General features: G+C 45.5%; 1 protein-coding gene across 2 annotated transcripts; it reads right to left on the reverse strand.

Annotated features, from left to right (window-relative positions):
• Positions 1-42,778: 42,778 nt before the first annotated feature.
• On the reverse strand, positions 42,779-120,434 carry MAP3K9 (mitogen-activated protein kinase kinase kinase 9). 2 transcript variants are annotated; one of them, XM_065940789.1, is made up of 12 exons: positions 119,994-120,434; positions 116,751-116,839; positions 112,124-112,537; positions 72,001-72,181; positions 61,422-61,570; positions 60,311-60,486; positions 55,006-55,246; positions 52,471-52,593; positions 50,592-50,745; positions 46,736-46,848; positions 44,705-45,511; positions 42,779-43,263 (listed from the first exon to the last, which is right to left on the reverse strand). In XM_065940789.1, the coding sequence occupies exons 1-12, from the start codon at positions 120,407-120,409 to the stop codon at positions 42,779-42,781; spliced, it is 3,348 nt and encodes a 1,115-aa protein (XP_065796861.1). In that variant the 5' UTR covers positions 120,410-120,434. The 2 variants fall into 2 exon arrangements, with proteins under 2 accessions (XP_065796861.1, XP_065796862.1); XM_065940790.1 differs by lacking the exon at positions 116,751-116,839.
• Between the last annotated feature and the right edge of the window lie 2,852 nt (positions 120,435-123,286).

Below are 123,286 nucleotides of genomic sequence, written 5' to 3' on the forward strand. Positions count from 1 at the left end.
TCTCCAATTTGATTAGCGTACTCTGCACTCCATCTTTTGAGTCATTAATGAAAACACTGATGAATATTGGGCATAAGTCACATCTCTGGGAGGCCTCTCCTCAGCTGGTGACCAACCCAGCAGGGATGACCCCTCTTTTCAGACGGGCTTTGCCTATTGTTCATGAGTTTTTGTCCTCTCTTTTCATTCATCCATTTATTTAATCACTCACTTGCTAATTGTGCTAGGGCTAGAGACTTCCCACAATTTCTGGCAAATGTAAATTCATGGAAATATTAATTATTACCACCATGAAGTGCTCTGGGGACACAAAGATGTGCTGGGAAAATCCCAGTCCTCAGTAATAAGAATAACAGTTACCACCTACCAGTGATGGGCTAAGCATCACACAGATATTATTGAGTCTGTGCTGGACATTATCCACCCTGGGGGGGGGGGGTGCGGGGGTCAAGTGTTGGTAAGGATTAAGAGTAAGGATTCTTAAAAAGAAAAAAAAAAAGAGTAAGGATTCTAATCTTGCAATAGCCTATAATGGGAAAGAAACTGAAAAATAATTAATATATACTTTGCTCTACACTTGAAACTAACATAATACAGTAAATCAACTATACTTCAATTAAAAAATGATAAAGAAAATAGTAAGGATTTTTATTTTGGTTTTTCTACTTACTGGCTCAAGCCTTCCTTATCTTATATTCTCTTCCCATAAATTTACTAAATAGGATTATTATAAAACACTTAAATTACATAAGATAATACAGAAAAGGTGCTTGGAGCACAGCCATGCATATAACAAACATTCTGCAAATGTTTACTATTATTACTATTTCACTCATTACAACTATCTGATACAAAGTTGTTTTACCAACAAGAAAAGTAAAGTTTAGCAAGGCTAATTTGCCCAAAGTCCTATGGCCAATAACAGAACTAGGATCCAGGCCTGTCTGTTTGAGGCCAAATCCCATTTGCTTAATTATTATAACCTGAAAAGGATGATAATATGGCCTAAATAACTATTCAACAAGACAGCAAAGCAAATGAGACTATAAGGAACAGAATATATTCATGATACAAATAAATTCTCAGTGAATACTACCAAATGATGATGATAATATACAATTATTAATATAAGTGCCATATAAAGTTCTAAAAAACAGTGTTTTAAGGTGTCAGAGGAAGGATAGATCATTTCTGAACAGGGCAATATTTGGGGACTTTCAGGGAGGAGGTACCATTTGAGTAGAACTTAGCAGATGGATAGGAGTTGGATAGAATGAGAAAAGAGAGAACAGCCCCCCATGTAGAGGAGAGGGGCATGAGCAAAGGGAAGAAGATGGGGACCATTTAGGGTGTGTTTTTAAAAAAGTAGCAAGAAGTTCCATTTAGATAGTAAGTGGTATATGCAAGGAAATAGTTGGGAATGAGCTAGAAAGGGGGAAGAAAAAACACACTGGTGTTAAATAAATAAAGCCTTGAACCAAAAAACTGGCCAATGCAGAGAGATTCTGACACACCAAAAGTCTCCCAGAACTCACTGGGGAAGGAACGATAATAAGGATTTGGGGATGAAGAATGGGACTTCTAAAGTATCAGACACGATTAAGCGCACGCGCGCACACACACACACAAGAGTAATTTCCAGAACTCATGCACAACAGGGCTTAAGCTTGAGGTGGGGGCTGGGCAGAGCTGACATTCAGCCAACCCATGACTGTAAACACAGGCTGTTAAAACATTAATATGCTTCGAACCTCAAGGACATCATGCTAAGTGAAATTAGCCCGTCACAAAAGGACAAATACTACATGGTTCCATTCCTGAAAAGTATCTGAAGTCGTCCAGATCATAGATGTAGAAAGTAGAAAGGTGGTTGCCAGGGGCTGGGGGGAGGGAGGAGGGGGAATTCATGTTTAGTGAGTACAGAGTTTCAGTTTCGCAAGATGAAAACGTTCCAGAGGTCTGTTGCACAACAATGTAAATATACTTAACACAACTGAACGGAACTTTAAAAATGGCTAAGATAGTAAATTTAATATTATGTATTTCTGACAAAAAGGGGAAAAAATGTGAATATTCCCCCAAAATACTCTCCTTTCAGATGGTGAATGACACTGCCCCTTCCCCGGGAACCCCTGGACCTCCCTGACATCCTGCTATGAAAGGACTCATGTCTGGCACTATTTTGAAAATCACCCCTGGGGCTAGTGGACTTGGCTGAAAGATGCTTTTGTACTGCATTTTTCTTAGGATAGAAAAACACAACCATTATATCGATGAATGGGGGAGGCAGACAGGGCAACTGCTGAAGAGTGTGGAAAAAGCAAACAGGCCCAACCGCTACACTCTGGCCTCGGACATTCCTCAGGAGGGATCCCTGCAGGAGAGAGTTGGCCTTGCCTGGAACTCTCTTTCTGCTGAGTCACCAGGGCGGTGGCCCCACCCAGTCATGCCACTGTGTTCTTTGGAGTCTGGAGGTACAGACCCCGAGACAACATCTTCCTGGGTCCAGAAGGATCCCAAGGACCATCTCAGTACATCGGGCATGCCCACCCCACTGGGCACACACCCGACTGTGCGCCTTGCAGGCACCTGGTTTTCCTGTTGCTCCCAGCAGATACCCCAACCCCTCCATTAGCTTGGTAATGCTGTGGAAGGTGCCAGAAAAAAAAAAAAAAAAAACAGTCCCAAAGAGTTGGTTCTTGGCAGCTCTGGCTTAGTCATTCCTCTTCCTAATGAACCAGTGGAGAGATGGATCTGTCGGCCCATCCCAGCTCCCTGCCCAGTGCCCAGTTCATCATCTGCCAGGCAGGACGGAAGGGAAAGAAGGGGAGGTGGAAGCTTGAGGGCTGCTCTCACCGCTGCTGGAACCTCCACCTCCTGCCCCAAGCAATGGCCTCTCTCAGTCCTGCATTTCAATCTGATTCCTCCTTCCTCCACAGTCACCTCCCATCAACTCCCAGAACTTCACAGAAGAGAACCAAGAACAAGGAGGAAGGGATTCTGAGACAGAACTTCTGGTCAGCCAGGGTGCAAGGGATGATGCCGGAGGTCAGATGTGAGTGGTGCTCCAAAAGGGATGGGGCCCCCAATCCCTGACTTTTGGGGGCCCTGCATGCTGCATACTGCTCCTCACTTGGGAAGCAGCTCCATCCTTGAGCCAGGGAGCAGTAGGAAGGAGCCTGTATGTGTTAATTGTTCAGTCATGTCTGACTCCTTGCAACAGCGTGGACTGTAGCTCACCAGGCTCCTCTGTCCATGGAATTCTTCAGGCAAAAATACTGGAGTGGGTTGCCATTCCCTTCTCCAAGGGATCTTACTGACTCAGGAGCCTAGATATCTGATATCCTCGCTTCCGCTGGGTGAAGATATTATTTCTTTAATAAAGGTCAGGTGCTCCCATCCTTCCCATAGAGAAAACTTAGAGGATAAGATAGAAGATCTTACCATTTACCCTAAGCCATGGTGGCTTTCAGGGCTTTTCCAAGGGGCCTGCCCTGGGAGGGGAAGGGAGAGCCCATGAATGGTGCTAAGACCCGAACAAGAGAGAAAGGGGCCCAGGAAATGGAGGGTTTGGGGGCTGTGACACTGAAAATGGTCTCTATTACAGTATGAAGGTTTCTCAAAACCTAAAAATGGGGCTTCCATGTGTCCTGGCAATTCCTTTCCTGGGTATATATTTTTTTAAAAAGAAAAATGCTAATTTGGAAAGATACATGCACCCAATAGCAGCATTATCTACAATTACCAATATATGGAAGCAACCTAAGTGTTCATCCACAGATGAATGAATAAAGAAGGTGGTTTATATCGGAATACTACTCAGTCATAAAAAAGAATTAAATTTTGCCATTTGCAGCAACATGGATGGACTTGGAGAACATAATGCTAGGTAAAATAATTTCAACAGAGAAAAATAAATACTGTATAATATCACTTATATGTGGAATCTAAAAAAAGGCACAACAAACTAATGAATACAACAACAAAGAAGCAGACCCATAAATAGAGAACAAACTAGTGGTTACCAGTTGTGGGGGCTGCAACTTAGTGGAAGGGGAGAGGAAGTACAAACCATTAGGTGCAGAACAGGATCAGGGATGTAGTGTAGAGCACAGGGAATATAGCCATAGTCTGTAATAACCGTAAATGGAAAGGACCCTTTAAAAATTGTATAGGACTTCCTTGGGGGTACAGTGCATATGAGAATCCGCCTGCCAGTGCAGGGGACATGGGTTCGATCCCTGGTTGGGAGGATGAGGAGCTGCTAAGCCTGTTCACTGCAACTACTAAAGCCTGCATACCCTAGAGCCTGTTCTCCTCAACAAGACAAGCCCGCACACCACAATGAGGAGCTGCCTCTGTTCACTGCAACTAGAGAGCGCCCTCACAGCAATGAAGACCCAGAGCAGTCAGAAATAAATAACTAATAATAAATAGACGTTTTTAAATTGTATAAAAATTTAAAGATGCTTTTAAAAAGAAATAACGGGGTGGAGGGAAGGTCTTTATTGGCATATCGGCCTTCATTATGCAGTGCCTCCCACCTGTCTGCCTGCAGCAGGTTCCTAGGGAAGCATCCGTGTTTTCCATTTTGGCCATCCTTCCCCCTGCAGTGGCATATGCTCTCTGTTCCCTGCCCACCTCTGACCTGACGCGCCACAGTGCTGGAATGACACCGTCTCTGCTCCTGCAGAGCCCACTTTCAGTTCCTGACTTCAACTCCTCTTCCCTACCGCCGCCCCTGCATCTCAAGCCAAAGGTGCCGATTTGGGGATTTGGCTCAGCCTTTCCTGGGCATCACCAGTGTTGGCTTGGCCACCTCAATGGCAGCAGACACTGATCTGGCCACCCCGTAGCCTGGTCATCCCAACATGGCCTATGATTCAGCTTGACATGGCAAGAAGGCAGCGTCTTCTACATGTAGAAGGACTCTAGTTGAGCTATAGTATAACAATTCATATTTAAATAGATAACACCACCTAATTTTTAAATAGAACTTCTCAAGCACCAGGCACTATTCAAATGTTTATATGTATTGTTCATTTCATCCTTACAACTCCGCAAGTTCTATACTATTGTTGGTCCCAATTTATGGACTAAGGAAACTAGTGCATAGAAGTTAGCTAATATACTCAAAGTTACATGTAAGAAACAGAGCCTGGATTCCAGTCCAAGTTATTAAACTCCAGAGTGCAAGCATTTTCCAAAACATCATGCCACGAAGCCACCAAAAGTACACAGGTACCCAATTCTTTCCTCAAAACAGGTGGTGATGTGGGGGATGGAGAAGCATAGGAGGAGGCAGATACCCGAAAGGTAGAGGGAGAAGAACTCAGAAAAGAGACTGGAGTCAAAGACCAAAGAGGAGCTGAGACTTGTTCCTCTGTTTCCCGAGACCTGGCTCCCACGGCAGAGGGTAGGCTGTGGGGTGGGAGTGAGGAGGAAATTAAGGACCTGGAAAGAGGGTAAGCGAGCAGAGGAGGCCTAGAGGCAAGGAATGCAGACAGGCTGACCCAAGGGAAGCAGTGAGATGGACAGCACGTCAGAAACACATGATGGGAGGAGCTGGGGAACCAGTACTGACCCCTCAGTCTGGATTCAGGGCAGAATCAGGCAGCCCCTGGATTTAACTGTAAGCCATGAAAGCAATCCAAAGAAATAGAAGCAGTGACAGATTTTATTTTCTTGGGCTCCAAAATCACTGCAGATGGTGATTCCAGCCATGAAATTAAAAGACACTTGCTCCTTGGAAGAAAAACTATGACAAACCTAGACATTGTATTAAAAAGCAGAGATATAAATTTGCCGACAAAGGTCCATATAGTCAAAGCTACGGTTTTTCCAATAATCATGTATGGACATGAGTGTTGAACGGTACAGAAGGCTGAGCGGCAAAAACTGATGCTTTCGAACTGTGGTATTAGAGAAGACTCTTGAGAGTCTCTTGGACTGCAAGGAGATCAACCCAGTCAATCTTAAAGGAAATCAACCTTGAACATTCATTGGAAGGACTGATGCTGAAGCTGAAGCTCCAATCCTTTGGCCACCTGAGGTAAAGAGCAGACTCATTAGAAAAGATCCTGATGCTGGGAAAGGTTGAAGACAGGAGAAGCGGGTGACAGAGTATGAGATAACTGGATGGCATCATCCACTCAATGGACGTGAGTTTGAGCAAACTCCAGGAGATAGTGAAGGACAAGGCAGCCTGTCATGTTGTAGTCCATTGGGTCGTAAAAAGACAGACACAACTGAGCGATGAAACAACAATGAAAGCAATCAGTTCATCACTGCAGCCCTCTTATTGACCAAATTCTTCCAAAAACAGGAGACACCAGCGACCCGCAACAGGGCTCCCAGCTCTTGGGAGAAGAGAGAGCCAGGGGTGCAGAGATGGAAAACAAACACTAGCCTTTCGGCCAGCAGGACTCAGGGACTGCCTGGCATTGCCTGTTCTTGGCCCTGAAGCAGGCTGTCAGCCCAGGCCAGGCCAGGGGCGAGGAAGGGGAGGAAGGCCACCCCCGCCAAAGCCCTCAGGGGGCCCTGTCCACCGGCTGGCGTCCTCTGGAAAACACTCCAGGAAAAAAACAGCAAAAGTGAGACAGAGGATTTCCTTCCTCCAGCCTGTCAGAAATTCCCTCAGGGCTCTCCCAGGAGCCACCAGCCTGTGTTTTTAATCCACCCTGTGAACAGGAAATGGAGAAGGAAGCAAGATGGAAAAGCCTCAGAGTCCGTCACTGTTGCCCGTTCTTGTCACCGGGATAAAGCTGAGGAAACACAGATTTTTCCGAGTTGTACTTGATGCGGGTGGAAACTGAGACCCACTGCCTAGAACTGAGGGTCTGGGGTGGGAAAGAGAGCAGACCTTTGCAGAAAGGGCTTAGTAGGAAAAAAAGCAGAAAGGGGAGGGGCTGCAGGGGGAAAGAAAGGATGGGAAAGGAAAGATGGGAGGAGGGGACGGAGGGGAGGGAAGGGGGAGGGGGAAAGTGAGATGGAATCCTCAAGGACTAGTCTGTCTCACTTTTCCCTGCCTCTCCCATCCCCTATATATACTCTCCACCAGCAAGCTCTTGCCACTGACACTTAAATTCTCTTCCCTTTGTTGGCCCCACTATCCACCCCTCCAGGTCCTTCCTGCCTCTCACCTGGCCCTTGTCAGCGGTTCCCATTAGTCTCTTAGTTTTTCTCCCATCTCCTCCAGCTCATCTTGCACCCCTCTAGGCTAACCCTTCCTAAACTAATTTTTTCATGACTTCCTTATCCTACTGTATCTTTTTTTTCGTAGCCCCCTCTTCACTCCCACCACCCAATTTGGTGTAATAGAAAGAACATGGGCTTTAGAAAGAACACCAACGTTAGTGGCTGTCGGTCTCAGCATTGCTGATGTTTGGGGCCTAGCCTCCTTTACTGGGGTGGGGGTATGGGGCTGCCTTGTGCGTTGGTGAATGTTTAGTGCATTCCTGTCACCCAGTGCCACGACCCTATCTCCCCAGCCTCAACTTGCTACAACCAAAAATTTCTTCAAGCATTGTCAAGGATCTCCTGGGAAAACCGCCCCTCGTTAAGAACCACTGCTTTTGTTGTTCAGTTGCTAGGTCAGACTCTTTGCGACCCCATGGACTGTAGCCCGCCTTGCTCCACTTCTTCCGCTCACATTCTATTGGCCAGAACCCAGTCACATGACCACACCTAGCGGCAAAGGACACGTCTGGCTGGGCAGCCAAGGGCTTGGCTAAACCTTCTACTAGCGTGGATGAGAGAACAGAACTTGAGAGGACCTGTAGCTGTCAGTCTCTGCATACACCCCATATCCCACAGTCCTACTGAAGGAGCTGCCCCTTCAGCCAGCCTGAACATTGGCTGTCTCCCTCGGCAGCCCCCACTTTCTCCCCTCCACCCCTTTGCCGGCTTTGTCCACCCACAGGGGCTCCTCTTCCCTTCTCCCTGCCAGTCTCAATCCTACACACGCTTCCACGTGCTGTGCTCCATGTGCATATTCTTCCATGTGCGACTCTTTTCGACCCCGTGGACTGTGGCCTGCCAACCTCCTCTGTCCATGGGATTTTCCAGGCAAGAATACTGGAGTGGGTTGCCACTTCCTACTCAAGGGGATCTTCCTGACCCAGGGATCAAACCTTCGTCTCTCGAGTCTCCCACATTGACAGGCGGATTCTTTACCACTAGCTCACCTGGGAAGTCCCCATATGCTTTGAGACTGAGCTCAATCCCACCGCCTCCTTGAAATCTCCCCAGATGACCTGCCCCGCCCCCACCCCCACCCCAGCAAAGGATCAAGTACTTGCTTCTCTAACCTCCAGCAGGGTTTATCACCAATCTAATTACAAACACCTGATTTACCCTGGCTAGAAGGGCCAGTTGCTAGTCTATGTGTTGCTTCTCTTCCCGAAAGAGTTCTAAGTTCTTTGAGAACCTTAGCTCATGCTGTTCGCTTTTTCAAATCCCTGTGTAAAACACAGTATTAATTTGCTAGGGCTGCCACAGAATGGGTGATTTAAACAACTGAAATCTATTTTCTTATAGTTCTGGAGGTTAGATGTTGGAGGTGAAGGCATAGGCAGCATTGGTTTCTTCCAGAGGCCTCTCTCTTTGGCTTACAGATTGCCATCTTCTCATGATCTTCTCTCTGCACTTGTCTGTATCTTAATATTGTCTTCTTATAAGGACATCCGGAGAAGGCAATGGCAACCCATTCCAGTGTTCTTGCCTGGAGAATCCCAGGGATGGGGGAGCCTGGTGGGCTGCCGTCTATGGGGTCGCACAGAGTCAGACATGACTGAAGCGACTTAGCAGCAGCAGCAGCAGCATAAGGACATCAGTCCTATTGGATTAGAACCCACCTAGTGTTGTTGTTTGCCAACACAGGTCCATCTAGTCAAGGCTATGGTTTTTCCAGTGGTCATGTATGGATGTGAGAGTTGGACTATAAAAGCTGAGCACTGAAGAATTGATGCTTTTGAACTGTGGTGTTGGAGAAGGCTCTTGAGAGTCCCTTGGACTGCAAGGAGATCCAACCAGTCCATCCTAAAGGAGATCAGTCCTGGGTGTTCATTGGAAGGACTGATGTTGAAGCTGAAATTCCAATCCTTTGACCACCTGATGTGAAGAGCTGACTCATTTGAAAAGACCCTGATGCTGGGAAAGATTGAAGGCAGGAGGAGAAAGGGATGACAGAGGATGAGATGGTTGGATGGCATCACCAACTCAATGAACATGAGTTTGGATAAACTCTGGGAGTTGGTGATGGACAGGGAGGCCTGGCATGCTGTGGTTCATAGGGTCACAAAGAGTTGGACACAACTGAGTGACTGAACTGAATTGATTGTTGTTGTTCAGTCACTAAGTCGTGTCTGACTCTGCAACCCCTGAACTGCAGCTTGCCAAGTCTCCCTGTCCTTCACTATTTTCCGGAGTTTGTGCATGTTCATGTCCATTGAGTCGGTGATGCCATCCAACCATCTCATCCTCTGCTGCCCTCTTCTCCTTTTGCCTTCAGTCTTTCCCAGCATCACGGTCTTTTCCAGTCAGTTGGCTGTTCACATTAGGTAGCCAAAGTATTAGAGCTTCAGCTTCAGCATCAGTCCTTCCAATGAGTAGTCAGGGTTGATTTCCTTTAGGATTGACCGTTCTCCTCCATAAAGGCCCTATCTCCAAATACAGTCACATTCCAGTACTTAGGGGTGAGAGTTCTAATGTATCTTTTGGGGAGGGACTCAATTCAGCCTACAACAGCCACACTGTGGATGCTCAGGAAGGATTTCTTATCTAACTGATTAAAAGGCACCAAAGGAGAAAGGACAATCATGCTGTTAACCAACTCCTGTGCCCAGGATCTCTCAGTAATGTCCAGCATGTTTACTTCTCTTGCCTCCTCTTAGAACTCAATATTCTCTTTGACTCCATGGTTGCACTCTCTCCTGTGTCTCCTTCTCAGGCCACTCCTTCTGCATCTCTCTGGCCAGCTCCTCTACTTCTGTCATCCTCTAGCCAGTGTTTGTCAGTGCTCTTTTCTCCTAACTCTAAGCTCTCTCCATGGTGATCTCAGAAACTCTATTGCCATAATCATCTCTTGCATCCTGATGGTTCTCACATCCATAGCTTCCACCAAGACTTCTTCTGAACAAGAGGATGGTCATGTCCCAGGTCTCGAGTGAGTTCCTGGGATGGACCACTATGTGAGGGTCCTTGGCTTTGAGCAGGAAAGAATTCAAGAGTGAGCCATAGTAAAGTGAAAGTAGGTTTATTTGGTGAGATACGCCTTGAAGCTGAAGCTCCAAAACTTGGGCCACCTGATGCGAAGAGTTGACTTATTGGAAAGACCCTGATGTTGGGAAAGATTGAAGGCAAAAGGAGAAGAGGGTGAGAAGTTAGATAGCATCACTGACTCAGCAGATATGAATTTGAGCAAACTGTGGGAGGCAGTGAAGGACAGGGGACCCTGGAGTGCAGCAGTCCATGGGATGGCAAAGAGTCGGACATGACTCTCAGTGACTGAACAACACTGCATTATACCACGTGTGGGCAGTAGCAGAAGGCAAGAGCACTGGGCTCAGGGCATGGGATTGTCTAAAAATGTAAGAGCAACTGAGGTGTGGGAGTGGTTAGTTTTTATGGTTTTAGAAATTTCATAGGCTAGTGAGTGGGAGGAATGTTCTATCTTGGAGAAGGGGCGGGGATTTCTGGAATTGGGGCACCACTTTTTGGCCCTTTATGATCGGCCTCAGAACTGTTGGGGCTTCCCTGGTGGCTCAGATGGTAAAGAATCCACCTGTAATGTGAGAGACCTGGGTTCGATCCCTGGGTTGGGAAGATCTCCTGGAGAAAGGAATAGCTACCCACTCCAGTATTCTGGCCTGGAGAATTCCATGGACAGAGGAGCCTGGCAGGCCACACTCTATGGGGTTGCAAGGAGTTGGACATGACTGAGCGACTTTCATTTTTTCAGAACTGTCACGGCAGTTGTGGGAGTGTCACTTAGTATGCTAACGTATTACATTGCACTTATAACGAGGCTCCAGGGGTACTGGAAGTTGAGTCTTCTGCCATCTTGGGTCTAGTAGGTTCTAACCAGTTTTTATCATATTCTGTTCTTCTTAATGGTTGTGTCATTCTTTGATGGTTGTGCCCTGCCCCCTTTCTTCTAGTCTCAGCACCAAGTTATATTTGGTCTTCCCTACTGGTGCCATCACCTCAATATGCCCAAACTGCATTATCTATCAATTCCCTCCATCTTCTCCACCACGACACACTATCTTCCCAACACACACACACACACACACACACACACACACACACACACACACACACACACACATTCCTTCTTCTCTAAAGATTCTTACCTCAGTAAACTTTATCACCATCTCCCCAAAACTAAACTCCCTCTACTCCTACATCCAATTCCCAAATCCCACCAAGCTTCACCTTCTTCATACTTCTTTTCATCACCTTTTCTACCAGGTGACTTTAGTCCACAGTCATCTCTCACTTAGATTACTGAAAACAACCTTCTTTCCAATCTCCCTACCTTATCTTTAATCCACTCTCTCCTCTTCAACTAAAGCGATTTTCTAAAACATAAGTACAATGATACCACTCCCCTGATTAAGACCTTTTAGGGATTTACCTAAAAACTGCAAATTATTCCTTAGTCTGGCAAAAGAAGTTTTAGAAAAAATTGCAAATTCCTTAGTCTGGCAAAAGAATTTCTTCATGCTCTGGGCCCTTCTATTTTCAGCTTCATCTCTCACCCAACCCCCTCAAAACGATTACATTACATTACTTTATTACATTACATTATCCTATTACATTACTTACAGTTTCCCAAAGAGTTCTATACTCTGCTTCAGCCTCCAGCTCTTAGACACATTTTTCACTCTGCCTGGACTCCTTTTCTTTCTTTTTTTCTCCTGACCAATTCTTATTTGTACTTTAGGTCTCAGTTCAGATATTTCTTCCTCCAAGAAGCCTGATCATCATTTGAGAAACATCTCTCTCTGCAAACCATTTTCCAGGAACCGGCCTCCTCTCTCACCCTTCACACCCAAGAACACCCTCTCTGGCGAATTCCTAATCCCTGAGATCCTCTGGTCCTTTGTTTATGTTTTTGTTAAAGCTTTTATCACACTGTAATTGATTCTTGCACTCCTGTCTCCCCTTCTCACAGGCAAGCTCCTTGAGGACAGAGGCTGTGTCTGATTTCTAAGCTAGAAATCTGCTTGTCCTTCCAGATCCCCACTCTGCTCTTCTCTGCCCTGCTGTGAACCCCAAGAAGCTGATTCATACCGACAGCATCAATCAATTGTCCAAGGAGACACACGTGCTGACTAAGCAGGGCTTTGCTGGGAAGGGGCACCTGGGCAGGGATCAGCAGGGCCAAGGGCACCCAGGAGGGTTGCTGTGCCACATGGCTTGCAGTCTCGGCTTTTATGGTGATGCGGTTAGTTTCCAAGTTGTCTCTGGCCAATCACTCTGACCCAGGGACCTTCCTGGTGGCGCACACATTGCTCAATCAAGATGAACTTTAGAGAGAAGGATTCTGGGAGGTTGGCAGGACATATGGACTGGCATCTCCTTTCTTCTTTTGCTCTTCTCCAAATTCTTCCGGTTGGTGGTAGCTTCTTAGTTCCACATTCCTTACTAGGACCTCCTGTTGTAACTCACGCAAGCAGTTACTCACTTGCCTGACCAGGGCAGGTGGTTTGGGCCAGTGGTTTCCCTAACAGAGGGAGGTGAGGGAGATCGAGGTTTTAATTTCACCAGAAAAATGAGTCCTTCAACCTCAGGTCACACACAGCTCCTGCCAGGTGCTCCTCTCCACGGGGGGCTCTCCCGCTGGATTCTGGAAACGTTCTCTCCTTTTATCCCTTCAGCCCAGGGTTGATAATACCATCCTGATGTTTCTAGTTCCAGGGAACTACAGTATCCTGTTTTCCTATCCTCTATCCATCTTTGAAAATATCTCTCTATTCAGTTCAGTTCAGTCACTCAGTCACGTCTGACTGTTTGCAACCCCATGGACTGCAGCATTCCAGGCTTCCCTGTCCATCACCAACTCCCAGAGCTTACTCAAATTCATGTCCATCGAGTCGGGGATGCCACCCAACCATCTCATCCTCTGTCATCCCCTTCTCCTCCTGCCTTCAATCTTTTCCAGCATCAGGGTCTTTTCCAATGACTCAGTTCTTCGCATCAGGTGGCCAAAGAATTGGAACTTTAGCTTCAGCATCAGTTCTTCTAATGAATATTCAGGACTGATTTCCTTTAGGATGGACTGGTTGGATCTCCTTGCAGTCCAAGGCACTCTCGAGAGTCTTCTCCAATACCACATTTCAAAAGCATAAATTCTTTCTTTATAGTCTAACTCTCACATCCATACATGACCACTGGAAAAACCATAGCTTTGACTAGACAGACCTTTGTGAGTCAAGTAATGTCTTTGCTTTTTTATATGCTGTCTAGGTTGGTCATAGCTTTTCTTCCAAGGAGCAAGCATCTTTTAATTTCATGGCTGCAGTCACCATCTGCAGTGATATTGGAGCCAAAAAAAACAAAGTCTCTCACTATTTCCATTGTTTCCCCATCTCTCTATTAACTCTCCTCAAATGACATGACCAATTACCCAATTTAAGTTTGCCAGGACTTGACTAGTTTCCTCTTTGAATCCCTTGCAAAGAATCTAGGACATAAATGTCAAATGAATGAATGAGTAAGTGAATGATTCAGTGAGGAAAACAACCCAAAACATTGACTAGCCCGGCTTAATCAACCTCCAACTCACCTCTATCTCATAGGGAGAACTGGGTGGAAATCCCAGTTTAGAGTTTGGAACTAAAGTGAGAAAGTTTTAGGGTTGGCAAATAAGGAGATATGGGGGCCTTTTGGCAGGAGGTGTGGTGGGTAGTTGGTAAGGGGCAGTTGGGCAGGTAGATGGGCTTTTACAAGCAGCCCCCAAGTTCTCTTGCAGTGTTTTCAGAGGGTTGGGTACATCCCCGCTGTGAGCCCCCAAGGGAAGTCCATGTCCTGCAGTGACTTTGTTCCAGGCAGTGCCTATTGGTGGGAAGGGCTCTCAAGCTTTCTTTTCTTCCTCTTGGTCTCACCCCTAGATAAGTGCTTAGAAAATCACTAGATGCTTCACTTCCTCCATCCTCCCACTCAAATCCAGCAGCCAGAAATTCAAACTCTAGAGGTGTGGGAGGGGAAAGATCAGCCATTGTTCAAAACAGGATAGACTGTACTATTGGGGAGAGTGGGGTTAAGGCCACAGCCTGGGGGCAGGATCTTCCGACGTGATTCATGCACCACACAACCCAGAGGTGTCCTCCCACTGTCCTGAGGGCTGTGGCTGGGAGAGACCTCAGTGCTCATCAAACCAGTGGAACCTGGGGCCCAGGAAGGGCAATCAATTGCCCAAGATCACACAGTGGGTTAGTGGCAAAGGAGGGGTCAGAACCTAGGTCTCCCAACCAACAGATCTACCATCTCCCTGCTAAATATACCACGCTGCCTCCTGAGGTCAGTGGGTGCCCCCAAGGTGTCAGTTCTCAGTGAGAGGGACAGGTTCACAATAGAAGGGGGGCAGAGGGGCCACAAGGGTCTTACGCTGTGTGACTTGGGGAAGGGAATTAGCACTGGCCGAGGCCTGGCTACACCCCACGTCCTGTGCATGGGGCTGTCAGGGTTAAGAACACTGGCTCTGGGCTCAAACAAATTTGGATCCGAATTATGTGTGACCCTGGATAGGTGAGTCAACTTCTCTAAGCCTCAAGTTCCTCTTCTATAAAATGAAGATGAAAAGAATATCTCATAGGATTTGGGGGAGGATGAAACAAAATAATCCCCGTTAAGCACTTAGCACATCTGAAAACTGACACCGATTAAGCCAGCATGCAATATCTGTTGGCTATTATTTTCATCTACAACAGTTGTCTTCATTCTCACTCCATTCTTTAAGGGAGGGAAGACATAGGATTAGAAAAGATGTGACTTGCTCAAATTTATGTATCCATTTATATCTGTTAAGTTCCTACCAAGAGCCAGACGCTGTTCCAAATGCTCGGGGTGAAGCAATGAACAAAGCTGATGAAAATCCCTGCCCTCATGGAGCTTCCGTTATAGTTGGGGAAGACAGACAATAAATAAGAAATATAGTTGAATTGTATAATATGCCAGAGGGTGGTGATAAATGCTATGGGAAAGCACAGCAAAGAAGGGGATGGAATGAGGGCATGGAAGACTGCAATTTTATTTTAATTTGATTATTTTTTAATTGGAATATAGTTGCTTTACAATGTTGTGTTAGTTTCTGCTATACAACAAAGTGAATCAGTCACATGTATTCATATATCCCCTCTTCCTTGGAGTTCCTTGCCCTTTAGGTCAGCATAGAGGATTGTGTAGAGTTTCCTGTGCTATACGAGGACTGCAGTTTTAAAGTGATCATAAAAGGCCTCCACCTAACCACACTGATCAAAGGCTTGAAGGAGGCAGGGGTGCAGTCATGTGGGTCTCTGGGGGAAAAGCATTCCAGAAAAAGGAAAACACGCAGGCAAAGGCCCTGAGGCAGGCAGCAATGATTAGGAGGATACCCAGAGGCTAATGCTCTGAAACAGCCTTAGAAAAATACTGTCAACTATGATTCTGGAAGCTTGGGTTTGAACCCAGAACTAATTGCCAAATCCAGGCTCACAGACACACTCCGCCTTGCTCGGCTGCAGCCCCGGCTCCCTAGATTATCAGCTGCTGTGATTGTGGGGTTGGGGGAGAGTTGATTCTGTTCTTCCTGTGGTTCAAAGTCAGATACCAGGAAGGGGGTGAAGAATTTCACTTGCAAATACATGTAATATCTCTATCTTCAGAACCCCAAACCAGAATATAAATTCCAGTAAGTATAAATACAGAATATTTGAAATCAGGACATCTGGGACATGATCACCATAAACAAGCAAAAATGCTTTTCAGTCCCGAAGATCCTCAGCTATTTCTCCTTTAAGTGAAGTGAAGAAGTCACTCAGTCATGTCCGACTCTTTGCGACCCCATGGACTGTAGCCCACCAGGCTCCTCCATCCATGGGATTCTCCTAGACAAGAGTACTGGAGTGGGTTGCCATTTCCCTACCCAGGAAATCTTCCCAACTCAGGGATCGAGCCCAGGTCTCCCGTATTGTAGGCAGACACTTTACCATCTGAGCCACTAGGAAAGTCCTGGTGGGAAGTCTCCTTTATCCACCCCTAATAAGGAGCACCTGAGAAACTTCTTTACTTGGCCCGAGGAAGGAGAAACTGTGGAAAGGGGTAAGTTCCCAATCCTCTATCTGTTGTGGTAGCAGCAAGGTCCAAGTAGATAGCACGTAGGAAGGGTGGCCAGGAGCCCCAGAGACCCAGGCCTGACTTCTGATCCCTCTCAAGACCTTCTGCACTGCCTCCCTTTTCATCCTCTAGGAAGAAGCCTTCCATTGGCCCCTAGCCTCCACACCTCTGAGGGTACTGCTAGGAAGGATCAAAGAGAACCTCTTGAAAGGGCTGGTTCCCATTCCAGATATTTGCCAGGTAAACACGCAGTTTCTTTATGATGTAATGGGCCTGTGCCGGCAGAGCTGAAATTGCTCACTTTGGGGAGGGGCAGGAACTCTTCCAGGCCATTACGGTCCACTAAGTAAGTTGCCTTTGCCAAGGTGAAACGGTTCCCTCGTGACTTGAAAACTGAGCTATCATCTACCGTTTCACAAAGCATTTCAGTTCCCTGGGCCATGACCTTCCTCTTCCCTCTCCATGAAACATCTGCAGCAGGGCTGCCATACTTTGGGCCAAAAGACTGGGAGAATAGCAGTATTTCAGAGGGTGGGAGTTCATGCCAAAGGAGGTTGGGGCAATGGGAGGGTGGCGAGAGATAGCCTGGAGCTGCAGGAGGGGCCTCAGTGTTAAGACAGAGAGAACCCTGGGCCCTGGCTCCAGTCTGGGCATTTCTTGATTCCAGCCATCCACTGAACCACCTACAGGAAGTCAGCTCACATTTCTAGCCCTTGGATTTCTCATATACAAAGTGAGAAGGTAATTGCCAAGTTCATAGTCAGCTCTAAAATGCCATGATGATAATCAGAAGAAGAAACTGCGTGAGGGCTTTTGTAATGGCTGGGATAGCTCACGGCTGGCCTGAGATGATCCATCTTTGCTTCCAATCTGGAAGCCCCCTCAGCTGACATTATCCCTGCAGGACAGACCAAGACCTAGATGAGGTTTTCATCCAGGCAGCAAAAATAAAACAAATGAAACGGGCTGCTCATTTTTACATGGAGCTTGGAGGCCCAGAGGAAAAAGGTACAAAGAGGAGAGGGACTCACACACACTTAGTCCCTGAAAATTTTAATATCAGAAGATCGTAAGTTGCAACAACAACCTGGTATCCCAGTTGGTGCCCACAAAACCCTCTCGCTTAATTACATGCCTAGAGCACTACAATTTAAAATCCTCCAACGGTGTTCTATGCAATTAAAACCAAACTAACAAACAGTCCTTCCTTGCGCCCTAGTATTTTGTTAGTTTGTTCCTGCTGTTCTCCCACCTCACCCCATAACACATAATGCTTTTCACCAAACAGCCTCCCTTCCCCGTTCCTCCAAAGCCCACCCATCACTCTCTGACTTCAGACAAGAGACCCATGCTCAGCTATGGTTTACTGCCATAAACAATAGTTTTATTCACTCCCAGCCCCAGCTGCCAGGTCACTGTTTCCATTTTTTCTTCATTAAGGAACAAGATCTTTGGACTGAGTTGAGGATGCTGAGTGGATTTTGCATTATCACTGGCTTTTAAAGTGAGGCTTGAGCATCCAGCTTTGATTCGCCTCCATTCATTAAGCAGCTCTGTTTTTTCTGCCTTTCCAGGTTTTTGAGCAGAAATCTTGAGTGCCAAAGAGATGCTGTCCATCAGCCAGAATCACAGGGGACAGAGAACTCTGAACCCAGAACACACAGCTCCAGACATCATCCCAACCAAATGTCAACCCCAGCTACATATTCTCGTGAGAGCTATGAACCAGCAACTATTGGGTTGGGCTTGAAGCTTAACATTTCCCCAACCTCCCCACCCCCTCCCATCCCAGCAAATGCTTCCACTTCACCAGGGAGCAAAGGAAGCCCCATGGGGCTACCCTTAGTGATGGAATCTCCACATCAAGTCCATCAATAAGATCTGGGTGTTCTCCTTTTCTTCACCTAAGGTTAGTTAGGTAGTTCAGTTGCTCCGTCATGTCCGACTTTTTGAGACCCCATGGACTGCAGCACGCCAATCTTCCCTGTCCATCACCATCTCCCGGAGCTTACTCAAACTCATGTCCATCGAGTCGGGGATGCCATCCAACCATCTCATCCTCTGTCGTCTCCTTCTCCTCCTGCCCTCAATCTTTCCCAGCATCAGGGTCTTTTCCAATGACTCAGTTCTTCACATCAGGTGGCCAAAGGATTGGAGTTTCAGCTTCAGCACCAGTCCTTCCAATGAATATTCAGGACCGATTTCCTTTAGGATGGACTGGTTGGATCTCCTTGCAGTTCAAGGGACTCTCAAGAGTCTTCTCCAACACCACAGTTCAAAAGCATCAGTTCTTAGGCACTCAGCTTTCTTTATAGTCCAGCTCTCACATCCATACATGACCTCTGAAAAGACCATAGTTTTGACTAGACAGACATTTGTGGGCCAAGTAATGTCTCTGCTTTCTAATATGCTGTCTAGGTTGGTCATAGCTTTTCTCCCAAGGAGCAAGCATCTTTTAATTTCGTGGCTGTAGTCACCAACTGCAGTGATTTGGGAGCCCCCCAAAATAAAGTCTCTCACTGTTTCCATTGTTTCCCCATCTATTTGCCATGAAGTGATGGGACTGGATGCCATGATCTTAGTTTTCTGAATGTTGAGTTTTAAGCCAACTTTTTCACTCTCCTATTTCACGTTCACCAAGAGGCACCTAAGGTGCCACGTCCTAGTCTAGGCTGCCATCCTTTCCTGTGTGTTGGGCAGACAACTTCTACAACAGCCTCTCTTGACAGTCATGACTTTCTCTGCTGCCCTAGTTAATCCACCCTTCACTCCACAGCCTAAAGAAGCTTTTCAAAATTCAGAGTAGATGATGTCACCCATGATTGAGAACAATGATTTCTTTCTACTTAGAATGAAATACAAACGTTTCACTATGGCCTCAAAGACCCCCAGTGCAGTCCTCTTTTGGTGGGTTCCTCATATTTCAAATCTTGGCTTCAATCAGCGGTTCTCAATCAGGAACAATTTTGGTCCTGAGGGACATTTAATAATGTCTGGAGTCATTTGGTTTTTTGTTCTTACAAATGGGGGTGGAAGGTGCAGCTTATTGGCATCTAGTGGGCAGAGGCCAGGGATGCTGCCAAACATTCTACAACATACAAGATAGTCACCAAAACAAAGAAAGGTCTGGCCTAAAATGTCAGTGGTGCTGAGGCTGAGAAATCATGGCTTAAATTCCTTTCCTCAGGGAGGCCTGCCCTGACTGTCTTTATCTCAAGCTGGTTCCAACCCCATTGTCCTTCACATCACTAACCACAATCTGTAGATACGTTTTTGTTGTTTACATACTTGGATGCTCCACCAGGTTAGAGACCAAGCTTTGTTGCTGGACAAGACATCTCACTTAGTCGATGCTCAATAAATATTCCTGGAAAAAGAAGGACAGGAAGGAAGAAGGAAAGAAGAAAGGGCAACCAAGATTAAATAGCAGCCCTTCCTACTGTTTCTGAGCCTCTTGTATTGTCATGCCCACCTTCATCTTTATGTAGAAAATCTTCTAGTCAACTTGACCAGTTGCACTGATGGTTTACTAGAGAATAAGCTTAGTGGATTTTGAAACATTTTAAAAAGTCTATGCTGGGTATTGACATGAAGATATGTAGATTTCTGCAGTATTGAGTTGGTTTTTTTCAAACAAGCCCACCTAACGGTAGGAACCACATCTATTTCAGACTCCACTGTAGACATAGCATGTTGCATAAGGCCTGGCACATGGACGGTAGCTTCCAAATGATGTTTATGAATAAGTGAATGAATGAATACTTACTAAAGGAGGAGACACATAAACTCCCAACCTAGAGGGTGGGGAGAGCTGATACCACTCTGCATCCATTTCTCTAGCAGCCCATAGGCCCATTCAGAGAGCCAGCTCCCAGTTTAGACTCTAGTTCCTTTTCTTGGTGACCTTTAAAAAAGCATTGCCAATAAGCACTCCACCTCTGGAAGAGAATTCTGTCCTTCGTCAGCTATTTCAGGCTGCTCTTAAAGGAAAAATAAATTTGGCTTGAAGTTTTCCCAACGCCTATTTGTAGTCCATCACACAAAACCCAGACATTTATACTGTTTTGTCATCCAGAAGCCTGCTAACTCTCTCAAGGGTGACCTTCTCTCCACCCCCACCCCAACAACTCCAACTCAGGCACCTCCTCCCCGACTGACCAGGGGCTGCCAGGACCTGTGGGAAGGAGCTGCTGGCTGTGAGGTTACTACAATGCACTACTTACTGGAATGAATCTGCTACATTTCACTCCTAAACCCCAGAGATTAATGTTATCTTATTAACAACACAAAATGGAAAAAGACTGAGCTCTTTTGGTTTAATCTGCTTAGTTTCCAAGACTTCAGGGAGCTTCTCCAAGGAATGTGCTTGGCTTTTGTTAGAAGAAGTTTAAAAAAAAAATCCAATATATTATTTGGCATAAATCTGCCTATTTAATTTAGATTGTAAAAACCCGCTGATTAAGTCCTGGGCCTGTCACTTACTTACTTCGGAGTCTACAAATATCAATGCTATTAGGAAATCTCATACCGTAAAACTACTGCAAAGCCCAATTTTATTCTGTCTCTCGTTTCTTTCTTTCTCTCTCTCTCTCTCTCTCTCTCTCTCTCTCTCTCTCTCACACACACACACACACACACACACACACACACACACACACACACTGCTCTTTATTATCATCAGCGCCATCTGGTGGTCACTCAAATCCTCTAGGACTTTTAAAAAATTACAGACGCCCCCAAAGAGTGCGTGTTTATGTATGTGGTTTATATCTACCGTATTCGATAAAACTGGGGAAAAAAATTAATTTATTGATTAATTTAAAAATAACAATAATAAACTTGTTAAATTGTAAACACAAAGAAATGATCAATGAACATAACCATATTTTTAAAACATTCTATGAAAAGAGAGTCATTATTTTACATTTTTGCATGTCTCTAATGTCTGGATTAATAAAAGGCAGCCAAACTCTATATCTTCTTCTGCCTGCAGTCTGTTTCAGCATCTTGTTTTGGCTTAAACATATGAAAAAAATCTTGCCTCACACCGATACGTATTTAGGAAAAAGGGGCTTATTTTAGTAGACTTTTCATATAATTGTGGATATTCTTCTCTGATACTATACCAAAACTCAACAAGCTATAGTTTCTTAAATGCCAGTTGAAATGTGGACTTTGAAACCACAACCACGAACTTTTTATACTATGCTGTATTAGAATCCATTGGTCTATCTTGGGGTTTGTGTGGATTTCTGAATGCTTGATTTTGTAACTTCATTCACTGTCATATGGAAAATATTGATTCACTGAGTTAAGCAGCACTTCTAAGTGTTGACACATTTCATTATATGATATAAAAGAAATCACACTCATTAACATCGCTACCAATCGCATCAGAAAATTCTCCTGAGCATCAGCAGTCTGTCAAGCTCATGACGGACTTAAGATTTTCCAAAATCTGAATTTTTACTTGAAAGTTTGAATTTTATCATTAGAAACAAATACTGTTTTTCTTGAAATAACAGTCTCACTTTATTCATTTTCAAGAAAATATCTACCAAATATGCAAGCCTGAATAATTGCAGTTGTCTTGATGATCATTCTCTTGAGTAAAACTGGTGTCCTATGAAAGAAAAAAAAGAGGAAGCAGCCAGCTCAGCTGGCCCCTCAGTCACGTGTATGCTTTCCCTGAGACAAACCTTGTGTGTCTACAGGCAGCAGATATGGCTTTATGTGAACTTCACATTTCATCACACAGAACGCTAAAAAGATGACTTCATAGTCAAGATGTCATGAAGTTAGGATGTCCACTGTTTTATCACGGGTGTTCTTCAGTGGACCTGACATCCCCGTTCCTGTGAGTACGTGGTGGTGAAGAATACACGGAGTTCTGTCCAGTTTGGTGTCACTGCTATGACAGGTGCTAAGAGATGCCGGCAATCTTACCCATTATTATTTAAAGTCAGCATTCAAAAAACTAAGATCATCCAGTCCCGTCATTGCCTGGCAAATAGATGGGGAAACAATGGCAGCAGTGACAGACTTTATTTTCTTGGGCTCCAAAATCACTGCAGATGGTGACTGCAGCCATGAAAGAAAAGCTATGACAAACCTAGACAGCGTGTTAAAAAGCAGAGACATTACTTTGCTGACAAATGTCCATCTAGTCAAAGCTATGGTTTTTCCAGTAGTCATGTATGGATGTGAGAGTTGGACCATAAAGAGGCTGAGTGCTGAAGAATTGATGCTTTCAAACTGTAGTGCTTGAGAAGACTCTTTTTAAAAAAAAAAAATTTTTTTTTTTTTGGTTTTAATTGAAGGGTAATTGCTTTACAGAATTTTGTTGTCTTCTGTCAAACCTCAACATGAATCAGCCATAGGTATATATATGTCCCCTTCCTCTTGAACCTCCCTCCCATCTCACACCCCATCCCACCTTCTAGATTGTACGGAGCCCCTGTTTGTGTTCCCTGAGACATACAGCAAATTCCCATTGGCTGTCTGTTTTACACATGGTAATGTAAGTTTCCATGTTACTCTCTCCATACATCTCACCCTCTCCTCCCCTCTCTGCATGTCCATAAGTCCATGTTCTCTCTGTCTGTTTCTTCATTGCTGCCCCGAAAATAAATTCCTCGGTACCATCTTTCTAGCTTCTACATATATGCATTAGTATACAATATTTATCTTTCTGACTTACTTCGCTCTAGGTTCATCCACCTCGTTAGAACTGACTCAAGTGCATTCCTTTTTATGGTCGAGTAATATTCCATTGTGTATATGTACTGTCAACTTCAAACTGGCACTTACCAAGAGTATTGCCAACATCTGAACAACAAAGGCTTTTGCCATCTGCGTCTATGGAGACTGAACCCCATGCTGCTATAGCTGTTGACTTCCAACAACCCTTGAGGGAGTTCAGGGTAGAGTGAGGCACTCTGTGCTCCAGGGAATCTGGTGGGACAGTCTTTAGATAGCTGGATGCTTTTAGGAACAAATTTTATAATCTCAATCCTTGCATCTCCTCATACCTAGAGAAGCACTAAATCCCTTCATGGTGACATCAGACCCTCATGACTAACAAAAAGCCTTTTGTAAAATGAGTGCTTCATGGTATTGAACTCCCCCTTCACCCAAACCTTATATATTGACTTTCTCCCACTGCTGCTTTGGGGCAGTCTCTCAGAGCTCTCTGAGATGCTGCCTCCTGGGCTTCAGTCTTCATTTTGCCCCAAATAAAACTTAACTCACAATTCTCAAGTTGTACATCATTTTTTAGTTGACAGTACCACAATTTCTTTATCCATTTATCTGTTGATGGACATCTAGGTTGCTTCCATGTTCTAACTATTGTAAATTGTGCTGCAATGAACACTGGGGTACATGTGTCTGTTTCAGCTTTGGTTTCCTCAGGGTATATGCATAGGAGTGAGATTGCTGGGTCATATGGTGGTTTTGCTCCTAGCTTTTTAAGGAATCTCCATACTGTCTTCCATAGTGGCTCTATCAATTTACATTCCCACGAACAGTGCAAGAGGGTTCCATTTTCTCCACACCCTCTCCAGCATTTATTGTTTGTAGACTTTTTGATGATGGCCATTTTGACCAATGTGACTTGATATCTCATTGCAGTTTTGATTTGCATTTTGGAGAAGACTCTTGAGAGTCCCTTGGACTGCAAGGAGATCAAACCAGTCAATCCTAAAGGAAATCAGTCCTGAATAGTCATTGTAAGGACTGATGCTGAAGCTGAAGCTCCAATCCTTTGGCCACCTGATGCAAAGAGCCCTGATTAGAAAAGGCCCTGATGCTGGGAAAGATTGAAGGCAGGAAGAGAAGGGGACAACGGAGGATGAGATGGTTGGATGGCATCATCGACTCAATGAACATGAGTTTGAGCAAGCTCCAGAAGATGGTGGTGGACAGGAAAGCCTGGTGTGCTGTAGTCCAGGGGGTCGCAAAGAGTCAGAGACGACTGAATAATAAAATTGTTTTTGCACCTCTGGTGCAAAAAGGCATAGCAAAAATTCACGTTCAATATTATTGGGAAAAGTTTTGATCTCAGACCCCTGGAGTCAATGAACCACACTTTGAAAACCATTGGTGCATAGGCTATGGGAGGAAGGCAGGCGGGACTGTTATATTCTTTCTCCAGGGGACCTTCCTGACCCAGGACTCGAACCCCGGTCTCCTGCATTGCAGGCAGATTCTTTTATCATCTGAACCACCAGGGAAGCCCAACATTATTTGCTCAGAGATGGGGTCAAGGAAAAGAAAAAGCCCTGTGCCTAGAACTTACCTCCTAAAACCCTCACCCCAATGTTATTGTATAAAGTCTCCTTGTGGGTGCATGCATGTTCAGTTGTGTCTGATTCTTTACGACTGTATGGACTGCAGCCAGCCAGGTTCCTCTGTCCACGGGATTCTCCAGGGAGGAATACTGGAGTGGGTTGTCCTGCCTTCCTCCAGGGAATCTGCCTGACCCAGGGATAGAACCCGAGTCCCTTACATCTCCTGCATTGGCAGGCAGGTTCTTTACCACTAACACCACCTGGGAAGCCCCTTCTTCACTCCAGGGCAGACCAAATAGCACAAGAGGAACCCAGTTGGAGGCACCCAGTCCACAGCCCCACCTCACTGCCAGGCTAAAATGTATCTTTTCGTTTTCTCTCCCAGTTATCACCTAACCTTAATGAGGATGATAAAGAAAAGGTGACAAGAACAAAGAACCCTATGAGGCAGGAATGGTAGATAAGCAGTCTGGGAGATGATAAAAATTCCCTTTACATGGACTGCCTGTAATCTTGGAATCTCCTTACCTTCACTACTGAGTAACTATTTCAGTCTTACTCATCTTTCAAGTCTCAATTTAGACATCACTTCCCACCTCTCCTCCATATATCTGATCCTCGTGACGCTATGGACTGTCCGACTCTTTGCAACGCTAAGGACTTCAGCCCTCCAGACTCTGTCCATTAGATTCTCTAGGCAAGAATACTGGGGTGGGTGACCATTTCCTGCTCCAGGGGATCTTCCCATCCCAGGGATCAAACACACGTCTCTTTTGTCTCCTGCACTGGAATGCAGGTTCTTTACCACTAGCGCCACCTGGGAAGCCCCTTCCCCACTAGATGGTAAACTCCAAAATGGGAGAAGTCATTCACTCTCACCGGGTTTAAAACACAGATGGGACATGTTTAACACATTGTTTTTTTAAAAAGTGGTTGCCTTCAGACGGGTCTTGCCTCTCATTTGTCACAGTTCCTGACCCCTATCCCTTAACTGCATCTTTTTTGTCCTAAGAATGCAGCATTCATTGACCTGCCTGGCCCCCCAAAAAGTGAAAGTGAAGTCGCTCAGTCGTGTCTGACTCTTAGTAACCCCATGGACTGCAGCCTACCAGGCACCTCCATCTATGGGATTTTCCAGGCATGAGTACTGAAGTGGGTTGCCATTGCCTTCTCCATGTGCCTGGCCCCGAACATAATTGAAATCTGCCAGTCATCCTGCAACCCAGATCGGAGGAGGAGATCAATAAGTATTTATCAGAAGGATGATTGTTTTCTCTTCAAGTTGGGTAAAGCACAGAACAAGATGGGGGTCAGTGTTTCTTTAACTGCCCACCTCTCCACTAGCCATGAGCCTCTGGACTGGCCTGTCTTTATCTGCAGGAGTCCCACTGTAAGCTTCTTCAGTGCATCTTGACATATTTGGTGCTACCACAGAGACTTTGAGCTTCTAAGGGGCAAAATCCAGCCTCTCTTCCTTTTTTCTCTTTTCCTCTTTCTCTAGCTCAATTCTCCCTTTCCTCCCCACTCCCCAACCCACATTTGACCACTTAATTTGTCAACCACTTAGTTAAATTACACCTGGGTAGGTGTCAGAGCGTCTGCTTGAAACAGGAGGAAAGGGGGCAGGATACAACCTTTAAAAGAATGACAGAGCCATAGGACATGACAAAAATTGATTAGCACCAAGCAGATCCAAGATCCGACTTCCAGTGAAGCTTGAATCTCATTTTACACAGTACAGTATCATGCTAAATACCATACCCACAGGTACCATGACAGATGTGAGTTCCACCACAAAAGGTCAAAAAGTGGGCGGTGGCCCAATTTCTGAAAATCTCCACCCCTTCTCCGAAATAGTTGGGATAATCCTCCCATTCATTAGTCTATGAAATTACCCAGCCCATAAAAATGAACCACAATGTATTTTGGGGCCTCTCTCCTGAGATGGAGTCTGTGGAGTGTCTTTCTACTTTGGCTGCTCTCACTCCATACCCTGGGGCTGCTCTTGCCTTCTTTTTTTTTTTTCTTTTTCCTTAAGTATTTATTTATTTGGCTGCATTGGTTCTTAGTTGCAGCATGCAAGATCTTTAGTCCTGTTTGTGGCATGCGGGATCTTTAGTTGTAGTGTGCGAACTCTTTGTTGTAGCATGTTCTAGTTCTCTGACCAGAGACTGAACCTGGGCCCCTGCATTGGGAGTGCAGAGTCTTAACCACTGGTCCAACACATAAGTCCCTGCTCTTGCCTTGGAGATGGACTGCATTCTGTCTATGGAACTCTACGTAAATCTGCTTCTTACCTATCACTTTGTCTCACTTTTGCAGCGAAACATTAAGAACCTGTTGTTCAGTCATTCAGTCATGTCTGACTCTTTGCGATCCCATGGACTGCAGCACGCCAGGCTTCCCTGTCCTTCGCTATCTCCCAGAGTTTGCTCAAACTCAAGTCCATTGATTCGATGATGCTACCCAACCATCTCATCCTCTGTCACTCCCTTCTCTACCTGTCCAGCATCAAGGCCTTTTCCAGTGAGTTGACTCTTCACATCAGGTGGCCAAAGGACTGGAGCTTCAGCTTCAGTGTCAGTTCCTCCAATGAATATTCAGAGTTGATTTCCTTTAGGGCTGATTGATTTTGAAACCATTTACTTCAGATTGGGACTTGAACCCATGTGACTGGGACTCAAACCCAGCCAAAACCTGTGGTAACTGGTTTCAGAACCTACTGAAGCTCAGGTTCATGATGTCTCATCCAAGAAAGCATTCAGTGAGAGAAAAAGTGATAGGTAAGATTTATTTAGATGCAAAGAGAAGCACACCCCAAAGACAGAGTGTGGGCTTTTGCAGAGGGCAAGTGCAGCCACGGAATGTGGTGCAGTTAGTTTTTATAGGCTGGGTAATTTCATATGTTAATGAGTGGGAGGATCATTCCAACTATTTTTGGGAAGGGGTTGTTAGCTACAAACTGGCACTTACCAAAAGCATTGCCAGCATCTGAACAACAAAGGCATTTGCCATCTGCCTCTACGGAGACTGAACCCCATGCTGCTATAGCTGTTGACTTCCAACAACCCTTGAGGGAGTTCAGGGTAGAGTGAGGCACTCTGTGCTCCAGGGAATCTGGTGGGACAGTCTTTAGATAGCTGGATGCTTTTAGGAACAAATTTTATAATCTCAATCCTTGCATCTCCTCATATCTACAGAAGGACTAAATCCCGTCATGGTGACATCAGACCCTCATAACTAACAAAAAGCCTTTTGTAAAATGAGTGCTTCATGGTATTGAACTCCCCCTTCACCCAAACCTTATATATTGACTTTCCCCCACTGCTGCTTTGGAGCAGTCTCTCAGAGCTATCTGTGATGCTGCCTTCCGGTCTGCAGTCTTCATTTTGCCCCAAATAAAACTTAACTCACAATTCTCAAGTTGTACATCCTTTTTTAGTTAACAGGGTGAAGATTTCCAGGAGGGCCACTATCCACTCCTTGGTCTTTTGACTGCCTTGGAACTGTCATGGCAATTTTGTGTGTGTCATTTAGCTTGTTGATTGAGGATTGAGGTTTTATCAAAGTTGACTTGTCTGCCATCTTGGACCCATTTAATTCTAATCAGTTTATGTTGTGTCCTTGGGCTATGTTATTATTTCAAAAGTTGTGCCCTGCCCCTTTCCCTCCTGTTACAATTTGATTTCCTTGCTTTCCAAGGGATTCTCAAGAGTCTTCTCCAGCACCACAGGTCAAAAGCATCAATTCTTTGGTGCTTAGCCTTCTTTAAGGTCTAAGTCTCACATCCATATATGACTGCTGGAAAAACCATAGCTTTGACTAGATGGACTTTTGTCAGCAAAGTGATATCTCTACTTTTTAATATGCTGTCTATGCTTGTCACAGCTTTTCTTCCAAGGAGCAAGTGTGTTTTAATTTCACAGCCGCAGTCACCATCCGCAGAGATTTTGGATCCCAAGAAAATAAAGTCTGTCACTGTTTCCATTTTTTCCTCATCAATTTGCCATGAAGTGATGGCAAGAGATGCCATGATTTTAGTTTTTTGAATGTCAGGTTTTAAGCCAAGAACCTGAGCTAAATCATTAAGTCTTGAGACCAAGTATGTGATTACAATTAGAAGACAGTGGGTTCAAGTCCCAGTCTGAGTTCTGGCCAGTTTGGAGTTCTGGCCCATGGGTTAAAGTCCTATTTGAGTTGTGCAGTTTCATGCTCATAAAAAGGAGAATGGTTTTCCAACAGGAGGTCTCTGTTCCTAGAAGATCAAGTCTTACAGGTAGCAGAGAAAGGTAGCATCTTAGGTATGGGGATGGCCTGGGGGCAGGGACAGTGTGGTAGGAGTTTGGGAAGGTAGACTGGGACCAGATGGTGAAGGGCCCTCAGTTCAGTTCACTTCAGTTCAGTCGCTCAGTCGTGTCTGACTCTTTGCGACCCCACGAATTGCAGCACGCCAGGCCTCCCTGTCCATCACCAATTCCCGGAGTTTACTCAAACTCATGTCCATCGAGTTGGTGATGCCATCCAGCCATCTCATCTGTTGTCCCCTTCTCCTCCTGCCCCCATTCCCTCCAAGCATCAGGGTCTTTTCCAATGAGTCAACTCTTCGCATGAGGTGGCTGAAGAACTGGAGTATCAGCTTCAGCATCAGTCCTTCCAACGAACACCCATGACTGATCTCCTTTAGGATGGGCTGGTTGGATCTCCTTGCAGTCCAAGGGACTCTCAAGAGTCTTCTCCAACACCATAGTTCAAAAGCATCAATTTTTTGGCGCTCAGCTTTCTTCACAGTCCAACTCTCACATCCATACATGACCACTGGAAAAACCATAGCCTTGACTAGATAGACCTGTGTTGGCAAAGTAATGTCTCTGCTTTTTAATATGCTACCTAGGTTGGTCATAACTTTCCTCCCAAGGAGTAAGCATCTTTTAATTTCATGGCTGCAATCACCATCTACAGTGATTTTGGAGCCCCCAAAAATAAAGTCTGACACTGTTTCCACTGTTTCCCCATCTATTTCCCATGAAGTGATGGGACCAGACAGAATGTGGTCCACTGGAGAAGGGAATGGCAAACCACTTCAGTTTTCTTGCCTTGAGAACCCCATGAACAGTATGAGAAGGCAAAATGATCATACTGAAAGAGGAACTCCCCAGGTTGGCAGGTGCCCAATATGCTACTGGAGATCAGTGGAGAAATAACTCCAGAAAGAATGAAGGGATAGAGCCAAAGCAAAAACAATACCCAGTTGTGGATGTGACTGGTGATATAAGCAAGGTCTGATGCTGTAAAGAGCAATACTGCATAGGAACCTGGAATGTTAGGTCCATGAATCAAGGCAAATTGGAAGTGGTCAAACAGAAGATGACAAGAGTGAATGTCGACATTCTAGGAATCAGCGAACTAAAATAGACTGGAATGGGTGAATTTAACTCAGATGACCATTATATCTACTACTGTGGACAGGAATCCCATAGAAGAAATGGAATAGCCATCATGGTCAGCAAAAGAGTCTGAAATGCAATACTTGGATGCAATCTCAAAAATGACAGAATACTTTCTGTTTGTTTCCAAGTCAAACCATTCAATATCACGGTAATCCAAGTCTATGCCCCAACCAGTAATGCTGAAGAAGCTGAAGTTGAACAGTTCTATGAAGACCTACAAGACCTTTCAGAACTAACACCCAAAAAAGATGTCCTTTTCATTATAGGGGACTGGAACGCAAAAGTAGGAAGTCAAGAAACACCTGGAGTAACAGGCAAATTTGGCCTTGGAGTACAGAATGAAGCAGGGCAAAGGTTGATAGAGTTTTGCCAAGAGAACACACTGGTCATAGCAAACACCCTCTTCCAACAACACAAGAGATGACTCTACACATGGACATCACCAGATGGTCAACACTGAAAACAGATTGGTTATACTCTTTGCAGCCAAAGATGGAGAAGTTCTATACAGTCAGCAAAAACAAGACCGGGAGGTGACTGTGGCTCAGATCATGAACTCCTTATTGCCAAATTCAGACTTAAATTGAACAAAGTAGGGAAAACCACTAGACCATTAAGGTATGACCTAAATCAAATCCCTTATGACTATACAGTGGAAGTGAGAAATAGATTTAAGGGACTAGATCTGATAGACAGAATGCCTGATGAACTATGGACAGAGGTTCATGACATTGTACAGGAGACAGGGATCAAGACCATCCCCATGGAAAAGAAATGCAAAAGGCAAAGTGATTGTCTGAGGAGGCCTTACAAATAGCTGTGAAAAGAAGAGAAGCGAAAAGCAAAGGAGAAAAGGAGAGATATTCCCATTTGAATGCAGAGTTCCAAAGAATAGCCAGAAGAGATAAGAAAGCCTGCCTCAGTGATCAATGTAAACAAATAGAGGAAAACAACAGACTGGGAAAGACTAGAGATCTCTTCAAGAAAATTAGAGATACCAAGGGAACATTTCATGCAAAGATGGGTTCGATAAAGGACAGAAATGGCATGGACCTAACAGAAGCAGAAGATATTAAGAAGAGGTGGCAAGAATACACAGAAGAACTGTACAAAAAAGATCTTCACGACCCAGATAATCACCATAGTGTGATCACTCACCTAGAGCCAGACATCCTGGAATGTGAAGTCAAGTGGGCCTTAGAAAGCATCACTATGAACAAAGCTAGTGGAAGTGATGGAACTCCAGTTGAGCTATTTCAAATCCCAAAAGATGATGCTGTGAAAGTGCTGCACTCAATATGCCAGCAAATTTGGAAAACACAGCAGTGGCCACAGGACTGGAAAAGGTCAGTTTTCATTCCAGTCCCTAAGAAAGGCAATGCCAAAGAATGTTCAAACTACCACACAATTGCACTCATCTCACACACTAGTAATGTAATGCTCAAAATTCTCCAAGCCAGGCTTCAGCAATACGTGAACCATGAACTTCCAGATGTTCAAGCTGGTTTTAGAAAAGGCAGAGGAACAATAAATCAAATTGCCAAAATCTGCTGGCTCATCAAAAAAGCAAGAGAGTTCCAGAAAAACATCTATTTCTGTTTTATCGACTATGCCAAAGCCTTCGACTGTGTGGATCACAACAAACTGTGGAAAATTCTGAAAGAGATGGGAATACCAGACCACCTGACCTGCCTCCTGAGAAACCTATATGCAGGTCAGGAAGCAACAGTTAGAACTGGACATGGAACAACAGACTGGTTCCAAATAGGGAAAGGAGTATGTCAAGGCTGTATATTGTCACCCTGCTTATTTAACTTACATGCAGAGTACATCATGAGAAACACTGGGCTGGAAGAAGCACAAGCTGGAATCAAGATTGTAGGGAGAAAGATCAATAACCTCAGATATGCAGATGACACCACTCTTATGGCAGAAAGTGAAGAAGAACTAAAGAGCCTCTTGATGAAAGTGAAAGAGGAGAGTGAATAAGTTGGCTTAAAGCTCAACATTGACCCAGAGGAATTGGGTGGAGAGGGAGGTGGGATGGGGGACCGGGATGGGGAATACGTGTAACTCTATGGCTGATTCATATCAATGTATGACAAAACCCACTGAAAAATAAAAAATAAAAAATTAAAAAAAAAAAAAAGCTCAACATTCACAAAACTAAGATCACGGCATCTGGTTCCATCACTTCATGGGAAGGGCCCTCAAGGCCATGCTAAAGAATGTGAATCTTCTCCTACAGACCTTAGGGTGTAACATGATCAGACCTGTATTTTGTGAGCATATTTGCTAAGGATGATCTGTTGTCCCAACCCTCCCCCTTACCCCTTTCACAAAGAAGTCCCCAGTGCCCACCACTGAGACTGCACAAGAGGCCCTCCCAGCTGGGTAGGTGCAGTGTGGCCCGTTTCTGAGAGGAGGGGCAGGGCAGAGTGCAGAAGCCCACTCTTCACCACCACCACCCCTTGCCCCTACCCCAGAACATGTTCTCCAATTTGAGCTGGTCAGACTAGATTGGGTGGGGACTGGAGGGCTCAGAGGATTAGCACATCCCAGCCTTGAATGAAGTACATTCCATCATTAGCTAAACAGGGTGTGGTGTACCTTGGCCCAGCCCAGCTCCTTTCATGGAGGGGTGTGTCTACATGTTGCAAACCTAAGAGTGCATGACAGGCCCATTCACAGCCAGACGTTCCTAAGCAGCTATGCCCTGTTGAAGACCTCCATGTACCTCCTCTCTTAGGACTTCCTTCATGCCTCCTCACCAGGTTTTCCTTGCATTCTTCAGGTGGCTCACCAGTTCAGCACCATCTCTCCATTGGGAGGAAATGATGAGGAAAGGGGTAAGGAAGAGAAGAGATTCCATTTGGACCGGGAAGCTGCCCCTGGCCCCAGCACCAATTTCATCTTCCGAGAGCAGGGTTTGTGCAGTTACCTTGCTGTGTTACTAGGCACAGGGGGGTCAGCCTCAAAGCAAGGGGCCATAAAACATCTGCAGAGACCCCTGGGATCATGAGGAAGTACCCCCAAACTACTATAGTCATCATTGCTTTGCTGACTGTAAAGTGAACATATATTCTTTGAAAAAGGCCTGAAAAGCTTTGAAAGCAAAGAACATTTTTAGGTTATCCATAATACCTCTCCATAGAGACATCAATAACTGACTATCTTTCCATCTTTTACTTATGCTTATCAAAGGGAATTTTTTTAAAAGATGGAAAGGAAAAGGAAGTATATTTTCTGTATTGGGATCAAGTTATTTTTGAATTTTTTGGTATCCTGCCTTTTAACTTTTGAATGCTTCCCTATTTTATTAATTATTCTTGAACAATCTGATTTTAATGGCTACATAACCTCACATATGGTTGAATCGTAAAATCAGAACTTAGTGTGAGGTATCACCTGGGGTCACTTTCCCACAAAAGAGACAGGTGTGTACTGCTTGCTGTGAGACAAAGCCATCTCATGCCTTTGTGCTCCACCATCCCTTAAGACTCAACTCAGATGTTGCCACCTCAGTGAGGTCTGTGAAGCCCCAGCTCAGGCTAATGCCAATCCATGGCGCTCCTATAGCACCATCATAACACTGATCACCTTAAACAGGTGTCTGTATATTTCAATCTCTTCTAGCAGACCACAACGTCTTGCAGAACTGGCTTGTATCTGAAGAAGCAGTAAACCTCCAGTGTCCAGCTGGCACCTGGCACAAAGATATTCAATAAATGCCTTGCAGAGACGGAAAGTTTAAGCATCCCCCTGTTGCCAGACATTTAGACTGTTTTTAATTTGTAATTAGATTCCATGTTGACCGAGGAAGAGGGTAGAAGTAGACCCCCAAAATCTTGTTTGGGTCATTTGTAGTCACTAGAAGCCTCCTGTAAATAACACTGAGATGACTTGTAAACAAGTCTTTGCCTGCATCTGACTCATTCTTATGATATGAAAGCAGAAGCTAAAATCAGACAAAGCCCAGCTGCACTGTTTGATAGTTCTGTGGCCTTGGGCCTGTTCCTTGACTTCAGTCTTCATTTTTCTCAGTGTAAAATGGAGAGAATAATGGGATCTACTCTTAGGATGCTGAGATGTTGTAAATGAGATAATGCAGGTCAAGATAGTACAAGGCTTGTTACACTGTAGCTAGTTGTTGTTACTAAATGAAATTTCTGAGTCCATGTTAAAGAATTAATGCCACAAGATCAAACTGCTCTGCAGAAACATGGAGCAATTTATATACATATGTCTCTCATAGCATTTTTTTTGAACAAGGAGTTGAGTCAATTTTTCATCTTTGCCCAGTCAGCCTGACAAAAGTCATATGGCTCTGGTCAAACCAACTTTGAAGTTCAGCACAAGGTCATCTTTCTCCTCACAGTCTAAGAATCTAGTATCCACCCCGGACACCCTCCCCAGGTAGCAGAGAAAGGGGCTAAGAGGTATGAAGTGAATGAAGGTCGAGGTGTTAAAGCATGAGCGGGTCAACGTGGAAGTTCAGAAGCCACTTTTCCACACGCAGCTGAGTGATGAGAAACAGTATGGACTAAAGAATGGCCCCAAACAAAATTCTTCCATCTGTTATCACCCTCAGCCTCACCCAATGCACAGTCACGGAAAGTGAGCACAAAGGCTGCTTTGTGGTGAGCTTGCTCCAGAAGAGACCCAGAGAGATTAAGTGGCTTGCCCAAGGTCACACAAGTGACCGTCCACAAGTGCACGCTCCACTGGTGTTTGTCCTCTCAGTCACATTCCCAGCTTCGCCGGGAACGTCAGGCTGGACACTGATAGTGGGCGAGAGAGCACATATTGCTAGGAGTTCTGAAAGCCAAAATTCACTGCCTGAGCAAAGTCAGTGTGCAAAGAGACTGAACTGTTTGGGTAGGCACCTGTTGGTGGGCCTCCGTGGTCCAGCTGGCGGGGGGGGGGGGGGGTCGGTCTGTAGAATCTTCAAGGAGGTTCCTCACCTACCTCCTCTTTCCTGCACCATATCTACCCTTCTCTCCAATTATTTCATCCCTACATATGGCAGTCCTCAAGAAACAGTCAGTTACTTGAACATCTTGTGTACTTAGGAAGAAAAGAGGGGAAAGGACAAGTTTACAAAGCACCACGGCAAACCAAAAGTCATGATTGTAACAGTTTTATTCAAGTCTGTGTGTGCTCTGGTGGTGAGACCAGGCTGAGATCAGCCTTACGCTGTAATACGGTAAGAGGTTTAGCCATTGAACCAAGCCTGCTTGGCATCCCTAGTTAACAATTTACAGTACCTTGAAAAAAAAAAAAAGCCAAAGAAAAGAACCTGATAAGTTTCCTTCAGGACTTTTCTATTTTTAAATATTGTTGACAAATTATAATAACTTAAATCCCAAAGCAAAATGGGAATTCAAGGACACAAGGTCAGCACACATGGACAGAACACTGGAGCAGGGGAGGCCGGGGAATGAAAATTAGGAGCAACACACAAAGGAACAAAACCAGCAGGGTATGTGAACTTCCACTTTACCTAGACTCAAAGGCTCTAACAGGGAGGAAAATCCCAAAGAAAGGTTTTCTGTGAGTTAAATAAAACCCAACTCCAGCTCCTTTCCTTAACCTCCCTAGAAAATACTGATACAGTCTCAGCCTAAATCTGCAGGTATGTGCGTGTGAGCATGTGTGAGTGTGAGAGTGTGACTATATGAGCAGGAGTGTGTGTGTTTAGCGGGGGTAGTGAGGAGGATTAGAGGAAGAAGTGGACAAGTTCATCACCTTCCTTCTTTGCCACAACTGGGTAACAAGGGCATGTGATTTGATACAATAAAAAGGCAAAAGCCTGATTTCAAGTTCCCAAGAGGAGCTACAATAAGGCTTCCAAACTCGAGAGGCCCAGAGGGATGTGGGTTGAAGCTGCGGTAAAGAGTGGTCAGTCATGGGGCAACTGTGGGCTGGAAAGAGAAGTGAGAGCCCATAGGCCTTCAGTGATCCAGGGTGAAGAGCTACGCGACTGACATATTCAACACCCCCTGAACAATCATGAAGAGGAAACGAAGGAGAAGGAAGTAGCAGGTGCAGAGAGGAGGTCGGCTGAGCTCCAGGGAGATGGCAAGCCCTGTCGGGTGTCTCCAGTCTCAGAGGCTGGTGGTAGATTAGGCACAGGACAACTCCTCCTTGGATAGAGAACCATCTCAGAGCCTCGGCGGACCTAAGCTAGGCTGACTTTACCTCCAGAGTGTCTAAACAGTGGTCTAAAATGCGCTCAAGAGAAAACAAGAGAAGACTTTGGAGCCAACAGATCAGCAACACTCCTTCCTAGCTGAGTGACCTTGGGCCTATAACCATCTGAGCCTCGGTTTCCACATTCTTAGCTGGAGGTAATATACTCCCACCCCACCCCCAGGGTAACTGAGTCAAAAAGAAAGAAAAGAAAAGAATATGCACTTTCAGGACAGCACCACTCACCAGAAATATAATGGTTTCAAATAATTTATTGTTAGTCCTCATACCCAGACCAGGATGAACCCATGCCTCATTCTGACAGTGATGAAGCAAAGAGCCATAGCCAGCATGGCCTCTGGAACTGGAGGGAAAGATAAATGATGAGAGTAAAATAAAGATGACAGAGAATAATAACAGTAGTGAAAAGGATACCGATGGAGGTGACGTGATGGCTGACATTATGAAGGTCACTGAGGGCCAGGCAATAGAGAGCCTGTGGAAGGGAGTAAAAAATGCCTCTGTTCATTTCTGTCCTTTCTGGAACTGGGAAAATGGTTTATTCACTTCTCTGAAGGTTCAAAGATGTCCCAGAGTTTTCAGATGGAGACTCTTGAAGCATCCTTCCCACTATAATTCCTTCCCTTTACACAGGCACTCCTCTAAGCGGCCTCAGGGTTTCAGAGAGGCTGACAGGCAGCTAGGGGACATCCCGGAAGGAAAAGTCACCTCAAGGCTGAAAACTGCCTTGGGTGTTTCACTGCTGTTAAGTCAACACATTCCTATGCAAACACTTCCAGGGTCACCACCCAACTCAGAACCTGAAAGGAAGGGAGACCAGAAAAGACCTAAGCCTACCTCACAGTTCTGCCCTCAGCATGTTCAGGTGAGGGGCAGGCAGAGCTGAGACCAGGATAAGGTGAGGCAACTCGCCTTGGATGTAAAATTTAAGGGGTCACAAAAAAACCCCCCAAAACCCCTCTGCTATCCAGATGAATCATATTTCAAGGCAGTACTTTAAAAAATTGAAATTAATGAAAAATTCATGATGAACACAAATTCAAAATGTTTTAAAATGTCAGAATCTCTCAAAGCAAGTAGTTAGATGTGAAGGGTTTCAGGAACACGGGCAACAGGTTATTGGACTGGCCAATAAGTTCGTTCGCATTTTCCGTATTTTACAGAAAAACCCTAACTAACTTTTTGGCCAACCCAATACTTATGAAACTTGGTTTTAGACTTCAGGAAGTGTAGAGAAAGACCACTATATCCATGAGGCCATCATCCACCAGGACCCCTCTAGATAAACCAATCTGACCTCTGGCTTCTGACGTTGGGTTTCCTGGACGTCCACCCAACACAATCCAACAGGAAAGGCCTGTCTCTGAACCTCTGGCACTGTACTCTGGTGTCCGTCCTGAGATTCCTATCTAGTTGCCAGGTTCATGCCTGCCCATCAGACGGGTAAAACTAGATTGTGGGTGTTTGCGGAGAGGGTGGATCAGACCAGTCAGGAGAGAGGCTGGGTCAGGGGAAAGGCAAGTCTGTTTCCAAAAGAAACAAAGAGAGGAGTAGACAAGCTCCTGGTTCTGCCAACAGCTGGGCCCTGAGACGCTTCTCTGTTTCCAGCTGTGGTCATGAGTGAAAGACCCAACACCAGGCCACGGGCAGGAGATGCAGAGAACCACAGCCAAGAACAATCAGGAAGGACCAGTCCTACTGGCTCCAGATCACGGAGCAGCCCAACCTTCAGAACAAATCACGGCTCCCTGAGCAGCCTTGGGAGGTCAGGGTGCTCCCCTAGGGCCCAAGATCTGAAATGGACAAAGGAGGGGGTGAAGCCTGTCAATAGTGCATCAGGACAAATGGAAAATAATCTAAGTGAATGAGAGGCCTACCCGGGCCAACCAGAAGCACAGGGCCAGGTCAGGCTAATTAGACACCTAACCCCTGTTAATTAGCCTTAATCAGCCAGGACTCCAGTTTCTGCCTCTTGCCCTTCCAAAGCCAGTGACTGTGGCGGTGGGTGCCAGGCAGCAAGGCCAGGGCACAGCCAGGGAATGAGGCCTCCCCGGAAGCAGTGGAGGGTTCCCCCTTCTGATGTGGACTTTTACCCATTTGAATTCCTGATCTAAGAAAACAATGATACGTCTGACCAAAGAGAGACATTTGGGAATTTGTTCCTCATAATAGCTGTGACTTGACAAGAAGGCATCTCAGGCCTGAAGCCAAGGAGAGAAGCAGGTGGTCTAGTCAGTCAAACCACACGAGACTGCCAATATTTGACTTTAAAACACACACATACACACACACACACACACACACACACACACACACAGAGTCCTCTACAAAGGGAAGCAACCCAGCCAAGGGAGGCTTATCAGGGCTGGAACAGGGGCCCTGGGACTACAGACTTTTAAGCTAGAAAGGTCTCTGGCTACAGGTGGGGAAGGCAGCATCACCCTGGGCTCACAGCTGGGCTCAGAGATCCAGAGAGAGGGAGAGACGTGTGTGACATCACACTAGTGGGTGGGTAGCTGTGATCGCCAGTTTCCTGCCGCCCCTTTCCCTTATAAGGCACCATGGGCAGCTCTCCCCTGACCCCAGTCGACAGAAGCGGCAGCACCTGCCCCCTCCCCGAAATCCTTTAAGAGACAGCAGTGTTTCTGACCTGCCCTCACACGCCTGAGTCAAAGAAGTGGGCTAAATGAGACATGTGTGGAAATGGTCAAGGTTCTGCATTCACAGACGGGTCTGCCACATCACACGGACGTACCAATCCCACAGTGTACCACTCACAGCCATCCTTTAATACCCACGACTCTGTACTTTGAAGAGTTAGGAATGCTCAAGAGGGGGTTCCTTCCTTCTAGGGGAGGGGGGGCGGGAAGGAGTCTCTCACAGGGGGCTGAGAGCAAGAATGCTGACACGGTATCAGGCCTAGATGCTCTTGGGGTGACTTGTGTCCTGAGCAACTGTGGTCTACGGGAAAAGCAGTCTTGTGATGAAACCCCCACCACGACATGTGTCGCATGGGCCAGCAGACCCTTTCCCAAAGATTGTTTCAGGAACTGGCCTGATTCCTGCCTCAAAACACATCAGACTCTGGGAAATGACTCAAAGAAACGAGAGGCCCTAAATCATCATTTTGGTGCTGACTCCAGCTCCCTGTCTCCCACTTCCTGCTCCATAAGACACTCATGGTAGGGATGATTAGCCTAACAATTTAAGTGGGGGAATTAGGAGCGATGCTTGTAAACACCAGGTGCCACATAAGTACAGGAGAAAAGCATGTGCCTGACCACTGTCCCCATTAGTCATTAGGCCAACTCCAAATCTTGCCTCTTCCAGAAGCCAGAGGAAGAAGGCAAGTCCCCTAGAGGCAGAGGTGCTGGGGACTACACCATCAACTTCAGCAGTTTGTCCTGTTCGCTGGCCAGGAGCCACGGGCTTCTTGGACCTGCTCTGATACACGCTCTTTTGCCCTTGTAAGGGAAGCAGGTGACGGCTGCTCTTACAGGAAGGAAATCTGAGAGGGACTAAGAGACAAGTCCGAGGTCAGACAGCAAAAGCAGAACAGAGAACACAGCCAATGCATTCAGTCTCAGAGCCGGGTGCCCAACTCAGCAATCGGTCCAAGCAGCTTATTGACTTCTCTTCACTTGGATCTTTACCTTTAAGCATTTTCCCTTCTCTACCATCAAGTATATCAAAGGTAGAAGGCAAATAACGTACTTTTGTAAAGGTTAGGAGGAAGGGTTAGCACTATTCAGTGTCATCCAAATGTCAGTTACCATCACCATCATCATCACTATAGACTCCCCCGATACTAAAGGATGTGAAGCTAAGAGCATCCTTCAAAGCCTCTTAGACATAACATATGAAAATAACTGGGACACCTATTCAGACCCTGGCAGTGACCTGGATCCCCAAGGACAGAAGACAATCCTATGTAGAATCACTGGAATGAACTGAAGAAGCCAGAGGGGCAAAGAGCAGTATCTGTTTTCTATCACCATCTTCCATGAAGGCGCACCGGCCAAAAGCAGTGGAAAGTGTCCAAGGAAAGGGAAAAGGGGGGCAACCCAAACCTTATTCTATAGGATCCTATCCCACCCAAGCCTTGCCCCAGAGAGACAGACAGAGTGGCAGATGGGGGCCCCTCAGAGACCCAGTTTGAAGGAGCTGAGAGATGGAAAGTCCTCCATCGTCATGGAAGCCCACAGACGCATCTTCGGAATAGCCCTGCTTCTGCCTCTTGTAGGCAGAGCTCCTCCCACAGTAGAGCCCCTGCCTTCCCTTGTCATCCCCTTGGTGGATGAGGAAGAAACGGGTTCAAACTGTCACCCAGTGGCAAGGGTTTACTCTAGACAAATGACAAAAAGCAGAAAATGAGCAAAGACTCCTTGCCTCATTCCAGAGCGCTGGCCAGAGCCAGGGTGGTCTGGACTACACTGAAGGCTGCACCCACCAGAGGACCAGCGACTGGGGCCAAGGGTTTAGAGATGTGAAGGCGGCTTAGGGCCTGGGGCCATGGAGAGTCCTGGGAAGGGACACAGGCCATCTGAGAATGAAGAGCAGCCACTTGGCTGGCTGAGCTGATGGGATTCAAGCACCGTCCCCCCAGCCCCACCCCCTCTAGCCAAGGAGTGAGGTTGGGGGCAAAAATCATCTCTTTTGGACTGTCTTCACTGAACAAAGAAATGAGACACGACAGTAGAACCCTGGGCAACAAAACCAATAGTGCCTCCCCACCCAAAAGTAGGTGGGGCCCTTGAACCTAAGTGCCTGCCAGTGGGCTCGTAAAACAAGGAATAACTTGAAAACCAAGGTCATTCATTTTGTCATCCTCAGGGCAGGACTTCTAGCATAGTCACAGAGAGAGCAGTGACCAAATCCATCACTTGTGCCAACATCGCTGCTCTCCTGTCCTGCACCCAGGCAGCAAACGCAAGGAACCAGCAGGTGGGCCTCCAAAGTCTGCAGAGAAACAGTCCAGGATAAACGATGGGGGAGTGATGCAGAGAGTCTGGGGCCGGGACGAATGTGAACTAAGGACTCTACTCCTGTTAAGTCGCTGTCCCCACTCAAAGACAACTGTTCACACTTGCCTCAGGAGCCTCAGGGTAAGAGGAAGAGTAGAGACCTGTGTGAGAAAGCTCTAGAAGCTCAACACTCAAGTCAAGGAAATGAATTCCAGAAAAGTCAGGATTGGCTTCTGCTCCTTCCTATCAAACTCATGGTCTGGAGCCCAGCAGCAGGGGCTACCCCTGCATGGAGCCAAGAGGTCCTGGTCAGCCTCCAACACTCGGGACTTGAAGCTGAGGGTACATGAGGGGCTCACAGAGCACCTGAGCGGTATCGTCACTCACCACATCCATTCACGCAAGGAACTACTAAGGGCTCCGTTTTACTTAAGGGCATTGCGGAATGATGACGGGTGAGCGGGAAGCCCCACAGCTCCAACTCCCAGTGTTTAGGACCTGCTTCTATATGCTATTCTGGTGCATGGTAGAGATACCTCCCCACCAAATATGTAACCCCAAATCCACTAATGCCAGGGACTGGAGGGCAGATCAAGGCAAAGGAAGACACATACAGATCAGATGACAAAAGGGGCAAACACAGGAACTTTGTCTCTGGTTTCAGAACTGACACCAGAGATTGAGCCTCCCCGGGCGATTCCTGGGATGAGCACGTGTTTGTATCAGAATCGGGTCTGACCACGTCTGGACCCCCAGGTAGGAGACGGGTGCTGTCAACACATGCTGGTTTCTGCCCTTCTTTGAGTGTTTATAAAAGGAACAAGGACAGACAGACTCTGTTACCCTCTTTACTGCAACTCAACTGTATTTCTTAGCTCCCCCCTCTTCCCACTTCTCACGGAGGCAGGTCCTATACCACTGGGAGGCTCAAATAAAGAAGTGGGGGTGCACGGAAGTGCTCCCTCAATTCCTGTGCCCAACGTGGGGGCACTCTGCCTTCCATCCTCCAGCTGGCACCATAGGGCTTAGGACACAGAAAAGCTCACATCTCACACCAAATGAGATTCTCATTCGTGAGTATTGGGCAAGCATGTGGAAGAGGAGCAAAATCAATCAGAGACCATCCAATACTGGGTGTTTGGGAAGGCTGAACTCAGGGCTAACAGAGGGACCCCAGGAGGTCCCTCTGGGGGGCTGAAGAGAGGGAGCAGCAGACAGATTCGGCTGAGTGACTCTGCGGAGTCACCCTGAAGGCGAGGAAGACTGTGGAGGGTGGGGACATGCACGCACCCCTCCCTCCCCTACACAGCCAGAGCTGATGGCCACAGCCCCTCCGGCGGACCTGGGCAGGAGGGCCCTGCAGGGTGAGAAGCCCTCTGAAGGGGCCCTGCTTCCATCCCTTCCATCTTCAAAGTGCATTATCAGTGCAAGAAGTAGGGCGGGAGGCTCAGGGAGGTCCAATTCTGAGAAAGGGCTGTGCCAGCCAGCTCCCCTCCCCCTCTCCTCCCGCGTCCCCCCTTGCCCGCCCTCAATCCTTCGCGTGCTAAGACCAGAACTCTTGCTGGATCTCATAAGGGGCAGGCCTGTGTGTGTTCAGTTCGGCTCTGCACAGCGGCACAGTGCTGTCCTGACTCTGGCCCTCCGCGTCCAGGTCCAGAAGCGTCCGCTCGGCGGGCGGCAGCGGCCCCGCCTGGAACGGGAGCAGGGCTGGCAGGCCCGGCCGCTCCTCCACGGTGCTGCTGCTGCTGGCCAAGCAGGAGTCCAGGTTGCTGGGCGTCTCTGTGCTGGAGCTGTTGGCCGGGGAGGCGCTACGGGCGTGGCTGGGGGACACAAACCACCAAGGGTCCAGCCGTTGCCGGTTGGCAGAAGGACGAGGCCGAGGCAGAAACTCCAGAGTCTTGGGTCTCTCCAAGGTAGGGTCCTGCTGGGTGTTCCAACGCCTTGGGGTCGGGGGAAAGACCACATTGGGGTCAGGAAGACGGGGGAATTCACCGGGGTCTCGGCTGGGGCTGGGCGTTTTCAACATTCCTGGTCCAAGAGACAAAGGGAGAGGTATCAGATGACGGACCACACTCATGGGCCACGCACTCCACTTACTCCCCGCACCCACACCCCCACCTTGGCCCTGACCACCTGGGATAGCTTGAGAAGTGAGCACCTACTATGTGTCACGCAGTGTGTTGGCAGGCACTGGGGGTGTAACAGTGAGCTACAGACCATATCCAGGGCACAGACCGTGGCCCCTGTATCTTATAATAATGGGACACATGAGGTCATATCTGTAATGAAGCAACTTACGGAAATGTCTTTCATTCTCAGTTCATCCATTTAATAAACATGTGACAAGAACAAGGGCTTCCCCGGTGGCGCTCATGGAAAAGAACCCGCCTGCCAATGCAGGAGACATAAGAGATGCAGGTTCAATCCCTGGGTCAGGAAGATCCCCTGGAAGAGGGCATGGCAACCCACTCTAGTATTCTTGCCTGGAGAATCCCGTGGACAGAGGAGCCTGGTGAGCTATGGTCCATACAGTTGCAGAGTCGGACATGACTGAAGGGACTTAGAATGCATGACAAGGACAAAGCAGGTATCAGAAACCTAAAGACTAGTCATCTGGGGGTCTCTTTCTCCGAAGAGGCCACCTGTCTGATTTTAACAAAAACATCTGAGCAGAAGGGCAAGCTGAGTAGGAAAGTACAGCTGTTACTCATATTTGAGTCTCACGAAAGGGTATGGCCACGCCCTCTCCTCCTATGGGATTTCAGGTGGTTTTTATGTCAGATGGAGGTCTTCTAGGGAGCAAGGGATGGGGCTCCCGTGAGAGTGTATGCTCAGGTGACTCAGATGTCAGCCAGAGAAGGACAGGATGTGCAGCGGCACAGCAGTTCACCTGAACGCATGTCCACGTCTGGGAGTCAGGTGTGAGTAAGGGGTGAGCGATGCAGGGTGTGATGCCCAGCTGGAAGCCTGCCTTATGAGTGTATCTGTACTCATCCTCTGTACTCACACTGTAATAAGAGGCAAGAGCCTAGCTACGAGGCAGAAAATACCCTCCTGTGCGTGGCAGGATTCCTCCCTGTAATTGCAATCTTCTCTTCAGGGAACAAACAGAGCTGGCTCCTACCCTTGTTGCACCCTGCAAGCACTGTCCCATATACTTCCAGACCCAGGGCCCCAGCATCTCACAGGAGTCCCGGTCAGATTCTCTCCAGATCCTGCCTGTCTGCTTCCCCTCTTCAGGGAAGGCCCCCCCTGAGGCACAGGAAGGACAGACGTTAGTCTCCTCCTGCGGCCCAGAGCAGTCTGTCTCAACTGGCTGAGTCAGAGGAGGAACTGGAGGTTGGCCTGATATCTCCACTCCTGGGAGAGAGGCCCCAAGGTGGGAAGGGGGAAGGAGGAAGGAGGAAGGAGGAAGGAGGAGGAGGAGGAGGAGGAGGAGGAGGAGGAGGAGGAGGAGGGCAGGTCTCACCTGCTCCAGGGCTGGGACTCAGCCCATTGCTGGAGGAGGGGCTCCTGCTGGCTGGAGGGGCAGCCGGCTTGAGGGCCCCATCGGAAGGAGTCCGCCGGTGGGCGCTGGGCTGCACGGGGGCCGTGAGGGTGACGTGGGTGGGGGTCAGGGACTGCTTCGGGTCTCGTTTGAAGCGCTCCACTCGGACGTTGACCAGGGGATTGCGGGTGCAGGGGCTCAGGGCTGGGGCCTCCACAGGGCTGACGGGCATCTCGTACACCACGATCTCATCGCTGTCGGATCTCAGCAGGGAGCGGGTGGAGTTGCACTCGGAGATGGAGGAGAGAGACAGCAGCGTCAGCGAGGCCGAGGGGTCTCCTAGCAACAGCACGGGCTCCTCCTTCTTGAAGAGCTTCCGGGATGGGGGGCTGGTGCTCCGGCGGGGCCGGCTGGCTCTCAGGAAGAGCCCCTCGCGCCTCTTCTTCTCCTCCCGGGCTGGTGGCTCGGGTTCCTCCGGGGGCAGCAGCTGGCACTTGCCAGCTTCCAGCAGGTCAAACCCGAGGCCCGTGGCCGCGAGGACGGCCCCGCAGCCGAGCAGAGCCACCTCGCAGCGGCGGTGGTGGGGGCCGCCCCGCTTGAGGCTGTTGGTTGGCGTCAGCTGCGGGGTACTGGTGGCCGAGTTGACCGGGGTGGGCTCCTCGTGACCGCCGTCGCTGAGGGGGCCATCCCCATCTTCCACGCGAGGGAACGGGATACAGAGGTAGGACTGGTTGGGTGACGGCGGGAGACGACTCTCCCCACTCCGTGGGCCTTCACTGTCCTCATCCTCTGCGAAGGCGAGAGGAGTGGAGGGGGAACAGAAGATGGGAACTGAGGCGGCAGGAATAAAAATCTGGTCCTTTTCCCCCACCCCAGGACCCCGGCTTAGAGCTAGGGATCCAGAGGTTGAATAATCAGGGGTGCAGGACCAGGAACTGATAGGACTTCACGCCTCCACACTCAACAGTAACCAACATGGGGAAGTCACTCTCCATCCCAGAGCCTGTTTTCCTATTTGCAGGAAAGAGGATCTGCCAATTTGCTCCTTCTGTCATAGAAGTGCAGCATCAGTTTCCCAGAACAGGTAAATCAGTTATTTTACAACTTGAAACTGGAAGGGAAAGGAGTTCAAAAGGCAAGGGAGATATGTACACTGGGCTTCCCTAGTAGCTCAGATGGTAAAGCATCTGTCTGAAATGCAGGAGACCCGGGTTCGATCCCTGGGTCAGGAAGGCCCCCTGGAGAAGGAAATGGCAATCCACTCCAGTATTCTTGCCTGGAGAATCCCATGGACAGAGGAGCCTGGTGGGCTCTATGGGGTCGTAAAGAGTCAACACACCACTGAGCGACTAACATACACAGGAACTAACACAACATTGTAAAGCAACTATACTCCAATAAAAATTAATTTAAAAAAAAAACGGGAAGGGACCTTGAATTTCTAGAATTGACAACCTATAGACTTGTCTTAAGACCCATTTCCTGCAAAGGCTTAGAATCCTCGGCATGGATGAAGGCCAATCTACTCTATGGACTGACTTATTATGACCTTGGAATTCTAGAAAGAGGAGTACTTTCTGAGAGACAGCCTGGAGAAGGCCTTACACATTTAGAAATCACAGGGCAACACTGGAGGAGCTTCCTTGGAAGAACACTGGGGTTCTATCGCCATCTCCCATCCTATGGACTCCCCACGTTAAAATACAAGGAAGCAGACCCAGGAAAGGCAAGTGCCTGATTCCACGCCTCCCCCTGCCTCACTGCCCTAAGGAGACTCTAACGAGCCCCTTGGGACAGGAGGTCAAGGGCAGATTCCACGGCAGCGGTGGTGATGTGGGAAGACTCCCTGTAATGGGTGTAAAGCGAACTGAGAGGGAAGGGTGCAGGACCAAGCGTTAAGGAGAAGAGGAAACAGCCCCGTGAAGCAGTGCTAGAGGTCTTGAAAGAGTCCAAGAAGCTTGGCCAAGAGTTCCCTGAGGGATCGGGGAGGGTTACCACAAAGGCAGTACTTACCCATCTCCATAAGGCTGGTGAACCCTGGCAGGGCTGGACTGCTCCTCGGGCCCTTCCCCAGGTTGGGGGCACTGGACGACCACTGTTTGTACCCATCGACCAGGGACTTGAGGCTGAACGAGAGGAAAGGAGGAAACTGTCAGAACTGGTTACTCCCTTACCCTCAGCTCCGTGGGCCTCTCCCCGTCTGCTTCATTACAGCAAAGCCCAAGAGCCTCGGGGTACAGGCGACAAAGCTTACTGAGCCCACCTGCCTCATTAACGGAAGTGCACATGCTCTGGGGACAGAAAAGCGGAGGCAGGACACACCCCTTCACATGCTGTCATGGAGCTGTGGGAAGACCTCCTGGGCAGGCTGGCAAGAGAACAGAAGGAATGAGGACTGCCCGGCTCTGGCCAGGGTCTTGCCTAAGCCCAAATTGAGGGAAAGGCCAAGACGCCACAGACACTGACTATAATACAACACAGCGGTGACATCAGAAAAACTGCAATGCTGAGATGCGCAGCGCAAAGGCAAGCTCTGGGCAATGAGCTCACAGAGATGGGCCAGGCCGCTCCACTCACACCACTTCTCAATTTCTCCTTCCAAGCCTCCGGCATGCTTAGGGAACTTCCAAAGCCATCCACGTTTCAAATACAAAAATCGACCGACAAAAGCTGCGTCAACCCAGTGCACTTTGGGACAGACCTATGTGGGTAGTACATAAGGCTGGACTCGAACCCTCGGCCTGTCTGGGAACGGAGAGGAAAAGGACAGGAGCTGGCTTTCAAATCCCTGTTATCAGCTCCCAGTGGCAAGTCAGTAATTCCAAGGACACAGACTGGGTACCCCACCAACCCTCTTACAGGACAGGGCATCAGAGGCCCTCAAGCACTGGTCTTTGTCCTAAAGAACAGTGAAGGAGGCCTGAGGAATCTGTGGACTATGATTGCCAAGGAGATACTGGGATTATAACCAGGGACAGCTCTCATTTTAGGGCTAGAGAGAGCCATTCAACTAAAGCCCACTCTTCCCAGCCCATCTCTGGGGAGGGAGAAGAACCAGCTTTTTCCCCTGCTTGCAGATCTCTGTTTCAAGTGCTATCAGAAATACCAGTGAATTAAAGTATATTCCAGACATCAGTGATTTCAACAAAAATACACAGCCAGAGAGAAACATGCTGCCAAACCCACAGCCTGAGACTTCTGACTGAAAATCTTATAAATCCCTTCTAGCTCTGGATCCAGGGAATTCAGATCAGCAGAGTCAAAGCCTGTGCTGAAGACCAAAGGATAAACAGCCATGTACTGACTCCTTAAAACGAAGGATGCTGGGAGAATCTTAACAACAGGAGTGGTCAGGGCAATGAGGAAATGTAAGTCAGACCAACACAGGAATTTTCCCAAGGTGCACGATGGTACTGCTTCCAAAAAAAAAGTCAGCATGGCCCTGGCCATAATGAGGCTTGATTCTGCAGGGTGTGCTGTGAGGAGAAGGAAACGGGGGTGGGGAGGAGGATTATTATAGTACATGTGATGAGGTGGTGAAGATCAGACTCACCCCAAGTGGAAATGTGGAGACTCTGATGGGGTACTTAAACCATTAGCTTTCTCCCGTCTCTGAGGGGATCTTCAATGAATAAAGAGAATCAGTAGGCAACAGTGGATACACGCCGCTCAGCCTCTCCCACCTGAGAACCCTCAAGGCTGGGTTCCTCTTACGTCGCCAGCTGCCCTCCCCTTGTTCGGTCTGCAAAGCCCACCCCATGAAGGGATCATAACAAGATGGCCCTGCTGGAATGGTCACAGGTCCACGACCTCCCTATCTGTGGGATAAACATCCCAGGGGCAGCCACAACTTAATTAGGGGGGGCTGTGAATCCATAGATAGCTGCTGATTACAGACAGCGCATATGTTTCCTACAGAAACATACTGTGTTTTTTTAAAGGATGGGGATGCAAATTCACCTAATGTTACTGATGTCAGTACAGCTTTTTGTCATTATACATTTTCTTCAGTCAACAGGAACTAACATTAGAAATAGTATCATATGGAGGCTCTCAAAAATTCCCAACATTAAGTCTTTTTCCAAGACTGGGTGATTTTATTTCTTCAGAGGAATTGATAATCACGAAAAATTAAGTCACATATTTTGAACTGCTTCAAAAGTTTTGAGGGCAAATCTATGTAAGGAGGAAGAAAATTCTAAAGTTAATGTTTTGTGTAATGTTGAAATGCAGTGAATTTACTGGCAAGACAAAAAATATGTTGAAATGAAACAGAACCAGAGAGACTGTTGGGATCCGTAGCCAACCTTGTAAAGCCTACCTGGAATCACACTAGTGTCATAAATACCAAGGGACTCAGGGTGACTGCGTTCCTCAGACCCAGCTCAACCCCACTCCAGCCAAGGCTCAAGGGACAGACTGAGGAGTGCTTGCACTTGCAGAATTTAGTACAGCAGAGCAACCAGGGGACTCCATCACTGATTTCTTACACTGTAGCTTAGGGAGGCCTGCCCTACATATCTAAATTTTCTGTTCCAAAGTAACTAGTGATTTCCAAAGCCTGGCTTTAAAGAGTCCATCCTTCATGAACCAAAACTCATTTTCATCTTCTAACATAGCGAAATAGACTTTGAACATGAAATCTTAGTATTCAGAGAAATATCAAGGCCAAGGCCAGTTACAGGTTGAGGGCACCTTTAAGTCTAATTGTCAACCTTAGAAGCTCTCTGGAAAGCCACTAAAAAGGATGAAGAGGGCTGCTGCTTATCCTCACACTTGGAAAAGTCAAGAAATATGGTTCTAGATTCTAACACAAGAATAAGAAGTATACCCAATCATGTGCATTCTTCAGGTATGAAGCAGAATTGCATGGAGGAATCATCAGAGCAAGTATTTAAATTAGTTTATTTACATAAGTTTAGTATGAGCTAGCCCACCTTTTAAGGGACTTCCCAAAGATAAGCTTACTCAGGGTCAACTCCTTGAGACGGGTATGGAGAGAACCCCATTTGACAGATGAGGATACATTAGACCCCACTGCTGGGTATGGAGGAGTCGGGATTCACACCCAGGCAGCCTGGAGTCAGCATTCATGCGCTTCACTACCAGACTACAATCAACTGGTCTATGAAAGACCAGGACCCGTGGGCCACAAACCCACAGTGAAAACACGAGCACATCCAAGGCAACAGGGCCTGCTGTGTGCTTTGTCCAGAGGGGTCTCACACACATCAGCGTGGCTATGGGGTGGGCTCATAGAGAAGGGCTAGTGGCCCTGGAGGGACCTCCGCCTGCACCTTCAGGACCGGGTAGCTCTGCCTGCTTCTGGTTCAGGACAAGCCTCCGCTCAAGAGCCCTGTCATCCCGCCTTTCCTTGTCTCTCCTCTGGGCAGGTGCTTTAAGGACAAGAGCCAGGTGTAAGTAAAACACTCAGGCAGAACTCCTCGCAAGTGGCAAATGCTTGGGCTACTTGCTACTCTGAACAGGATGCTCCAGGGGCTGGCAAACTAACTCATGAGCTACATCCTGCCCATCACTTGTTTTTGTTCAGTTTTACTGGAATGCAACCACGCTCATTCACTCACATATTGTCCATGGTCTGTGGCTGCTTCTGCATTACCACCACGTGGGGCTGAGTAGTTACTACGGAGACCACATGGCCCACAAAGCCTAAAATACTTCCTACCGGGCCCTTTATGAAAAAAACTGTGCCAACTCCTGAACTAGGAGGTTTCAGGGAACAAGGTGATTGGAAAACCTTGTAAAGATCAAGAGGCATGTAATTTTTTTGAACAAGGTGAAACACACAACAGAGAAAAAGGTATTTCACGCCGCATTTTTAAAGGATTTCCCATCATCTGGCTCTTACCCTTCGTCTCCTGAGGCAAACTCCTTCTGACCAAGTGTACTTGGCCCCCACGTCCGCCCCTTCTTCTTGGGGGCCCTCTTCTCCTCCTCCTCCCCCTCCTCCTTGGGGACCACAGAACTCCGGCCCCAGGTTTTGCTGCTTTCGCCTGGTGTCACTGTGAATAATAAAGGTCAGCTGGGATTAGGAAAACAGAGAGGTGTCCCCCTAAACGAGCCTCTCCCCAACCAGACATACATGCTCAGGTAACTGGAGCTGCAGGTGTGGGGGAGTCAGACTTTGTGAGTAACTCTGTGCCCAAGTGGAGCCTGCCGGGCATGTAAGGGAGCTCCCAGCCACCACTCACTCTGTGCCCTCAGAGTGCCAAACGTGGGAAAACCACCCAGATTCTTCCGAATCCAGTGGAAGGTGGACACTCTGGCCAGCCAGTCACCAGAGCTCCAAACAGACCTGACTTAGGGAACGTGTTTTATTTGGGGGTGGGTGGGTGGGAATTGGCCTGGGGGATGATGTGGAGGAGAGGGGTGGTGAGAAAGTAGGTGGGAGAGATAAGAAGTAACGATGATGTGGAAGTGAAGATATTTTGGTAAGAAAGTGCTGGAATGCAAGGAAGTGAGTTCAACACTATGGAGAGGGAAGTTAGGGAATGGGAGCAACAGGCCTGGAGAAATATAACACAGAGGGGAGGAGGAACCTTCTCCTGACCCTGACACCTTAGAGCAAGGGCTGAAACCCAAATTCTTCAGAGACTGGCCTTTTATCATCAATGAATGGAAGGAGTGTATTAGTTGCTCGGTTTTCTTTGACTCCACAACCCCATGGACTGTAGCCCATCAGGTTCCTCTGTCCATAGAATTCTCCGGGCAAGAGTACTGGAGTGGGTAGCTGTTCCCTTCCCCAGGGGAGAGTGGAGGGAGCCAGTTACCAAAAAGCAAAGAGTAAATGGGACTGAGGCAAAATACAGAGCACATGAAAAAAAGAATCCACTGATTTGACTTGATTTTTCAAGGAAAGCCAAAAATTCAGGTCCTGGGGATGGGGTGGGGGGTTGGTTTGGGGATGAAATCTCTCTATCTTTAAATTAGGGCATATGCCCCTTCAACCTCTCCCTTCCACACACTAGGAATATATGGATGTATGCTTGTGTATGCATAAGTTCTTTTTAATAAACACCACCATAAAATAAAATGGGCTCAGATTTGGCCTATTGTAAAGTATTTGGCAAGTTTACCTTGGAACCTACACTTTGACAAAGCCCCTTCCTAGGAAGCATGGACAAAAGAAACACCATGATGCCCCAAATATGGCAGAGGTCCCAAGTCCTAAATATACCAGATCCCAAGTCCAGGATACCTTCATCACATCCCAAATTACTCAGTAATTCACTAAAGATCTCGCCAACACCCACAAACCCCTCTGCAGGTATCTGGCTAATAGTGAAAGGTAGAGGAGGCAGGGTCAAGTTCATGGAGACATGAGGTAATGGGGGTAAGGGCCTGCATATATATGTGAGTGCAAGTGTACTAAGTCGCTTCAGTCATGTCTGAGTCTTTACAACACTATGGACTGTAGCCTACCAGGCTCCTCTGTCCATGGGGTTTTCCAGGCAAGAATACTGGAGTGGGTTGCCATGCCCTTCTCCAGGAGATCTTCCCAACCCAGGGACTGAACCTGCATCTCTGAGGTCTCCTGCATTGGTAGGCGGGTTCTTTACCACTAGCGTCACCTAAGAAGCTCTCACACATGTGCATGTGTACACATATTGTCCAGGAGAGATGGCAGAGTTATGACAGAGCCAGCCTGATCAGTCTGTGGCTGGACAGAGCAGGGGACAGGTGCCCTGGTGTGTTCTGGCCCCAGCTAATTTGGGAAACAGGCTTACACTGGATGGCACGAAGGCGAGGGATGATGGTGGGGCTCGCAGGAGGACTGGACCGGCTGTTGATCAGACTCTTCCTTTTATCCATGGTGGGCGAGGCCTGTACCGTGAACTTGTGCTGGAAATCTGCTTGGGGGAAGACAAACAGATATGTGTGTGTTAGAATTTTCCCATCACCAAATTCTTATGAACTACAGGAATATATGGGTTCCCCTGGTGGCTCAGTGGTAGAGAATCTGCCTGCCAATGCAGGAAACTCAAGGTTCAATCTCTGGGTTGCGAAGATCCCCTGGAGAAGGAAGTGGCCACCCACTCCAGTATTCTTGCCTGGGAAATCCCATGGACAGAGGAGCCTGGTGGGCTACAGTCCACGGGGCCACAAAGGAGCTGGACACTACAACCAAACAACAGGGATATGTGGTCCCAAACAGGAAATACAGCCAATATTTTATAGGAACTATAAATGGAATATAACCTTTAAAAATGGTGTCATTATGTGTGCACCTGAAACTTGTATAATATTTTACATCAACTCTACTTCAATTTAAAAAAATTCCTATGAGAGAACTGACACTTGCTGGCAGCCTTGAGGGATGGGCACTATGTCCTGCGGAGCTCCTTTTCAACTGGGAAATGTTCTCTTTTAGAATCATTTCTTTTTCCCATTGGGATGTGGCGGTTGGATGTATATAGAGACGGAAGCCTCATTACCCAAGTGAACTTCATTAGACTGTTTTTGTAAAGCTGTCTATATAATGTACATAGACATAGCAAGTACCTACTGGGAATAAATTTTTTAAATATCATGAGATCTTGTCGATTATTCTGTGTATGTGTGTTTAGTCACTTGGTTGTGTTTGACTCTTTGCAACCCTTTAGACTGTAGCCCGCCAAGTTCCTCTGTCCATGGGATTTTTCAGGTAAGAATGCTAGAGTGGGTTGCCACTTCGTTTTCAAGGGACCTTCCCAACCCAGGGGTAGAACCTGCATCTCCTGTGTCTCCTGAGTGGCATGTGGCTTCTTTACACACTGAGTCATTGGGGGAGCCCAGTTGATTATTCTAGGAAATCTAACATAAAATACATAACCTACTCTGTCTCATATAATCTATTAGTACACATCTCCTTTACTCAGGGACCAAAGCAGGGAGACCGATGCTTCTCATTAAGTGCAGGGTGACATGGAACCTGCGAAAGTGAGGGAGATGCAGTTAATGGTCCAAATTCCAGTTTATTCCAAAAGCGTTTATATCAGAGCATGAGGAATGTAAAATGTAAATTCTCTGAGTTTCTGGGCTTCATTCTCCCCATCTATCGAAGGGCTTATCATAATGATCTGCCTGTTGGCACCTAGGTTTCCCCTCTAGACGGTGATCTCCCTGGAGGTGGATTCCATGGCTTTTCTATCTGCTTCCTTAGCACACATCAAGATGCTGGCACGTGTTGCTCCAGAGATGCTTAAAGATTCTGTGTTGCCTGAAAAAAAAATGTGTAGCAACACTCACTGAATTTCACTAAATGGATTCTCCTCTATACCTAAGCCACCATCCCAGTGCTTAAACTCATCTACTACTGCTCCCATTTTACTATTTTCCCTTGATTCCTTACACTTCTAATAAGCCTGCTTCCTGGGGACTGACAGGTTCAGAATACAATGAACTTTTTTATCTACATAAACACACACTTGAATGCTCACCTCCCTCCGTGGGTATGTAAACTCCAGAGACTCTAATTCATGGTTTCTTATTTCTTTGCATTTTCCCAAGGTGGTACCTACTGCAAATGTACCTTTGCTCAAATAATGTTTTTCTGAAAGGTTATGTGTAAATCAAATTCTTAAACATTCATCCTAATCTCAGCTGCACACAGAGAACTACTTATTATGGAAACCCTGAGTTATTTTGCAGAGCCAGGAGTCTTCTTATCTCATAGGCACATACACACACTCACCCTGGGATACTTTTACCCCAATGACATCTTCATTCTCCAGGTTTTCCTATAGTAAGAATTGCCTGTATGCACGGCCATGCTTTCTAGCAGACCGGACCATGCCTGCGTGTTGGGCTGGCCACAGTCATGGCCTTGCCTTCCAGTTCTATGTGCAGTCACACTCCAAAATCCCCCTTGGAAGGCTGGAGCTTCTCAGCAGGCCAGGCTTTCCCTGGAATAGAACCTGGGGTCTCCAACCAGCTCCATAAGGAACCTGGGGTCTCACATTTCTGAGCCCAGTCCCTGGTTCCCACAGACCCCCTGCCACATGAGCCCCATGGCCCACTCGCACTTCCCCCAGCTCATGCATGCTCAGTCGCTTCAGTCATGTCCGACTCTTTGTGACCCCATGGACTGTAGCCCGCCAGGCTCCTCTGTCTATGAGGATTCTCCAGGCGAGAATACTGGAATGGGTTGCCATGCCCTCCTCCAAGGGATCTTCCTGACCCAGGGATCGAACCTGCTGGTCTTACATCTCCTGCATTGGCAGGCGGGTTCTTTACCACTAGCGCCACCTGGGAAGCCCTCCCCCAGGTCTCCGGGCACCAACCAGAAGGGAGGCTGATGCGATTTCCGTCCTTGAGCTTCAGCCGGCTCTTCCTGAACTTGCCCTTGCGCTTCTTAACCCGGGGCTTCTCCTGGCACAACTGGTGGATGATGATGTTGAGCTCTCGTTCCAGAATGTCGATCTCCCGCTCGGCCAGCTCCTGCTCCCGGCGCCGCAGCAGCTCCTCCTGGTTCTTCTGCTGGAGCGCGGCTCGCGTCAGCTCCTCCTCCCAGGTGCGCAGCTCCTGCCAGGCAGGTAGAACCATTAGAGAGAAGGGGGCACCCCCCTGGGGCAGGGGGGGCTCACCCCTGGGGGAGCAGTGCTCACAACAACCTGGACAGTTCTCCTCTAATGCCCCACACTTCACTCTCTGGAGGAGATGGGGGTGCTGGATAGCTAGTTGGCAAATGAACACCTGACCACCCCAAATGGTCAGGGAAGGCAGGCTCAGAAGAGACATCCTGAGTACACAGCTAGGGTAGCCACAGGCCAAGCCCTGCAGAAGGGGGCTGAGAGCTCTGAGTGCTGGAGAAGACTCTTGAGAGTCCCTTGGACTGCAAGGAGATCAAGCCAGTCAATCCTAAAGGAAATCAACCCTGAATAGTCATTGAAAGGACTGATGCTGAAGCTGAAGCTCCAATACTTTGGCCACCTGATGCGAAGAGCCAACTCATTGGAAAAGACCCTGATGCTGGGAAAGATTGAAGGCAGGAGGAGAAGGGGGTGATAGAGGATGAGATGGTTGGATGGAATCACTGACTCAATGGACATGAGTTTGAGCAAGCTTCAGGAGATAGTGAAGGAGAGGGAAGCCCGGCGTGCTGCATCCATGGGGTCACAATGAGTTGGACACAACTTATGGACTGAATAACAACACCTTGACTGATTGATTAAAATTATCTGTGACCAAGAAAAAACAATCATGTACTTAACTTTCATAGTCTCGGTTCTATTTTGATTTTTTTTTTTCTGTTACATAAAGGAAATTTTTTAAAAACCAGAGCCAACTTAAGGTAATCTAACTTAAAAATGAGCCTGCTATAAATGAGTCACATTCTAGGTATCATCTAACATGCAAATAAAAACAAATACATTCCCAGGGTGGCTGTTCAAAAGGTTCTTGAGGCAGATCATCTAAATCTTGGTTCACCTGGTGAGTGAATCCACTGAGGCATGTGGTTGAAACTTTCATCTTATCTTAAAGGGCAAACATTTGCTCTAGAGGGACAGAGACAGCCCAGCAAAGAGAAGCAAGAACATTTCCTGAAGTCTTTGCCAGGCTCTTACTCTAGAAGCAATACCATACTGGGTGGGCAGAACCTCTTCCTTGCCTTCCCTTTGTCCTGTGTGAATTTATAAATGAACTCAGCATGGAGTTCCTAGGAAGAGGTGGGAGCTTACAGCATCAGGAAATAGGAGAGAAGCCAGGAAAGAGAATAAAGCATCTGTAAACAACTTTAAAAATCTGGATTCTAAACTATTAACACTGGTTACTGTAGGCCCATGATGAAGTGAAAAAAAGCTATGGCTTAGCTGGTATGGAACCCCACCTGCCAATGCAAGAGATGCGGGTTCAATTCCTGGGTCAGGAAGATCTCTTGGAGAAGGGATGGCAACTCACTCCAGTATTCTTGCCTGGAGAATTTCACAGACAGAGGAGTCTGGTGGGCTACAGTCCACAGGGATGCAAAGAGTCGGACATGCAAAGAGTGACTAACACTTTTACTTTCAAGATTGAAATGGGGTGGGGGCAGAGGGTTAAAACTTCAGAAGCTTTCATGCCAACAACCTGAGAGAACCAGGTCTAAGAAGGGGGGAGTTTTTTTTGCTTTTCCAATAAAGCAGCCAGACCAACACTTCTGTGATTGGAACTTAAAATTCTCAATGAAATGCTCCACTCTAAGAAGTCATTCTGCTCTAGAAAAAAATATAGAAATGGAACCCAGGGCTAGAAAAAAAAGTATGTGAACACGTACTGGGGAAGCAGAGCAGCAGGCAGAGAGCAGAAGACAGAACGGAGGAAAAATGGGAATAAAATATTCTGATGAAAGGAGTCTTTCATTCAACTTGCCTTCTGTCATAAGAATACCTGCTAATGGCCACTGAAGTGATAGAAAATAGAAATGAAAAGAAGATGAGCACTTTGAAGGTTGGATGGTACAGGGTATATTCTCAGTAGTTGCTGATTAACTGTTGATTCAATGAATGAATGAAAGAAATGAGGAGAGGAGAAGACAATGTTATAAACACAACCCTTCTTTATGGTAATATGGATTCATCACAAGTGCCTGAGAAATGAGCTTGAACTTTTGAACTTCTTCTTTGATGAATAGATTGATTGCTGTGTGCCCTCCAAATCCTTGGCTTTCTTGTTCACCTGCTTTGTTTTCACCAACAGAACAAAAACATGTAGAAGATTCAGAAAAATTATTCCTGGTTGGTTCTTTTGCTGCTAATGGGAAAGCTTAAATTAGTTCAAGCTACTCTCAGCCTTCCTAAGTCCTCTCTCCTACATGCTTTTGTCTAAGGAATGGCTTGGGTCTAAATTCCTTCCTTTAAGGGAATTTGAACCCCAGCCCAGAAACCAATCCATCCTCACATACAAGGAAGCAGCAAGTTGAGCTAACTTGAAGAGTGAATTATGTGGGAAACCAGGACATTCATGGAGTACTGGCCTATGGCACCATATACCTGGAACCCATCCAACATGGTAAATCCCCTTCTTGTGAAACACCTATTTGGGCATCAACTCCATACTGTGTAAATCACAGCTTTCACATACAATGATTTAAGAGGAATCTCTCCAGAGAGAAAGCTCATCATCTATCTTTACCCTCACTTGCTGAACTCCAGGCCTTATAATGGAGAGGCATCCATGTTCAAGGCAAGGACTCTGAAACACAGTGGTTGAATCTGTGGCCTTGGGCAAGTTAAAATGGGCATCACATATAATATGGAGGTAACAGCACCAACATCACAGGGTTGTATTACCTAAAACAATTACAAGCTTTTTATGCAAGATTATGTAAGAATTTATATAAATTACTTAGAGCATGGCATATAGCACATGCTCTACACGTGTTAGCTATTATGAGACCTGGTTTGACTTTTCCTAGTATCTACTTTCTGACAAAATCCAACTTTCATTTTTCTTACCAGTTGGTACCCTTGTAATGTCATCAATCAAAAGAAATAATCAGAGAACTATATTCAATACCCTGTGATAAACCATAGTAGAAAAAATATGAAAAAGAATATAAACATACATATATATACACACACACATATACTTGCATCACTTTGCTTTACAGCAGTAACAAACGAGGCACTGTGATTCAATTTGTTTTTGTAGTTCAGTCACTAAGTTGTATCTGATTCTTTTGTGACCCCATGGACTCTAGCCTGCCAGGCTCCTCTGTCCATGAAATTCTCCAGGCAAGAAAACTCGAGTGGGTTGCCAGTCCCTGCTCCAGGGGATCTGCCCAACCCAGGGATCGAACCTGAGTCTCCTGCATTGGCAGATGGATTTTTTACCGCTGAGCCACCAGGATAGCCCATAATTCAACTATACTTCAATAAAAAATAAATTAAAAAAAAAAAACCCAGGAGTTAGTGACAAAAAAGGTCAGGAACTCTGGGGTTCTTCTAGTTGGAATATAATTAGTAATTGGAACAGTCTCCCTTAATCATTTGGCTCAATTGTTAGTGTGGATCCACCCCCCTCTCCCAGCTAAAGAATTGTCACAAGCTCATTGCATCCCCCTGCAGAATGCTCCTTGACTTGCCAAACAGTACCCTGGTGGCTCAGTGGTAAAGAATCCACCTGCCAATGCAGGAGACTTGGGTTTGATCCCTGATCTGCAAAGACACCCTGGAGGAGAAAATGGCAACCCACTCCAGTATCCTTGCCTGGGAAATTCCACAGACAGAATTAGAGGAGCCTGGTGGGCTACAGTCCCTGGGGCCACAAAGTCAGACACGACTAAACACAGAGTCAGACACGACTAAACAACAAAACCGGGCTTAGGATTGCTATGTTGCATCAAAACATTTACATCTTCAGATCAGCTCTGGAAATGATTTTTAAGTTATTTGTTTAGGGGACAATGATGATATTGGAAAGAAGATGGTTTTGGAACCAGAAGGCCCTGGTTCAAGATTCTGCCTCCTCACTTACTAGTTGTGTGACTTTAAATAGATACTGATCTTCAGCTCTGAGATGCAAAAGTTAATAACACCTGCCCTACATGCTGCAGCAGGGGCCATAAGACTCCTGGATAAAACGGATGAAAAGGTCTCTTCAGACCTTGCAAGTGAAACTGGGAAGCCATGAAGACAATTTTAGACACTACTATTATACTGCTTTCCGAATTTCCACAGTGGGGAGTGAGAATGGATAGAAGAAATTAACCAAGTCTACCCATGGACATCCCTCATGCCCCGAGCTGCAGGTCCTGAGGAACAAGCAACATAACTGCTTTGATTTGGATTAGCTTCCTCTGTGTGGACCCTGACTGTTAGCTAGACACTATGGCATAAAAAGGGGCCATTCAGAGAACGGTCACCAAAACAAAAAGACAGATCTCTAATGGGCTATGAGTCTCTGAACTCCTCAGTTGGTTCAGCCTTTGAGCCCCTTCCATAAAAACATGAAACATGCCAAATAACTTGAGACTCATGGTATTTTTAGCCCATGTGCTGTTTCTGATCCTGATCCCCAAAGACACTGGCAGGATGTTCTGATAACTGTTCTCAGTGTTCAAGTATCCCTATATCCCATTCGACGAGTCCATTACAGAAACAAGACACCTTTCTAGAACCTACTTGTGAATTGTCCAGCCACCAGAGTGAGCCATCCTGTTGGTACTTGCCCAGTGGTGCTCCTCCTCCAGTTTCGACAGTGAAGTAGATACTCTGCAAGGAGAGCTTTGGGCTCATGACTTCCCTCACTTATTCCTGTGCGTGCATGCTCGGTCAGTCGCTTCAGTCGTGTCCAACTCTTTGTGACCCTATGGACTGTAGCCTACCAGGCTCCTCTGTCCATGGGATTCTCCAGGCAAGAATACTGGAGTGGGTTGCCATGCCCTCCTCCACTTATTCCTACCACATCCCCCAAAGAGAGTAAAACTCTCTTATTGTTTCAGGTCATACCTGAGGCCTGGAGAACACTCCACATAAAGCCAGGAAGGAAAAAGCTGCTTTGATATCACAAACCAAGCAGGAAGGTGGCCGCATCACAGTCTTGCTCAGAGGCCCCAGTGGAGAAGGTCCACTGAGTAAAGGCATGCCTTCTGCTTCTCTTTCTTACCTTTTCTTTGGCCCTGAGTTGGTCAAACATCTCCTGAATCTCGTGTTTCCAGTCATCCTGCAGGCAGTGGAAGGAGTCCTTGGGCATTTCAAAGAAACCAGACTCCTCTATGGTAGTTAGCTGGTCCAGGATACTCGTGAAAGATGGGCGTGAATGGGGGTCGGGATTCCAGCAATCTGCATGGAGCACATGAATCAGGAAGCATGAACAGACAGAGGCAGACGGAAGACTTAGGATGTTATGTGACCTCATCTGACAGAAAACCACCTCTCATTTCTTCTTCCAGGAACAGAGAAACTGGCATTGAGGGAACCCCCAACAGGGCTCAAGAGGTAAAGCAAGCTGCCCAGCATCACAGTCAACAAGAGTGAAACTGGACACACAACAGAGTGACTCTGCACCCACTCTGTTCTACTCATTTAGCAGAAGAGAGGCAAGTCCAAAGAGTTTTCTTGCATGAAGTACAACTACCACAGTTTATCAAGCTAGTATAATACATGATTCCGGGCAAGACAATGGGTAGGTACACCGTGGGCCTCGATTTCCCATCAGTAAATGAGCTATACTCTTCCCCTCCTCGGTGTGCTGATGAGATGAAAAGTACAAGCAGGGGGCCCAGAAAAAGTGAATTCTATCTACTCACAGCTCAGTCCCTAACCAATGGAGTGGCCACCTATCCATTTAACCTGTCTCAGCTTAGGGTTTCTCACTGATAAAAATCATAGGGCCTAACTAGATGACTTTTAGAATTCCTCTCTTCTTAGATCTTCGTTTCTACACATACGACACTCAGAGGTCTTGAAATAAAAGCTACTATTCTTTCTCATTTTGCATTAACTAATATACTGAAGCACTGGATAGCAGCCTTTAGTTTCTAAGTTAAGTTGTATAGTCACTAGATGGGCAGAAGGGACGTGGGTGACACCAGTGTAGCAGGGTGCTGATATCATCTTGAGCTAACTCTTGTAACCATCTTTAGGATTCCTCCTTGAGTGACTCCTACTTCACCTGCTCTTCCAGTTACTGGTCGGGCGGAACTGGCCACAGTCTATCCACTGCTGACAGAAAGGTAAAACAGTCTCCAGTTTTGTTCCAGCCAGGGGTCACTCACCTTCCATGAGTTTGGCAAAAGGTTCCGGGCATGTAGAAGGAATGGGAAGGGCCAGCTTGTTCATGGCCACTCCATAAGCGACTGCTAAGCCATCGATTCCCCGGAAGGGCACCTCACCAGTCAGGAGCTCCCAAAGCAGCACCCCATAGCTGGAGAGAGAAAGAAGACAGAAGTCACACAAATGAACCACAGCTGTAACTTCATCGAAATCTCATGAGGCTTTGACGAGCATCCCACATCTTCTCCAACATGTAGGGAGACTAACAGAACAGACAAACTGCCATAATATAAAAGGGAGGCCATAAGCCCTACTGGCTATAAGCAAAAACTCTGGAGTCAAGCACACTTGGTTTCAAAGTCTTCTTCAAATTCCTCATCTGTGAAGTGTGAATAACATGAGCAGTTGGACAAGGCTATCATGAAATGAATGCTCTATTGTTTAAATTACTGGTCAAGGGCCACAGCTATTCTGTGGTTGCTATTGTGAATGTAATAAACTGGACGAAGAGGAAGGCTCCCAGGAATATTTTTTTTTCTGTTTTAAGAAAACTTCAAAAAAAAAAAAAAAAAAATTCAGCTTTAGTCACAGATATATTATTTTCTTTTAAATTTTATTTAAGTATAGTTGATTTACAATGTTGTATTTAATTCTTACTGTATAGCAAAGTGATTCAATTCGTTCAGCTCAGTCGCTCAGTAATGTCCAACTCTTTGTGACCCCATGGACTGCAGCACGCCAGGCCTCCCTGTCCATCACCAACTCCCGGAGTTTACTCAAACTCACATCCATTGAGTCGGTGATACCATCCAACCATCTCATCCTCTGTCATCCCCTTCTCCTCCTGCCCTCAATCTTTCCCAGCATCAGGGTCTTTTCAAGTGAGTCAGCTCTTCGCATCAGGTGGCCAAAGTATTGGAGTTTCAGCTTCAACATCAGTCCTTCCAATGAACACCCAGGACTGATCTCCTTTAGGATGGACTGGTTCGATCTCCTTGCAGTCCAAGGGACTCTCAAGAGTCTTCTCCAACAACGCAGTTCAAAAGCATCAATTCTTCGGTGCTCAGCTTTCTTTATAGTCCAACTCTCACATCCATACATGACTACTGGAAAAACCATAGCTTTGACTAGATGACCCTTTGTTGGCAAAGTATTTGCTTTTTAATAATATATATATATTTAAATATATAAAATAATATATAATATATAAAGTTTAAATATATATAAAAATAAAAATGTATATTTAAATATATATATGTGTGTGTGTGTGTGCATACACACACACACACACACACACACACACACACACATACACACTCCACACATATATCCTTTTCCATATTCATTTCCATTATGGTTTATCGCAGGATATTGAATATAGTTTCCTGTGCTATACAGTGAGTGTGTGTGCTCAGCTGCTAAGTCATGTCCAACCTGACCTCATGGACTGCAGTTCACCAGGCTCCTCTGTTCATGGGATTTTCCAGGCAAGAATACTGGAGTGGGTTGCCATTTCCTCTCCAGGGGATCTTCCCAACCCAGGGTTCACCATGTCTCTTGCACTGGCAGGCAGATTCTATAATGCTGAGTCACTTGGAAGCCCATGCCGTGCAGTAGGCCTTTACTGCTTACCCAGCCTATATAATGGTTTGCAATGCGAATCCAAAACTCCCCTCCCCTTTGGCAACTACAGATCTGTTTTCTACATCTGTGAGTCTGTTTATATTTTGTAGATATGTTCATTTGTGTCATATTTTAGATTCCACATATAAGTGACACATATAGTATTTGTCTTTCTCTTTCTGACTTACTTCACTTAGTATAATAATCTCTAGGTCCATCCATGTTGCTGCAAATGGCACTATTTCATTCTTTTTAATGGCCAGGTAATAGTCCATTGAATATATATACCACACACATCTTCTGAAACCAATCATCTCTTGATGGGCATGTGGGTTGTTTCCATGGCTATTGTAAACAGTGCTGCTTTGAACATAGGGGTGCATGTATCTTTTCAAATTACAGTTTTATCCGGGTATATGCCCAGAAGTGGGACTGCTGGATTATATGGCAACAGATATATTGTTTGTTTAGCTTTAGAAAAGCAGAGAGATGACCACCTGAAACAAACAGATTTTGCTCCAGTGAAAGATTTCTCTTGATGCCCATTAGGCTGAATAGATTCTTGCCCATGACCAGCATGAGTGCATCCACAATAGTGAACTCTGTCTAATTCAAAGGGGCAAGTTTCACAAGGGTGGATTGCAATGGTGGAGTAGGGCAAGCTTCCAGTTCCCTCCCTACCTTTAAAGTCCAATGAAGAATTTCTTTTCATTTGTCCTTGGAGTTAGAAAACTGGGAATACAGAACTTACTGGAATAATTATCCTATGAATTCACAATCACAACCAGGCAAACTCATGTAGTGTTTAATCCTTCCAGAAATAAGTCAGGAACAGAAGCCATAAGGCCATGAGCAGTTGGAAGAGAGGTTTTCCTTATATTTTCAACACAAACCTCAATTTTTTGGTAATACTCATTGGTAGTTCATAACCAACAAGAAGACATATTAATTTTAAAAAGAATAATAAACCCAGTAACTATTTGACCATAGTACCTTGTATGTACAGCATGCTAAGACATTTACAAATGTCATCTTGAATCCCTACAACAAACCTGCAAGATAAATATTACCATTTTTTCAGATGAGCAAAGTTAAGTTTTAGATAGGGTTAGCCACATCTATAAAAGGTGTATATAGAGTAAGTCACAGTGGTCCTGGATCAATTCTCAATTCTTTCTCCCTAGAATGCCCTTCTACCATTTCTCTGCTTGGTAAACCCTGCTAATTATTTTCAAGATCTGATTCAAATGCACCACCATTTATTCATTCATTTTAAACATCTACTATGCATCAAACCTAATGCCAAGCACTGGGATATAGGATAAAAATACACAGATCTTATCCACAAAGAAATCAGAGAGAGGAACAGAAAAAAAATACTACTTAGAATACAGAGAGAGAAGTCACAACAGAGATACTGTGAGGTCACAAAGGAAGGTCACCTACATCAGACCAGTACAGAGGCAGGAGGCAGCTAAACCCTGAGCAAAACTGCTAAGCAAGGGAGAGAGGCCAGGGATCAGCATAAAAAAAGGTGTGGACTTGCCCTCAAAGGACTCCAAGTGGCCTGGCATGGCTCCAAAGAAAAGCAATGTGTCCACCTCTGTGCCAGGGCATCCCAGGGGTCTCTACAGAGGGACCCGCAGAGTGGACTGGCCAGTCTCCTTGGAAAATCGCTTTCTGTCAGTGAGCCCTCCAGATACTATACATTTTCTTTATGTATTTTGACATGGGGAAAAAAATAGCCTAGTAGACTGGTAGTCACAGGTCTTATCTTGTCCTGACAAGAAGTTGGATTTTAGTCTGAGACTGATGGGAATGATTGGACGCTTCAGGAAGCCTTCCCTGACACCCCGATGTGTTACTCAGCCCTTCAGTTGTTTGTTTACCAGCCTGTGGTCTCCTAAAGGGCAGGGACAACCGGTTCGTAACCTTTGCATTCTCAGGGCCTTGCCCAGGCTCTGGTACGCCTACATCCTCACATAGTGAATGAGTTGATGAGTGGATGTAGGAGTAAGGGCACCAGACTGTCCTGCACCAGGGGCCACAGAGTAAGCCCCAAATATCATCAGAAACTGCACCAGGGCACTTCCTGTCAAACCTCTCAGGTGACTTATCCAGATAGCGGCCATGCTGGGCAGCACCCATCAAGGGACCTCTATGAGTTCTCAGCATTGCTACCTAGATTCCATGCTAGAGTCATTCCCGTGTGCGGCTGTGCGTTCCTGGCACTACTGCCTACTTCTGCTCTGAGGAATAAAAACTCAACATCCCCCACACCCCTTTCTTCCATCCAGGCAAAGACAATCAATGTCCCAACCCTAATGACCTGGAAAAACAGAGTGTTTTCAAAGATCCAAACGTATCCAAAGATCCAAACGTATCCTGTCTGTGTCCTCAAGTCCCGCCTGCTATGGTTTTTACACTGAGTTCTACTCCAGGGTGATGTCTCAGGCCACCTCGAAGGGGGAGGAGCCAGGGACCGTCCCCTCCAGCTTCCACAAGGGCAGCTCTGCTCTCCCCTGGTTTGTCCTTTGTTCATGGGCATTCCACTTCATCCGAAGGGCTCTACAACAAGGGAAAGTGGGAGAAGTGCTGCTCAAGAAAGACTTAGACAGACTTGAGTCAAATGCCTGCTTTACCACTTACAGCCGTGTGACCTTGAGAAAGCAAGCTCACCTCTCCAAACCTGTTTCCTCAACCGTGTAACAGAACTGGCAATCCCAACACCTCACAGAAGAGTTGCAAGGAACAAATAACAAGAACTACCCTGCGACCTGAAACTGCCACCTATTGCTGGAAAACGCTGCGTGCTTCTCCATGGAAAGGGCCTGAAATGAGAAAATGTCTGGAGGGGCCCTAGCATTCAGGGAAGAAGCCCTTCTGGGGATGACTTAATCAGTCAACGTGTTCCTCTGCCAATGTTCCTCTGTATTTTTATAACAGAAAGTGGGTGATATAAATGAAGGTTTGGTGTTCCTTTGGCAGAAATAGAGTCCAAAAAGGGGACTGGAGAAACACCCAATAAGTGGCTCTGAGCCCCTGGGGAGAGGTAGACATGATTAACCTTGGGTTTAGCCTATTTTCTTGCTCTCCCAGGGTTAAGAGAAGGTCAAAGTCTGTTCAAGACTTTGAACAGAAAGTCTGTTCAAGACCATTTACAAGTGGCCTCCCGGTACCAGCTCAGCTAGAACTCTGCTTCAGCATCCCTTCCCCTGAGAGAACTGCCAGCTCCCACAGAGCTGCCAGTAATTTCCCAAGAGTCCTCAGAGCCCAACCCCAAACCCTTGGGAATGCACCCCGTGTCAATCATTAACCACCTTCAGAGGTGCAGTAATCCTTTCCACTGTTTGGTAATGCTGGATGTGGGGGAGGGGTGTTTTTTCAAAGTGAAGGAAAGGCTTAGAGTGAACAGCAACCCTTCCGAACCGAAGGTGCAGCAATTCTGCACCTGTGCTGGGCCAGGGCTGTTTTTCTTATTAACCTGCGTGGACTTTAAGACTGTCAGCTCAGGGGTCCACTCTCTAAAAGGAGACAGTGTCCCTCAAATGGGCTCCTGCACTTGGTCATCAGCTGGAACCCCACATTGCAGGAACCACACTGACCGTTTAATAATCTTGGCAAAGACAACTGAACTAGCATACATGAATGCACTTTGCAAACTGTGAGGTAGCATACAATCGCGCTTCTTATTGTTAACCAGGCCCTCATTCAAAATGACAACATATTTACTAATTTATTTACAAACATACACATTAATATATTTATTGACATAATAAATACTTATTAACATGGCAATATGGGGACTTCCCTGGTGGTCCAGTGGCTAAGACTCTGTGCTCCCAATGCAGGGGACCTGGGTTCAATCCCTGGCTGGGGAACTAGATCCCACATGCTGCAACTAAAGATTCCACATAAATCCCACATGCCCCAAACCAAAGATCCCGTGTGTGACAACTAAGGCCTGGCACAACCAAATAAATAAGTTAATTAAAAATAAATATTAGAAAAAACCAAAGAGCAGGAATCATAAAAAATACACAAAACCATTTTTTAAAAAAAGCATGAGCACTCATGTAAAAAAGGATAAATATAAAAAAAAATGGCAATATGTTCATGCTGCATTATATTCAAAAAGTTAGCTTACAAAACAGAAATGATCCCATTTTAAGGGACGGGTGGGTGATCATGGGAACAGGAATAAACACACCAAAATGTCATCATAGATTATCTTTAGAAGTGCGCTGTGGGTGATTTTCTTCTTTTCTTTCTTTTTCTCTTTTGTTTATCCATATTTTCTAATTTTTTTTTCTGTAGTGAACATGTTTTCCTTCTGTCATTTAAAAAACTTAAAATAATTAACAAAATGCCCCCACCTCATCCTACACACCACAGGCAAGGAGTCACCATGGGAGGATGCCCTTCGACTATCACCACTGCCCTCCCCGCACAGCACAACCAAAGGGAAACAATGTCTTCTTGAGGGAGCCTGGGCCATTCTCATCCTACCCCCCATCACAGCATGGAAGAGGTCCAGAGAACTATACTTGAAGAACAGTGAGACACACTCTGCTGGCCCTGGGCACCTGGCAACACCAGAGGCCCAAGGCCCTGGACGAGTTCAGCAGAGTGAAGGCGAGGTAGGGGAGCTCAAGGGAAGGTGGTTGGACTCAGGCTAAGCCCAGTATCTGACACTGAAACCATACCATTACCTTCCACACTCAAGGCTCATAAGGTAGAAACGAGATAGGAATAAGATGATACCTGCAGGATATCAAGCTTGTTTTGCAGAAAACCAGGGAAACCACAGATACAGAAAACAACCTGCTTCAGGGAACACCGAGGGACTAGGACAACCAATAGTGAACTTTGATAATGAACTTCACACATCACAGGCTGAAAATCCACCTCACGTAATGCAGGGAAGCCCCCTGAATTTGCACGTGCAACCCATGCAGAGGCATGAAGATCAGTCAAGACTGCAGAGAACTCCAGAAACTGACAAATCACCTTCCACCAATCATTTCCTAGCCCCTTCCCTTCTATTCCCTATTTTCACATAAATATCCCACTCAACAGTCAATTGATTTGTTGTTGTTCAGTCACTAAGTCATGTCCAACTCTTTGTGACCCCATGGACTACAGCACACCAGGCTTCCCTGTCCTTCACCATCTCCTAGAGTTTGCTCAGATTCATGTCCATTGAGTTGGTGATGCCATCCAACCATCACATCTTCTGTTGTCCCCTTCTCCTCCTGCCTTCAATCTTTCTTAGCATCAGGGCCTTCTCCAATGACTTGCCTCTTCACATCAGGTGGCCAAAGTATTGGATCAATCAATTAGGGAGACAGATCTGAGTACCACTTCCTGCTTGGCTGCCCTGCAATAAATCCTTTTTCTCTCTGCAAAAGTCTTGGTTGGTGTTAGGTCTTTCCATTATGCAGCAGGAAGCGAGCACACTTGCTTGGTTATAACACAGAGTAAGTAATTTTTAAATAAACATTTCTTGAAGGAGTAATGCATTACAAGTCAGTTTGGGAACCAGCTTTGTCCTGAGTTCCTAGACATGCTTTGGCTCTCGTGGGACATCCTGTGAGGTCTCAGGCGTGATGGGCCATGGGCCAATCCCCCTGGAAGAGGGTGCCCAAAGTGCAGGATTAAGAGTACACAGATGGTGAAGTGGCTGCAAGCACAGATTTTCAAGAGACACATATCTAGTTCAAATCACAGCTTTCCCTCTACCACCTGGGTAAACCTAGGCAACTAACTTCAATCGTCTAAGCCTCAGTTACATCATCTGTAAAATGAAAACAATAATACCTACTTTTGGAGTCATCTCCAAATTAAAGATAAGCTGCTTGCCATGGATAAGCTCTCTTTCCCCTTTTCTGTGGGATATAATTACAATACTTCTGCAGAAGTAACTGTCACTCAGATGTAACTGTTCAGATATGAACAACATGCTGAGGGATCCTTAAAGAATCTGAGTTCCTAAATGATCTCAAGGTGCACAGCTGTTCCACCAGTTTGGACAGGCTGGACTGCTCCTTGAAAAAGAAATACATTTCTTCCATTGATAGGTCTCTTTGTAACAGAAGCTTAGCTTAATACATCAACTAATCTAATTAGCCTACAGTCAAGTAAAAGTTGAAGCATAAGAAACTACTGTTTTTATAGGTCAAAAACAGTTGAATATCAGGATATAGCTCATGTGCAGGGAAGTAAGATTCAATATTAAGAAGCTATAAAGCATCACTGAAAGAAATTAAAGAAGGTCTAAATAAATAGAAAGATATCCCAGGCTCATGGATTCAAAGACTTGGCATTACTTAGATGGCAATACTCCCCAAGGTGGTCTAAAGATTTAACACAATCCCTACAAAATTCTAGCTGCCTAATTTTCAGAAATGGACAAAAAGACCCTGAAACTCATATGATAACTGAAGAGACCCAAATAGCCAAAATAATCTTGAAAATGAAGAAAGTTGGAAGACTCATACTTCCTAATTTCAAAACTTACTACAAAGCTACAGTACTTAAAAAACAGGTAGCCTTGGCATAATGGCAGACACATAGATCAATGAAGTAGAACTGAGAGTCCAGAAATAAACTCTTAACATTGTGGTGAACTGATTTTTGACATGGATGTCAAGACAATTCAATAAGAAAAAAAAATAGTCTTTTCAACAAGTGGTGCTGAGACAACTAGATAGCCACATGAAAAATAATGAAATTATACCTCCACCTCACACCACATACAGAAATTAAGTCAAAATGGAAGAGACCTATACATAAGAGCTAAAATTATAAAACTCTTAGAAGAAAAAACAGGTATAAAACTTCATGACTTGGTTTCTTGGATAGGATACCAAAAAGCACAAGCAATCAAAGAAAAAGCTGATAAATTGGACATCAAAATTTAAAAAGCTTGTATTTCAAAGGATAATATCAAAAAAGTGAAAAGAAAACCCACAGAATGGGAGAAAGTATTTATAAATCATGTACTTGATAAAGTTCTTGCATGTAGACTATGTAAAGAACTCTTTCAACATAAAAATATAAGGACATATAACTCAATTTTAAAACTGGTGAAGGATTTCAACAGACATTTATTCAGAGAAGATATACAAATGACCAATAAGCACATGCAAAGACGCTCAAGATCATTAGTTATCAGGGAAATACAAACCAAAACCACAATGAGATACCACTTTACATCAACTAAAATGGGCACAATAAAAAATAACCAGTGTTGAGATGATATGGAGAAATTGGAACACTCATATGTTGCTAACAGTAAGCCAAAAAAAAAATTGTTTGGCAGCTCTGGAAAAAGTTAAATAAAGAATTACCATACGACTCAGAAAATTTCATTCTGAGATATATACCCAAGAGAACTGAAAGCATAAGTTCACACAAAAACTTATACACAAATGTACATAGCAGCATTATTTACATTAGACAAAAAGTGAAACAACCCAAATGTCCAACTAATGAATGAATAAACAAATTGTGATGTATCCATACAATGGGATATTATTCAACTATTAAAAAAATGAAGTTGTGACACATGCTGCAACATATATGAATCCTGAAAACATGCAAATGAAGGAAGCCAGACACAGAAGACCATAAAATGATTCCATTTATACAAAATGTCCAAAATAGGCAAATCCATCGAGACAAAAAGTAAATTATTGGTTTCCAGGAAGTAAGGGTAGAGATAGGAGATATTGGGGAATGACTGCTAATAGGCATTGAGGGCTTTTTTGAGTGATAAAAAGTATTCTGTTTGTTATGGGTTGAATAGGAGCTCTGAAAAGGTACATCCAAGTCTTAATACCCAGAATCCTTATTTGGAACAGAATCTGCCCTAGAGTCTCTGGAGAGAGTATGAGTCTACTGATACTGATTTCAGACTTCTGGCTTTTGGACCAAAAATTTCTATTGTTTTAAGCCATCAGATTTGTAGTAATTTGTTACAGCAGCTTTAGGAAACTAATAACAATGATGATTAGTGTAAAACAACGTAAATTCACAAAAAAAACCATTGACATATATTTTAAAAGGTACACCTTATGGTATATGAATAATATCTCAATACTGTTATTTAAAATACACACACACAAGCTCACTTTACAACAGAGTGAGAAGTAACAACTTCATAGACAAAATATAATGGTCATCTATAAGTCCTTTAAAGGATTTATAGATATAAAGATGATCTAAAGTCTTTTCTTTTCTATACCAAGGTGATGCTACTGTCTCACAGCCATGAGGATACTTAGACTCTGTAGATGCTCATTCTCCCATTAGTGGGAACAAGATTTTTAGATCCATGTCCTTGTGACCTTTTGGGCTGACATTAACTAGAGGGATGGTTGGTCTAAACTTTGACTCTGCAGTTCTGGGTGCATGCTTGAGACCTATCTTCCCATTTCTTTATCAGTGCTCAACAGCCAAGACAAATCCTTAACTAAAAGCTTAGCTGGGTAACTGGAAAGGATAATTTCCAGCTCACCCAGAAAAAAGAGACAGCACAAACAATACTTATCCGCTGAAGAGCTTACAGTGAGAAAAGTTCATCAGTAACAGCCACTGATGCTAAGGAAACCAGGGTGACTGTGGGGAAGGTCTCCGGGAGGGACTGGGTCCCCCACCATCCTGTAGGTCAGTACACACGGCCCCTAGAATCTCCTGGTCTTTCTTAGGGGTCAGTCACCAACACAGAGGAGCCTACACAGAACTGGTACCAGCCACAGCACTGCAGGGACTTCTGGTTGATGAGGCATCAGAAACTGTCATTCAGCAGTGTGGAATTTAGCATATATTGCTCTGAAGAGGTCACCCAGACCTCTTGGGGGTGCCTGGGATTCTACACCAATGCTCCAAGTCCTGAGGCATCTGTGCAGTGAAAATGCATCTGGGGAATGCTGACTGTTCACCTCTGGACCTTACCTCCACACGTCGCTGCCTTTGGAAAACATGGAGGCACGAATGACTTCAGGGGCCATCCAGGCATACGTCCCAGCCGCACTCATCTTGGTGGTTCGGTGCCATTCCCGAGCCAGGCCGAAATCAGTGATCTTCAGAACCTTGTTGCTCAGGTCTCCATTCTCCACCTTCTGGAGGATCAGTACTGGACAAGGAAAGGAACACAGGAAAAAACCAGAGAGTCTGCATTAATCACAGGAAACCACGCAAAACAGAGCCCTCCTGCCATCCTCTGGGCCTCTCCTGCAGACTCCATTGAGTGGCTACCGTGGGTGGGTGGTGGAGCCACCATCCTCAAACACCTCAGATGTACTCATTCTGGTGCCAGATACACTGCAGGCATGATCCTCAACCCTCCCAACAACCTTATGAGGTAGATACTATTGCCATGGCTGCTCTACAGACGAGGAAACTGCAGTGCCACTAAATACACTTTCCAAGGTCACTCAGCTAATAAGCCAGGACTGAAACCCCGGCAGCCTGACTCAAGAGCCCCCTCTGTTACCGTGACACCATAGGGCCCCCTCACTCCCCAGGACAGAAGAGCACGGGTCACAGCCGACTCTCCTGAGGAGAAGCTCCCCGGGCTTCCTGTCTCTTTCAGGGCATTCCTGGGCTTTCACCACTCTCAAACCACCAAGAGTGGAGGTGCCTGTTGGACTTCTGAGGTTTTCAGACAGTGTCTGAACAGTTTCCATGAGCCTCTGCAAGTGACTTTATTTAAAGTCTTACGAAAGCATATCTTTGGGGCACAGATTTTCCCCTTAATCTGAGCTCCTGCACGTGAGGAAGCCGAGCCTCCATTTCTACAGCTGGGATGGTTCCCAGGGCCCCTGGGTTGGCACCGCTCTGAGGCCCAGATGCTGAACCACCTGGAGTTCAGAGCTCTGTGCACAGGTTTCAGAGAAGGAGGGAAGATTCTCTCTGCCATTCAAGTCTAAACAGGAAGAGCAGGAGAAGGGGGTGAGTTTTCGGACAAGAGCTGAAAGCAATCCCTCAAGTCAAACAACTGTACTTTTCTTTTCCTGCTCCCTAAACCGCGCCCGGCACATGTCTACTGGATTGTTACACAATGAAAGGATGTGGGTCAAAGTTTTCTACGTCCTGTGTGCTTCCCAGAAAATCAGCAGTAAAGAGAGGTTGCTGTTGCTGCTGCTGCTAAGTTGCTTCAGTCAATTGTTGTTGTTTAGTTGCCAAATCTCGTCCAATTCTCTGCGACCCCATGGACTGTAGCCCACCTAGTTTCCTCTGACCATGTAATTTCCCAGGCAAGAATACTGGAGTGGGTTGGCATTTTTTTTCTCCAGGGATTCTTCCTGACCCAGGGATCGAACCCACGTCTTCCGCTTGGCAGGTGCATTCTTTACCACTGAGCCAGCAGGGAAGCCCCAAAGAGGGATGACAAGCAGCTAGAGGGCTAGAGGCATAAAAGAAGATAGCGCCAGCTGCTCCCTGGATCTAATGGACTAAGTTCCTTCCTCCACACCCTCTCCCCTGCTCCCCTGACCCCTGACACACCCCCACCCCACTCCAAGCTTCCAGCATTCTGAATAGGGTCCAAGTCTTGAAATGCTTGGGAGATTAAAACAAACAACAAACAACTTTCTACATCTCATCTAATCACAAAAATCTTCCCAGATTCTTCTGTGCCTCTCTCCTCTTCTCTGCAGGTAGAGAGATAACAGACTAATAAGCACTCAGGCTGCTGGGGAAGCAGCATTACAAGAAGCCACCATGCCCTCTGCAGTGCTGGTAACTGGTCGCTGAGCATTTCTCTGAGCCACCTTTAAATCGAAGACGCAGGGAGAGCCCTTCCCCTTACAGATCCAATGGAGTGACAGGATTGGACCGGTGGCTGGGATGGGGGGCAGTGGGAGGAGGGTTATGGTTTCACAATGCTTCATGAGTCCAGCTGAGCTTTCTCGGAGCCTATGCTGGAACGGTAAGGCAGAGAAGTTTAGATGCTATGACAGGAGACTGACTTTTAGAAACGGAATGGCCTACTGAAGATGATTTTCTAAATATATCAGTCACTGGATGGCTTAAGAGGGATAGCCAAAAGATGCAAACAGGCAAGAGGCAGCCCAGGGCAATTTGTATAAACTGGAATGCCTTTAGACAGTGCCCGTCCAGCCCAGTTCCACCCAATCCCCATGATTCCCTGCTGCCTTACAGCCAGATGACCTCAAACATCTGTTCTAACAAGTTGGGCTCCTGAAGGCATGGAAGTTAGAAATCTCTGGCCTAGGGGTCCTGCCCACAGCAAAGGAGAAAGGTTATAAATCCTGGCAGTCAGTAATTCTAGCAGATGGTTGCAGTCAATGGTTCTCAAGAATACTGTCCTGAAATACTGGTATCTACCAAATATGTATTACTATTAACAATCAAAGCAACAAAGTTTGTGAAAGCCATTTTTTGGTAGTGTTTTAAAACTGACATGAAATCGACATAACAGAAAATTAACCATTTTGAATTGAACAATCCAGCAGTATTTAGTACATTTGCAATGCTATACAACCACCACCTCTGTCTAGTACCAAAACATTTTCATCACCCCCAAAAGGAAACTCCATATTCATTAAACAGCTATTATATGCAGAGTATATGCACATATACATCATGTGAAATGCCAGGCTGGATGAAGCACAAGCTGGAATCAAGATTGCTGGGAGAAAGATCAAGAACCTCAGATATGCAGTTGATACCACTCTAATGGCAGAAAGCAAAGAGGCACTAAAGAGCCTCTTGATGAGGGTGAAAAAGGAGAGTGAAAAAGCTGGCTTGAAACTCAGCATTCAAAAAACTAAGATCATGGCATCTGGTCCCATTACTTCATGGCAAATAGATGGAGAAAAACTGGAAACAGTGACAGACTTTATTTTCTTGGCCTCCAAAATCACTGCAGACGGTGACTGTAGCTGTGAAATTAAAAGATGTTTGCTCCTTGAAAGAAAAGATATGACAAACCTAGACAGTGTATTAAAAAGTGACACCACTTTGCCAACAAAGTCCGTATGGTCCAAGCTATGGTTTTTCCGGTAGTCATGTATGGATGTAAAGAGTTGGACCATAAACCATCCAAACTATGGTTTTTCCGGTAGTCATGTATGGATGTAAAGAGTTGGACTTCAGGTTGAGTGCTGAAGAAGTGATGCTTTTGAACTGTGGGGCTAAAAAAGACTCTTGAGAGTCCCTTGGACAGCAAGGAGATCAAACCAGTCAATCTGAAAGGAAATCAACCCTGAATATTCACTGGAAGGACTGATGCTGAAGCTGAAGCTCCAGCACTTTGGCCACCTGATGCAAAGAGCCAACTCATTGGAAAAGACCCTAAGGCTGGGAAAAATTGAAGGCAGGAGGAGAACGGAGCAGCAGAGGATGAGATGGTTGGATGGCATCACTGACTTAATGGTCATGAGTTTGAGCAAACTCTAGGAGATACTGAAGGACAGGGAAGCCTGGCGTGCTGCAGTTCATGAGGCCACAAAGAGTTGGACACAACTTAACAAGTGAACATTATCATCACACATCATCCCCGTTCTCCCCACTTCCTAGCTTCTGGCAACCACCAACTTGCTTTCTAATGTTTCCAAGGTTCACCCACATTGTAGCTCACACAGTACTTTATTCCTTTTTAGTGATTGAATAGTATTCCATCATATATATATACCATAATTTGTTTCTCCTTTTGTCCACTGATAGACATTTGGGCTCTTTCCATCTATTGATTATTGTGAATCTGCTGCTATAAACATATGTGCACATATACTTGTTTGAGTGCCTATTTTCAATTTTGGGGGGTGTATACCTAGGAGTGGAATTATTAGGATATATGGTAATTCTCTGTTGGACTTTCTGAGGAAGCACCAAATTATTTTCCACAGCAGCTGAACCATTTTACATTCCCATTAGCAATGTATGAGGGTTCCAATTTCTCTGCATCCTCACAATACTTGCTATTTTCCTTTTCCTTTTTCTTATTATTGTCATCCTACTAGATGTAAACTGGTATCTCACTGAGGTTTTGATTTGCATTTCCCTAATGACTAATGACACCAAACATCTTTTCTCATGCTTGTCGGCCATGGGTACGTCTCCTATGGAGAAATGTCTGTCATTCTGTTGCTGAGTTATGAGTTCTTTATATATCCTGGATACTAGACCCTTATCAAACACATGATTTGCAAATATTTTTCCCTCTCTACAGGTGTTTTACTTTCTTGATAATGGTCTTTGATGTACAAAAGTTTTTAACTTAGATGAAGTCCACTTCACTTGTTTTTTCTTTTGTTGTTTCTACTTTTGATGTAATACCAAAGAACTGCCAGATCCAAGTTCATGAAGATTTGCCCCTATGTTTTCTTCTAAGAGTGTTACGGTTTCAGCTCTCATATTTAGGTTGTTAATCCATTCTTAGTTAATTTCTGTATTCAAATGAGATAGGGGTCCAGTGCCAGTCTTTGGCATGTGAATATCCAATTTTCCCAGCACTGTTTGCTAAAAGGGAAAGCTTTACTTTTTAAAACAGAGTGGAGCATAGTTTCCTCCAAACACGTTTTCCTAGGTAAGAGAGAAAGGTTATATTCATAGCAGCTTACTTATCTACACCACTGCTATAAGCCCATTCCAAGCGTCTACTGCTGACAAACACAGATGCAGCAGTAACAAACTATTGTGTTTTTACTTCTTGGGAAACTTAAGGATGTTTTATCAAAATCTGGTGAATTCCATGAAAGCGTATCATATAAACCCCCCTCTTGTGGGGGGTGTGGTAGAACAAATGCTGAAAACTAACATATACAAGTCAAGAGGAGTCTGGCCAGGCAGAGGAAGAGAAAGAAAAAGATGCATTGAACTCAAATCCTAGTGATTAGTCAGATATAGGGGCTTGACACAGAAGGAAGACATCTCTTGTCTTTCAGATATGGATGACAAGTAGAATGGTAGTATCCCTAACTGAGAAGTTGAAAGACAAACCCATTTGAGGAAGCCAAGTTCAGTCTGGGACATAATGGGTTAGGGTGAAAGTAACAAGAGTCAGTGAGAATAGAAAAAAACAAAAACAAAAACAGGCAATCTAAATTCCAGGCTTGACATTTTCCATGCAACGTTTGTTAAGTTTCATAAACTCTGCATCATTATTCCTGATTCTATAAAACGGGGATAAAGATTAAAGGCAATACAGTGATAAGGCACCCACCAGAGAGCCTGACACACAAACAAATAGGCACGCAGGACATTACAGCTATCATTACCACTATTATGATTAAGGGTCTCATATGTATGTGGAAACCATGGGACTCAGTTCAAAGTATTGAGAACTCTTTTGGAAAGCCTGGCAGGCCCTGACACATAATAACCATGCAATACATTTTACTGTATAAATACATGGGCTTCTCTGGTGACTGAAACAGTAAAGAATCTGCCTATAATATGCAAGATCCAGGTTGGATCCCTAGGTTGGGAAGATCCCCTGGAGAAGGGGAATGAAGGGAATGGCAACCCACTCTAGTATTCTTGCCTGGAGAATTCCATGGACAGAGGAGCCTGGTGGGCTACAGACCATGGGTTGCAAAGAGTCGGACATGACTGAGTGACTAAATCAAACGGCTGATTAAATAATAATGATAGCTAACCATTATTGATCACTTATTATATACAGACATAGCTCATTTCATCATACTTTGCCTCATTGCGCTTCATGGCTACTGCAAAAAAGTTTGTGACAACCCTGCATTGACAAAGTCCACAGGTGGCATTTTTCCAACAGTATTTGCTCACTTCATGTCTCTGTGATAATTCTTGCAATATTTCAAACTTTTTCATTATTATTATGCTTGTTACGGTGATCTGTGATCAGTGACATTTGTTCTTACTGTTGTAATTGTTCTGGGGAACCATGAACCATACCCACAAAAGATGGCAAACTTAATTGGTAAATGTTGTGTGTGTTCTGACTGCTCCATCAGCTAGCTGTTCCCCCATCTCTCTCCCTCTCCTCAAGCCTCCTTATTCCTTGAGACACAACAATATTGAAATTTGGCCATTTATTAACCCTACTATGGCCTCTAGGTATTCAGGTGAAACCCTCTCACTTTAAATCAAAAGCTAGAAATGATTAAGCTTAGTGAGGAAGGCATGTCAAAAGCCAAGACAGGCCAAAAGCCAGGCCTCTTGCATCAGTTGTTCAAATGGTGAATACAAAGGAAAAAACTCTTGAAGGAAATTAAAAGTGTTACCCCAGTGAATACATGAATGATAAGAAAGCAAGCAGGCTTATGATGATATGGAGAAAGTTTGAGGTCCAGATAGAAAAATCAAACCAGCCACAACATTCCCTTAAGCCAAAGCCTAATCCAGAGCAAGGCCCTAACTCTCTTCAATTCTATGAAGGCTGAGAGAGGTGAGGAAGCTGCAGAAGAAAAGTGTGAAGCTAGTAGAAGTTGTTTCAGGAGGTTTAAGGAAAGAAGCCATCTCCATAACATAAAAGTGCAAGGTAAAGCAGCAAGTGGTAATGTAGAAGCTACAGCAAGTTTTCCAGAAGATCTAGTTAAGATCATTAAGGCAGGTCACTCCACTAAACAGCAGATTTTCAATGTAGATGAAACAGCTTTATATTAGAAGAAGCTGCTACCTAGGACTTCCATAGCTAGAGAAAAAAGTCAATGCCTGATCTCAAAGCTTCAAAGGACAGGTTGATTCTCTTAGGGGCTAATGAGGTGGATGACTTTAAGTTGAAGCCAGTGCTCATTTACCATTCCAAAAATCCTAAGGACCTTAAGAGTCATACTAAATTTACTCAGATGGGTACCAGGCAAGCCTGGATGACAGCACCTCTGTTTACAACATGGTTTACTGATTATTTTAAGCTCACTGTTGAGACCTACTGCTCAGAAAGATTTCTTTCAAAATATTACTGCTCACTGACAATACATGCCTGTATTGTCTGATCTGATGGACATCCAAGAGCTCTGATGAAGATGTACAATGAGATTCTTGTTGCTTTCACAACTGCTCACACAACATCCATTCTGTACCCCATGGATCACGGAGCAACTTTGCCTTTCAAATCTTAAAATTATTTAAGAAATACATTTCTTAAGACTATAGCTCCCACAGTGATGTATCTGATGAATCTGTGCAAGGCCAATTAAAAACTTCTGGAGAGGATTCAACATTCTCCATGCCATTAAGAACACTAGTGATGTTCAAAATATCAACATTAACAGGAATTTAGAAGAAGTTGGTTCTGACCCTCACAGATGACTTTGAAGGGTTCAAGACTTCAGTGGAGGAAGTCTCTGCAGATGTGATGGAAAGAGAAATAACATGAATTAGAAGTAGTGTCTGGAGACATGACTGAATTGCTGCCGCCTCATAATAAAACTTTAAAAATGAGGAATTGCTTCTTAATGGAAAAGTGGTTTCTTGAAATGGAATCTACTCCTGGTAAAGATGGTTGAAATAACAAAGGTAGAATATTACATAAAACTTAGTTGATAAAGAAGCCTGCAGGGTTTGAGAGGATTGACTCCAATTTCATTCTACTGTGGGTAAAAAACTATCAAACAACATTGCATGCAAGAGAAATCATTTGTCAAAAAAAAGTCAATCAATTCTGTAAACATCACTGTCTTATTTTAAGAAATGGTACAGCCACCCTGATCAGTCAGCAGCCATGAACACTGAGGCAAGACCCTCCACCAGCAAAAAGATCATGATTCACTGAAGCTTCAGATAATGGCTAGCATTTTTTAGCAAGAAAGTATTTTTAATTAAGGTGTGCACATTGTTTTGCAGACATAATAGACTACACTCAATAGTCTACAACATAGTGTAAACATAACTTTCATATGCACTGGGAAACCAAAAAATTCACGTGACTTGCTTTATTGTGATACTTCACTGTGGTGGTCTGGAACCAAATCCAAAATATCTCCAAGGTACAAGCCTGTAGTGGAGTTATGCTCTTTACAAGATGTATGTAAAGAGCTTGCCATCACCTTAGTTAATCCTTAAACCAACCCTATGAAGTAGGCATAATTATTTTCCCTATTTCACCCATGCTGAAACAGACACAGGGAGGTTAAGTCAGCTGCCCACAGTGAGTGAGGGATGGAGAGGTGTTCCAAGGCCAGATCTCTCTTCACGTGTTGTGCCATCAAGAGGATAGGAAGAAATCTTATACATCTTTATGGCTTAGCTCAATTTTCACCTGATCCCTAATGCTGTCATTAATCAACTAGTCTTTACTGTTCTCCTTTTTCATGAAGTATTCCTTCAGCACCCAAAACCAGTGCCACATAATTTAATACTATATGCTATTTTTTTAAGATTTTTTTTTTTTTTTTTGCTGCACAGGTCCTAGTTTCTATACACTGGGTCTTAGGTATGGCATGCAAAATCTTAGTTGCAGCATGCAGAATCTAGTTTTTTGACCACAGATTGACCTCCAACCCCCTGCACTGAGAGAGCAAAGTCTTAACCACTGGACCACCAGGGAAGTCCCCTATATGCTTCTTTTAATTATTCCCAACTGTTGCATGTACCTGTCTCATCATTCCCTCTAGTATGTGATGGAATAGAATTCCATGAAGGCAGAAACTCAATTCCCTTTTTTCTGGGACTCATGCCAACGCCCATCTCAGAAAGAACCAACCCCTCACTGGCCCCTTATTTCACCTGTGCATCTTCTCAGACTATCCTCTTCCCCATCCTGTTGCTGCCAGGGTTGGAGGGACATCCCTCCTACATTATCCAACCGTGAAGCACTAAGGGGAGCCGGGTGGTACCAGGCAAGATAACAAGACTGGAGAAAGGGGGAATACCTCATCCAGGGTTAATGGTGATGAATGCATCCTGCTGCTGTCAGGCGGGTGGGGTAACACAAGGATAGATAAGCTGGAGATGTTGTCCTTAAGCGCCCCCTGCATGATGTATGCAAAGACATGTGACAAAACTGAGGATCAGCTCAAGACGACATGTGCTTCAACTGAAGGCTCACGTTTTACCATCAGCAGTAAGATAATCACAGTTTTCCAAGCCTCAGTAAACCAAGGACACTATTTCCAGATAGGCCACTACCTATATACCATTTACTTAGCATTTTTCATTAAACTGACTTTTAAAAAAAGTACAAAAAGAAAAAATTTTATATCATGATGTTAAGTGGAAAAAACCAAATATTCTCCTAATATCAGGTAACCTGTGCACATAAATAAAATGAGAACAAAATTAATGTTAGTAAGTTTCAGCAGATCCTGCACTAGTCAAAGTTCTGAGCCTAAGACCAGCTGCCTCTGTTAGAAATATTGCAAGGGTTAGAGAGGAATAAAGTCAAACTCGCACCAAAATGAATCTTGACCCTCCATGAATTCAGAGAGGGTAAATGACTTTCTATGGGATTTGATGTTCTCTAACACAGACCACCAACAAGGATCTCAAGTCCATCTCCTGCTAGAACAACAGAGAGAGAAATGAATGAGTCAGGCAGGGGTGGCCACAAAGGATATTGTGAGTCTAACCAAGTATCACTTAGCTGGAGGCCAGGCTCTCAAAACTTGGCATAACTGAGGAGACGTTCCCATATGTCCTAATGGGAAATTGAGCTTTGGTTGATGATTTATCATTTTGAGATTTCTGATAAATTATTCATCTCCATTAGCACAAGGGACTTTGATTCGCTAAATGTTCACCTTGGTGCCAAGGTTCCCACATCCCCAAGCTTTCATTTGGCCCAAATGATTCAACATCATCTCTCCCAGATTAAACAATAGGTCCAATTCTGTTTTGAGTGCTGTGTTTTGCTTGGTTTAGTTTTTGTTTTTAAAAAAAGCTGTCAAAATCAGAGCAGAAAAGGAAATAAAAGGAATCCAGATTGGAAAAGAAGAAGTGAAACTCTCACTGTTTGCAGATGACATGATACTCTACATAGAAAACCCTAAAGACTCTACCAGAAAATTACAAGAGCTAATCAATGAATATAGTAAAGTAGCAGGATATTAAGTTAACACACATAAATCCCTTGCATTCCTATACACTAACAATGAGAAAACAGAAAGAGAACTTAAGAAAATAATACCATTCACCATTGCAACAAAAAGAATAAAATACTTAGGAGTATATCTACCTAAAGAAACAAAAGACCTAAACATAGAAAACTATAAAACACTGATGAAAGAAATCAAAGAGGACACAAACAGATGGAGAAACATACCGTATTCATGGATTGGAAGAATCAATATTGTCAAAATGGCTATACTACCCAAAGCAATCTATAGATTCAATGCAATCCCTATCAAGCTACCAACGGTATTTTTCACAAAACTAGAACAAATAATTTTACAATTTGTATGGAAATACAAAAAACCTCGAATAGCCAAAGTAATCTTGAGAAAGAAGAATGGAACTGGAGGAATCAACCTGCCTGACTTCAGACTCTACTACAAAGCCACAGTCATCAAGACAGTATGGTACTGGCACAAAGACAGAAATATAGATCAATGGAACAGAATAGAAAGCCCAGAGATAAATCCACGAACCTATGGACACCTTATCTTTGACAAAGGAGGCAAGGATATACAATGGAAAAAAGACAACCTCTTTAACAAGTGGTGCTGGGAAAACTGGTCAACCACTTGTAAAAGAATGAAACTAGAACACTTTCTAACACCATACACAAAAATAAACTCAAAATGGATTAAAGATCTAAATGTAAGACCAGAAACTATAAAACTCCTAGAGGAGAACATAGGCAAAACACTCTCCGACATAAATCTCAGCAGGATCCTCTATGACCCACCTCCCAGAATATTGGAAATAAAAGCAAAAATAAACAAATGGGACCTAATGAAACTTAAAAGCTTTTGCACAACAAAGGAAACTATAAGTAAAGTGAAAAGACAGCCCCCAGATTGGGAGAAAATAATAGCAAATGAAGCAACAAACAAAGGATTAATCTCAAAAATATACAAGCAACTCCTGCAGCTCAATTCCAGAAAAATAAATGACCCAATCAAAAAATGGGCCAAAGAACTAAACAGACATTTCTCCAAAGAAGACATACAGATGGCTAACAAACACATGAAAAGATGCTCAACATCACTCATTATCAGAGAAATGCAAATCAAAACCACAATGAGGTACCATTACACGCCAGTCAGGATGGCTGCTATCCAAGTCTACAAGCAATAAATGCTGGAGAGGGTGTGGAGAAAAGGGAACCCTCTTACACTGTTGGTGGGAATGCAAACTAGTACAGCCACTATGGAGAACAGTGTGGAGATTTCTTAAAAAACTGGAAATAGAACTGCCATATGACCCAGCAATACCACTTCTAGGCATACACACCGAGGAAACCAGAACTGAAAGAGACACATGCACCCCAATGTTCATCGCAGCACTGTTTATAATAGCCAGGACATGGAAGCAACCTAGATGCCCATCAGCAGACGAATGGATAAGGAAGCTGTGGTACATATACACCATGGAATATTACTCAGCCATTAAAAAGAATTCATTTGAATCAGTTCTAATGAGATGGGTGAAACTGGAGCCCATTATATAGAGTGAAGTAAGCCAGAAAGATAAAGAACATTACAGCATACTAACACATATATATGGAATTTAGAAAGATGGTAATGATAACCCTATATGCAAAACAGAAAAAGAGACACAGATGTACAGAACAGACTTTTGGACTCTGTGGGAGAAGGCGAGGGTGGAATGTTTTGAGAGAACAGCACCGAAACATGTATATTGTCTATGGTGAAACAGATCACCAGCCCAGGTTGGATGCATGAGACAAGTGCTCGGGCCTGGTGCACTGGGATGACCCAGAGGATTCAGGTGGAGAGGGAGGTGGGAGAGGGAATCGGGATGGGGAATACATGTAACTCCATGGCTGATTCATGTCAATGTATGACAAAACCCACTTCAATGTTGTAAAGTAATTAGCCTCCAACTAATAAAAATAAATGAAAAAATATAAAAAATAAAAATCATGTCAGCCTATCAAACAAACAAACAAACAAAAAAAGCTGTCAAATATATATACACATGAAAGAGTGTATAAAACATATAGAATTTAAAGAATAAGATGAAAACCCATCTGACTCCATCCAGTCCCTTAGAAGCTCCACACGTTCCTCTCCATCACATCCCTTCCCCTCTCTCCAGATATCTCACAATCTTGACTTCTATTGTTGTAGTTCAGTCACTAAGCCGTGTCTGATTCTTTGCAATCCCATGGACTGCAGCACACCGGGCTTCCCCGACCTACACTATCTCTTGGAGTTTGCTCAAACTCATGGCCATTGAGTTGGTGATGCCATCCAAACATCGCATCCTCTGTCGTCCCCTTCTCCTCCTGCCCTCAATCTTTCAAGGCATCAGGATCTTTTCCAGAGTTGGCTCTTCTCATCAGGTGGCCAAAGTATTGGAACTTCAGCTTCAGCATCAGTCCTTCCAATGACTATTCAGAACTGATCTCTTTTAGGACTGACTGGTTTGATCTCCTTGCTGTGACTTCAATTATTCGTCCCTGTTATCTTACCTGCTATGTATACATCTGTGAATTAAGATGTAACTTAGTTTTGAAAAAGTGAATGATGAGAACAAATGTAGCTAAGTGTACTAGTTTCCTGGGGCTGCTGTCAAATTAACACAAATATGGCAGCATAAAACAACAGATATCTACTGAATCTCCAATCTGAAGCAAGACTTCTGGTCCAAAATCAAGGTGTTGGCATGGCCATGCTACCTCCAAAGGCTGTAGGGAAGAATCCTCCTTTGCCTCTTTAGGCTCCTGGCAGCTGCCAGCAATTCTGTGTTCCCCAGCTTAGGGCAGCATAACTCCAATCTCTCTACTGGCCATCTGCCCTCTGTGTCTGTCTCTGGTCCTCACATGGCATACCCATCGCTGTGTGTCTCTACCCAAAATTGTCTCTTCTTATAAAGACACCAAGCATTGGACAAGGGCCAGTTCTCATACCACAGGACCTCATCTTCACTTGATTACAGAGACCTATTTCTGGGAATTCCCTGGAGGTCCAGTGGTTAAGACACCCTGTACTTTTGCTACAGAATGCTTGTTCAATCCTGGCTGGGGAACTAAGATCCTACAAGCCACGTTACATGGCCAGAAGAAAAAGAAAAAACAAAGACTATTTCCAAATAAGGTCACACCCACAGGTTAGAACTTCAACATGTCATTTTTAGGGAGACACAATTTGATCCACAATACAGTAAAAAATATTGCCTTTGCTAGATGAAAGCTCTCAAGGAAATAAGCTAAACAGTGTCTGGCCATGGTCCCAGAGAACTGACAAGAGCCCTTCCTGAGAAAGTCAGTAAGCAAGATCAAATATGAGGGCTAGAAAAACTGGGTAGGTGGCCACGGTGGGGACAGCTGACTGCAGGGAATTGTGGGGAGAGATGCAGACATTGGATATCCATCAGAAATATGTTTGCGGGGAGTGGGCTCCCTCTATTTTCTGTTTCTAAATTCACTTGGACCTACCTCAGGTTCTTGGGGTTGGTCAAAGAAAACATTTTTGTCTATCCAGGCAACAGAGATTCATGAGCACATGAGCAAGACAGCCAAGTATGGATAAGAATCCCGACGAGGCTCCCTAGGTAGTCATTCCTCAGGTTAAACTGACAGAACACCAGCAGTAGGTGAGTTGGGGATGACAGTCCTAAGTCACACTTCGGGATCCAGACTGTCCCCCTCTAAGTCCCATGCACAGCTCCTCTCCTAGGGTCTCCTTTCACAGTCCTCGGGGGTTTCCCTTCATCGGGGTCCAGTGTCCTGTACCCTGCTTTCTCTTCCTGCTGCTTTCTTCTCTTACTTTAGTGATAGGCATTCTCCAATAGCTCCTTAGAAAGAATGCATGGAAGGTACACTTTCTTTGTCATAAAAGTTCTACGTTCTATCCCCATACTTGGCATAAAAATGATGAGATTTTCCTTCATCATCTTGAAGGCATCATGCATCAGTTTCTTGCTTCCAACATTGCAGTTCAGGAACCCGGAGCCACTTTGCTTCCTGATGCTCTGTATGTGACGTGTCTTTTTCTTTCAAGAAATTGTGAGTCTCTTCTTAATCCTCAGTGTTCTGAAATATCAGAGGGATGTGCCTTGGGTGAAGACTTTGTGAGTCCTCTCAAATCTGAACACTCATGTTCTTCAGTTACAGGGAACTTTCTTGAAGTATTTCACTGTTACTTTCTTCCCCATATTTCTCTATTTTCTCTCTCTAGAGCCTTTATTATTTAGGTCGTAGGCTTTCTTTATTGGCCTTCCAATCTTCTTATCTTTCCTCCTCTACTTTTTCATCTTTTTTCTCCTTTTGATCTTCTTCCTGAAATGTTATCACTTTGTCTTCTAACCCTTCTATTAGGTTTCTCATTTCCCCTATCATGACTTTAGTTTCTAAGGGACCTCTTTTCTGTTCTCTGAATTTTTTTTTTTTTTTAATTGAAAGGCAAGCACCTTTCCTAGAACAATCTCTGAGCTGCAGCAAGGCAGAAAGAGAAAATGCAACAGATAAAGAACCAGAATGCCTGGGTTTCTGGCTTCAGGGCTATGCAATCTTCACCAGCCCCCCTCCCCCCCCCGTGGTCCACCTCTGACCTTCTCAAGAGTCTATAATTCCTTGAAAGCTGTGATGGTCCCCCCCCCCCGCCCCCCCCCGCCCCCATCCCCGGAGGTCAGCGCAGCTCCCCCACCCATCTTGAGCTGAAGGCCAGCTACAGTTAAGGACAATTAGGCCAGAGGCATTAGGCCAGAGGATTCTAGCCCAGAGAAAAGCTCCCCTCACCAGACCCAGCCAGGCCTTAGGGCGCCTGAGTCGGCTCTGAAGACACAGCTTCCGGCAGCTAGTTGTCTCCAGAGGAGGAAAGAAGACCTCCGGCTCAGCCCCACCCAGCAGCCCAGGGAACCAGCAGTAAAACCCCACGGCAGGCTCGCTGTGGGGCTGAATCAGACGGAGCCACGTGGAAGAGCCTAACTTCACTGAGAGCATGGCCAGCACCCAAGCCCTGGCCTCTCCTGCGCCCTGGCCCTCGGCCCACTCTGTCCCCCAGGGCGAGGCCGAGAGAGGACGGACGGACCTGCTCACCGCGGCGAATGATTCACCGCCTAGACTCCCTGACTCTCCGCCTCGGGAGAGGGGTGGCGTTGCCAGGAAATGGCAGGGAGATGCCGGCGGCCGCTGCGGCCCCAGCCAGGTTCAGCCCTGTCAGCAGAGCTGCGTCGAGGTCCACGGGCACAGCCAGCAAAACAACGGGGCTTCCCGGCAAACACCCGGCATGGGCAGCCAGAAAGCCCTGTCGGGAGAATTACAGAAAGATGGAGCGAATCAGGTGCTTGGGGATTTAGGATCCACTCGTTCTTGGTACAAGAGAGGAAACCAAAGTGAAAGGGCATGCGCAGTGCACTCCTGGCAAAGCCAGAGAACTCGGTACAAGGACGGACTCTGTCCTAGAGCCAGGGCAAATCTGAACTGTAATGGCCTCCCTTCTGTAACCTGAAGGGGCCTAATAGGTGTTCAATGAATAATGGTCCTGAACGAATGAATGAATACAAAGGCTCCCCAAAGGTTTCTAATTAAGTCAGTTAAGGCAGTGGCCCCAAATATGTGTTTGAGGACTGGTTACACTGGATTCACCAGAGGCTACAGCAATTATTCCTGATCTTTTAAAATATGTCCTTTTGGTTTTTAAAAAATGCTATTATGATGGCAGCTGTACTTACAGTGTGTGTTGATTAAGAAGAAAACACTAACCAGAGCTCATGTTCATGGGAGCCTTTGTGTGTGCAGGGCACTAAGTCATTCATGTGCATAAGCTTATTTAATTGTCTCAACCATTCTGGAAGGCACTGCAGATATGGAGAGTGAAATGAAGAGAGGCTGGCCCACAGGTGGCAAGAGGTAGGGACAGGACATAACCCAGGTCTGAATAAGGAGAGTCCCAGACTACCAGGCAATATTAAACACCCTGGAGAAAAGTGTTTTTAAATGACTTTGCATTTTATCAACACAGTAGCACCTACACACCTTTTAAAAACAGAAATGTGAATACTCATACTTTCTACAGTGCATTTAGATTCAAAGGCACCTGGCAGCAGCCCCCTCTCCCAGGGTCTGCAGCCTACCATTGGGGATCGCTGATGGCCAGGCTGCCACCGGAAGCCCATTCTGCAAAAAAAAACAGCTGGTTACTGCCCCTGGGGGAAGGGTCCACTCGTCTGCCATCATCTCCCATCCAAGAAACAGGTGTCCCAAAGCCTCTGGCTCCAGGGGGATGGATGGGTGAGTACCTCCAAGGAAGGGTTAAAAGAGAAGGACAGACTCAGCAGCATTTGTGAGAAAGAAAACAAAGTGAAAACACAGCAGAAACGAACTGCCACATTAGCAATCCTGGCACCATATCATGAAAGGACTAACAAGGGATTAATGGCAGGAAAAGAGCTTAAAATGTGTGACCCAGACTGCCAGTCGCCCTGCAGTGGTTATGCTCCCCTCCTCCCATAGTAACAGAACCCTCCATTTCAAGATGGGCACCCGGCCACAGATAACATTAACATTTCCTAGGCACCTTGTTCCAAGGTACAGCCAGGTGCCTAAGAAGTATCATGTGACTGCTTTCATAAAGGACATCAGCTCAGGGCTTTTGGCCCTTCTTTTCATCCCTTCCTACCCTGCGCTGCCTGGAACATGAATGTGATAGCTGGAGATGGAGCTACCATCTTGGACTAGGAGGAGAAGATCATGCCCAAAGGCTGGCAGAGGTATGGATGGGAAGGAGTCTAGAGCTCACAGAACAGAGATGCTGTGCCAGCCATGGATGGTCTCCTGTTAAGACCTTTATATACAAGAGAAACAGATTTATCTCAGCTACTGTTACTTTGGGTGTCTGTTTCTCATAGCTAACCTAATCTAACTAATACAAAGTTCAATTTCACTACTATAAAATCTCTTTATAGCAAAATAGAAATAGACACGTTAAAATTGAAAATCTAAACCAAAAGCCACATTCCAGGCAATAAAATCTCCATATGATATAGCCAAAGATTTGGACGGTCTCTCCAAACTGCTATAAAATGACTCAATTTGAAACGTGTTTCAGCTGCATATTTTTTTTTTAGTAGAATGTCATGTTCTATAATAAGTGTTGACTTAAATCCTCCCCCCCCCAAAAGCCCACATGTATAGAGGGCCCATATGCATTGTGCTAAGTACAGAGTGTTCAAATATAAATAAAACCAGTACCTCCCCTCAAGAAGATCACTAGTCGGGATGGAGATTCAGGGAGTAAGAAAGGCAAGAGCAGGAGAGCTTTATTTTTTATTATGAGCCTTGTGATATAATTTGGTTTGTCAGACGAGATAATACACATGCGTTACTTTAAAAATATGCATATATTGTTGCTGTTTAGTTGCTCAGTTGCATGTAACTCTTTGCAACCCCTTGAACGGCAGCACATCAGGCTTCCCTGTCCTACACTATCTCCTGGAGTTTGCTTAAACTCATGTCCATTGAGTCAGTGATGCCACCCAGCCATCTCATCTTCTGTTGCCCCATTCTCCTTCTCACCTTAATCTTTCCCAGTATCGGGGTCTTTTCCACACTTGATCTTAGCCAAAAGGCCGAGAAGCGATCGGGGTCTTTTCCAATGAGTCAGCTCCTCACATCCGGTAGCCAAAGTACTGGAGCTTCAGTTTCAGCATCAGTCCTTCCAATGAATATTCAGGGCTGATTTCCTTTAAGATTGACTGGTTTGATCTCCTTACAGTCCAAGGGACTCTCAAGACTCTCCTCTAGCACGACAGTTCAAAAGCATCAATTCTTTAGCGCTCAGCCTTCTTTATGGCCCAACTCTTCACATCCGTACATAACTACTGGAAAAACCATAGCTTTGACTATATGGACCTTTGTCAGCAAAGTGATGCTTCTGCTTTTTAAAACACTGTCTAGGTTTGTCATAGATTTTCTTCTAAGGAGCAAGCATCTTTTAATCTCCTGGTTGCAGTCACTGTTTGCAGTGATTTTGGAGCCGAAGAAAATAAAGTCTGTCACCTTTTCCATTGTTTCCCCATCTATTTGCCATGAAGTAATGGGACTGCAAGGAGATCCAACCACTCCATCCTAAAGGAAATCAGTCCTGAGTGTCCCCTGGAATGACTGATGTGTTGAAGCTGAAGCTCCCAATACTTTGGCCACCTGATGCGAAGAGCTGATTCATTTGAAAAGACCCTGATTCTGGGAAAGGTTGAAGGCAGGAGGAGAAGGGGATGACAGAGGATGAGATGGTTGGATGGCATCACCGACTCAATGGAGATGAGTTTGAGTTAACTCCGGGAGTTGGTGATGGACAGGTAGGCCTGGTGTGTTGTGGTCCATGGGGTCGAGAAGAGTCAGACATGACTGAGCAACTAAACTGAATGGGACTGGATGCCAGGATCTTAGTTTTTTGAAAGCTGAGTTTCAAGCCAGCTTTTTCACTCTCCTCTTTCACCTTCATCAAGAGGCTCTTTAGTTGCTCTTCACTTTCTGCCATTAGGGTGGTATCATCTGCACATATGAGGTTATTGACATTTCTCCTGGCAATCTTGATTCTAGCTTATGATTCATCCAGCCCAGCATTTCACATGATGTACATATAAGTTAAATAAGCAGGGTGACAATATACAGCCTTGGCATAATCCTTTCCCACTTTGGAACCAGTCTATTGTTCTAACTGTTGCTTCTTGACCTGCATACAGGTTTCTCAGGAGGCAGGTCAGGTGGTCTGATATTCCCATTCTTAAAGAGAATTCTTATTCTCTTTAAGAATTTTCCACAGTTTGTTGTGATCCACACAGTCAAATCCTTTAGCATAGTCAATGAGGCAGAAGTAGATGTTTTCCTGGAAGTCCCTTACTTTTTCTACGATCCAAGGGATGCTGGCAATTTGATCTCTCTGGTTCCTCTGGCTTTTCTAAATCCAGCTTGTACATCTGGAAGCTCTAGGTTCACATATTGTTGAAGCATAGCTTGAAGGATTTTGAGCATTACCTTGCTAGCATGTGAAATGAACACAACTGTGCGGCTGTTTCAACATTCTTTGGCATTGCCTTTCTTTGAGATTGGAATGAAAAACAACCTTTTCCAGTCCCGTGGCTACTGCTAAATTTTCCAAATTTGCTGGCATATTGAATGCAGCACTTTAACAGTATCATCTTTTAGAATTTGAAATAACTCAAATATTCAAAAGATATGTAGAAGGCAATTTAATAATATATGTGACCATATACTAAGCAAATATTAGTATACAAAAATATATGATTTGATCAGTTCTTTCTGTTACAAATATGCTATCTATCTATCACATAGAAAAACACCTGAATGCTATGGACTGGGACTTAGGGTGACAAGCTTTTCCCTATGTTCATCTATATTGTTGAAATCATCTAAAATAAGCACACAGTTTTTGTTTAAATTTTTAAAGATTAGGTCATTTAATAATACTAATAGCTGCCATTTCTTGCATGCCTGCTATTGTCCTAGGTACAATACAAGAACTTCACATACATCACCTCATTCAGTCCTCATGACAATGCTGCAAGGGGGGTGACAACCTTATTTTAAAGATTGGAAAGCTGGGCTCAAAAGTTAAGTAACCTTCCCACATCTAGGCAGAGACAGAGAGGCAGGACGTGAACCCTGCGTTGGCTTCTATGCCCATGCTCTTTCCCCTGTACCACGCTGCCCCTCCCCTCTGGGGTTCTGATGTTCAACAGATCCATCTCTACAAGCCCTTGCATCTCTATAATGCTGGTCTCTCCTACATCAGTGTATGAACCACATCTGCATTTGATGTGTCTTGGGGCAGCCTCAGATCATAAATTAATTGGGCAGACTGATCACCTAATCCTATGTCCTATATGGACAGAGCCACTGCTAAGGGTGGCTTTCTCTGTCAAGTTGAAGCTTACTTCTCACTAAAAGGGACAAGGAAGGATAACTGTGTTCAGAGCAGAAGCATGCTGGCAGAGAAGCCCCAGAAACTAGAAGTCAAATGTAATTCTGAGTCCACTGTCCTTTCCACTAGAACCTGGGGGACAAGTGGGGAATGTCTAAAGCTAAACCATTTGAACATTGCTCTAGATGCTGCTAGAGAAGGGAACCTGCCCTTTATATGTAAATGGGAGGGCTTTAAAAGTGAAGTCTGTACACATTTGGGGAGCTAGAAGCTACTCAAACTGGGACAGCTTTGACAAGGTGAGCTGGCAAAGGCTTGCTGGGGGGCAGCTTCTCACCAGCCCTAATTCAGGGCACAAGTGTGCTAGAAGCACCATGGCTAGCATGTTAGCTTGAGGGTTGGGACGAAGGTCCCATGGGCAGGACAAGTAACCCTCCTGCGCCAGGTCTGACATCGCTTCAGAAGCTGTGAGATTTGTTTTGGGTCACACCAGCCAATCCTGCGAACTCAATACCACCGACAATCTCCAGCCCTCTAGATGGCACAGCTAGGCAAACCATCAGTAAGGTCAGTGGAGAGCTGGGGAGAGAAAACGAAATGTTCAAAAGCATAAGGTTAAGAAGTCATAAAGCAGACAAACCCTAGGCTCTTAAAGTTCCACTATCACCCCTAGACCAGCATCCCGAAACAGGTGAGACAGGTGCTGAGCATAGCAGAGGGATCAATATGGCTGTTCATTGGAGCCCAAAACAAAATGTGCTTGATCCAGGATCTCCACTTCAATTTACAGAATCCTCTCCCAGGGGCCCTTCAGCCATGAGGCTGTAAGAACTATGAAATGCCTCTGACTGACTCATCCAGCTGTCCACCTGACTCTAGGTCCTGGTGCTTGGCCCAGGGTAAGTGTCATTAACCCTTTCACAGGCAAGTCTTCAGTTCCTGCCCCCACCCATACCAAGCCACCATCCACATCTCTTTTTCCTTTTCCAAAATGTGTACCCGACCCAGTGATTCACCTCCAGATCAGCAGAAGCACCCCCCAGAGAGTGGTAAGAAAGGCTGAGGTTCATATATCAGAAAGGCAAAGAATAAGCATCAACTCTGAAACTCTGCACCTGGGGTCCACCAATAAGGAAACGTTACTCATGGCTCATCCACCCCAGGAAGGACAATTCATCATGTTCAAAAATGGAGGGAAAGGTTATTTTAAACAGGAAGATTCTCCTTGCTCCATCACATTCCCAGGCTCAGAAAGACTCCCATCAGACCAGCCTGGTGCTATTAACAATGGTCAGGGTACCCTGGATGGAATTCTGAAGCACAAGGAGCAGCCCCTCACCAGAGGGCAACATGCCCCAACTAGTCAACTCTTCAGATGCTCGGCTCAGTCCATAGACTTTAAGGCCCCACCCTGACTAACTGGAGCATCCACCCTCCTCTCCAGGAAGGAGCCAACATGGATGGAAAGTGATTTGGTTAACTACGCTCTAAAACACAATCTATACCCAGGGTCACAATGAGAACTGAGAAAATATCCAGGCTGTTACTACAAGAGATCAAGACTCATCCCCACTAAACATTCCTGTGTGCAAATCCACGGGGTTGGCCAGTAAAAGACGGCAACTGCTTCAGTTACTAGAAAAAGTCAGCTGGCACTTAGACAGGCAAAGGGAGAGGGACAGAATGGGATAAAGAGATGATCTTAACAAGGAACATAGGATGGCACTTCATTCATTCTCACATGTCTATGCCCATGCGTGCTGGCCACAAAGTTACACCTATAGCCACTTTCATCATCATTACTGGATTTATATATTTATGGAGCACTTCCTACATGCCAGGCACTGCGCTAAGCATTTCACAAGCACTATCTCTTTTTAAAAACCTCAAGAGATGGGCAGTGTTCTCATCTCTATTTACAAATAAAGAAACTGTGGCTGAATCAAGTGAGGATCTACCGCAAAGTCACACAGCCAGGAAGTGGCAAAGCTGGATGAGTGGCTTCAGCTGCCATGTGCCTGATGAGGATCTGATTCTGCCCTATCTTATTTGAGCACCTCCTATGGAATAACAGGCAAAGGAAGAAACTCCTCGGAAGAAGGTCACAAAATTTACATCTCCTCTTGCAACTGTAAAGGAGGGTCAGGGCTTAGTCCATGGGAGAGCATCAGAAGGCCACTCTACGGAGGTGGAGTAATGTGATTCCAAGTCAGAGACGGGGAAGAAATAGGAAAGAGTCCCTTGTAGCTGGAGCAGAACCTTCATGAGGGGAAAAAGGAAACGATGGAGCTGGAGCACCGGGCTGGGGCGGGACCAGAAGATGCAGGCCACACGGAGGCGCTGGGCTCTATCCTGGAATCACAGGCAGTTTTTAAGCAGGGAAGCGGCATGAGCAGATTTGTGTTTTAGTCAAACAACCAAGGCTGCAGTGAGACAAATGGAATGGAAAAAGCAAGAGGCTGGCAGCAAGGACACAAGAAGTAACCTATTAACTGTTCAGGGAAGGTGATGAAGAATGAACTAGGTACTGGGGGTGGGGATGATGGGAGAAGAGGCAGAGTCATTGATTAATTACACTAAAGGGGGATGGAGTGGCCAGCAAGTCCTAGGAAAATCCTCTGGCTTTGCATGACCCGCCTGCTCAAGCAGGGAACCTGTATGTCATCAGTCTCATAGGAAGGTACCAGCATTCATTGAGTACAGGGGGGCTTTTAGATGCCCCACTCCCCTACCTCTGTGCCAACATCTGCCCACCCGTTCTTTCCTTCCAGCAGGAACCAAAGCTGCCCATCTCCCTCTGGCCTCTTCACAACCACCAAGGAACACGGCTCCTTTGCTTTCAGTTGTAACCACCAACTAACACCTTACTAACTGTCTCCGTCTGGACCACACGCCGCTCCACAGTTCAGACACGCTAAGACCAGACATTACTTGCCAGAAGAGCTCCGTGCCGCACTGGTCTGGCACAGTGGGCCAGCCCCAGATGCCAGGGCCCTGTGCTTCACAGTGTCAGCCAAGGGTGTGCAGCCGAGAGCTCAGGGAACGGCCAGGGCTAAGAATCAGGCCAGCGGGGATGCATTTGATAGATGAGCTTCCCTCGGCTGGCTAGGGTGTTGTCCTGGAGAGCCAGTCCTCAGTCAGGCACCTGGGCCTTAGGATAGCTAATGGGACTGTGACACAGAGGCCTTGGTTCACACCCCAAGAGTGTCCAGGGTTCCAGGCCACTCCCGACTGGCAGGCCATGTTGTGACGACAGGCCACAGGGAACAAGGGAGAATCACATGTACACGTGTGGACCAGCACTTGAGAAACAGCTGGAAGCACCAGGCTGCTACGTAATGTGCCCACATCTGTGCTTGCCACATGATTCAACCGCAGAAAGGGTGGCCTTCTGCTGCCTTTTGGGGCCGGAAGATAGAGAGGGATGTGGTAGGGAATTACTCCTATTTAGAGACAGACAGTGGCTCCAGTAGGCACAGCAATTCATCAGCCTGTTTCAAGCTATTTTTCAGTGACCCCTGACTAGCCCCAGTTTTCCCCAGAAACTTCTCTTTCATTTCTTCTTTGGAGGTCATACCCCTGTCTTACCTCACTCATGCTACTGAGGAAAAGTTTTCTTACAGCCAAGCTTCCTGTGATTAAAACAGAAAAACTGGTATCACCTACCTCCCTGACCAGAGTCGCCAGTATGTGTTTGTTGGATGCCTTGCTCACCAAAATCCTAAAATATGACTATTTCAAAAGTCAGATCTTTTGGGCACCTATAGCCCAAAAATCTAAGATTCACCTGGGCACCTTTGCCATCTTGCGCAAATTAAGCTCGAATAACACAGCTGGGACTCCAGCCCTGAGCTCTTCCAGACACAGATGGCAGCAGCAGGAGACAGAAAGCCAGAGACAGAGCCCCTACGCAGCCACTTTCCTTATTAAAATCATCTCCAACACCCGCCTGCCCTGAATATCCCTACCACCCGGCGCAAAGTGACTGAGGACAGTTGCCAGATCTCTGCCATGCCTGGGAAGCACCCAGCTACAAAATAGATAAAAACAGTCAAAAAAAGAGTCAGCACGTCAGACTCTTGACGATTTTGTCAACAAATAGTCCTTCTTCTTTCTCGGCACGTGGGTGTGGGGGGCTGCTGCATGACTGATTCCCTAAAACCTTGTATCCCCAGCTCTGCCATCAGAGTTCCCAGGGGGAGGCATGGCAGGTTGATTTTCCAAATGGCACAACACCTCCCACCTTAAATGCTTCCTCCAATGAGACCGGACACCCCTCCCACTGAAAGATGTGTCTATGTGGCCTGTCTGTGAACCTGGGTGGGCCTGAGACTCACTTCCACTTCCAGGAAGCAGAGGAAGTGACATGTGTGACTTCAAGCCAGACCAGAAAGGATGACTCAGCTTGGTCCCTGGAGCACCTGGGCTTGAAGTCTTGAGCCACCACGTAAGAAGGCTGAGAGCCCTGAGACACCACGCTCCTGGAGGAGCAATACACTGGCAACCTCACCAGCCATCCTAGCCTTCCAGTCCTCCCAGCCCAGGCACCAGATACGGACACAAACAAGCCTTCCAGACGATTCCTGCCTTCATCTGCCTTCAAATCTTCCCAGCAGAGGCTCCAGACACCGAGAGGCAGAACAAACCATTCCTACTGAGCCCTCCTTTCCTGACCCCAAATCTCCATGAGTGTAATGAAATGGCTCTTGTTTGTGTTGGTTTGTTCTGAGGCAACAGACATAGAAGCAGCTGGTGACATACTTGTGGGTCTATTCTCAGATCTGCTGCCACCAGAGAAGCAGCTGCTCTTGGAAACACAATTTCAAGAAAAAGTCCCCTTTTATTGAGCATTTACTTTGCACCAGGCACTGTGCTAAGGGCTGATGTACAGAATTTCACTTAATGCTCATTCTGGTGCTGTGAGTTAAAACTAGGATTATCCCCATTTGACAGAAGAGGAAATGAGCTCAGAGGCTGAGGGCCTTGCCCAAAGCCAGGTCTGCCTGACTCGGAGCCCCTAATACTGTACCACACTCTGCTCTTCGGCCATGCAGAGACAGAAGTTGTTTGTGTAGGGAAGACTCAGTTCCTTACCACAGACAGCCTGGCTTTCCTGTTCAGTAGGCCAGGTCTGGGAATTTCCTGAAGAAGCCAGATAACAGGGACATGGCATCGACAAACACCAGGCCTTATCTGAGCAGGGGCCAGCTCCCTTCCCTATAAAGCCACTGCTGTGGTCTACCACCCTTTTGGGCTCCCCAGGTGGCGTAGTGGTAAAGAACCTGTCTGCCAATGCAGGAGACATAAGAGATGTGCCAGTTTGATCTCTGGGTTGGGAAGATCCCCTGGAGGAGGGCATGGCAACCCCACTGCAGTATTCTTGCCTGGAGAATCCCATGGACAGAGGAGCCTGACGGGCTACAGACCATGGGGCTGCAAAGAGTTGGACACGATTGAAGCAACTTAGTGCGCAAGCACACACCGCCCCCCCCCCCACCCTTTTACTGATTCTCCCTGAATCCCACTCCTTCTTTAAGGTCTATCCATCAAGGCCTTCCAAAGAATCCTCCATAGCCCTGCCCGTCTCACATACCCCTGGCACAATATTCCATACGGCTTCATACTGTTCTGGTCGTTGGGGGGTGTTTACGCAGCACGGCTCTGAGGATGGGAAGAAGGTGGTGGAAGAGACATCTATGTAGGCATATGATAAAATGACTGACCCATCACACTGCCTACGGCATCATTATAATAGCAGACACAGCCGTCTCCCACAAGGACCTGTTGCTGAGAATCATCACCCAGGCACGACACAAACGCTCCAGGCTCTGCGACCAGCGCTTCACCTGAGGTATAAAGGGGAGAAAGGATTTGAGGGCAGAGGAGGAAGCAGAACACACCATAGAGACCCATCACCAGCACCTTGCAAGGGAGGGACCCTAGCCACAAAGGCTCAAAACAATGGGAGCTGCCATTTTGAACTGCAAGTCCTTAATCGTCCTAGAAAGCTAAGAGACACAGATTAAAGCTTCCTGTGAGTCATTCCTCAACCTCTCTGCCTAAGTAGGGAGGGACCAACCTCCAGACCTCCTCAGGTAAGACTAGCTTTGTTCTGACTCACCGTCTTCCTGTCGGTGCTATGGATGCTCTTGCTAGTACCTTCCTTCCACCTCCATGCCCACTGGGATGGATGAGACAAGGCATGTGCCTGCCTTTCCAGCCTACCTCCAAAGAATACTGTACTTCCTCTGGGATGGAGCTGAAGATCTTGCTATGACGGTAAAACTCAAGACCACATAGATTCTCAAGGTGATGCAGTTCAGTTTCCAGGAGAAAGCCAGCCTGTTCCTTCTTTCTTTGGTACTTGGGAAGGTGGGCATATTGGGCACAGCCAGAAACTGCTGGGAATAAGCTCCAATGCCTTATGTGCTGTTCTTTAGGAACTTCTTCCTTTTTCCTGAGCAGGGAAACTCTTACTCTTCCTGGAAGGTCATTATCGGTAAGCTTCCCATTCCCAGTCACTTCTCCTACATACTACATATCAAATCAAGCACCAAAAAGCTTATGCTGGGCCTAAAACTGGTCAGATTCATGGTCCATCCAACCTAGAGCCAGGCAAATAAGGCCAGACTCACAAGTTAGAATCATGGGGCAGAGATGTGTTCAATGGCCAGAGGAGGATCCTAAAGTAATTCCAAATTAGGTGGACTTGATATTAGGCAGAGGGCTCATATGGTGCACTGCAACACTTCTCAAATCCATTTTTCCCTCCCACTCATTGTCTTTACACAAAGCAGCCCACAAATTTCCTGCTTAAAATTCCATTTTAAAAAATGTTTCTGTTGGGCTGAAAGTGCAGGATTCTAGTCTTTGTCCCCTTCCCTGTCCTCCTATCACAAAAGCTCAAAAGTACCAGTAGCAACAGAGTCAAAATTCTCTCTGTGAGACAGCAGAAGGGGACAGCTGGGAAGCTTCACTTATAAGAGATCTGTGCGTGCGTGCTCAGTCATGTCTGACTCTTTGTGATCCTATAGACTGTAGCCCTCCAGGCTCCTCTGTCCATGGAATTTTCCAGCCAAGAACACTGGAATGTGCTGCCGTTTCCTCCTCCAGGGGATCTTCCCGAGCCAGGGATTGAACCCGCATCTCCAGCATCCCCTGCATCGGCAGGTGGATTCTTTCCCTGTAAGGGTTTGGGTGCTACTCCCTCAGCGATCAGTCCTAATCAGGGCAGTAAGGAATGAACGGTGAAAAGTCTACAGCAAATCCCCTACATACAAACCTTCAAGGTGCCAACTTTCAAAGATACGGACGTGTATCTGGTTCCAGGAAGGAACCAGAACCTGTGTCATCAACATCAGGTGTGAGTGAAATTGCAGCTTGCCCTCCATCTCCTACAGCTGAGGATTCTTCAGCCCTATTATCTTCCACCTCCTTTCCCAGGTCCAGCCAGTAACTCTTCTTGCCCATGTGCTTGATGCCAGACCCTGTATTCTAGCTGTTCTACTTTTCAAGGGACTGTACTATAAGATTAAAAAGCATGATTTTTTTGTGCTTGTCTTTTATATACTATTTGTATGAAAAGTACTATAAACCTATTACAGTACAGTATTATATGGCCGATTGTGTTAGTTGGGTAACTAGGCTAACTTTGTTGGACTTAAAACTGGCCTTACGAACGTGCTCCCGGAAGGGAACTCATTCACACATAGGGGACTCATTGTGACTTCTTTTTCACAGTATTAATCTAAGAATATAAGCAGGTACCACAAAGCATGCCTAGCAATCTGTCTTCCACAGGGCATGGAACTGCCATTCTGCTGCAACACGGTCCGTCTGGTTACACACTCAGCTGCAAAAGCAGTGCCCCAGGAAGCCCTGCTTCCCTCCCAGATGACATGGAGCTAGGAGTTGTGACATCTGAACCACCACGAAGGGCTGTGCCATTAACAAATATGTCCAGACACTTTCTGAATGTCTACATTACTCTTCTGGTTAGAAAATTTTAAATTCCATAAACAAGCATCTGTGAACTTATCTGGAAATCTACAGACTTGTCCCTTGTTGAACCAAACACAAAACCATAACACAAACATAAGCAAAACCAAGATAAAACCAATAGAGCAGAAACTTCCAGAGGCGTCAGAGGCCCCTGAGGTGAAACAGTGCAGGATAACCTCCGTGCAACTCCAGATTTGGGGACGATCCACCCCACAAAGCCAAGGGATTTGAATCCAGGCACCATCATTCTCTAGTTCTGTTCTTGGGCAAGGCATTAAACCTCTCAACCTCAGTTTCCTCTCCTGTTAAATGGGGGTGATCACCATCTCTGCCTGGAGTACTTAGATACTGTTCCAAATCAAACCCTATAGCACCAAATACAAAATATGATTATTCTTCGTCCTAACTCTAAGAATACGGGGGGTGGGGAAAGTAAAGGGACATGTACTGCTTCACCATGAATAACAAGCTAAGGGAACAAAATCAGATAGTGCCACAGCACATTAATCATCTTAAATCACCATAGAGAAGCTTTTACTGGGAAAACGTAAGTTGATTTTCCATTACCATCCATGGGACTTGCTGGAGTATCCTTCCATGTCACCAGCTGCTATGCACTTGGGACAGACAAGTAATTTAACCCAAATAATTAGAAAGGGTAGGTCTCCTATGGCATTGGGGGTAGGGAGGGGAGAAAAATTGCCAATGGTAATGAGATTACTGATCCAACCCTGGGTCTCCTATATCTAGGTTCAGGTAGCCAGGAGTTCACTGCTTAAGACATAAAAATGTTTTTCAATCTGATTAAAAAACAGGCCAGGATAGAAATTTTTCCTAAGAAGATACACAGATGGCCAACAGGCACACAAAAGCTGTCCAACATCACTAATCATCAGGGAAACGCAAATTAAAACCACAATGAGGCATGACCTCACACATGTTAGAAGGGCTACTACTGAAAAAAACAAGAAACAACAAGTGTTGGTGAGGATGTGGAGGAAAGGGAATCCTTGTGCACTGTTGGTGGGAATGTAAAATGGTACAGCCACTATAGAGAACAGTATGAGGTTCCTCAAAAAAATTTTAAATATAGAAGTACATTATGATCCAGCAATCCCACTTCTGGGTATATATCCAAAGGAGATGAAATCACTATCTAGAAGAGTTATCTCCACTTCCATGTTCACTGTAGCATTATTCACAATTAGCAAGTTACATAAAAAACTATGTGTCCGTCTTCGGATGAACGGATAAAGACGAAGTGTATATATATATTATGGAATATTATTCAGCTATAAAAAAAGAAACCCTGCCATTTGTGACAACATGGATGGACCGTGAGCATTTTACACTAAGTGAAATAAGTCAGAAAAAGACAGATACTATATGATCTCCTTACCTGTGGAATCTTAAAAAAAAAGTCAAAGTCAAAGAAACAGAACAGAATGGTGGTTCCCAGGGGCTGAGAGGTGGGAGAAATGAGATGCCAGTCAAAGGGTACAAACTTCCAGTTATAAGATAAATAAGTTCTGGGGATCTAATGTACAGCACGGAGACTATAGTTAACAACACTGGATTATATGCTTGAAAGCTGCTAGGAGAATAAATCTTAAATGTTCTCACCGCAAAAAACACGGCAATTATGTGAGGTGACGGATGTGTTAACTACTCTTATTGTGGTGATCATTTCGCAATATTTATGCATGTCAGGTAATCATGTTGCACATCTTAAATGTACACTATGTCATTTATATCTCAGTGAAACCGGTGGCGGGGGGGGGGAGAAACAAAGTTTTTTTTTACTGTTTTTTTCCTCCTGAAAATTAAACCACCTAGAAAAACAGTGAATACTGTTATCCTTCTACAGGACACAGAGAAGAAAATGACCAAGTTCACATTGGCAAGCAGGAAAGACAGACTTCATTCCTCGGCTCCGACCTCTGGGTCCTGTAAGTTAGTCATTGCTGATTCCCTGGTTTGTGTCAAGAGCCTCATGCCACCACTGCCCACCACACTGCCTGAAAAGCCAGGCAAAGTAACTGGCCATTGTCAGGGTCTGGGAGTGGCTGAGAGAAAGAACACAGTCATGAGATTCAGGAACCCCAAGTACATGGCTTTAGGCAAGCCACTCAACTTCTCCAGGTCACAAAAGAAGGCTCCTTTAAGCTCCAACCTTACCAATAGACACAAGAGAAAATCAGGGTCACTGGAAACTGAAGACTATCTCTATTTCAGTCAACCATGGCCCTTTGCCCTTCCTCTTGGATTCTGAAGATTAACAGAAGGCAGGAACAAAAAAATATAGTAAGTGTCCAGACAGTATGTGAACTATGACTATAATGATAGGAGAAGATGAGGTATATTGAGCAAATCATATATAACCATTAAAATAGCCAGATTTGCACAGTGGAATCCGGGATCATTTTTTTTTTTCAATCATCATCCTTCTTCCTGTTACACTGCTGTATCAAGCACGTCAGGTTGGAAACAAGTCACCAGGATTTGCAGGGAAAGGTCTTACCTACAAGATTCATCACTGCCTCACCCTTGCCCCAAGTTTGGGGTGCCCCAATTCTGCTCCCAGGGATGGGTAGACAGACGGAGCCTTCAGAGGTGGGCAATTCTGGAGGCAGACATTAGGCTTCTGACTTTCCAAGCAACTTCAAGGAACCCTTTCCTTAGGGTTCCAAGCTCCCCAAAAGTTTATGAAATGGCTATATAAAAGCCGAGGCTGGACAACCATAGGGCAGCTCACCCAGTAAAGGAGTTTGAGTCCATCCAGACAGGAAGTAGGAACAGAAAAGGCAAGATTTCACAGCAAAATTGGAACTGCTGCCAAACATCTGGACTGCCATATGTAAGTCCTATGTTAGGCAGGGTTGGGGAGCGGGGGAGGTAGGAGCAGGGAAAATGGAAGAAGGAAAAACAACAACACTTCTGCTGTCAAGAATCCTAGTGGGTGGGGTACAAATTAGGAGACTGGGATTAACATATACACACTATATATAAAACAGATAACCAACATGGACCTACATATATATTGGTTCTCCAGTGGCTAGGACTCTGTGCTTCCACTGCGAGGAACTAAGATCCCACGTCACATGATTTACCCCCCCCACCCCAAAAAAACTTACTGAAAAAAAAAAATCTATAGTGCAATTGGAGAAAATATAAATAAAATACTGAAAATACGAGTATAAGACAAATCATACTCAAAAGTACAAGATCACTAATCGTGGATGTAAATACCAAGGGAATATAGCTGCTGGAATTACAGTACTACTGATCAGTAGATGTATGCACCATTTACTATGTGTCGGGCACTGCTAAGAGATTCACCACCTGATTTTATTTAATCCTCACTCCTACTCAGTAAAATGGGGGAGGTGGGATTATGATTATTCCCATTTTACATTTGCAGAAACTAAGACAGTACATCCTTTCCTGAAGGTCCCAGCTAGCATCAGAGCGAGGACTCAACGAATGTCACCCAGAACTCATGTGGGTTCATCTCCAGTGGAAAAGGGGGTTCACCTCTCAAGTGTGGGCTCTAAAGGAAGAGAGCTTGGGCATCGTCTGGAGAAGGTCTCTGGGGGTAAGGGGATTCATGCACGGGAAAAGGTACAGGGCTGGAATCTGTGATGATCAAAACCACAAACATTTCTTGAGGACCTTTTAAGTGCTGGGCACAACCAGATTTGGAAAAAAAGCTGCAATACTGAGAAGGAAAAGAGGTACTCATACTCCATTCTCCTTCCGAAAGAAGGCAATAACACTCAAAATAAAATCTCTTTTGCCCACTCTGAATATTCCAGGGTCTCAAAAGAGACCACGCCACAAGAATGCTACATTGATTTGGGGAAGCCAGAGGGGGATGCAAGAAAGGGCATTCCCTTTGACCTTGGCAACAGACGAAAGAGCAAGAGAAATATATTGCCTTCCTCCTGGGGCTAAAGCATTTTAATTATCAGCTGAGAGGCCAGCAGAGCCATAAAACTGGCCAGCTGTCCCATTCAATCAGGGCAAAGGCCATAACAAGACAAGGCAGCATTCTCAGGGGGCCGAGCACTGCGAGTTAAGGCTGGGTCTGGAGACAGCAAGAGGCCCGCACACAGTAGGAAGAAGCGACTGGGGATCGATGCCTTCCGTGGCTTCAGCTGTAACAAATCTGCCCGTTTCGGTGGAGAAGGAAATGGCAACCCACGCCAGTATTCTTGCCTGGAAAATCCCATGGACGGAGCCCGGTAGGCTACAGTCCATGGGGTCGCCAAGAGTCGGACACGACTTTGTGACTTCACTTTCTTTTTGGTGAGAGGTATAAAACTACCCCTGGCTGGGTTGGCAGAAAGCAGGGCTTTCTGGCTGCCTAAATCCCCATACTACTTTAAAAAGGAAACCCAACTAGAGCCTGTGTATACCTAAAATAACAAGGGATAGAAAGAGCGGGGAAAGGGGCAGCCCTTCACTGAATGTGGTTCCAGGTGATACCTTCATGGGAAGTTTCTTCGGTCGTGTCCAACTCACTGCGACCCCGTGGACTGTAGCCCGCCAGGTTCCTCTGTCCATGGACTTCTCCAGGCAAGAATACTGGAGGGGGTTGCCGTGCCTTCCTCCAGGGGAATCTTACCAACCCAGGGATCGAACCCACGTATCTTACATCTCCTGCATTGGCAGGCAGGTTCTTTACCACTAGCACTACCTGGGAAGCCCGGATGACACTTGGCGCACATCATTTCAGGCCATCTTAAAACATCACTACTCTCTTTTGTCTTGTCCATGTGTTACAGATGAGAATCCCGGAGCTCCAAGAGACACGCCCAACGTCAGGGGCACAAGAAGTAGCCTAAATCTGAGTCTCTCTGACTCCCAAGCAGTGTTCCTTCCGTGACACCACATAGCTCCCAATGTCAAGCTTAAGGGGGAAATGCTTACTTCTCAAAATCTTTGAGTTTCCCACAGAGAGCAAAAATCCTGGGAAAGTTAGGAAAGAAGGCCAAGTGTGATCCACAGCCTTAACATTTCTCATTTCTGTGTCTCATGGCCACTTCTAGTGTGCTGCACAAGCAGTCTCCCGCACTTTTGTGGGTGATGGGCACAGAGGCACAAGATTAAAACCACTTAAGTGGTCTAGAGGGCTTTCCTGGTGGCTCAGTGATAAAGAATGCCCCTGCCAATGCAGGAGACATGGGTTTGATCTCTGGGTGGGGAAGATCCCCAGGAGAAGGAAATGGCAACCCACTCCAGTATCCTTGCCTGGGAAACCCCTTGGGCAGAGGAGCCTGGCAGGCTACAGTCCATGGGGGTCGCAAAGAGTCAGACATGACTTAGTGATTAAACACCAAGTGGTCTGGAGCACTGCCTGAAAAAGCCTTGTGTTGTTGATTGAGAGGAGTTGAGTGGGAAACCAGCCGCAGAGCTCTGACAGGCCAGGACACCCCCTCGCTCAGCTCCAAGGACAGAGGTGGCCTGTGACGAGCTGCATCCTGCTTCCAGGAGGAAGGAGGCTGCCCTTGGTATATTGTAAGTCCCTGGCATGATTCATGTGGCCGGAGCATCTTGTCTCAGCAAGGCCATCTGTCACGCTCTGAGCAGCGAAGGGGGAAGGGAGAACCTGTGGGCTCTGGTCAGCTGTTTCCCCGCTGTACTGCTTGGTGAAGACTCCCCATCGGGAGCTCTGGCCCCTGCAATGAACCCAGGAAGCGGGGAGCCTGGGTGCACTGCAGCCTGACTCAGATTTAGACAGAGCGTGGGGTCATCATGCACCCTCAGTACATACACATTCACACTTTAGATTGTAATGTCAGCCCCGGGAGGGAGGGATCTTAGAGACCATCTCATCCAAACCTCTCATTTCACAGATGAGGAGTCTGAGGCCCAGAGAGATGATGAGATGTGCCTGGGGCCGCCCAGCCCATCTGCCCAGGGGGCACCTGGTCAGTGCTCCTTCCATTGCCCCATCCTCTTCTTACTCAGGTGCCCAACTAAGAAGCTCTCCTTTCGCCATAACCTTCTCTGAGCCTCAGATGAGTATAAGCTGTAACCCTCTTCTCCCAAAATTAGTATGAGCTGTAACCCTCTTAGTTGGGCATCTGGAACCATGCTTGTACTGGGCTGGTTTTAGGTCCTCCTCTGTGACCCCAAAGGGAACTCCTTGAGGGCAGGACCGTGTCTGTTATAGTCCCAACACCAAGCGCTCAAAATGACACAGCAACGAGAACCATCTCTGCACGGGAGATGGTCACGTCCAGGTGAAAGGGGGAAAGCAAGGCTTCCAGGCAAAGTTAAAGAACTGAGAGGTGCACGGGGCCTGCAGGTCAGAGCTCCCAGCCTAGCCCGCTGAGTCACACTCCCCTGGATGGTTATTTGCTTCATTTCTGCTTTATTCACTTATGTATTTATTTTAACTTGCAGAATGTGTCTCTGTACCCACAGAAAATGCAACCCATCCACTGAACACAATACTTTAGGACATGCCTGGTACCTGCTGACTAACCTTAGAAAGAGCCTCCTGCTTAGCACTGACTCCAGAGACAGGCTATCAGGAAGTGGCCAGGTGTGACTTGAGTACAGGAAAATGAGTAGGATTTGGACAGGTAGAGAGATGAGGTGAGGGTACCTCCGAAAGCAAGCTTGTTCCCACAGCAACAGTAAGTGTGATGAGGGACCAGTGGGTGGGAAGTAATACACAGTATATTCCAGGGGAAAGAGGAAACTGGCCTGGCTAAAGGGAAAACGCCTTCAGAGGAAGAAGAGGGAGATAGGACAGCAAAGACCCATGAGAAGTTCACATTTAAAAAGAGGAAGGCTAGCTGAGTTTAAGCTAACATTTGAAAAGGCGTGGCTAGTCCCAAACCAAATCCAGTTCATCGCTCACCTCTGCTCTTTCAGCTATGAAATTAAGAATGAGTTCTCACAGGTTAGTGACACGTGGACGCTAAGGCCCAGTGATCAGAGTAATGTTATTCCTAATTATATAAAACAAAAGCACTACATGAAATAAGTATCAGGGCAGTGAAGCACCCCAGCTAACCCTCGGCGGAGTGCAGATAACAGTGCAGCCATGAGCAGTCAGGCCTGGTCTCAGGACTCGCAGCGAGAACCTAGAGAAATGGCTGCCCAATTTGAGCCTCTGCTTCCTATTTGTAAAATAAAAGACACAGTCTTCACTCTGCAGCATTGCCGTGAAAATTAGATAAGAACCTACATAAAATGCTTAGACAGGGCCTGACCACAAAAGAACACTCAATAAGCATTAGTTGCTTGTTATTATTATTATTATTTAGAGGTTTGGTGATGATGATGATTATATATGGGTTTGGTTTAGTTAATATACTATATCTAAATACTGTAGTTGCTGCTGTTGTTTAGCTGTTAAGTCATGTCCAATTCTTTTGTGACCCCATGGACTGTAGCCAGCCAGGCTCTTCTGTCCATGGGATTTCCCAGGCAAGAATACTGGAGTGGGGTTACCATTTCCTTCTCCAGGGAATCTTCCTGACCCATGGATCGAACCTGCGTCTCCTGCTTGGCAGGCAGATTCTTTACACTGAGCCACCTGGGAAGCCAAAATACTGTAGTGGAAAACTGTAAAACCTTTAAATATCTTGTGGTAGAAGAATATTTACTTAATAAGAAAGTGGTCACAATTTAGCAAGTTGGCAGGGGGGAGAGAAAGCATGCTACAAGCAATGTTCAGTTCAGTTCAGTTCAGTCGCTCAGTCATGTCCGACTCTTTGCGACCCCATGAACCGCAGCACGCCAGGCCTCCCTGTCCAGTACCAACTCCCAGAGTCCATCCAAACCCATGTCCATTAGGATTTCCTGTGTAAGATTTGGGGCTTCCCAGGTTGCTCTAGAGGTAAAGAACCCGCCTGCCAGTGAAAGAGACATGGATCAATGTAAGAGACGCAGTTTCGATCTCTGGGTTGATCTCTGCCAATGTTAGAGACATGGGTTTGATCCCTGGGTCAGGAAGGTCTCCTGGAGGAGGGCATAGCAACCCACTCCAGTATTCTTGCCTGAAGAATACCAAGGACAGAGGAGCCTGGCAGGCTACAGTCCACAGGATCACAGTCACACACAACTGAAGTGACTTAGCACACACGCACAGTTAAGATTCAAGGGTGAAAAGAAATACGCAAAAATGCAAAAAAAAAAAAAAAAAAAAAAGGAAAAACACACACTACCTTTAGCTCTATGTTCTTCCATGTTTTTTAATGGGAGGAAAGAAGTTAATAACAAAAGTAATACCACTACCTTCACTTTGAGCAAGGCTTTTCATTTTCTATCACCTCATTTTTATACTAATTTTATTTTTAATAGCCCCTATTAAACTGCTATTTTGCCAAATGCCCTTAAGCCAAAAACCTGAAATCCACTTACCTACCCCCGAAAGGACAATCTTTCCACTAAAAGACCATCTTTCACTAACATCTTTGCTAACAATCAAGTGGCTGGTTTTCCCCAGTGTGAGGAGCAGAGACACATAAATCCACTTTTATAGCCAGGACTTCAGTGAGTAGTTTCAAGAAGAGATGTTTAAGTTAATGATGCACTGCGGTAGCATAGTAGAAACCATCCCTTAAATCAGGAGTCTGAGCCACACATTCCAGTGCCTGGCTAACCTTGCTTTATTGGCTGTATAATGCTAAAAATCTAATAAATATCTAAGTGAACACTTCTTCCCAATGCATGTTCCCAGATTTCATGGTAAGACTGCTAGCTATTTCCTCACCATCCACGTTCTCTCTCTTCCTTGGTAACAGACCCTGATTAGCCAGGCTCCACGCCAACCCAGAATAAAACCCTCCACCGCCCCGTGGCCCCTGCGCTTGCCATGGCTGTGGGACTCCATTCTAGCCACTGAATACACATAAATGTGTTGTGCTGGATTTCTAGGAAGGATTTCTAGGATTTCTAGGAAGCTCATGGGAGACGACTCAGCCACAGGAGCAGCTTCCTCTGTGCTTCTGCTTTTCCTGCTCTTTCAGGCCTGTGACTCTGACCAAATAATTGGCATTTCAGAAATCATCTTGGATCCTAAGGCAACCCTGAGACGCAGTAAAGAGATGTGGAGATGCTTTAAACACCCCCGGCCTTCTTTCCAAACACAAACGAATGTATACCTTGTTTTAGCCACTGTTACTTTGTTTTGTTTTTTCAAGTTATGTGCATTAAACCAAAACTTACTTCAGATGATATATGAACAACCTAAGATAGTCTATGCTACAAATATGTCATAAATAGCACATAACTTTTTTAAACAAATGATCAGAAAAAAAATAAATAAATAAACAGATGATCAGGATATATAAAACTTTTTAATAAATTACTTTTTTACTGAACCTTTTGTAACAGTTAGATTTTATCACCAGCTATTTCCTTTTTTCCACAAGACAGCCCCCATGTATACCTTATTCTTTTCTCTAGGGGTTCAAAGTCAACTAACACATATAATTCACAGAATTCTGCCCTCACATGACTATGAACAAAATGCAACTCTCTGGAGCTCCTAATAAAAACCAAGCGAAACAGTATCCCCAAATATCCCCAGGATCCCCAAGTCTGCAAAACACAAAGAAGTTACAACTCTCATTCTGCAGGCAAAGAAATGATGTAACATTTCTAAAATGATTTTCAAGTCGGTACACGCAGCAATGGAATAAGAACAACAGCGTCATCAGGGTTCATATTGGATAAATTCAATCACGGACAAACAGCCACCCACAGACAAATACCAAGGAGTTACCCCCAACTGGCATGTGAGATTTACAGCAGGCAACAACATCAGCACCAGTGGACTATGCACATTTCAGGGCATCACCTGTCTTGCTGGGTGAGGTCCTTTAAAATAGTACCCTATGTATGCCCTGCCACCATACACTGTACGTGAAGGTCCCCCTCGGAAATCCTAAAACCCACATCAGGACAAGGACCAGGGTTTTGTCTCCAAGGAGACAGACTGACACTCAGGTCCCCTGCACCTCCTTAGCAAGTTAGTTTTCCCTTCATAAGAGTCTAGACTTCCGTGCTCGCTTCGGCAGCACATATACTGAAAGAGCCTAGACTTCCAAACATAAATCAAAAAATGTAAAACCTTGTATCTGCAGCTTGAAATTATACCCAGATGTAAAACTTCATAGAGGAAATTATTAACTTTACAATCACCCTAGACCAAGTTTTTAAATGGGCTCAATTATGTAAGATCAGTGCACAATGCCTGGTTCACCCAGCATGATAAGGATATAAGAATGCATTTTTTAAAAATTCAGCTTCTATATCACGTTTTCTACCAACACATCTGCTTATTCTCACTCCATCATCCAAAGCAATTTCTAGGTAGAAATTTTTTTTTTTTCTTAAAAAGGAAGTCAGCAGAAGTTTTAACTTATTTTATACATTTAAAGGGCTTTTCCTGGTGGCTCTGATGGTAAAGAATCCATCTGCAATGTAGGAGACCTGGGTTCGATCCCTGGGTTGGGAATGACCCCTGGAGGAGGGCAGAGCAACCCACTCCAGTATTCTTACCTGGAAAATCCTCCCCCATGGACAGAGAAGCCTACAGTCCATGGAGTTGCAAGGAGTCAGACACAGCTAGGCGCACACACACATACACATTTAAAGAACAGAATTGTGCAGGAGGGATGAGAATAATCATATAGTAAAGAGATAGAATAATGGCAGAAAGAAAAGAGAAACCAGATTTACTTTATGGAACTTAAATCCTTCACATGCATTATATCCATAATACATATCTAATGCTCCATACTCTCACCAGGGGGAAATCTGCTCTTACTAAAGGGGAAGAGGATACATGTAGATGAGGTAAGGGTAACAAATGCTATTTAAAGTAAGCTGGAAAGTATATTTCTGTATATATGGGCCATATATGCTTTTTAAATGTCTGGGAAAATATGCCAAATGCAATATATGCAATATACACTTCCAGAAGGAAAATATTATGGGTGATCCTTCTTTCTGTTTATCTACACTTCCTAATTTTTGTAGAACAAAAGCATTTACTACCTACATTATTTAAAACATATTTTTTAAAGGTAACAGATTCACAATAGCATTAACACAAAAATAAGCCACATCTGGAACAACCAGGAGGAAAACAAGGTCTAAAGGATTTCTGGGCTCAAAGCTGAAGGACACAGAGCATGAAATTCCTGGGGCCCCAAACTCCTAACGCCCTCCTCTCTGGACAGGATGCCCAAAGTGACTTTAGGCATATACCACTTAGCAAACTGTATCCTCTCTGCCATGCAGTTTAGGCCGGGGAAAGTCCAAATTACCACACAAAAGCAGCATACTCCCAGGGCCTGCTGATTCAGCCAAGGAAAGACACTGAAGTTGATACCAACCCGCCATTTAATTATGTCTAACACTTGCTTTACAATGCAGTTTATGGGTTCTAGATGTTTAATAAACAGATACTTCTCAGTTCCCTGCTATTAAACACTGTGTAGTTATGACAATTAATTAATACCACCTTGAGGCTATCAGGAGAGCTGCAGGTCTACCAGTGAGGTCGTGTTCCCCAAGCTGACACGGTCGCCTGAACGGGCCTCATGGCTTAAACGACACGCCTCCTCTCTCTTATTCCCCTTCTCTGATGGGAACTCAGGTTGGACAGTTCAGACAGAAATGCAAACAGATGGTATAGGTTTGCTCTATCTATTGTTTCACTGAAGAGGAAAACTCCTTTTGTGTTCAGAAGCACCCACCCTTTCCTCAGAATGGAAAAATGAACCTATGCGTTTTGTTTGAATAGTACATCACAGAGATACACACCGCCAACCGTGCCTGCTAATTGGGTTTTTTCTTTTTTTGGTATTTTTCTTCTTTTCTTTTTTTTAGTAATTTTTTCCCCTTTTTCTTTCTCTTTTTGGCTGTGCCCTATGGCATGCAGGATCTTAGTTCCCCAACCACGCCCTCTACAGTGGAAGCACGGAGCCCTAACCACTGAACTGCCAGAGAACTCCCAAAGGATGGACTGGCTTTAAGCAGGGCATTTCACTGCCCACTAAGATTCCTGAGACATCCACCCCAACCCAAGCTATGGACCGAGTCTGCAAGTGATCTCCAGCCCTCCAGCCCCATCTCTCCATACTCACTGTTGCTGGATTTAAGGTCGCGGTGGATGATGGGGACGATTGCCTCATCATGTAAGTAGTTCATCCCTCTGGCAATCTGCACGGCCCAGTTCACCAGGATGTCTGGGGGAATCCTTTTCCCAGATAATACTCTATTCAAAGGCCCTCCACGGGCAAACTCCATGACCAAGCAGAGGTTGGGTTCCTTCAGACACACCCCCCGAAGGGCAATGATGTTGGGGTGCTTCAGCATGGCAAAGAGCTTGGCCTCCTGGCGGACGTTCTCTATGGTCTGGCTGATGTCCTCGTCGGGATCATGGCGAGCTGCTTTCACGGCGACCTCATCCCCAATCCAGAAAGCACGATAGACCTTCCCAAAGCCCCCAATGCCGATAATCTCTTCCAAGGTCAGCTCCGCAAAATCAATCTCTAACACTGAGAAAGAAAAGGCAAAAAGGAGCAAGTCAAAAACACTTGAAAAACACCATTTAATCACCCATCTATCTGGCTGGGGAAACACAACAAGCTGTCTGTTCACTTGGCTTTTCAGTCTCCCCAGAATAAACTCCCCAAGGACAGGAAAAGGGGGTAACATTTTTTTCTGTGGCCAGCGCGTTATCTTTAGTGACCAGCGCAAAGTAGGTATTCAGTAAGTATTCACGAAATAACTTCTACGTGGAACTTCATGAAGAATACTGTACTGAGAGCAACCATTTTAACTAACAGAAAAACTGGGGGAGATCAATCATTGTGTGACTTATTCACATTTTACTCTGTATACACTACGTAGCAAGAAGCATATAATACAGTGCCAAGGCAGACAGACCAACCAAACTGTAGGATAAAAGAGCTTTGGTGGTGGTATGATCCGAAGATGAGGGAAATCACTCACTCCCACCACGGGACGGGATTAAGAGAGTGAGTGGGAAAAGGATTCTCAAGGAAGGAAACATCTGAAATGGGCCCAAAGAATTGGAGGAAGGGATATCATCAGGAAAAGAAGACCAAGGTGGAGAAGACAATCCCGGTAGATGGAAGGTCATGAGCCAGAACATAGGGCATGAAGCACTTATTCACAGTAGACATGACATGGAAACAACCTAGATGTCCATCAACAGATGAATGGATAAAGATGTGATACATACATACAATTGAATGTTACTCGGCCATAAGAAAGAATGAAATAATGCCATTTGCAAACATGGGTGGACCTAGAGATTATCATAGCAAGGGAAGAAGTCAGACAGAAAGACAAACACCGTATGATATCACGTGTACGTGGAACCTAAATTATGACACAAATGAGCTTATCTATGAAACAGAAACAGACTCAAAGACAGAACAGACTTGGGGTTGCCAAGAGGGTGAGTGTATTGAAGAGGGATGGAGTGGGAGTCTGGGGTTAGCAGATGCAAACTAGTATATATAGAATGGATAAATAACAAGGTCCTGCTGTTCCTACAAGGGAACTGCATTCAGTATCCTGTGATAAACCATAATGGGAAAGAAAATAAGGAAGAAAGTAAGTATATGCATAACTGGATCACTTTGCTATACAGCAGAAATTAACACAACATTGTAAATCAACTCTACTTCAATAAAGAGAAAAGGGGCGGGGGGGAAGAACATGGGCATGAAGGTATGTAGCCTATCAGGAATTTCAGGGAATCCAGGGCAGCTGGACTGTATGCATTAGGGTAGATGAGGCTCAAAGTCTTGCTGGGGTCAGACTTGTGACAGAAAGGAAACCAACTCTGGCAGCTATGTGAAACGTAATAACAAAAGGGACCGCTAAGGAGACCTCCGCAGTAATCCAGGCACACAAGCACAAGAGTCAAATCTCAGTAGCCGTGAAGACTGGAAATCAGGAAAAAAAATCAGGAGACCTTCAAAACTTGGTTTTACCAGGACCTGGTGATTAAAGTGTGTGAGAAAGAGGAGTCTCCGAGGCAACATCTTACTCCCACCACAGTTCCATCCCTCAGGTTCCCAGTGTCACCCCCACCCTCATTTCCCATCCCAAATCCAGAGTTTGAGTCTACCATACTTGACTGTATCTTTAGCTGTTTGGAAAGACTTCCATGGATAGGGAATAATAACCACCAGTGATGATGAATCTTGAGTTAGATATGGTGTTCTGTACAAGTAAAGTGCATTTCATGTTTCTCTTATGAAAACTCTATTCTCTGTCATCTCAGTCTCTCTCCTTGTCTTCACCCAGATGACCCAGCTGGCCTCAGGTCTCAGCTTAACTATAATCTCCTAGAGGAACTTTTCCTAACCTCTCTACTAAACGAGGTCAAGCCCCAATCAAGCACTTCCATGGCAGTCTCTATTGGCAAGACTCATCAAGGTTATAATTACTTGTTCAATGCCTATTGTCCTACTAGACTGCAAGATGCAAGAGGGCTAAACCTCTCTGCCTGACACACCACTGTCCCTTACGTGTTGAACATTCAGCTGGTGACCAACAGACAGTAAAGCAAAATGGGGAGAATCTACTTCAGTATGAAAGAAATCAAACTCAGATCTGTGGGGGAAAACTGGAACTGGACCTCCTGAAACAAATACAGAGAAAGGTCACATTGCTACAGAAGAAAAAATTGACCACAAAGATCATGTATTTCTGAACTCTTGGCAAGACTGAACGAAAGAGGAGATGCCCACTGCAGACTGTTCTTTTCTATTCTCAGCCAGCTCCACAATGTCTCCATTCTCCATTCAGATGTTGGTGGTGCTCAGAACCAGGTTCCTGTTCAGTTACAGCACTTCCATCCTTTCAAAGGCTAATATTCATTTATATTTTGTAATTCACCTGGCAGCCTGCACAAAGAAAACTCTTAGGAAGTTAGTCGGACTGCCTTGAAGTCTACAAAATATGTGGCCCATTTGCACCCTCAAAGTTCCAATTGTTCAAGATTATCACTTCAGTAACCAACACAACATTGTAAAGTAATTTTCCTCAAATTAAAAAATAAATTTAAAAGTTTTATGAGAACAAAAGTAAATAAATGACAGCAATGACAAAAGATCATCACCTTATTTAGCACCCTTCTTGAAAAGTAAATGGTGGGTCCTGCAGAGTAATAATCTACATCCATTCTACAATCCTCCAGTATACCTTTCAGTACTACAGAAGTTGGAAAGTTTAAAAACTACATTTCCCAGACTTCTTGACAGAGTGCTGGTTCAGCCAATGAGATGCACAAGATTCAGAAGGCAGAAGTGATATGGAAACCATCTCCTTGCTGCTTCTCCTGGTAAGCAAGGCTGTGGAGAAGTGGGTTTTCTATAATAGCATGTCAGTGTCCAATTATTCGGCTTCCCAAGTGGTGCTAGTGGTAAAGAATCTTTCTGCCAATGTAGGAGATTAAGAGACGTGGGTTCAATCCATGGGCCAGGAATATCCCCTGGAGAAGGAAAGGGTACCCCACTCCAGTATTCTTGCCAGGAGAATCCCATGGACAGAGGAGCCTGGTGGGTTATAGTTCATGGGGGTAGCTTATTAGTTTTGCAGATGTGGAAAGGAAAGTTGCAAGGCCAAGTAGTCACCTAATCTCCAGACAGCAACTACAACAGGGTATTGGAGAAGTCAACTTCAATGGCAACTCCTGATTCTGTACCTTCTCAGAGAAGCAGCAGCTTGTCTGGTGGGCCAGGTCTGCAATGGATTGGGGAGTTGGTCCTATAGTTCTAGCCAAGAGCCCCTTCTCCCTGCCCTTCCAACAAATCTACAAGCACCCAATTTCTTCTACTAAATTGTTTTCTGTTTAAAGTAGTTTGAGTGTTTTTAGGTCCTAAAATGAATCCTGACTGATCACTAATTCTTTTCTTATCTATTACATGAATAAGAAAAAATACGCCTACATCAAAAAGAGATTAGAACCTTCCTGGAGAAAACTGTAAGTTATGTTAGGAATCCCTTGGTCATGGAAGGAATACTCTTTTTTTTTTTTTTTTACCAGATTTTTCATGGATAAAAAGGTAGGTGCCTATTTAATAAATGCACATTTACATATCTTATTCCTCAGATATCTGAGTGATCCTTAAGGAAATTAAGTGCTATATTTTCTTGTGTATCCACCCTCTTCTTTCCTCTGGTCTGAAGCATAATTGTGAACACAGAGGAGGTGTTAAATATTTATTTAAACACTTATCATCATTGTTGAGTCACTAAGTCGTATCCAACTCTTTGCAATCCCAGGGACTGTAGCCCACCAGGTTCCTCTGTCCAAGGGATTTCCCAGGCAAGAATACTGGAGTGGGTTGCCATTTCCTTCTCCAGGGGATCTTCCCAAACCAGGGAATGAATCCATGTCTCCTGCATTGGCAGGCAGATTCTTCACCACTAAGACACCAGGGAAGCCCCTTATTTAAACATATGAGGACTTAAAAGATGTGATTCTGAATGAGGGTGCTGAAAGGACAGCTCCTCTGATGGCATTTCACAGAAGACAGAAAACCTCTGTGGAGAAGGCAAAGCCATGATCTCTCTCTCTCTCTGTGTAGAACATAAACTCTCATGTTCTTGCTATTTAATCAAGGAAATATTTTGACCAGCCCTCAAGAAAAGCATAGAAGAGAACTTACAAGCAGACAGAAGACAGAATAGTGGACGATGTGGGGAGGCTCCTCTCCTTTCTCTTACCTGTTAGGAAGTCCTTGTGGATAGAAACTAGACTATCACTGCAGCTGAGAGCATGTGGGACTCCTTCCTTTCCCTGCTCCAGTAAAGACCTGGTTTAAAGTAAGAATCAGGTCAAGTCTCATGCAGCACATATTTGTTTCTGTGGGAGATTATTTCCAGGAATATCAGGAAAAAATCCTTATTTCTTTCAGTTTTGGAGCCAAGACATTATTCCCTCTCAAATGTATCCTTAGAAACTAAACATATAGGCATATTCTGATGAGTCTGGGCTAAGTGAATAGTATGCACATCACTCATTTAAAAATCTTAAGTACATCTGAAAATACACCCTTATATTTCTAGTGAGTGCAAGACAAAGAAATGTAAATCAATCATATCCTTAATGTATGCCCTGCTTGAAAACAAAACAACTCTCCTGTGAGAGAAACTTTTTCTCAATGCCTATGGTTATAGATTTCCAAAGATGCTATAACTATACATTTTCCATCTTTCACTAAAATAAAGAAGATAAGCATGCTCCTGGGTTATTTATATTTGTCAGCCCCACGGAGAGCTAAACTCTAATACCTACATTGGAGAAGATAAATGCACTCTATGAGTGTTGGATGACTTATAATACCCTTCCTATATGTTTTCCTTGTCACAAGATTTAGTAATTTCCTCCTCTTCTGTTTTGATTAAAGTCTGCAACAAAAGTTTCACTCTGAAAAGCAGTCTTTGAAACTAAAACTGAACATTATTCATGGCAACCCACTCCAGTATTCTTGCCTGGAGAATTTCATGGACAGAGAGGAGCCTGGCTGGCTACAGTCCATGGGGTCACAGAATCAGACACACTACAGAGTAACTAAACACTTTTGTGTCTTCTATTCACAATCTAATAGCAAAATTCATGCCTCAAAGAGGAAGTTCAAAAAACTAACTGGGGAAAAGTTGTCAAAGGCTCAATTTCATTCAAAGTCTTTGGAGACAAGGTCGTCAATCACCTTTATTTTCTGAGTGACAGTAACTGAACCAGTGGACACAGCATACAGGCCAGAAACACTTGATCAGATCAGCAACTTCCTTTAGCGAAGCACTGCACTGAAATTATATATTTACATCACCAGTTTCCCTCATGTGTGACTTTTAAGTACCTCCTCACCTTCTCATTTCTTTATCCCCTGGTATTTAACACAGTATCTCTCTTTCACTAGGCACTCTAATTGGTTTTTGATTAGAACTAAATTTTCTGAATTATCAGGAATTAAGCCCAGACAAGATCAGAACTCCCAGAGTGGCTAATTAACGTAACAAGACCTTCAAATGCAATGTTGTTCAAGTCAATTCTTTCAGTAAGTACAAGATGCTTCCTAATTTCTCATCATCTGAGTTTTAGACACAGGAATCTATTCTATCCAAGGTAACTTTTGCTACCGTAAAGGTGAAGTCCTGGGCACCCAACAGAGAAGGAGCTTCTAACATGGTGTAGTGTGGACCTATCTGGCTTCCTGTGCATGGGTTCGTCCAGCCTCAGTCAGGTTCACTCCTGACTGCTCTGAAAGCAGGAGCACGAGCTACTAAAGAAACTCAGTTCCTGTTCACGAACCTCACAGAGCTCTTCTACTCTGACCCCAGATGTCTCTGAAAAACAAATCACCAAACATCACCCACAAAGAACCTCAAAATATGACATGTTTCAAATACACTACTTTCTAACATGCCAGGCCAACATCTCTTCCAGTATGCGACCAAGTTCAACTTCAACACTATCTGGGACATTATATGCTAGGACCTTTCGCCTTCCCTTTTCTAGCACTAGTGTCAAAAAGATGCAACAACTGGAAACAGTGTAACTTGTCACCTCCAGGTATTATAAAGATCAAATAGCAGAAGCAGGAAGTTTTTAACTGAATAAAACAGAGAGAAAACAAAGGAAGCTAAATACTTGAATGTCAATTTGACAGTCAAAACAAGGAAAGAGGCTATGATTTTGATACTAATGGCTATTATTTAATAAACATGTTAAGATATAATACAATTGTTTGGGTGAAAATAAGTCATAGGACCAGAGAAATAACTGTTACAAGTAAAAGTTTTAAACTATTTAAAGTTATCCCTCAGTAATGATTTTTTAAATCAGCTAAGGGGCAAAGTACATAAAACACAGAATAAATAAAGATACATGTCTACTAACAATATTTCTTTAACAGGAAAGAAATTATGGAAACCCTCAAATACAAAATAGTGTAAACTGTACCAGGAGATATTTACATCTTTCTTCTAAAACTACCTAGCATCACGGATTAAAGGATTCTAATGGCAAGTTAACTCCTTTGAAAAAACAAAGAAAAATTCATTACAGGGTGTGGAACAGGGGGCTCCTGGGAAATTGGTGAAAACCAGGACACTGGAAGAAAGGCCCTGGGAGGGACCTCTGGGTATCATTCCCCTGAGATTTGGCAAATACCAAATATAGGCAAGGATCTAGGGTGAGAAGAAAGGAGAAAATATACTGTCTAGGTGTCAAGGTGCTGGGATTTCACCACTATATCCTGTGCTCCTGATCTCTCTGGGGGGGATGACATACTTTTCCCTATCATTTCTCCACTCATCACCTGCCCCTCCACCTACTCTCTCTCTCTCTCACACACACCCTTCTTAGCACATTATTCAGTGAGACTCCTAAAGGCACCACTTTTGAGATACAAGATTAGGATCGAAGAAATCAACACGGTATTTCAAAGGTGTTTCAGAGGCTTCCGGGACTTGTGAACCAGCTCGGCCCTGAGGGAGACACCACCATCTCCTTTAAAGCAAAAGTAAGAGGCGAGGACAGGCGATAGAAGAGGTCGAGAAGGTCCCTGATTTGAGGACTAAGGTTATTACAGAAACCACCAGCTTGCCTAAAATCCTGCCAGATTTGGGGGGCGGGGGGGGGGGGGGTGTTGGGACTTCAGGATGTGGAATCGAGCTGCTGCTGAGGTAGTCAGGTGAAGGTGAAGAAGCCCAAGCGCCTGAGGTTCCAGGCGAGGCCTGCCTGCGGCGTGTCTATCTTAGCCACTGCACCCACCAAAGCCCGTGTAGCCTGAGCACGCGCGCGCACACACGCAAACACACACACACACACACACCCAGGTCAATCATTGCCCACCCCAACCTAACCTTCAGGGAGGTCTCCCCTCCCTCTTCAATCATCCCCAGGCTTCCATCATCCCCCCGTCCCCCTCCCCCGCCGGGCTCCCGAGCCCGCCTTCGCCTTACACTGAATGGGCGGGTAGCAACTGGGGTCCTCGCCGCCGGGCTGGCAGCGGCTGGAGAAGGCGCTGCGCGGGGTCACGTAGTTGCTCGGGAAGATGCCCACTCGCTGGTTCAGCTGCCCGGTCCACCAGCCCTCGTCGCCGGACACCTGCGAGTCCTTGGACAGCACCTCCACCACGTCGCCCAGCCGCAGGGTCAGCTCGTCCTCGCCCGCCGCCTCGTACTCGAACACGGCAGTCCAGTAGGGCAGCGGCGCGCCGCAGCCCAGCTCCCGGGGGGCCGCCACCGCCTCCTCCTCCTCTTCTTCCTCCTCCTCGGCCCCGGCCCCGGCTCCATCCTCCCCCGGCGGGGCGGCAGCAGCGGCGCTCGCCAGGCAGCCGAGAAGCGCACTGGAGGGCTCCATGGAGCGGCCGATCCATAGGGTGCGGGGCTGCCGCCGCCCGCAGGAGCCGCCGCCGCCTATTGTTCATGCGGCTCCGCAGAGCTGGGGGGACACCCCTCCCCCGACGGCGGCCTCAGGTAGGGCCGGGGTTGGCGGGGCGGGGAGCGCCGGATCGCTCGGGGCTGGGGCCGGCCGGGCGCAGAGACAAGTGCGCGGAGCTCGAGCGCTCACCGCAGCATCGGGTCGCGGCGGGCCGGAGCCCTAACCTTCGCGATCGCCCCCCTGGGGCGGCCTGGCTACCTCCGCCGCGGGTAACCTGCTCGCGCAGCCGGTGCCAGCAGCCGCCCGCCGCTGCCGCCGCCGCCGCCGCCGCCGCCGCCCGCCGGCCGCCGGCCGCCGCTCCCCGCTCCGCGCTGCGCCCCGCCCCCTGCGCCGCCCGCACGCCCTGGACCACCTGACGCGGACCTGGCTCCACCCCAGCCCTGCGGACCCTTGGGGGCGGGGCCTCTCTGCTGAAGGGCCCGCCCCCGAGCTATCCTGTCTTCCCATTGGACGCCGCCGACCCCCGCCAGCCATCCACCCCGCCCCTCTCCACCCACCCTGCTCCTACGTCACGGGTCCCCCCTGTCCCCTCCCCCGCCCTGTGCGGGCTCTCATTCTCAAACCCCAGGTTGACCCATTTCTCTCTCCCATTGGCCCGCCGCAGCTCCAGCCATTGGTCTGAGCTACCTGTCCGTTTCCTGGGAGTGTTCAAGGGAGAGGCTGCGGCCTCATTGGGCGCCTGGGGAAGGATGGGTGGTTCCGCAAAGGTAGAGCCGAGCCCTCCTCATTCAGAGCAAAAGCGCTGAAGGAGACCGCTCCCTTTGTTTGCTGCGAAGGGGTAGGGACTCCCATTGGGTACCACCTGTGTTCTTGATCTTAAAGTGAGCTTTTGAGAGCGAGCGGAGGAGAGGCGAGCTGGGTAGCGCCCTCTGGGAGAGCTCTTTCTTCTCCAGCTCCTTCTTACGGTTGGATTCTCCCTTCTCTTGGAGCTGCCTCTGCTCCAGTCCCTACCAGGGGTATCAGCTTCGACTCCTCTCCGACTGTATTGCACCCCTACTCCATCTATTTCGTCTATTAAGGCCTTCAGGCCCACTGGAATGATCTTTAGAACTCTTAAACTACAGTTCTTGCCTGTATGAGGACTGTATACAGCTTACCTTTCCTTGGGTTCTCGTAGGAAGAGAGTCCAATATCATCGATGCTTAGAATTCAAACGAGAGAGAGAGACCACTTTGCTGGGGCTCAGGCTGAGGGTGGGAAAACTGTCGGTGAAGTGGGCTTGGGCCATCTAAAGAGACGTCATTTTAATACAAATCTTGAATTTCTTTCACCTGGGGGAATTGCACCTTGGATCACGGTAACCTCTGTAGCCATCATATTAAGAACCAAAGCTGAATATACACACAAAACGATACTGCAGTTCATGAGCAAGACATACTTTCCGTCTATCCTTTAGTTATCCTCCACTCCTCAAACCTTAAGAAAGAGATAGGTGGCCCTAACATTTCTTCTGTGCTTAAACGTTTTCTTTCACAGCAATATAGATTTTCAATGAGAAGACTCTGTGACTTTTCAAAATAAGCCCATGCTGAGAGGTTCTGCCTGATCGCTGCTAAAGTTTTCCCCTTCCGTGGTAGGAATAGGTCTGATTTACTTGGCAAGTTTAGTGCTTCACTGTTTTTGTTGTTGTTGTTTAATTTCAGTTTGGGGTTAATCGTTAGACAGACTGAAGACAGTGAGGCAATTTGAAAAGATAACCAGGGCTGGCATCTCCAGCTTTGCTACCACCAGCTGCAAGATCTTGGGCAAGTACTAAACCGTCTGCTCACCCTTAAAGAGAAGGGGTGATCTGGAAGATCTGTCATCTTACAGACCTGAGATTCTGTGGTTTGCACATGAGTGTGACTACACTGTATGCCAGGAAATGGCTACCCACTCCAGTATTCTTGCTTGGGAAATCCCATGGACAGAGGAAGACTGGCGGGCTGCAGTCCATGGGGTTGCAGAGAGTCAGACGTGACTGAGGGACTAAAAAACAACCAACACCCATTTCAGGACTTGAAGAAGGGAGGGTAGAGTGTGGTCTAAAGATCAACTGGAGTAGGTCTTGAGAAAAGACTTCTGAGTAAATGCCCTGAAACAGTGTTCAGATTCTTCTTGTACATAGAATCAGTGAACTGGAAAAGACAAGGATGAATCTTTGCATAAATTCTCTAAATTTTGTTCAAAATAAAACTATGCCACTCCTAAGCAGAAGAGAGCAAGCAGGGAGGGAGTACAGGCATTTTGTGTTTTTTTAAAAACACAAGAAAAAAGATCTTAATAAAAATTTAATTTGGAGGAAGAAGGAATTTTTCAAAATGATATTAACAGAGAGAAACAAACAGAAAAAAAAAATACTAAGAAGATATAGAGAATAATCATCAATGGTGATCTCTTTCAAGTGGTAGAATAATGAGTATGGGCAATTTTTATTGTCATTTTGCTTGATATTGTGTGTTTTACTATACGGTTTTTATCTCGACTCCTCCCCTCCCCAGAAGAGAAGAGAAAAAAGAAAAAAACCTTGGGATCTGTCTCAGTAGGAAAAGTCTAATTCCCCACATAACTTAGATCTCGGATACCATAGCATGTGTTTAGAACCTCGTGAAGAGTCATTCATTCATCAAACATTTCAAGAAGTCATTCAGTAAATATTTGTTGAGTGGATAAGTGCTAGGAATTCAAATAAGGGAGGATCCTTCAGGCTAAAGCTGTCTAGCAGAGGTTATCTGGCCAGGTTTCATGGAAGAGGCAGAACTAAAGCCGGTCCTGGAGGTGGATGTGGGGAACAGGGAGGAACCTGCATTCAGGAGTGGAGGGTGAGCATGGG

Source organism: Muntiacus reevesi, chromosome 7, assembly GCF_963930625.1.
Source record: "Muntiacus reevesi chromosome 7, mMunRee1.1, whole genome shotgun sequence".
Lineage (NCBI taxonomy): Eukaryota > Metazoa > Chordata > Mammalia > Artiodactyla > Cervidae > Muntiacus > Muntiacus reevesi.

What these genes read in the sequence shown, in the direction of transcription:
- MAP3K9 (XM_065940789.1), bottom strand. Translation starts at nt 120,409, where the DNA reads ATGGATCGGCCGCTCCATGGAGCCCTCCAGTGCGCTTCTCGGCTGCCT. An exon ending in CGACCTTAAATCCAGCAACA is followed by an intron (nt 72,182 to 112,123) that starts GTGAGTATGGAG and finishes TTCCTTGTCCAG; the next exon opens with TACTGATCCTCCAGAAGGTG. An exon ending in CACCAGCCTTATGGAGATGG is followed by an intron (nt 45,512 to 46,735) that starts GTAAGTACTGCC and finishes TCGCCTTCGCAG; the next exon opens with AGGATGAGGACAGTGAAGGC.